This window comes from Salvia hispanica, chromosome 5 (genome assembly GCF_029641045.1).
Source record: "Salvia hispanica isolate PSC_SH4W2 chromosome 5, Shi_PSC_v1, whole genome shotgun sequence".
Classification (NCBI taxonomy): Eukaryota; Viridiplantae; Streptophyta; class Magnoliopsida; order Lamiales; family Lamiaceae; genus Salvia; species Salvia hispanica.
This window is the reverse complement of record NC_142696.1, coordinates 35,044,861-35,183,801: the sequence shown is the minus strand read 5'-3', so window position 1 is coordinate 35,183,801 and position 138,941 is coordinate 35,044,861. Positions and strand designations below refer to the sequence as shown.

Genomic DNA, 138,941 nt, shown 5'->3' with positions numbered 1-138,941 from the left:
TTTAATAACCATCACTTGTATTTATGTTCTAGCTAGAATTTCTTTAATTTACACCTAATGATATTCTCCTTAAAATCACATTTAATATCTAACTAATGTTGAGTTCAACGAAACATGCATTATAAATTAATCAAGAATAGTTTATTAGTTAGTTTGTCTTTAAATAATAACACGTTGTACATCAGAACATTAATTATAATTAACTACATTACGGTAATAGCTTGCAGTACTTAATTACCTTCTTGAAGACCATTCGAACTATCCGTGCGGACAAATTTTTGAATATCTTCGTAAGTATCAGAAATTAGGGTGAACCCAATAACCCTAATATACTCCATTGGTAGTCAAAAAATAGACAAACTTATATATGATACAAGTTTAAGGTGCAATTAGTAAAATAAAAGAAAGAGAGTGAAAAAGTAAGAAAGAGAGAGAAAATCATAGTACTAGAATTAGTAGTTAGTGGATTATATTGTTGGATCCACATTATTAGTGGTGTGTAATTGATTAAATTTTTTTTCTATATTTAGACTTGGTCTAATTTTAAGGGACGATATAAAATGATTAAAATTAGTCTATTTTTTTAGGACAGGTGAAGTATCATACGTGACTACTACTAGCTAGTATATACCAGTACCTAATAATACTACATCGCTACTTTTATTTCTAGTATAATTTTGTGGGTGAATTTGAATTATGAAAGTGTGACGATCTCACACTAGCTAGATTCAGATAGATCAATTCTATATTTTCTCAAAAAAAAATATTTTTATGGTGAATGTTAGTAATTTATTTACATAAAGAGCGTCCTGGTATTTTTAATGTGTGTGTATGTACCGTGGAATCATATGTTCAAAGCCCCCACCAACAGAAATTAATTAATAGTACATCCAAATTATATACAATAGTACTATATACTACATGCACACCCATGTACCAGTTGTGGATATTGCAAAAGACAATATACCTTTATTTCACGTAGCTTACAATTACCTAAAATAGCCGTTATTTGAAGTTGTGGTAAAATCCATCGATCAATTGCACCAATAACAAAATGATGATATTTAAGTTGAGTCAATTTTTCACTTTTGCATTTAATAAAGTATACGGATACGAATTTTGTTGGCAAAGCTTTTTGTGATATTTATTGAAGATATAACTTATTACTATGATTTGTGAAACCCAAACATTATTTTATCATCAATTAATTAATTAATAGTACTCCAAAAGAGATGGGAATGGTAATAAATAAATTAAGGTTAGTAATAATGATGAATTAAGAGTGAGTCCACATGGTAGCATGTGAGGGTGACCCACAGATGAGATGCACTCCGTATTTTCCGGACAAAGGTCCCTCTGTCGGGTATTCATGTTCCTTCTCGACATCTTCTCTTCCTACGATATCATTTCCCAATATTCTATTGTTATGTAAAAAAAATACTATGTGACACGGTCAATATCTACATTCAACTACTCCTAAAAATTACTCCCTCCGTCCCAGATAATTCGGGTCAGTTTGACCGGGCACGAATTTTAAGAATTGTAATAAAAAGTGGGTTGAAAAAATTAGTGGATTATGAGTCCTACCTTTATATATTAGTTTTATAATAAAATGTTAGTAGAAATGAGTTAATGGAATATGAGGTCCACTACTAAAAATGGTAAAAGTGAAATTAGACAAATTATGTGGGACGGACCGAAATGAAAAATTGGGACGAATTATCCGGGACAGAGGGAGTATAATGTAAAGAATAGTGTCTATATTATTTTCTCTTGATTTACTTTTTCTCTACTTAATTAAGTATTTTCTAGTATTAATTTTTGTAAAATGAATGCAGAATATGAAACGGCTTTTTAAGAATTAGCACGATACCTAGAATTAATCATGTTCATGTAAAGATTTTTAACATTTTCTTCTTACTTTCTTTTCTTTATTTTCATATTCTTTTCTTTGCGCTCAAATCAAACTTTTTCTCCAATTTTTAGTACTTTATAATCTTCCAACCTCTGATAATTCGGTGCTAGCTTAGTAAGAGCTAAAGATAATTTCAAATCATTTTAATTAACAAAATAGTTTGGTTGAGGCTTAATTAGCTCACCCCTTTCACTTGTATCCGCCGTAGTAGACAAACAAACTTATAAATTTGAATAAATTTTTGTTGAGATGTTAGTTCCAAATTCAAAAAATTAAAGAATTTTGAGCCGTCAAGACAGAGTTGCACAATTTTTTATGCAATTGTTGTGTGTGTAAGAGAGAGGTTCATGTGATTGGGCGTTCCATGTTAGGGCATAATAAAGTTAGAACAATGGTGATGGAAGATGTCGACGATGAATGTGTGTTAATGGTATAGATTAGCTGGCAAACACTAATTCTAGTTATATAATTAAGCAGCTGTAACCTTATTATTAAATGTGTGTCCATAGATTGATTAGATGTCACCAATTATGTTTTCTTGTTAGTTCATCTGTCACCTATAGACTATAGTAACTTCATTGATATGTAAATTACCGGTTCATCATTAAAATTGTTTAGTGGGAAAATTGACTATATCAGTAATTTATCGTGCCTAAATTAATAATTTCAATTTTCGTTGTAGAATATCCCATTTTTTTGTTTCATTTCTGTCGATGAGGTTAAATCAGATTATATCCAATTCTTTTTTTTTTTTTTTATCGTGTTAGACCATCTCCAACAGTACTGCAAAACCTAAAATACAGTAGAATAATCCCTCCAACAGTACTACAAAACCAATCTCATTATAGGTTTTTGAAGAAAATATACCTATCTTCAGGTTTGCACTAAAAGTATACCAAAAACACTTTTCATAGTTTGAGTTATCGCATTCAAGTCCAAATCAATTCATATTTATTAAAATAGAAGAAGAGAAGGAAGAAAAACTAAAATACAGAGGAAAAAAAAAACTTACACGGAGAAGGAAGCGGAGCTGAGAAGAAGAAACCTAATCCAATCTTATTAATATTTAATTAATTAGTTATTAAATAATGGGTTGGCCCAGTATTATACTCCATTATTCAATATAATTAGAAAAATATAATCTAATTATTTTGCTAAGAGCATCTCCAAGGGAGAAAGGTAAATTGAGAATGTATATTTCTCATTTACTTTCTCAAAAAAGTAATTTTACCTTCTTAAAAAGTAATGTACTCCAAGAAAAAAAGAAAAATTAAAAAGGCAACTAAAAAGAACTAACATTTTATCCTTTTTACCAAGAAGAGGTAAAGATACATTCTCAAAATGAAAGAATGTATAATACCTTCTCATATACCCTCTCCATTGGAGCATAAATTTTTTTGAAGAAAAGGTAAATATGGTAGTTATTTCCCTTTACCTTTATTTACCGTCTCCCTTGAGGATGCTCGTAATTTTATTCCAATACATAACCCAATTTTATTATATATACATTAATAAGTAGCTGTACAAATAAAATCTATGGAAATAATTATTTTATTAGTTAATTAAATACTATACGTGCATTAATACAGTATATTGTAATAGTTATATTAATTAATAAATCTAATATTATACTTAATATTATTTAATTTAATTTATGATATTGATAAAGTGCTATGGGGTTAGCGTGTAATTTTATACTATAAAATATATACGTATGATTGAAAAGTATAAAAAGTTAGTAGGTGAGGAATATTCTTTTGGATTTGAGTTTAGTGTAAATAGTTGGAGCAAAATCAATATTACTATAACATTTGGATTTGAATTTATTGTAATGGTTGAAGATGCTCTTATAGATCCCAAATCAACAAAACCCATTGTTTGGCTTGCGAATTTTCAAGTTTTAGTTTGTTATATAATGAAAATTCTCCTAGCTAGGTATTTTAATATCGCGCCGAAATGGCTACTCCTTAGAGCATCTCCATCCGTGCTCTTAGCTAAGAGCACGGAAGTGGGCCCGGACTCACTTTTACTCCTTGTCATTAGCTAAGAGCACAACACCCACATCCGTGCTCTTAGCTAAGGACAAGCTCAAGGGTCCCACCATTCTATTATTCAATTTAAATACTTCAATTACTAAAAATATTTCTACATTATAAAAATACATTAAAAAATAAAAAATTACATAATTAAAATCCAAAAAAATAAAAATTTGCCAACAATCGAGTTACTTGAATGCTTTGAACTCTATGCGTTGGTAGGTCGTCAAGGCGGCAGTGATGATATCGAGCTCGCTCGTGCCGCTCCCTGCCGACCGCTCTTCCTGGAGGTAATACCCCTGGAACTTACCGATTGCGTCGTTGCATCTGAAGATGCAATTGCGCACCATGCTATCATTGCGATAGATGGTTTCCTTGGCCGGGTTTCATTGTAAAGACGAGTGATGCGCCACCAATACGTTTCCCCGATTTGGTTCGTGCTAACTTCCGGATCTTCGGAGACTGCCAAGTAGGCTTTGAACATCGCCATCATCTCACCCGGAGTGTACGGGGTGCGGGAGCCACGAGTAGGAGGAGTAGGAGTAGGAGTAGGAATAAAAGTGATAGTAGGAGTAGAGCTGCTGCTCCCTCCCGATTCGGGTTCGGGTGCCCACCCGAATCCGGAGGCATTTTGGTCGTGCACCGGGTAAGGACGGTAGCCACCCGGAACTTGCGAACCTTGGGTCTGAGGAGGGGCCGTAAATTGCGTTTTCGGACTAGGGAATGAGTCGGAGTCGAACCAATCGTGGTTCCAACCGCGATTGCCGGAGGGGTGATCGCTGGAGCCGTACATTGTGTAGTGTGGTGGGAATTTAGATGAGAGAATATGAGAAAAAAGATGAGAGAATGTAGACGATAGAATAGATGATAATGTGATTTTTGTGTGTGTTGAAGTGGGGGTATTTATAGATGAGAATGTGATTTTTTTTGTGAATTTTGGGGAAAGAAAATTGAAAAATAAATTAAAAGTGGGTAGAAAACGGATATAATTTTTTGGGAAGTGGGAAATTTTTTTTTTTATTCAAAAACTTTTTTTTAAATCAATTTCAATTTTTTTTAAAAAAAAATTGAATATGCCAACGGCTATGCCGTTGGCGAATCAGAGAGAGCCACGTGTGCTGCTCAGCGGCACGGACGGACGGCTCGCAGCGGCGGACGAGCTCGTCCATGCCGCTGGCACGGACGGACGGACGGCGTTTTCAGCACCACTGCGGATGCTCTTAGTAAATTTTAGTTTTTTTTTTCTTCTCCCCTAATATTAAGTGTCTTATTATAAAATTTGAAAGTATAGTGGTGACATTTTATTCTACTTTATTTACCATTATCTAATATTTTCTGAAATATAGTAATTAGTTGTATATGTACATTTTATATGATGATTAATAATGTTATATAGAGATATAGATTCTATTTTTCAATATGCATTATGGAGAAATAACATAAAATTTGTTTTTGCTCTACAAAGTCTTTGCACGTTGTTCTAGAGTTCAAATATTGTGAAAAACAGTATGACATCATCCATTTAAGTGAAAAACACATAAAACAATACTTGTAATTTTTAAAGAAAAAAAAAAAACCAAACATAACCCATTTGCCTTGATTTGGACTTAATTGGACACAATATCTCAGAAAGTAACAAACTTATCGTACTTAATACTATGTCCCATTTTTTGTGCTCATGAAAATTTAGTTTGTTTGCTTATTAAATCTATATATATATTCAATAGTTACCAATCACATACTCCTTCCATCCCATAAAAAATTAACACAAAAATGTGACACTTATAGGATAATACAAGATTTTAGGAGGTATTATTTTGTATGTTAAGTGAAGAAAGAAAATACTACCTCCGTCCCGCATTAGCTGTCACATTTACTTTTCTACACTCGTTTTGTAAAAATGATAATAAATAGTTAAAGCCGAGAAATAGTAAAGTAAAAGAGGGAATAATGTAAAAGACTCTTCTCTATATTATTCTCTCTCGTATTTTACTATTTCTCGACTTTAACTATTTATTACTATCATTTTTACAAAACGAGTGCAGAAAAGTAAATGTGACCGTTAATGTGGGACGAAGGTAGTAAAATTTTATATTAATATGAGAGATAACTTTTTTTTCTAAAATAAAAATATGACATCTTTAATACATATGAGACAAACTAAAAAGAAAAATGAACATTGATCTATCATGAAATTGGGAAATACTAGTAAATTGTAGTAGTATTTGAACATTTATGCATGACATACTCAAATCTGTAGAAACACAAATGAGATTATTTTTATAGGGTACGAAACAATCAAACCAAAATAATAGTGAGCTAGAATTGTAGAAATAAAATACAATATAAAAAAAAACATAATGATATATACAAACGAAATACTCCATCTGTTCTAAAATAGTAGAGACATTTTTTTTATGGCGATTAAAGATATAGATATTTAATATATTAAGTGAATATAATAAATATTGGAAGAAACAAAATAGATATTTGAAGAGAGAATAAAGTAGTAGAGAAAATAAAAAGTGAGAGAAAAAATATGGTCATTATTATCAAAAGTGGAAATGATTCTATTACCATAGAACATCCTAAAATGGAACTCTATTAATTGCAATTCTATGCAAATTTTTCTCTGATCTAGAATTGGGATATCAACTTGGGCAACTCGTTAAGTACTCAGGTCAATCTTATTTGTTACTATGGTTTGAATCAAAAAGTTAATTTCTTTTGCATAAAATAAACACTAAAAATTGATTTTGATACTTATCATAATGTAAAGACATGTGGATTTCAACTTTTGACAGCCAATTGATTATTTTTACTAAAATATAATATTAGGAAATTAAGAAAAATTAAAAAATGTAAGATCTCTGATGATATTTGACTTAGTGGACCATATACAAATGGTGATAACAAGAAAATTGAATAGAGCATGTCTTATTAGTTATGCTTACTCACTCTGGCATCTTTACCATTCTCTTTCAATGGATGTATGGTACATAATATTGTACAAGTACCGGACAAGATTCGAACTGTCTATTTAGGTGGCCACCTTTAATTTAAGACTCTAAAATTATTAAAATGGATGGGTAGGTATATATATTATATATGTTGCACATTACCTATATTTATATCCTATACAAATTAAATACATGTACATTGTATTCATAATACACACTGTATGTATAATACACACACTTATTTGGATTGGCCTACAATTGCATGGTCGGCTAAATTTTGAGTTGATATTTTGTCTGCACTAGTTGTTAATTATTCAGAAAAAAGTTAAAGAAAAAAACGAATTATATAACACGACAACAATTTATGTATAGAATAATATTACGGTAAGTAATTCGATGAAAATATTTAAAATTCTAAGGAATTTCAGCTGCAGAAACTCTCGAATTTGAAATTCCTTGAAAGTAATTATTTATGTTAGTTCTTTCACAATTTTTTTATAAATACAAGTAGGTTTTAAGTACGGACGTACTAGCTTTTAAATACACAGAAAATAGAAAATATATTGTTATTTAACTATCAGTTTTCTTTTGCGTTGCCCAACCAACTATATTGATTTTCTTTTAGCATATGTGGCCTACAGATAATAATGTTCAATTGCCATATAGTAATTGTTTTTTCTGTCAACTTTTAATCATTTATAGGAAAGTAGATTTTCAAAGTCTATTATTGTAGTAAGTTTTTTCATGTATCATCTATAGGGAAGTGCGAATAAAATCTACTTTGATTATTAGAACAGAGAATTCTTTGAATTTTGTAAGAAGCGAAAATTTTCTTTAATTTCTTTTTTTTTACACTAAAGTTAAATACCATTTAAAAAAAAATCGTAGACTTAATGACAAAAAAATACTTTGTGCATTTACCCTACTTTATATGTATAATACGTCTTTAGATGAGTGTAGCTAGCATGATTATACACCCATTTTATGTTTGGTGACTTTGGTCCATCGTCTAATTCTTTACTAGGTAGGAAAAATGATCATTTAAATAATTGAATTCGTTCCTCTAAAAAATTTTGAGTTTGAGTTACATAAAAAAAATATTAAAATCAAAATTGACAACCAATTTCCATCTTTACTATATATAGGCCATGGACCAATTCTTTAATTTGATGGGATGACATAAATTATTTATTTATTTTTATTGAAAAGGATGGCATATATTTACTGCGTACCCAACTCATCAGTTCCGTATGGTAAGTAAATGAAATAATTTTTTTGTATTTTGTGCGAGGCAAAATATGAAAATATCAATGTCGTAAAGTGTAAACCCCCCCCCCCCCCCCCCCCTAAAAAAAAAAAAAAATTCCGAAATACAAACAAGAAGAAAATACAGATTAAGAATAAAAAGAACGTGGTTTTTTCTTAGTATACATCACAACATGATATACTCTCTATCAGAAACGAGCAAAAATTTTCCTCCAAAAATTAAAATTTAAATAAATGCATAAGAGAGAACTTCAATGACAAACTTAGCCCAAAAAGACACCAACTCTGAAGCCCAAATATCTTCCTAAAATGAATTGACTTTATATTTTACTATGAATCAAACAACAGTTGGTAATGAAACTTCTTAGCTCTTACCAGCTATGCAACTTATACAATAAATTACTAGTAGTTTTTAATAATGACTTTAGTTCCAAATTTTGTTGGCATTTATAATGTATATATCGAAAATAGAAAGAGTTGGAGCTGTCAACTCTGCAAACTTTTATCCTCTTTTTACTGTGTAGTTATTTTTCTGATAAGAAACTTTATTATCAATAAAAAATGATTAATTTTAGTGTTATTACTTGGACCTCCGGTCATTATCTAAAATGAAAGTTCTTATATTTATTTATTACAGATAATTTATTTAAATTTTGCAGAATGTGTTATTTTTAATGATGACTATTTTAGTTTATTTAGTAAAAAATATTATTTTCAAAATATAGAATAGATTTAAAATAATTTATAAAATAATTGGTAAATGAGATAAATAAAATAAATGTACTAAAAAGTACTCCATGTTTTAAAATAAATGCATTGGAAATAGAAATATAACAGGTTAATATATTAATAAGAATTAAGTATTACTATAAAAGAATAGTGACAAATAAATTAAATATATTAGTAGAAATTTAAAATACAGAGTATATGTTTTATAAAATAAAACTAAAGCCGTTATGTAATTTAAATGCATTGTAAAAGGTAAAAAAAAAAAAGGCATTTGAACAAACTAGAATAGAAAATCCCAAGAGAGATTTAAACTTGCATCTCGAGTAGGACATGAGAGCGGGGACGGACCTAGCTCAGGCTAAGCCACCGCTCCAGCGGGAGCTTGGCCGGAGCCAAACCCAGTAACCCTGCAGTCAGTGGCAGAGCTATTAAGGGTCTTGGGGTATCCATGAAAACCCAACAATTTCTAATACCACTATTTATGTATTTATTTAAATAATGTATATACTTAGTTGCTAAGTGGTTAGGTGCTAGGACTACCAATCTCCCAGCTTGAGTTTGATTCCCATCAAGGTCAATTAGTTTTTATTATTTAAATTAATACTTTTATAATTTTTTACCATGTCTTTTATTTTTCTTACCGCTATTATTACTAAAAAGAAATTTTTATATTTTATAGTAATTCATTAATTAACTTACAAAAGCTATTCTAAATTGATAATTTCATATATTCTTTTGCTATTTTTTTTTCCTTTTTTTATTATTATTTTACAAATATTATATGTAAAAAATTTCATGTTGTATAAGCACTTCATTACATCTCAATTTTTCGTACTATTTAATTATTTCAATCTCATTACTCATATCATGCATATTTTTGTCGCAATACACCGACATAAAAAGTTATCCTACAATTTTTAGCAATAAATTGGACTCTCCAACAGCAAAATCCTGCGTACGCCACTGTTCGCACTCATGGCCATTCTCCGCCTAGATGTTTTCTTGCTGGTGTGTGAGATTGAGAAGCAGAGATAGATAAAGTTTTTGAGATGAAGACTTATAAGTGGTGGGACTTGAGCATTCATTATTCTTTTAAATTGGGATTTAGAATTGTGTGCGAGAGATTGTGCAGTAAATGTTAAATTGGATTTAAATACTACTCCTAGTATTATATCATTATATATTAAAAAGAGTTAAAATAAATAGTTATATTTAATTTTTTTAAAAAATTCTTATTCAATGAACTTATACACGAGTATTAAAAGGAGGGTATTGATTTTTTTATGTGGAACAACATTTGTAATAATTTTTTTTATATTATGATAACATATGTTTTGAATTTTATTGAAAATATTAGTAATTTTTTGAAACTTAATTCCAATATTTTTTTGTTGTGATTTGAATTTTAATTACCATAATATCAAAAAGAAAAAAAAAACTGATCATATACATATATATATATACTCCCTTCGTCCATCATTTAAAATCACAGTTTGACTCGATGCCGATTTTAAGGAATGTGAAGGAAGTTAGGTTGAAAAAATTAATGGAATATGAGTCTCACTTTATATATTAGTTTTATAATAGAATATGGATACAATGAGTTTGTGAAAAGTGGAATCTATTACCAGAATAAAAAATGTAAATATAGACATTATTTTGTGGACGGACCAAAATGACAAATATGGACATTATTTCGTTGATGGGGGGAATAGTTTTAATAAATATTATTTTATATATGCAATACTATTATATTTTTTTAAAAAATTTGCCCTGGCTACTTCTGGTTCCGTCGCTGCATTAGAGCCTTTTACCGCTGGGCCAATATCTTGACTTGGTTGGATTGTTATTTCGATGTTTTGAGGGTTACAGTTACAGTTGTACCCCTAGTTCTATTCTAGATCGGCCAGTGCCAACATGAACTCGACCAATTCATATTATGCCTTATTTGAAATGGGGGCTGAAAACTTTGATATGCTTAATGGGGTATAAATTAACTGAATCCATGTCATGCTAATTTGACAATACTAATATGAACTTAATCAATTTATACTAAGATCAGCAACCACATCTAGTATGGTGGTTTAATATAGGCAAAACACATTCTTAGGTCCTTATACTTTAATCAAAATGTTCATTAGGTCCTCGTACAATTTTTTGGTTTTAATAGGTCCTTATACCTTTCTCATAAATTTCATCACATCCTCGTACAATTTTTTCGTTTTAGTAAGTCCTTATACTTTGATTATAACTTTTATTCGGTCCTTATACAATTTTTTATTTTAAAATATCTTTTACTTTTATCTTTATAGACTATGCTAAGTTAAATAATGGAATATTAAAAAGTTCATTAAGTTTAATTAAATTTAGATTATTATCCAAGATAAATGTAAAAAAGTCCCTAAAATAAAAGATTGTACAAGGACCTAATGAAAGTAATGATAAAAGTATAAGGACCTACTAAAACGAAAAATTGTACGAGGACTTGATAAAAATATTGTGAAAAGTATAAGGACTTATTGAAACGAAAAAATTGTACAAGGACCTAATGAACATTTTGACTAAAGTATAAGGACCTAAGAATGTGTTTTGCCTTTAATATATTACTCATTAAAAATGAAATATTTCATTTTTTAGATTGTTTAATTAAAATGAAATATTTACTAAAATGGAAATAGCATTATCTCTACTTTTTTATTTATGTTACTTTATTATCTCTCTATTAACTTATAAAACAATACTACATAAAATCTCATTGCCCAAAAGTAAATATTTTATTTTTAATGAAATAAAGGAGTGGATGATTTAAATTCGTATCATGCAAAGTTGATAATCTATGGATTGATTCAATCATTGAAAATACCAAACCTGGATTAGAAAAGAAAAGGTATTATTGATTCCTTAATTTTGTAATATACTCCAGTAAATTGAAGGACAGTTTTATTATAATTTGTTTTGAAAAATGAATATTTATTATACAGATATAAATTAATATGTAAATATAAATTGCAAATGATTTTGCAATACCATTGGACAAAAATCTTGATTACTCTATCTGTTTCCCATTGTAAATAATCTTATATGAAAATGTAAAAAATTATTAAAAATTAAAATCAATAGTTGTTTTAATAAAAATAAGGGGTAACTGCTTTTAAAATCATCAACTTTCCAATAATTCCGGTTTTTCCCATAAACTTTAAAAAGTTCGTATAATGTCACGAACTTTACTATCGGTTGCCGTTTTCCCATGTCGGGTTTTCCGGCAGTATAGGTTGTCACGTGGATTATTTTTCTGACGTGGCAATGACATGGAAAATTATTAACAAATTTTTTTAATTCCCCAATCTAACGTAATCTAATTTTTAACTCCACTCCACCGCGTCTAACTCCTCCAATCTAACTCCACTCCACATCTAAACCCGCCGCCGGCGATGAATTGAGAGAGAACCAGCGCCGACCACCACTGACCACGAATACCTTGCGCATTCGCTCCTAACCCCAACCCCTTTCATCCTTGGCAAGCGCCTCCGCCCCGACGACGACCACCACCACCAGCACCTCTCCAAAGATGGCGTCACCTCTGTTTCTGCTTCTGTTGGCCTCACCATCGCTGTTGGAGGCTTCTGGGCTCTACCTGCCCGGACCGATTTCGGGCAGGTCTAGAGCTTTGCAGCTCCTCCCCCTGAAATGGTGGTTGCTGCTTCGAATAATTCCCACCATCAGCAGCATTCAGCTTCGTTGAGGTTTCTGCAGAAACATCGGCCGTTGGGAATTGGCGAGGCCTCCACGGCTAGGGTTGGAAATTACTTGCCCATTGCTCAAGTACAGGGGCATCACCTCAATTTGCTGGCATCCCTCTCCGGTCCTCCTCCTCAGTCGTCTGAACAACGAAGGGATGCTGACGCCATTGGAACATGAGAACCCTATTGCTGCTGCTGAATGTTGTTGCTGAATTGGGTCATACGATTCTGAAAGCGGGATGTTATGAATTGGGGAATATCGTGATTGATTTGTAATGTCTGAGATTTGTAAATCGCGAATTGAAGAATAGGGGAAAATTAGGTTGAAATCTCTGATTTGTAAATTGGAATTTTATGAAAATTAAAAGGTTGAAATCTCTGATTAGTAAAACGAAGTCGTTTTAGCATTTCAAAACTACGTTGTTTTACGTGTTTTCGACGGTTGCCACATAAGATTTCAGGCGTGCCCCGTCAGCAATATTTCTGCCGGAAAAACCCCCGGATCGGGTCGAATGGGAAAATCGTAACGCCCGGTAAAGTTCGTGACATTACACGAACTTTTTAAAGTTTGTGGGAAAAACTGGAATTTTTGGAAAGTTGATGATTTTAAAAGCAATTACCCCTAAAAATAAAAATAAAAATGTGCAACTAAACGCCCAATCCACACATGTTGTGCATGTGTCCGCCTCATTTAGCAAGAGACATGATGGCTCGACACAGACGCCCAGTCTTACATTGGCAACCATAACGCTGCACTCAAATCCGCTACAATAAATGCACGATTATTGGTGTCCTTATTGCCAATAACTAAAAGAAAAACTACTAATCAACAATTTTTTTTTTTAAAAAGGAAAAAGTCTGCAACTTAGTTAAATACAGAGTAAATGTCAAATGTGGTCCTTAACATATGACGGTTTTATCAATTTGATCCTTAACATTAGCATTTTGATTATTTGGTCCCTTACAAATAAACTCGGACCCGAATCGGTTCTCACTTAACAGAACCGTCAAAAAATAGCTGGTGATTGCAATTTGACTATATTAAATTACTAATGGTAATTAATTATACCTAATTATAATTCTTAATTCCTATTAAATTACAAATTATTCATTTCATTTTGCAACTGATACTATCTGTAACACCCCGCTTTTTCGAACCCTAATTTTTGAGACGTGAAAATTTTTGCATTAAATGCTTTTAATGCTATGATTATGTGGATTTAAATGATGAATGATTAATTGCAATGTTCCTTGTGACCTAATTGCGATTTGGAATTTAGATTGAGTTGAATAGTCAAACTTGTTGAATATGTGACGTGGCTATTGAATTGCCAATGTTGTGGAAAATATGACGTGGCCGTGGAATGGTCAAAGTCGGTGGAAAATGTGAAGTGGAGGTGAAATTCGAATGTGTGAATATTTTAATGTGGGGAGAAATAATAATTGTGGTGAATTATTTTCCTAAGGGATGAGTGAAAATTAAATAGGAGCATTATGTAATTATGTGGAATTTTCGACCCCTCCTATTTATTGGAAAGAAATCCTATTTTTTCTTGGATTTAATTATTGTTTGGGATAATTATCCAAATTAAATCCAAAGTCCGGATATTCCTATTTATTCCATGAAGAATTCGAAACCCCTATTATTTCTTGGAGATTTTCGAAAATCTCTTGTTATGGGAGAAGGGATTATTTTTATTATATTATTTGATCCCTTGTTTACTCTCTTCCAAAAATAAATTCAAATATCTTAGCATATCTTACCATATCTAAGAAGATCTTGACATATCCTATTTGAATTAGGATTTGAATTTAAATCATAGGCATAAAAATCGCCTATTCCATAATTATTTGGAAGGATATATTATTTTTTTTCTTCTCCGTGATATTTTATTCTACTCCGTAAAATATCCAAATAAAATCATAGGCTAATTAAATAGCCTATAATTCGAAAATCCCCCTTATTTCTCCCAAATTACACGCCAACTACTAAAATCAAATCTCTCCATATCTTCTTAAATCTTTAATTTATTTAATTAAAGATATTATTTTTGCATTCTATAAATAAGAGAGAACCTAACCCTAGAAGTCAGAAAAATCGCCCCCTCCCTCTTGAAGAAAAACGTCTCCCACTCCTTCGACTTCTTCTTCAATTTGTTTTCTATTTTATTCAAGATCTCTTCATTCTTTACCAAGAATTGAAGTTGAAATTCAAGAATTTATTATAGAATCAAGGCTATTACTTTGTTTCTACCGTCCGTTCTAGTGAAAAGGGTATTTTCTATATTAATCTTTCTTCCTATACCGATTAATCGGTGTTCTTGAACCCTCATGCATTTAGATTGAGTGAAGGGGACATCAATTGATGAATTTGGGATGAATAGGTGTGTGTGTGTGTATGTGCATGCCTCGGTATGCGTGTCGTGTGTGTGCGCGTGTGTTGTGTGAAAAACACTCATGCGTGACACAATTTGATGATAAATCTGGAGTTGTTATGCGAATAATGGTTGCGCGACCGTGATATTTGATAAAGAATATATTTTGGTGCCTCGGGTCTTTCTAAAGATAAAACCCCGATGGACACTTGAAAATGACATGATAATTACTATTGTTGATAAAACTGCTTTCGGCATAAGTCCACTGAGTATGTTTATAGTACTCAGCCCTGCATATGTTTTCCCTATGTGCAGGTTGAGCAGTGACGAGCGGTTGGCGGTGTTGAGCGGGATAATTGAATAAAATGATTGTTATGGTACTTTGTGTGTAGTTGTGTCTTCATACATGGCTTCAACTTCTCTAGGTTGCTTCCGCTGGAAAATATGAAACTTTCTATAGTTCTTTGAAGTTCGAATTATTTTATTTCGTTGGGATATTGAGACATGATACAGTTGGGGTTATTTTTGAAACCTTGTCATTTTGGGAATGTTGATTGTGATAGCCCTTTTTCATTGAATCTCGTTGCTAAGGCATTATTTCTTCTCTTATTGATAGTTGCTCATGAAATACTTAGGGAAAATTCCTTTAAATGAAACTCTAGCCCATGATCTTGTCGCATTTAAGTCCGCCTAGTTAACGATCGCCGCATTTAATATACCCTAAATGGGCGGGTCGTTACACTATCTTTTTTTTTCAATTTTGGTAATAGGAAAAGAATTATAATTAGGTATAATTAATTACCATTAGTAACTTAATATAGTCAAATTGCGGTCATCGTCTACTTTTTTACGGTTCTGTTAAGTGAGGACCGATTCGGGTCCAAGTTTATTTGTGAGGGACCAAATAATCAAAAATATAATGTTAAGGACCAAATTAATAAAACGACCATATGTTAGGGACCACCTTTAGCCTTTACTCTTAAATATATGGAACTATAATTGAGTTAAAAGCCGGCAATATCAAAGCTTGACCTATAATTTAACTCCAATAAATACGTTTAAATTTAAATAATTGAGTTAGGTCAGTTTTCCAAAAAAATAATCAAGAAATCAAATCATAGTCCATCCTAGGGCATGGACCAATAGTGGTAAGTTTCCCCTTCAAATAAATGCCATCAACCTCATATGGGCTATATGAATATTTCAAAATTTCACCCCCAAAAAAAGAATCATCCAAATTGCAAATTCCACAAATTGTAGGCCCCCACAATCAAAACTTTATTTCCCAAATTAAAAATCCCTAAGTAGTGGGCTACACACAGTGAAGGTGGGCTGTGTGGTCACACAATTAAAAATAGTCGTATGATGTGAAGTATAATGAGAATAAATAAAAAAATAAAAAATAAGTTTGGTAATGAAACACGCAGTAATACACGTTGAGAATCACACACCAAACAAATTAGATGGACCTCAAGTCCATATGCAATTCTGTTTAATATTTTCGCCCTATCTCAATAATAATAAACCCTTATCTCATATTTGCCGACCCCAAAAACTAGGTCCAATTACAAGCCCAATCTCCTTTCTCTCTCCTCCCCTTTCTTCTCTCTCCTTCCCAAACCCTAGATCTGGTCGCCGGAAATCGCCCCGCCGCCTCCGATTCGGTCGAACAACCCGAATTTTCGTCTGGGAGTCCGATTCGGAAACTCCTCTTTTCGCTGGTATGATAATTTTTGTGTTTTGTTTGTGATTTTTTTCACCCAAAATTCTGTCATTTTTTCTTCAATTGACCTTTTTAATACGTTTCTTAATAATTTTAGTAGGCTGTATCGGGTTAATTTGTGGCTTTTTTGTTAAGTTCTGTTTTTTTCTTCTTCCTGTTACTTGTTTATGATTCTCTTAATTCTGCGGTTTTTGAATAGTTCTACTTCTGGGATTGTTTGTTTCATTTTGTCCATCGATCTGAAGGAAATATTACTAATTGTTAGAAGTATGTTCTGTTTTAGTGTTGATTTATATATGTAAAGTTCCTGATTTGGATCTGGGCTTTTTTGATGATGCTTTTTGAGCCCCATATGTTGTTGAAGCATTAGATCTGTGGAAGCTTGTGGTTTTGTTAGCTGAATTGTTATATTTGGACCGTTGACTCTGTCAATTTTGTTGCTTTTGTTTTGTTCATGCTTTGTGTGTCGAGGTTATTAGATAAATATTGATACTTGTTGTAGTCACTTTGGATAGAGGAGGGCATATCTCATAACTTGTTGTTTGGTTGTCTGAAATGGGCCTGTGGGACCTTGTGAACTTATTACTACTACATGTTATAGAACAATGTGTTTGAAAAATATAGTACTTCATTCATGTCTTAATTCTGTGAGCATAGAGATGGCTAAAAATTTGGATTTTTTGCTTAATCCAAGGCCCACTTGTAATCTTGAATATCCGGGCCTCTCAGCTCAAAGCCTAAAATTTTTTGAGGACCCATTTTAGTAGTTAAATCTAGTCTGGAATAGCTTCAGAGTTAGGACCAGGCCTTTACATTAGTTGCAATTGTATTCTTGACCATTCCAATGTTTTCAATACATAACAAGTGATGACATTATTTTCAAATGACACGCATTGCTGCTATTGGAAAATGTATTGTTTTACTCTTTGATGCCTTGGGAGTACTATTTCATCAATACACTACTGTCAAAATGCAGTTTCTCTTCAGTCTCTTTGCTAGAATGTCACTATCTCTTATAAGAAAAGTAACACTTAACCTTTTAGCATGAATTACTTTCTGAACCTTAATGTTCTCATTCTCAATCAGTGTTAGTAATAATGGCCGCTCTTTCACAACATCACAGCCTAATTAACACATTGTAATTGTTTATGATTCCAGGTGGATGATTAAGATACTGATTTTTGGGTCATCTTTGGTTTTGCAGGAACATTTAAATCATATAGCATTCTCTTAAGATGGAGGTGGAAAGCCCTAATGAAATAATGAATAATGAACTTGTCCCAGTAGATGATACCCAGTCCATGGAGACAGAGATGCAACTCGACCTTTTAGAGCCTGAAGCCAACCATTTGGAAGAGCTGACACCGAGCATTGTTGAGGCGATACCTACTAAACGTAGGAAAAAGAAGTCGGTTGTCTGGGAACATTTCACTATCGAAACAGTATCAGCTGGTTGTAGGAGGGCATACTGTAAGCAATGCAAACAGTCATTTGCCTACAGCACAGGGAATAAGGTTGCTGGGACGAGCCATCTCAAGCGTCACATTGCAAAGGGGACATGTCCAGTGGTACTGCGTAACCAGGAGAGAAATAACCAGTCCACCCCTTACAGCGCCCCTCCAAAGATGAGCTCCTTTACTGATACGCCGAAGCGACGCTACCGGACAGCTTCTGTGCCATACCTTTCCTTTGATGCTGATCGCTGCAGACATGAGATTGCTAGGATGATTATCATGCATGACTACCCACTCCACATGGTTGAACACCCTGGTTTCATGGCATTTGTTCAGAATTTGCAGCCTCGATTTGATATGGTGAGCTTCAATACTGTACAGGGAGACTGTGTGGCTACTTATCTCCGTGAAAAAGCTAACATCCAGCGTGTGATTGAGGGGGTACCTGGACGGATTTGCCTTACACTGGATTTATGGCCTTCGTCCAGAACTGTCGGATACATGTTTGTAAGTGGACAGTTCATCGACAGTGAGTGGAAGATGCACCGGAAACTTCTCAATGTGATCATGGAGCCTTATCCGGAATCAGCTACTGCTTTCAGCCATTCTGTTGCTGCTTGCCTGTCTGATTGGAATATGGATGGCAAGTTATTTTCTGTAACCATTAATCAACCATTAAATGACGCTGCCACAGACAATATGAGAGCTCTGCTATCTGTAAAGAACCCGTTGGTGCTTGACGGCCAATTGTTGGTTGGAAATTGCCTTGCTCGTTCATTGAGCAAGATTTTCGAAGATGCAGTAATTTCTGTGGATGGCCTTGTCAAGATGGTAAGAGACAGTGTCAAGTATGTGAAGACGTCTGAATCACGTGAGGAGAAGTTCATCGAGCTCAAACAGCAACTTCAAGTGCCTAGCGCTAAGACTCTTGCTATCGATGACCAAACTCGATGGAACACGACTTATGAAATGCTGCTGGCTGCGTGGGAATTGAAGGAAGTATTCTCTTGTCTCGATACTATGGACCCTGATTACAAGGACACCCCGACAGAAGAGAATTGGAAGCAAGTGGAGATACTCTGCAATTACTTGAAACCCCTCTTCGACACAGCTAATCTTCTGACAACAGCAGGTTCTCCAACAACGAACACCTTCTTCCATGAAGCGTGGAAGATTCAGTTGGAACTGGCGCGCGCTGCGTCCAGCGAAGATCCATTTGTAAGTACTCTGACAAAGTCAATGCAAGAGAACTTTGACAAATACTGGAAGAGCAGCTGTTTCATTCTGGCAATTGCTGTGGTCATGGATCCACGGTTCAAGCTTAAACTCGTGGAGTTCAGCTTCTCGAAAATATATGGCGACGATTCTGCCTCGTATGTGAAGATCGTTGATGACGGGATCCATGAGCTGTTCCATGAATACATAGCTCTCCCCCTGCCTCTTACTCCTGCTTACACGGAGGTGGTGAATGGTCAATCCGCGAAGCCTGAGGATCCTCAAGGAGTCGGAAGTAACGGTCTAGGACTGTCAGATTTCGACGTCTACATGATGGAGACAACGAGCCAGCTTTCCAAGTCAGAGCTGGACCAGTATCTGGAGGAGTCATTGCTACCACGAGTACACGAATTTGACGTGGTGGGGTGGTGGAAGGTGAACAGGATGAAGTATCCAACTCTCTCAAAGATGGCATGTGATATACTGTCGATTCCAGTTTGTACGGTACCAGCAGGATCTGTGTTTGACACGGTACGGAAGGAAATGGATAGCTACAGGTGCTCGTTGCGGCCGGAGACAGTGGAGGCCCTTATCTGCGCGAAGGATTGGCTTCAGACGGAGACCGCAGAGGCTCCGACGGCACCGGTGAAGGTCGAAGTCCCAATCTAGTGTAGTGGTGCTTTAGGTTGAGGCGTTATTTTTCTTGGATGGTTGAATTGAATGATTCTGTGTATGTTGAAACTTAATATTGTACACTACCTCAAAACATGCGTAGATTGATTTTATGTAGCAATGAATGAGATTTGAGTATTTGTATTCCACGGCAATTCAGCAAAGTGATTTCTTTTTCCTTTATTTTTAGTTTGTACGTTCTTGATTGCTAGTATATGGGAAGTTTTGTGAAGCTGAAACATGTTCGAAGAAACAATAGAAGAAAAAATAATACTCATTGAAGTTTAATTTGTTTGTTGGATTTTCATCAACTCCAAATTAAACTCATTTCATCCACGTTTGCTGTTTATTCAAAGTTCCTTGGAGTTTTTGGATTACCTTTTTGTAATTTAAACTACACAGACATCTATGTTGCTCCGAGCACAAATAGTTATATTATTTAAAGTTACTGTAATGCGGTGAATTTTAAAATCTCCAAAAGTTACAAGAAGAAGTAAGGATTATTTGCCTATAAATACACGAACTTTTAATATTTTTTGATTTTTCTTCAAAACATTATTTTTTGAATGTAAATACCCGAACTATGTACTTTTCTGATTTTTCCCCTAAATGAAAAATGAAAACTTATGTGGCAAAGTAAAGAATACATGGCAATCAAAACTACGTCGTTTTGATTTTAATAATTAAAAATAAATTAAAAAAAATTCCACCTCACCTGTCAATCAGTTTTCTCTTTCCCTCTGCCACCATTTTATTCTTGTTCGGCTACCACTCCACCCGCAGCAGCAATTTATCCCTTCCGCCACCACTCAAACACCAGCTGCAACTTTGTTCTGCTCATAACAAAATAATGACGTGTTTTGGTGTTGTTCTTTCTTAAGCAAAACCCCCAAATCACATATATAAAAAATGTCAAATAAGAACGTAAGTCCTATGCACTCAGATTCACCTAATAATTTATTCACATTTCAAAAATCCTATTACAATTTGAAGTTAAATCCAATCAACTTCTCTTCAAGACAACTTAGTAATCATCGATCAATTCTAAGGCAGAGGAAAGAAGATGGATGTTTGGGTTTGGGAAGAACAAGGTAGAAAGAAGGGAGAGAAAGGTGAGGTGGAATTTCATTTTTAAAATTTTTTTATTTGAAAAAATCAAAATGATGTCGTTTTGATTGCCACGTAGGTTTCAATTTGCCACATCAGTTTTGATTTTTACTTTTGGGGAAAAATAAAAAAAATTCAAACTTCATGTATTTACATTCAAAAATAAAAACTTAGGGGAAACAACAGAAAACATTGAAAGTTGGTATATTTACAGGCAAATAACCCAAGAAATAAATGTATTTGTTATTTTGGAGAAAATCTTCTATTGTGTAGTTCTAATTTACACATTCTAGTGTCATATACGGACTATGAACGGCCTGTCAGCTTATAAAAATTTAATTTTAAATAAAAAATGATAGTAGAATTATATGGGTCTAAAATTGTAAATGCATTTAATAATAAACGTATATAAATAGTAGGCATTATACTAGAATGACAACACTATTTCAAATGACACTGTACCACCAAGGACAATCGTTAGATTTCAGACCTGATGCATTCTTAAACTGCCACTTGGAAGACTTGATTTTATTTTAAAAATAATGAAAAAAATGCAAAAGGCTATAACTGGAAATCATAATTCCAGCCGTTTCTCCCTAAACGTAAATCACGGTCTTTCCTCCTTCCCTCTTTCTTCTGTTTTCGAAATTTATCTATCAAATCGTTAGCAAAAAACCCCCATCGTTATTTTCTATCTCTGCAATTATTTTAATCTCCTGCGCTATTTTCATTCTGATCTCTGTAATTCTTCCTTCAATCTTCACTCAGTAGTCAACCCATGGAGAATTATGTTCCTGCTGACATCCATTTCACTGATTTTGCAGACGGTAAGAAGCACTTTCATTCTGTTTCTTCAATTTCAGTGGGTATTCAATCTCTGTAATTCTTCCTTCAATCTTCAGTTATCAATCAATCCATGGAGAGTGATGCTCCCGCTGACATCCTTTTCACTGATTTCACAGACGGTAAGAAGCACCTCTAATTGTGTATTTACCGCTAGGGGTGTCGAAACGGGTACCCGCACCCGACTTTGGCCGAAAACTTTGTCCCGATACCCGTCCCGCAGTGAGTCGGGTATTACCCGATACCCGAGTCGGGTACAATGCGGGTACCCGACCCGAAGCCAATTTTTTTTTTTCCAAATCTTCTTTTTTTATTTATTTGTATAGTTTATAATACAAAATACTACTTGTTGAATGTTGTAGATTCTCACTTTAACCCTTTAACTTTATTAATTAATTTTGCTGAGAATTGAGATGAAGCATGTAATGTAATTGTAATATTTGATTCTCTTCCTTCGTGTGTTTCCAAAATTTTAAGTTAAAATGCTTAATTTCTCCTTCTGTATTGTTTACATACTGTAAATAAGGAATTAGAAACTTATATTTTTTTAAAAAAAATTGAAATATCTGCTTCAAATTTTCATGTTACAAATTACCACCTGTAAATATGTAAATTCAAATTCAATTACAATGCCAAAAAATCCAAACTCCTAAATTCATATCACCATTCAAAAAACTAAATATGAAAAATTAACAAAGTAACCAACAATGTCTCACTTTCATCAAAAGTAGTAAATAATTATAACCAAAAGTCACCAAATATTAAAATAAAAAATAAAAAATTATAAAATATTAATATACATATCGGGTATGTCGGGACTAACGGGTTACCCGAGCGGGTATCGGGTATACCCGATACCCGCAAAATCCAAAATAGTCATACCCGATCCCGCCCCGTTACCCGACTCTATCGGGTATCGGGTACCCGTTACCCAACGGGTATCGGGTCGGGTTCGGGAATACCCGTTACCCGCTACCCGTTCCAACACCCCTATTTACCGCACTTCTAATTGTATATTTACAATTTGTTGATTTTCGATATTTGATTCAATTTTATGTAATTGTGTAATCGTGAATTTTGATATGTGAAATCAATTTCATGAATTTGATATATGAAGTATCAAATTTGTATCTTCATAGTTGAATTCGTAAATGAAGTTTATGAATTTGTGACTAAATCTCAGGGAGTTCATATTTGATGGGTTATAGAAATTTAGAGCATGAATTGTTGTATTATACCATACAAAATTCGTAAGTCAGGTTGCTTAGTTAAATATGTTCTGTTGCTTACGTATGGGGCTGAAATTGCATGGCAGTGTTTGTTGTTGAAACCATCGAAGCATTTCCAGCCGTAATGCAAGATTTTGGGAAAAGAAAAAAGAGCAACTCCCTGTTTTGCCTGTTACTAAGAAAAGGAAAAGAGTTGAAGATTTCTATTTCATTGGAAGACCGAATGTAGTTGAAATTCAGCCACTGGATGTGGTGAGGACCAAAGGTTCGTGCAGCGACTCTGGCAGCCGTCTTGTGTCGCAAAAAGAGAAGCCTATTATGTTGCAAACCAAACCAAAGTGTAGTTGTGTGAAATGTCGTGAATTATGTCCCCACGACCCTAGGAATTATGGCAAATAAAAAGAAAAAAAATAGTCAATAATTACATAGAACTACTTATATTAGTTTGCTTAGTTACTTTATTTTTATTGCTAACCACTGAATCGCAGTTGTATATCATTGTGATAGATTGCTTTCTTATTTAAATTCAGTTGTAGAATATCAGTGTGCTTAGTTACATGTTTATTATTGCTTAATTAGTAGTTTAAAATTGCTTATCAGTGGTCTGTATTTCGAATTCGTCAATAATATTCTAACCAAAATTATTAATCGCATATTGCATGACATTTTATACTGTATTGGTTTTTACTAATGTTCTTTCACATACTATCAATACAATTCGACCACCCATTAATCTAGTTTACTACGACTTTGCTTCATCTTGCTCTATGATTACTTGTATTAGAAGGTGTTAGATATTTCTTATATCATATTGCTTGGTTACATTTATTTTGTTGCTTGCTTCTTCTTTCCGAATTGCTTAACATATATAACATGTCAATTTGTAATTAATTCTATTCGACTAGTGCTTGATGTACTTTCATAATCCACATTAAATTCATGTTACACAATGCTTGGTTTGTAAGTTTATTTTGCTTGCCTACGTTGTAGCATTTGCGCTTGGTTTGCAAATCATTACTACTTATTTTGCTTGCCTATATTAAAGTGTTACATATTATTCTATGCATGTTATTATGCAAAAGGCACAACCAAAAAAATTATTCTAAAGGCACCAATGACTACACCAAAACAAACCAATATCCCTAACAAATTCAAAACAGAACAAAGTTATTGTCATTTTTCTAAAACAAAATCATTGACCATTCAAGATTTGGGATACTCTGCCGCCATATTTTCAACATCAACGGGTCCCTTCTTTCGTGCTTCTTCAGAGTGGCTTGTTGCTGGCTTGTTGCTGTCCTCGTCATGTAATCCACGAACTTGTTTTCACTACTATAAACCATAGCTGTGAGAAATTTTTCAAGGAGCAACTAGAATGACTTGGACGACTTGTTAGTAATGTCGCACTTCCATTCATTAACTGTAGTCCCATATACGTCTCCATATGTCGCATAGTGAACACTCCACAATCGTTGGTAATGCCTTTTGTTTTCCACTTGAATTCAAGGTGTTCAAGTATAGCTTTTCTTAGCATCCGTCCATAGCTCACACACTTGTTGTGCTCCAAAAACTTTATAAAAAAGGTTGTCTGCAAGCAAGAAAAAAAAAGGTTAACTCAACATGCAAATTGCAATATGCATTTTCATCTTAATTTTTTTTGCGTGGCGCATACCAGTTTTTCAACCACAATGTCATATCTAGTTGCAAGAAGCTTCCACTATGTGTGCTGTCAAGCAAGCACACCGCACCAGATTTACAAATTGTACTAAATTTATTGCCAACCAAGCAAAAAACATAACAGAACAAAGCAAATACTAAGGCTCAATCAAGCGTAAGTTTGTTGGAGCAATTACTACGGCTCGATCAAGCAAACAATATATTAAAACCAAGCAATTACTACAATTCTATCAAGCAAACAATATAATAGCACCCAGCTTGATCAAACAATTACACGGCTCGATCAAGCAATTACTAAGGCTCAACCAAGCAAACAATATAATAGAGCCAAACAATTACTAAGGCTCAACCAAGCAAAAAACATAATAGAACAAATCAATTACTAAGGCTCAATCAAGCGTCTTAAGTTTGTTGGAGCAATTACTACGGCTCGATCAAGCAAACAATATATTAGAACTAAGCAATTACTACAACTCTATCAAACAAACAATATAATAGCACCCACCTTGATCAACCAATTACACGGCTCGATCAAGCAATTACAAAGCAATTACTAAGGCTCAACCAAGCAAACAATATAATAGAGCCAAGCAATTACTAAGGCTCGATCAAGCATAATTAGTTTGTAGGAACCATACCCAACAACAACTTGAAGTTTCAAAACAAGAGACATATATCCGATAAGAAACCATACCAGACGAGATTCGCAGCACAAGAATCTGACCCGATACCTAAATGTAACAATCCTTTTATCAAGCAATTTCAAAGACATAACAAGCAAAAACCGAGTAATACAAATGCAATCCAGAAAGTGATTAATTATACATCAATTATAGATTCTAAAATAAGCAACCACAAACAAAGCAAATACTAGGTATAAACAAGCAATTTTGAATACATTAATATGCAAACCAGCAACAGTCCGTTCTGGCAACTAGCAATTAACGTGGCTATAGAAGTAACAACCAATCAACTGAATCAATAAACAAACATAATTTTGGAGGCATGGTGGTGAATTCGAACATTTTGATTGCTTAAGCAGTCTGAAAATAAGGAATATAACAACAATCAATACTCAATAAAACCTAAATAATATCTAAGCAATCAGACTAAGCAATAATCAATCGGAAATTGAACAAAAGGATCATTCGCAGGCAGCAATGTCGGACGACGAATTTCACGCGACGGATAAAAACAACGCAGAGCTTCACCGCGGTGGAAGTCAATGATGTGGAGAGAGAAAGGTCGATTGGGGAGAGAGAATGGTCGATTCAGTTTTCAAGTTAGTGGGAGAGAGTTATTGCGGAGTGGATACCGGGATTTTCCATTCCCGTATCAGTTTTAGTTTCAGCTAAAAGACAGAATTACCCTTGTAAGCAACAATTTGTGAATAACCAAGCAATCCGTACTCTATTCTTATAATTCAATCTCAAGCATCTATATTGGAGATCGGATGGCTATAGATAGTGTTATATTGTCACTTTAATTAAGGTGGCACTACAGTGTGCCCCTAGATAGTAGTCCACATTTACTTTATTAAAACAAAGTTGTGATATAAAATAAAATAATTTGAAATTAAACCAAGCACTAACTGGTATGCACATGAGTATTAAATAAAAACTTGTAAATCTCTACTGTACTTAAACTAGTGGCGCCTTTCCTGAAATCGCCAGTCTCCTGTCTTTGCCAGTCGTCCTTTCCCGTTCACGTTCACGTTCACGATGACCCTTTAATTTTTAGGGCTTGAACCGCACATGCCGTTGGACCACGTTCTTCGCCGCTGTTGTGCCCTAGTCGACCTTTTAGGGGCTATTCTATTTGATTTTGATCAAGGACATGGACCTCAAGCTGTTCAAGCTAGACATAGATGAGCTCATACATGAATTCACTCAGGTATTTCATTTTAATCAACAAACAACAAATTGTTCCTCCTTTTTGCGGCTATAATGATTACCTTGCTCCTTTGGTAATTGGTGTGCAGTGTGAATCGAGTGCTTTTGCTGAATTCAAAAGAGTGTGGCTTTCAAGGAGGTTTTCCTACATATTCGAGGCTGCCCCTTCCACTAATCAAGGTCTCTTTATGCAGTCGCTCTTTGCACATTCCATTAGTAAGTTATCTCCTCTATCTCTTGTTTTTCATATTTCTACTGTTGATCTTGTGAAGTTGTAAAATGTGTCTCTATCTCAAAATTGCTGATAAGAATGATGGTCGAATGACATTGGTGATTTTCGAATGGATAGTAATGTTACATGAATAGGAATGATACGAATGATCCTTATAGTAATGTTACAAATTTGTAAAATTCTCTAACAACTCTCCACAATTCTCAAGCGCCTCCCAATTCTCTCTTCACAGATTTTACAAAAGACCATCTTCCTCTATTGTTACATTTGAGTGTATAAGGATCTGGTTTACAACTAATTAAATGCTTCTCTTAAACTAACAAACTTATTGCTTAATAATCTAATGAATCTTTTATTAGCTTTATTACATTTCTTTGCTGCCGCCTTCTTATTCTCTTTCTTTGATGTTAGTATGCTGCTATCAGACTTGGCTTAAAACTTGTTTTTATCTGATCATAGGTTTTATGCACTCATAATACCATTACACCAAAGAGAATTTCAAGTCAGGAACCGAGGCATTGCATCATTCTAGATGTATAAATGCCAAAATGTGTTTTTATTGCTCACATTCTGTAAGAAATGAGTGAAATTGGAAAGCTCTAAGGCTAATCTCACTTTATTTGGTGGGAGCCCTGCTAGGTTTGTATGTTTAAAAAGGTTTCCATTCTCTTGATGCATATGCATGCCATAATTTTCTGCGCGAATTACTATTTATTGATCAAGTAAATCCTTGTTTTCATTTTTATGTCTCCTGTTGTAACTATAGAACTGGTGTTCTGCTGATTGCAGGCTACATGGTTTCAGCTGATTCTTTCTTCAACAAATTAGGTGGGCTATATTGCTTGTACTGCCTATTTGAGACCCAGTTGTTCAAGCCGCCTTATAAAATTTATTTGTCTTTGGGTGAGTATTATGGTGTGGTTATGCCTTTTGGGTTATAGATTTGGTGTGGAATTTTACAATATCTTGTAATCTATACTTGAAAAGTTGTGCTACATGGCAGCTGACAGTTGTTAAATTTTACTATCATTTTACATGTTTCTTCCCTGCTTTGTAGAATATTTATGGCTGGAACCATTAGTAACTTTGAATTATGTTTTTGTCTTCGTTACCTTCTTACTGTTAATGTATATCCAACGGTCCTTAAAAAGCACAACCGTAGATGACATGCAAGTACATATTCTTGAAATTTTAGACATAACGAGCACATTTTGCTGGTTGCTGGAATGTATATGTCATTGTTTCTGCTGAGACTGGATGACTTCCTACTAGTCTTTATTCATTGTCTAAAGACTGACACTGTCCATGAGAAAAAGAGAGGGCTTGTAGTTGGTTTCATTTTAACTAGGACTAGACATTTTGCATTTCCGAATTATGTGAGCTTTATGTTGTTTTGGAATACTTTGTTATCATATACTCTGTGGGGAAGATAATAGATGAAAACTTCTGAATTCTTATTCCCCGGACCTTTATAATTTGAGCAGCAACGAAGTCCTATTGTGTTCTCTTCCAAGCAAGCCCCCTTACCTTAATTTTCTTTGATAGGAGAGTTGAAACAGCTCAAGAATCTTGTAATTGAAGCAAAAGCTGTTGGTGTGAATGTAGTTGCTGCCCTAGTGAAGGGTATGCTGGAGAGGAACATGTTTCTTTTCGGATTTGTAGGTGTAGACGAAGGCTCTCCAGCAGAAAGAGTTAATGAAGTAACGGGTGAACATAATGCCCGTATTCAAGCAGCATATAAGATGTAAGCTTCTGTGTTTTCTTCTATCACCAGTAATTCACCACTTGGTTGGCTTACCTGAAGGGTGCAATTTTTACTCATTAGGTTATTTGCTAACTCCCGGCTCGAGCACTTCATCCACATGGACTTGGTGAGTTCTCCACTTACCTTTATATTTGCATAATTAACTAAACTCTCTCTCTTATGATTACTCTCTGTGTTTAAATCTTTCCACTAGGGCACTGAGCTTGACGTTGATCTGTTCAAGAAAAGATCGTCCGAGTATGCAGCCGCTAAGGAGCTTGCCATCAAAGGTACTTTTAATATGTTCCCAAGATTCCATTTGTCCCGCCTTATTGACTTGCATCCACACGTCTCCAGAGAATTAGATTACAACATGTGATATCAACTGCTTTCCTGAATGCATATCTCGTTTCCCACCTTGTAATACGAGTTGTAATATCTTTGTCCTGTTGAAGAGGCTAGCCAAGTGGTTGATGTGGAAAACATAAAGCACATTGCAGAAAACCAGAGATTGATAGGCGATGTGGTTGAGCAGACTGCTGCTGATTGGAATTCCCAAAAGGAGACATTGTATCGACAAACGGGGTTCAGTGCTCCCCAGCAGGAAGAGGGAGGAAACAACAAGAAACGGAAAGAAGCTTGCGACAACCTTGCAACGCAGGAGGATGATGAGGACTCGGAAGACCCTGATGATTTCTGCAGAGAATTGGAGGAAAGTTTGCTTTCTTAGCCATTGCAATAGGACGATTAAGGAATTTCCAATAAGGAATATACACCGGAGTAATTTTTTTAAATTCTTAGTAGTCTTTGTGTAGATTAAGAAGCGACCCAAATTCTTAGTACTACTATGTACAGTATCATTTGTTGAAATGTTTCTAAATATCCAAATCCAATTCAAGTATTTGTTCCACAAATTTTAATCATCAAATATAAGTTTTCTGTATATGGAGATTTCACAAATTCAAACCCAGTCATTGAATTTTCTTTCTCAAAATAAATACTAATTTCTTGAGTTTTCCCCTGCATATAACTGGTTATACAAACCTTGCAGCTGAGTAACTATACACGAAGAATGACATGCATCAACATTTTTTATTTGGATTTTTTGATAAATAATGGCATGTGTTTCTATCAAATATAGACATATGTTTAATAGAATGAACTACTACATAAATAGTTCCTAAACGTTAACGTTTTTGCACTTCAATAATCCATGGACTTTATAATTAGAGTGAACTACAAAACTGGTCCATGGACTATGGATTTATCTCGTCCATAGTCCCTGCACTTTAAAAATATCGCCAGATATCCTTGGACTAAGGGTTTATCTCGAAAATGGTTATTTTTCATTGTTTTCGGTCGAAAATACCCTTTTGGGGGGTTTTAGAGGGTTTGGGCAATTTGGTCTTTTTACACTTTTAACATTTTAAATCTGATATTATTTTAATTATGTACTAAATCTGATATTATTTTAAAATTATCAATCTTCTTCCCTTTGTCATCATTCACTTTGTTTCTTTATTTCAATATTAGATTTAATTTTATAAAATTAAATTTTAAATTTTAATTTTTAAATATCAATACATTTTTTTAATCAAAACTATTAATTCATGGACACTATAAATATTGATAGAAACTATTAATTTTTGTTATTTAATATAATATCCAGTTGAATTTAAGAAGTACAGAAAAATAATATTAATCATGATGAAAAAATAAGAGCTATTGTATGCCTTCATTCAGTTGTTATAATTGCTTGTGATTGAATATTATGAAGTTGACTAAAAATTTGATCATATTAAAAATTTTATATAGGAGTATTTTTGTTGAAATTTTCTAGTAAATTTTTATTGTTTTCAAATTAATAAACGAAAATTACATTAGCCTTACATTAGATACATATAAATTTTAGAATAAATCGTGTTATATAATCTATGTATGATTAAAGCTATTAAATATTGATTAAAGGCGTTGCCATACCTTATTGATTAAATATTAGACACTATCAAATATTGATTATGACTATTAATTTTTGTTATTTAATCATTTTTATAATTAAAAAAAATTATTGATATTTAAAATTTAAAATTTTGTAAAATTAAATCTAATATTGAAATAAAGAAACAAAGTGAAAGATGAGAAGAATGATAATTTTAAAATAATATCATATTTAGTACTCCCTCCGTTCCATAGTAGTAGAGTCATTTTGCCATTTTGGTACGTTCCATAGTAGTAGAGTCATTTCCTTTTTTGGTAAAAGTCAACACATTTCATCCCACATACTTTACTCTTTCTTACTTTATTCTCTCTACTTTTTTCATTTCCTACTTTATTCTTCATTACTTAACTCACCTAACACAACTTTTTCTTAATCTCTGTGACGAAAAGAAATGTCTTCACTACTATAGAACGAAAGGAGTACATAACTGAAATAATATAAGATTTAAAATATTAAAAGTGTAAAAAGACCAAATTGCCCAAACCCATCAAAAGGGTATTTTCGACCAAAACAGTGAAAAAGACTATTTTCGAGATAAACCCGTAGTCCAGGGATGTCTGTCGATATTTTTAAAATTCAGGGACTATGGACGAGATAAACCCATAATTCAGGGACCATATTTGTAGTTCACTCTTAAAATTATTCTGGTAGATCACTTGACTATGTAATTGCATATACTTTTCTTTATTCATCCCAAATTTCCTCCGAAAATGCCCTCGGACATGGAGAACATATTTTAACTTTCATAAAAATGGGGATACTTAGGTACTAGGTATGATATTTCCTCTATATCTCTCTCTAGTAATGTGTATGATATTTTTTTATAGTTTGAATGTCTGAAATGATATTTTTTTCACTTCACTTTTTCAATTATTTTATGTCAAATCATTTTTCTTTCTCTTAAACTTTAAGAAATTAAAAAAAATAAAATAACTATGAAATTATTAAAAATATTAATTATCAAAATGACTTGTAGCTAAATTTAATCTTTGATTGTGGTTCGTTTATTTTTTCAAGTGGTTCGATTATTTTTTTTAATAAGTACATAAATTATGAATTTAATTTAGCTAGAAGTTATTTAGATGATTAAATTTATAATTTTAATTTTTAGAATTAATAATATATTTAAGAATTTTTCTATTTAAATTTTTTTACTTTCTAAAAATTTAAGTGAGCAAAAGAGGATTTGACATAAAATGATAAGAAGTGAAATAATTATTTTCAGACACTCAAACAGAGAGAGGGAGGGGGAGGGAGAGAGAGAGAGCCAATACCAAGGTATTCCATTTTTCCATTTTTATGAATGTCCAAAGATGTCATCCATACTTTTGGGGCATTTTCAGTGGAAATTTGGGATGAATAGTGAAAAATACCACGTGTGTGATTACATCTTAGTCAGAGATCTATCAGAATATTTTTAAATTCCAGGGACTATTGGTGTATGAACCTTAAAATTTTGAGACTATTTATGTCTATTTGTGTGATTCACTCTTTTTAATAGATTTTTAAGGAGTATGTGAGATCTATTTCACCAACTTTTATTATTAATGGAGTACTATTTAACTACATATGACCCCATTGAAAATAAGTCTAGTAGGAGGGAAATTAAAAAATAAAAATGTGCTTAGAAAACAAAATTGTGCAACTAAGCGCCCCATGTACGTGTGTCGTGCATGTGTCCTCATTGCACTGCACCCAAGTCTAGTGCAAAAAATGCACGATTTTTTAGCCCTTAATGCCAAATGCTAAATGTGAAACTACTAATCAACAAAAAATGAAAAAATAATTGAGTTAACAGTTAGCAAAACCGTAGCTTGACCTATGATTTAACTCCAATAAATCGTTTAATTCAAATAATTGAGTTAGGTCACTTTTAAAAAAAAAATCAAGAAATCAAATCATAGTCCATCCTAGGGCATGGACCAATAGTTTAAAGTTTCCCCTTCAAATAAATGTCACCCACCTCATATGGGCTATATGAATGTTTCAAAATTTCACCTCCCAAAAGAGAATCATCCAAATTGTAGGCCCCCGCAATCAAAACTTTATTTCCAAAATTAAAAATCCCTAAGTAGTGGGCTACACGCACTGAAGGTGGGCTGTGTGGTCACACAATTAAAAATAGTCATACGACGTGAAGTATAATGAGAATAAATAAAAACATAAGAAAATTAAGTTTTGTATCGAAACACGCAGTAACACACGCACCAAACGAATTAGATGGACTTGTAAGTCCATATCCCAATCTGTTTAATATTTTCGCCCTATCCCAACAATAATAAACCTTATCACATATTAGCCGACCCCAAAAACTAGGTCCAATTGCAAGCCCAATTCTCTTTCTCTCTCCTCCCCTTCCTTCTCTCTGCTTCCCAAACCCTAGATCTGTTCGCCGGAAATCGCCCCTCCGCCTCCGATTCGGCCGAACAACCCCAATTTTCGTCTGGGGATTCGATTCGGAAACTCCTCTTTTCGCTGGTATGATAATTTTTGTGTTTTGGTTTTTTCTCACCCTGAATTCGATCATTTTTTTGAAGTTGACCTTTTAAATATTGTATCGGGTTAGTTTGTGATTTTTTGCTAAATTCTCTCTCTTTTCTTCTTCCTGTTATTCGTTGTTTATGATTCTCTTAATTTTGAGGTTTATGAATAATTCTGGGCTTGTCTGTTTCATTTTGTCTATCGATCTGCAGGAAATATCACTACTTTGTTGTAGCTATATTCTGTTTTAGAGTTGATTTATACTATATGTTATGTTCCTGATTGGATCTGGCCTTTTTTTGATGATGCTCTTTGAGCCCCATGTGTTTTTGAAGAGTTAGATCTGCTGAACTCGTGATTTTGGTGGTTTACTTGTTTTGTACTAGTACATGTTTTGTCTTTTGTGTGATGAGGTTATTTAGATAAATATTGATACTTGTTGTAGTTACTTTAAATAGAGGAGGGCATATCTCATAACTCGTTGTTTGGTTGTCTGAATGGGCCTGTGGGACCTTGTGAACTTATAGCTACATGTTATAGAACAATGTATTTGTAGAATATAGGCTAAAAAGCTGGATTTTTGCTTAAGCCAAGGCCCACTTGTAATCTTGAATATCCGGGCCTCGTGGCTCGAGCCTGAAATTTTTTGAGGACCTTGTGAACTTATTGCTACTGCTACATGTTATAGAACAATTTATTTGAAGAATATAGGCTAAAAAGCTGGATTTTTAAGCCAAGGCCCACTTGTAATCTTAAATATCCAGGCCTCGCAGCTCGAGCCTGAGAATTTTTGAGGACCCAATTTATATGGTTAAATCTATTCTGGAATTAGGACCAGACCTTTACATTAGTTGTAATTGTATTCCTGACCTTATTCCAATGTTTTCGAGAAATGATAAGAGATAGTAACATTATATTCAAATGACACGCATTAGTGCTTTTCAAAAACGTATTGTTTTACTCTTTGATGTGCTGGGACTGGGAGTACTATTTCATGAAAACTCTATAGTTAAAATGCAGTTTCTCTTCATTCTCTTTGCTAGAATGTCACTATATCTTACTCCATATGAAAAGTAACACTAATCATGGATGATCTTTCACAACATCACAGCCTCATTAACACATTGTAATTGTTTATGATTCCAGGAGGATGATTAAGATACTGATTTTTGGGTCATCTTTGGTTTTGCAGGAACATTTAAATCATATAGCATTCTCTTAAGATGGAGGTGGAAAGCCCTAATCAAATAATGAATAATGAACTTGTCCCAGTTGAAGATACCCAGTCCATGGAGACAGAGATGCAGCTCGACCTTTTAGAGCCTGAAGCCAACCATTTGGTAGAGCTGACACCGAGCATTGTTGAGGCGCACCCTACTAAACGTAGGAAAAAGAAGTCGGTTGTCTGGGAACATTTCACTATCGAAACAGTATCTGCTGGTTGTAGGAGGGCATACTGTAAGCAATGCAAACAGTCATTTGCCTACAGCACAGGGAATAAGGTTGCTGGTACGAGCCATCTCAAGCGTCACATTGCAAAGGGGACTTGTCCAGTGGTACTGCGTAACCAGGAGAGAAATAACCAGTCCACCCCTTACAGCGCCCCTCCAAAGATGAGCTCCTTTACTGATACGCCGAAGCGACGCTATCGGACGGCTTCTGTGCCATACCTTTCCTTTGATGCTGATCGATGCAGACATGAGATTGCTAGGATGATTATCATGCATGACTACCCACTCCACATGGTTGAACACCCTGGTTTCATGGCATTTGTTCAGAATTTGCAGCCTCGATTTGATATGGTGAGCTTCAATACTGTACAGGGAGACTGTGTGGCTACTTATCTCCGTGAAAAAGCTAACATCCAGCGTGTGATTGAGGGGGTACCTGGACGGATTTGCCTTACACTGGATTTATGGCCTTCGTCCAGAACTGTCGGATACATGTTTGTAAGTGGACAGTTCATCGACAGTGAGTGGAAGATGCACCGGAAACTTCTCAATGTGATCATGGAGCCTTATCCGGAATCAGCTACTGCTTTCAGCCATTCTGTTGCTGCTTGCCTGTCTGATTGGAATATGGATGGCAAGTTATTTTCTGTAACCATTAATCAACCATTAAATGACGCTGCCACAGACAATATGAGAGCTCTGCTATCTGTAAAGAACCCGTTGGTGCTTGACGGCCAATTGTTGGTTGGAAATTGCCTTGCTCGTTCGTTGAGCAAGATTTTCGAAGATGCAGTAATTTCTGTGGATGGCCTTGTCAAGATGGTAAGAGACAGTGTCAAGTATGTGAAGACGTCTGAATCACGTGAGGAGAAGTTCATCGAGCTCAAACAGCAACTTCAAGTGCCTAGCTCCAAGACTCTTGCTATCGATGACCAAACTCGATGGAACACGACTTACGAAATGCTGCTGGCTGCGTGGGAATTGAAGGAAGTATTCTCTTGTCTCGATACTATGGACCCTGATTACAAGGACACCCCAACAGAAGAGAATTGGAAGCAAGTGGAGATACTCTGCACTTACTTGAAACCCCTCTTCGACACAGCTAATCTTCTGACAACAGCAGGTTCTCCAACAACGAACACCTTCTTCCATGAAGCGTGGAAGATTCAGTTGGAACTGGCGCGTGCCGCGTCCAGCGAAGATCCATTTGTTAGTACTCTGACAAAGTCTATGCAAGAGAACTTTGACAAATACTGGAAGAGCAGCTGTTTCATTCTGGCAATTGCTGTGGTCATGGATCCACGGTTCAAGCTTAAACTCGTGGAGTTCAGCTTCTCGAAAATATATGGCGACGATTCTGCCTCGTATGTGAAGATCGTTGATGACGGGATCCACGAGCTGTTCCATGAATACATAGCTCTCCCCCTGCCTCTGACTCCTGCTTACGCGGAGGTGGTGAATGGCCAATCTGCGAAGCCCGAGGATCCTCAAGGAATAGGAAGCAACGGTCTAGGATTGACAGATTTCGACGTTTACATTATGGAGACAACGAGCCAGCTTTCCAAGTCGGAGCTGGACCAGTATCTGCAGGAGTCGTTGTTGCCACGTGTCCACGAATTTGACGTGGTGGGGTGGTGGAAGGTGAACAGGATGAAGTATCCAACGCTCTCGAAGATGGCATGTGATATACTGTCGATTCCAGTTTGTACGGTGCCAGCGGCGTCTGTGTTCGACACTGTAAGGAAGGAAATGGATAGCTACAGGTGCTCGTTGAGGCCGGAGACGGTGGAGGCCCTCATCTGCGCCAAGGATTGGCTTCAGACGGAGACCATTGAGGCTCCGGTAGCACCGGTGAAGGTGGAAGTTCCAATTTAGTGTAGTGGTGCTATAGGTAGAGGTGCTATTTTTCTTGGATTGTTGAATTGAATGATTCTATCACTGTTCAAAACTTATTTTGTACAATACCTCAAAACATTCGTAGATTGATTATTGTATTGTTATAATTTTATGTAGGAATGAATGTGATTTGAGTAGTTGTATGCGGCGGTTTTGTGAAACTGAAACCTGAGAATCAATAATTTTATGATGGAGCATAACAGAAAGTAAGTTTAATTCTTGTTAAGTCCGTAATTTTTTTTAAAATATATAATTTTATCATAATTTTGACATTTTTTTTATAGTGATACTGGCACTTAATATCATGAACTTTGAAATTGACAAATAATATCACAAACTTTACCCGAGTTTGTTATTTCCCACAATTGAAAAAATTTCTATTATATGGAGTAATAGATTGGAGAACAAATTAGGAGGATGTGATTTAAGAAAAACTATTCTAGAAGATTGAAAATCGTGAAACTCTCAAAGTTGTTGTCGATAAATTACGAAAAAAATCCGTATCATGATTTTATTTGCCGGTTTTTTTTTCTTTGGAGGGAAATAACAAACTTGAGATATAGTTCGTGATATTATTTGCCTATTTCAAAGTTCGTGGGAAAACCTAACTTTTTAAAAGTTCCATGATATTAGGTATCAATAACTCTTTTTTATAAATTTTTTAATTCATTCAATATGGAGGAAAATTGGAAAATTATGTAATAGAGATCAATATTCATGATTTTTTGCAAATTTATTTATCACTCACAAAAACCATTGATTCAATGAATAAAAATTGGATAAAGTATTTTGGCTTCTAAATCATAGTATCTACATAATTTCCTCCAAATCCACATCAATGGGGTTATGGGGATAATTGAGAAAAAAATTACTATGATACAATTGACTATTTTTTAAAAGTTGTGGGAATGACCAAGCTTCTTTGTTTTTATGATCGTTTAATCTTAAAAAAATTATTAGAGTTTAATTTGTTTGGAATTTTGAATTAATTAAATTTCAGAAATCTATTAGTATAATAAAGTGCTGATCAAAGTATTTTGCAAAATGAAAATCTGAATTATTTCGAAATACTACGAAAGGGATATATTCATTTCATTACACTAAATATTACTCCACTTAAACATAACACAAATCACATCCATTCATTTTGTCAATCTAACGGTTTATTTGCACTCCAATTGTAATTACTCCCTCCGTCCCCAGATAAGTGACCTACTTCTTTTGGGCACGAGATTTAAGGAATGGTATTTAAGTAAGTTAAAGTGGAGAGAGTAAAGTATGAGAGAGGGAAAAGTAGAGGAGAGAAGAGAGAATAAAGTAGGTGGAAAATAAAGTAAGAGAGATGACTTTTTGCTAAAAATGGAAATAGGTCACTTATAGTGGGACACCCCAAAAAGGAATACAAGTCACTTATCTTGGGACGGAGGGAGTAGTTTATTCATTATAATAATTAGAAAATGGTAAGAAAGGTAGAAACTAAATGCAGTAGTTATTCAATTTCCATGATTCATGCAAAAATTTATTTCTGCAGATTTGTTTGTTCGTCAATATCACACAATTAGGGAATACGATTCTGAAGCCCTGCGCCGACTTTAGGATTGAAGTTTTTCGTCAGTTGTAGTATTAGGTCGTCCATAATTATGGAGGAGTACTATGCGGTTCACCACGATGGAAGAAGGTAGTTAATGTAAATCTATAGACACCGTGATTTTGAAGCTCTACGCCAACTTTTAGATTGAAGTGTTTCTAGTATTTGTTCTTCATCACCGGTTTCAGTTTGAGTATTAGGTCGTTTTTAATTCTGCAATATCTTCCGGTGTTATCAACGATGGAAGAAAGTAATTAATTTTTGTATAGGGATGCTACCAGTCAGTGATGTACGCGTAAATGCAAATAATGTACCACCCGAATGGTAAATAATGTACGCGTAATGTGTAATAATGCACAGTCCAAATGGTAAATAATGTATGCATTATGTTTAATAATGTACAACCCGAATGGTGAATAATGTATGTATTTCACGAAATAATGTACCAGTAATTGCGTTTAATGTACATGTTTAACCGTGAATAATGTACAGATATAGTAATAAACATTATATAGTAATATAAGTTTTACTGTTTTGAATTAATAATCAACTCCTAAATTCACGATTCTTATATCATCCGATCCAAGAAAGTTGAAACCATAGCTTTTGGGTTTAGCAATCCAGTGAACTAGGTTGTTGTATCCATACATTCACATACTGTAAGTAATGTACGATACATGTGTTATAATGTATATGACACCATAATGTAGCATTTGTTATCCAGAATGTAGCGTCGTTTTAGTTATGTAAAGGCCGGAAGTTAACACCTTTTCCCTAGGGTTTAGTAGTCCATGAGGCTAGGGAGTAGTACCACATATTCACATACTGTGAGTAATGTGAGATACATCTATGATAATGTATATTAAGTACAAGTTCATAACATCGATAATAGGAGTATAAATAATGTACATTGAGTACATGTTTACGTACATAGTTAATAAGTGTACATTAAGTACAAATTCACGTGCATCAATAATATGTGTACATTAATTATATGGTCATATACATCATTAATATATGTACATTAAGTACATGGTCACGTACATCGACAACAATTGAACATTAAGTACAGATTCACGTACATCGACAACAGGTTAATAACCAAACAACACAACTTATCGCAAAAATATCAATATTTCATTCAACACAAACATAAAAACCATTGTACCGACAACCACATTGTGTCGCAAAACATAATCCAGCAAAAACTAATGAATTTCATGACTACAGTATATGCTGCTAAATGTTTTATAAACCATATTCTTCGAACCACCTCTCGAAGTTGAATTATTACGGCCTTCATTTCCAATGCCACGTTGCATAGGTTTTGTGACGCCCCGGAAATTTCGATCCTTTCTTTCGAGATAAATCGGATTTAGTAGCTTAATTAATTTTCTCTTAGAAGTTGTGTAATCGTACTTTTCCTCGTTGTATTCGACTTTGGAGTAATTTAAGTATTCTCGTTGGAGGAAATAAAGTGCAAGAAAATTTAGTTCAAGAATAAAAGTGGAGAAAATACTTTCACTAGAGAAATGTGAAAATGTTTGGAGAAATAGAAATGCATGGGATGTAATTGAGAATAAAGTATTTAAGTACATACATCTTTATTTGGTACAAGAATGAATAATGACAGCTACTACTATCCTAATGGTCTCAAGACCTAAGACTTGGGCTCCAAGCTAGAAGTAAGAATGAGAATGCAGGCATAGTGGGGATAAGATTCCCTCTTCTTCTTCTTCCCCCATCCTTCTCGATTTTCAGCCCATAAGGCTCCAAGTTACAGCCTTGTACCTGCAATATTAACACCAAAAAGGGTATTAGAAAAGAACACATAAGTAAAGGAGAAAGAGAGGCAAGCCAAGTTAGAAAGCTAGAGGAGTAGGCTAATTGGGACAATCATAGAGCTGCCAACTAAGGCTAAGAGACCAGCCAAGTTGTCTCTAGTCCATTTTCACCAAAGAGGAAATAAAACAAATACCCACAGTGAACTCTTCCTACTGCACCAGCCAAGATAAGCCAGGAGATTAGATTCTCCCTCAAAGACAGAGAAAGATATTTGGCTAAAGATCCATTTCATGAGACTATACACCAAATTAGTATAAGGATCTTAATCACAAAGCTCAAAAGAGGTTGAGCTGGCAGCCTACAATTAGAAGCACAACCTCCAAGTCTCAAGCACAAACAACCAAGATTATGTGGCTATATAAGCAGCCTCTCCTCACCCCCTCCACCATCACTTCTTCATCATCACAACTACACACAACACCATAAGGAGAGCAGCGAAGAAGGAGGGAGAGGGGCAACGAGTGGTGACGGCAAGGACAGCCACCACCGAGGAGGATTCAGCCACGTTAAGGTAATCCCCTCAACACCCTTTGCATCATGTAGAGCTAGCTCAGTAGATAGCACAAGAACTTAGAATTTCCATAGGATTCTCACAACCAAGTATGGAACAATAGCAGAACCCTCAAGTTCTCAATACAGTAAGCTAAGTGCCCCAATTGAGAAAAAAAAAAACAGAACTTTAATACCATAGCCAAAGACCAATTCCAGTGAGCACTCAAAAAGGATGGATCATGGAAGTTAAATACTCCAACAAGAACATAGAAATACCATCAATCTCCAATCTACTAGAATTTAAGAAACTGAGTAAAGGAGAAAATGGGAGGCGACTTAGCTTAGGCGGAGGGGCTGCCGGGCGGCGGGAAAACGTCAACGGAACCCCGGGAACTCCGCGAAGCGGCTGCCAGTCGCGGCTGAGAGAGGAAAAAGGAGACGAGGCTCTCCACTCCGCCGCTGGATTCGCGAGAAGGCGACGAGGCAACGGCCCTGCTCGCAGCTGGAGGCGTGAGCGCGACGGCGAACTTACGAGCTTCCCCGCGAGCCGGAGAAAGAGTGCGCGCAGCATTAAGAGCCCGACGAGTGTTCGGCGGTGGCGCTGCCACCGCTGGCGCGAAGAAGCGGCGGGGAGGGCTCGACGGAGAGGGCAGCGAAGAGGGAGAACTCAATGGAGGAAGGAGTACGCGCCGACGGAACTCCGAATTTCCGTTGAGGCGGGGCGCGGTTTCGCCGGAGAGGAAAGGCACCGCCTCCGATTCTGAATTTAGGGATTTTGATTTTGATTTAGGGATTTTGAAATTCGACGAATCTGGGAGAAATTGGAGAACAGATGGGGAAATTGCGAGAGGTGACGGGAACGGCGACACAGAGGACGGCGAAGATCGCCGGTCGCCGAGATGAAGGGGAAGCCGCCGCCGTCCCCTTGTTCACAGAGGGTTTCTAATTTTGAGATAATTGGGTCTGAAGGGAGAAGATGTATAAGGGGAAGAAGGAGAGGGCTCCGGCGATGCCGGAGATGGCGATTCGCCGGAGATGGAAGAGTGGCTGTCGCCGCTGCTTCTTCTTCTTTAGAGAGAGTTCATTTGGGAATAATTTTGAAATGTGAGAAGAGAGAAGTGACGATGGAAGATGAGGAGGAAATTATTTGGTAGTTGGGCCTTAGTAATTGTTTAAGATGTTGGGCCAAATTATTTTAAATAGTTGTTGGGCCTTAGTAGTTAATTAAGAATTGGGCCAAGGAATTTCTGTTGATTTGGGCCAGTGGATTTATTGTTTGGGCCGAGAATTAAACTATGAGAAGTTGGATGGAATTAATTTAAGGATTTGAGATTGGAGCTTAATTAATTAATTTCCAAATAATTTATTTAGATTCCGGGAAAATAAAGTAGTAGAGTGGGAGACGCGAAAGCCGACCGGCGTCGCCCCGCGACGCCATGGGCGGCCTTAAGAAAAATCCGAAGAAAAGAATTTTAGAAGAGACTTTCCAAGAATTCCTATTCTTGTTAATAAGGGCCGAGTATTTGTTTAGAGAAAATAGAAATTCTCCAAGTTAATAAAGAGAATAAATAAACTCTGCAGAGTAGTGAAGCCGAGGTAGGATTTAGAAAAAAAAATCCTATAAGACGAGACTGAGATATAGGTGCTATCCAATAGGATGCATGCATTCTTTCTAAAGAGAAATAATTCAAGTATTAATTAGCGTGCTACGCTATTTATTTTCAAGGGATAAATTGCTCGAGGGCGAGTGAGGCCAAAGCGAGTAATTGAGTTGAGACATAAGCATATCAGGTGGGCTTTCTTTTAATATCCAGCACTATAGTGTGGATATAAAGCAAATACTTTTGAAGTTATGAAAAATCATCTTTTCTCAAAATGAAGTAGTGATTATTTTAAAGTTGTTGTCATACCATAAAATGTTTGTTTTGAGGCCTATCTGTTGGGGTAATATCCTGTGGGTTTTGGCGATGCCAGCCCGAGTTTAACGAATTCGGTTCCCAATAGGACCGCAAATCCTGTTCGGAATAATGTGCACGAGAGCCGTGAGCCATCAGCTGTTGGCCGGCGATGTGTCCGCTGAAGGTGGCCACTTTCACGGTACACGATTTTCAGATAAGGCGAGGATCCAAAAGAACTTAGACTGCAGTCAGACTTTTAAGATCACAAGAGAATTTAGTATGCTCGGGCCTTTTAAGAAAAAACTCTCGTGCGATACTGTGGATGGATGACAACTATATACTGTATGTTTTGTTTTCGGCATGTGTCCACTGAGTACTCCTGTACTCAGCCCTGCATGTATTTATAAATGTGCAGGTTGAACGTCAAGAGGATGGAGAAATGATCGGAGTCGATGCTACTAAATAATCAAGTGGATCTTTCTTCATACACGAAGTCGTCTAGTATGGACTTATTCCGCTGCTCTTTTGTGAAGTGAGACATCTTAGAATCTCACCTTCGAACTCTGATTTATTGATGAAATGTTTATTCTAGTTCTAAGACCATGTAATGGTACATTTGACTTCTATTCTATGATATGATCGACTTGGCCTTCGGGTATATTCACAAGTTCTTTCCCCTCTTCTTTCCCCGTTTCTTTAATCCCTCCCATTAGTCGCGATTTACCCGCTTTCGCTATCCTTAGCAAAGTGCGGTCGTGACAGGTTTAGTTCACTGCAGTCCTGGTGTTGTGAGTAAAAGTGAGCAGGGTACGCAAGTTTTATCCTGATGCAGTAGACATCTCTTCCTCAAGATTTCTTTGCCGCTTCGAACCTATTCAAAAACATTGGGATTGAAGGGATTAGACTATATGAAACATCATAAAAAAGTACATCGACTAATAATATAGACAATCAACTGTAGGTAATGTAAAAATCAAATTGACCAATGTACATCAGAGAATATATAATGTATCACAGCTTACAAACTTGTTGAACACCTCTATCATAGTGAAAAAACATAACATAGCATTGCTCATCAAAATATTAAACAGAAAACAGTGTGTCATGGCAGCATCATTTGGTGTACCAAATTAGTTTAAATTGATGTACATAAATGCATGAATGATGTATTCAAACATGATGTAAAGTTCAACCTGAAGGAACTGGCAGCGGAAGCGCTCGCATAAATCAATTACATAATAATTCTGATCTATTTAGCAGATTATTTAGACAAATTCTATTCGCGTAATTATCACATGTATCATGCTCATAACTCAAATAAAATATGCTTTAAATTAATTGAAACCTAAAACATGCTTTTCTACGGTTTAGTCATTATACCTTGATGATTCTCCAAAGAATCGAAGATAGCTAGCGCCTTCTCCACGTGAAGATCTTTAGTACAAACCACGGATCTTCTGTCTGGTTCCCGGACTGTAAACTGATATCAGGGTGGACTGATCTCACCAGTATACTAGGACTTAAATAAAGAAGACGGAAAACCAATCCCTCAAAGAAGAGGAACAATCGTCCTCTTGCTAGAAAGAGAGAGGGACGAAAATTTTGAGTAAAAAAAAACAAGTGTCTTTTCTGTCTCCTTTATTCTCCTATTTATAATAAGTCACTTATTGGGCCCAGACAGAGATCTATGGAAGGTTTTGGATATGGGCTCCTCCAATTAGCTTTTTACTAATTAAATTAAATCCAATTTAATATAAGCTTATAATTGGAATATTACGAGCAGCCACTACAGAAGTAATATTGCACTCCCCATCCAAATCCGAAATTATAAGTACTTCGGGTTTCCAATACTTGATATTTATTTCCCGCGCTTAAGATAGAAACATCCATTAATTAATTATTGTCTGCTATTGACTTAATTAATTAATATCTTATTTATTCCAAGAGAGGACTCAACAAGAAAATCTCATTTATTATTCATACAGTAATTAAACTCCAACTAGCTAGGTTCCGAATAATAAAACCTTATTTCAAGCTTCTTTTGAGGATGTTATCAAACGAGACTCACCTCGCGCACGATTCAACATAATAGCAATCCTAGCACCGCTAGATATTAATCATCACTACCCAATATACCAGGCTTATTGGGTTGCGAAAAACCCGCACCATTTGGTAAGTCAAAGTAGTGCATAATCAATACCGTATGTTCAATGCTAACGTACATTGATTAAGAAATAACAATTTGCAAGACCTCGTCTTTCAGTAGATAGCATAAAGACTGTCTCGCTGTTAGATCCATTCAGTGCTATACCACACCAACGTCATCTTTATTTCAGTAAGGCTTAGAAATAATCGGACTGACAATGCAACCTTTCACGATAGGTAGTCTAAGCCTATCTAGGTTGTGAAATTCTTCTTTTTTTTTTGTTTAGAACTGACCGTGTTACCTTAAAGTGAACGACGCCTACAACCGGTCTACTAAAACAAAGACTTAGACTTTGTTAAGTTATTTATACATTTAAACATGTAATAAACATCCATTAAATGTAAAACATAACAATATTATGACAAAAATAATCTGTTTATTCCTTTGGAAAATAAAATAAGAGTTTTAACAGTATTCAATCACTCGAAAGGTGATTTCTAGGATACAAACTCTAACACAGCCAACATGATGTATCAACATGTATTGCATAAAATCATAATATCTCGTATACTTACGGTATGTGATTGTGTGGATACTATACTCTAGCCCCATGGGCTACTAAACTCTAGGGAAAAGGTGTTTACCTACGTGAAGTCGCATCTGGTTAATGTAGTACTCAATTGAAATGATGTACCAAAGAAAAATGTTTTTTAAGTAATGTACAAGCATTCATTTATAATGTATTGTGTACCCTATATGAATGTGCACAATGTGATGCATAATGTCACAATCATTACCAACATAAAAAGGTTAGACAATGTACTTCAGAGATTAAATAATATAATATACCATGATGACAAGTTCAAACTAAATGCAGAGCCTGTAAAATAGCAAAATATTTTTCCCATCATGATACAATATACTAATGTACATAATGTAATGTGTAATGAACAGAATGTACTGGCCTACTCGGTAATGTTCATAATGTATTGGGTAATGTACATAATGTACTGGGTAATGAACATAATGTACTTGGTAATGCACATAATGTAATGTGCAATATGATGTATAATGTTTATACTGTGATGTATAATGCCCAGAATGTCATACTGTAATGTACGATTTACTCTACAATGATGTATAAGAGGTGATGACTACCGTAATGTACACCCCAAAAGAAATATTACCTATTGTTTGAGTAGGCTGACTCTTCGACCTGCCTCGTTTGTTCACCATTTTCTACTTCAAATTCGTCTTCTCCGTCACTGTGTCATTGTAGTTTACAGAAAAGAGAGGGGAAAAAATGAGCATTAGAAACTTCCCCAAAAATGTACAGCAACAACAATCTAACAAAACATAAAACCAAAATTCATCATCTTAGAGCAACAATGTTTAAAAGAAATCCACAAATTTGACGAATCAGACTACGATTCACCCAGAAACCCTACATAAAAATAGATAAAACCAGACAAAATCAATTGGTAAGAATTAATGTAGCAAATCGACTTCTTCTTCGTGGGCTTCACCGTCAGAAACGATCGGATTGTAGATGGGGCGACGGAGGTTAGGGTTTTTTGGGAAAAAAATCGTCTGGTGAGGGAGAAGAGAAAAGAGGTGTAATGTTGAGAGAGTGAGAGAGAGTGGGAGAGAAAATGAATCGTCCATGATATTAAATTCCGGATTTTTAGCATTAGCAGTTTCTACAAATGCCACGCCTACCGAATTTGCCCTTAATGTACCGAATGTCATTAAATCAGGGCCATTAGATTACTACATCCGACGGATTGAATTTGTACTATGTTTAAACACTTAGAGCAACTCCAAGGGGAGAAGATAAATGGAAAGGGTATATCATGTTTATACCTTCTCAAAAAGTGCAATATACCTTTCTAAAAATCAATCAACTCCAAGGATAAAAGGTATATAGAAAGGTATATCATTTTAAAAAAATAAAATAATAGTACAAAAGCATTAACAAAACATAAAGTGTAATACCTTCTCAAATACCTTCCCCCTTGGAGAATGATTTTTTATGAAAAGAAGGTAAATATGGTGGTTATATCATTTTACCTCTCCATCAATGGAGAGGTAAAAATACCTCTTCAAAATGGGAAAATGTATAATACCTTCTCAAATACCTCTCCCCTTGGAGAATGTTTTCTCATGAAGAAAAGGTAAATATGGTAGTTATATTAGTTTACCTCTCCATTTACCTCTCCCGTTGGAGATGCTCTTATAGGTCATTAGGACCTAAATGCGCCCCCTACGGAATACTTAAATTATGAAAAGTTTGGAGAGTAGCTGAGTAGTAGAGTTTTTTTTTGGAATTTTAAAGGTAGTGTATTAATTATAAATAAACAAATTAATAAAAATTAAATTAAATCCTTAAGTTTGGGTAATACTAGTAGTAATAAATTATGGAGCGAAATAGAACAGTCAAAATTAGAATTATTTCCGTCCCCAAATTCGATAACCTGTATCACCAACACCAAAGTTCCACCGCCCCCCTTCTCGGCTCAGCCCACCCTAGTCCCGGACTCAAGGCGCGCCTCTTTAGGTTTACTGATTCCAAGTTTGATTTGAGCAGAAAACTGATGCTTCAACATGTTTTATTTTGTCAACTGATAAAACTCAAAATTGTAACTTGTGCCAAAATCATTGAGAAGAGGGTTTATTCTATTTGATCAAGGACATGGACCTCAAGCCATTCAAGCTGGACATAGATGAGCTCATACATGAATTCACTCAAGTATTTGGTTTTAATCAACAATCACAAATTGTTCCTCCTATTTGCGGCTATAAAATGATTACCTTGCTCGTTTGGTGTGCAGTGTGAATCGAGTGCTTTTGCTGAATTCAAAAGAGTTTGGCTTTCAAGGAGGTTTTCCTACATATTCGAGGCTGCCCCTTCCACTAATCAAGGTCTCTTTATGCAGTCACTCTATGCACATTCCATTAGTAAGTTATTCCATATTTGAACTATTGAACTTGTGATGTTCCTGGTTTCTTGCAAGTTGTAAAATGTGAGTGTGTGGAGATTGGGGGTTAAAACTTGTTTTATCTGATCATAGGGTGTATGTGTTCATATTACCAATACATCAATGAGTATCTAGATGTGCACAAGCTGTCAAAATGTGTATTTGCTGCTCACTTTTCTGTAAGCAAAGAGTGAAATTGGGAAGCTTTAAGGCTATTCTCACTTTATCTGGTGGGCTTCGTTTTTTGCACGAATTACTATGTATTGATCAAGTAAACCTTTATTTTCACTTTTATTTATCCTATTGTAACTGTATAGCTGTTGTTCTTCGGATTGCAGGCTACATGGTTTCACCGGATTCTTTCTTCAACAGATTAGGTGGCCTATTTTGCTTGTACTGCCTATTTGAGACACAAATTTTCAAGCCTCCTTATAAAATTTATTTGTCTTTGGGTGAGCATTTCACTTGTTTCTCACCATGGTGTGGTTATGCCATTTGGGTGATAGATTTGATGGGGAATTCTACAATATCCAGTAATTTGTACTTCACTTGAATATCTGTGTTAATGTGGCTGCTGCCAGTTGTTAGATTTTATCGTTGTACATGTTTCTTTCTTGCTCTCTGTAGAACATTTATGGCTTAACTAGCAATACAATAAGTCTCTGTCTTGTCCTTCACTATTTTAGCCCAATTAATTACTTCATTGCTTTCTTATTTTTAATGTATATTTAACGGTCCTCTCCAAAGCACAAGCATAAATGAAATGCAAGTACATGTTCTTGAGATCTTAGAAGCAGCAAGCACATTTTTCTGGTTGGGGAATGTATATGTCAATGTTTCTGTTAACTGAAACCAGATGACTTCCACTAGTATTCATTATCTAAAGACTGTGACATTGTCCTTGAGAAAAAAAAGAGGGCTTGAAGTTGGTTCTGTTTCGATTAGGACTAGACTTTTTGCATTTCTGAATTATTGTTAATTTGATGTTGTTTTGGAAATACTTTGTTATTATATATTCTGTGGGAAAGATAATAGATGAAAACTTCTCATTCTTATTCCCCAGACCTTTATAAAGATGTGGAATTGAATTTAAAAGTACTACATAATAATTTGAGCAGCAATGAAGTCATAGTGTGTTCTCTTCCAAGCAAGCCCTTACCTTAATTTTTTTTTACAGGAGAGTTGAAACAGCTCAAGAATCTTGTAATTGAAGCAAAGGCTGCTGGTGTGAATGTAGTTACTGCTCTAGTGAAGGGTATGCTGGAGAGGAACATGTTTCTTTTCGGATTTGTAGGTGTAGATGAAGGCTCTCCAGCAGAAAGAGTGAATGAAGTAACAGGTCAACATAATGCCCGTATTCAAGCAGCATATAAGATGTAAGCTTCTGTGTTTTCTTCTATCACAACTTGGTTGACTTACCTGAAGGGTGCAATTTTTACTCATTACTCATTAGGTTATTTTCTAACTCCCGGCTTGAGCACTTCATCCACATGGACTTGGTGTGTTCCTTCACTTACCTTTTTTATTGCATAATTAACTAAACTATACTATGTTATGATATCTCTCTGTGTTTAAATCTTTCCACTAGGGCACAGAGCTTGACGTTGATCTGTTCAAGAAAAGATCGTCCGAGTATGCAGCCGCTAAGGAGCTTGCCATCAAAGGTACTTTTAATATGTTCCCAAAATTCCATTTGTCCCGCCTTATTGACTTGCATCAACACGTCTCCAGAGCATTCGATCACAACATGTGCTATCAACTGCTTTTAAAATGCATCTCTCGTTTCGCACCTTCTAATACGAGTTGTAATATCTTTGTCCTGTTGAAGAGGCTAGCCAGGTGGTTGATGTGGAAAACATAAAGCACATTGCAGAAAACCAGAGATTGATAGGTGATGTGGTTGAGCAGACCGCTGCTGATTGGAATTCCCAAAAGGAGACATTGTATCGACAAACAGGGTTCAGTCCTCCCCAGCAGGAGGAGGGAGGAAACAACAAGAAACGGAAAGAAGCTTGCGACAGCCTTGCAACGCAGGAGGATGATGAGGACTCGGAAGACCCTGATGATTTCTGCAGAGAATTGGAAGAAAGTTTGCTTTGTTAGCCATTGGAATAGGACGATTAAGGAATTTGCAATGAGGAATATACACCAGTTTAATTTCTTTACATACTTAGTAGTCTTCATGTAGATTAAGAAGCGACCCAAAATCTCCAATGAGGAATATACATCAGTTCCTGAATGAATATTATGAAGATAGAAAATAGAAAAGAGAATAAGCCTGAGCAGATTTAGGCTGAAAGTAGTCTAAATATAGCATATGCGGCCACTAGGCTGTGAAAATGCTTTAAAATAACCAAATTCAAGTCAATGTAATACCACTTGATGTTTGCCAAAGGACGAAAATATTCTCAATATCTAAACGAGACAGAAAGCTTTTGAGGCAGAGAATCACCAGCAGGAGCTGAAACAGAAAAAGAAAAGATTTTTAGGATATATGGGGTCTGGATTTGAGGGACAAATCAGTTGGATTCAGAACGGTCAGCCTACCAAGCAAATTAATTGATGACATTGAGATACAAAAAGGTTACTCTAAAATAGAAGATTCCGATTCACTTGTCAATCAGATAGCAAACCTTCCAGGCAAGCTCTCGCACTACTTTCTCCACTAAACCAATCAGTGGTAACTGGCCATTACACAGAGAACAGCAAAAGGCTATATGTAAAAGTACTTCAACCTATGCAATCTCACCGCAAGAATCAAGATCACTTACTCAAAATAAGATAGAAAGAAGGAAAAGAGATGAAAAGGAGAGGACATAAGAAACATTGCAACCTTAGCTCCATAACAATAAAAATTCTCAGTATCATGCAACCTTCATGTTTTTTGGTTCAGTATACCGTACTAGAATTTATTCTGATCCACTATTTGGTTCAGCTTCAATAACAATTAAGTGATTTATGCATGGAAAGAAGGTAGTCAACCAAGAAGAGAGTGGGAATGATGGAGGGAGAGATAAGAAATAGCCTGAAAACCTTCGCAGCACCACGCTCATAAAGAACTAGTATAATGAAACGCCTCAAACAGGGATTTGAAATTATTGCACAATATGCATCGTGGTAGTTATTGAGATCCAACGTGAATTTAAAGACATTCGCCCAAGTCTGCCCTTTACAGTAGTCACTGATTCCCCAAGGTTCTCATCAGAGGTGCTACTCACAGTGCCAAGAGATTCGTCAGCTTGCTCAAGTGCAGCCAGAGCAAATTGGCAGGCAGCTTCACTCATATTATATTGTTCAAAGAGCTGCATCACCCATTGATAATAGTGAAGCTTCCATGCTGCAATGCATGACCAATACTTGCAATAATTTTAGATTTTCAAGTTCAACATGGAGGACATAATTTCCATTAAACTGGACTGTAAATGCAGCTATTACTGCATAGTATTACATTAAGACAAGGCCAGTTAAATTGAACAAATAATGCATGCCAATTATGTCAAAAGCTTATGTAGAAATAAACTTTTCAGACAAAGGAAATCAGGAATGTATAATCCGTGATATTTTGTGAAAATGAACAGAATATAAATGTGTGGGGAATTAGTCCCGCTAATGTAACTATTTACAGGATAGAGATACAATTTCATAGCCCAGGAAATAAGCATTTCAGTCTTTATTAAGGAAATGCGCCAAAAAAGAATAGCATTGAACTAATAACAAAATAAAACTGGTGATGAGAGATACAGACATTAAGACCTCTTTTAAGTTTTTTAGGTATTTCAAGATTTTTATGATTGTTTCAAGGCTCCTTCACCAAGAGTCTATAATGACAACCATAGTAGTTAAAAAAGAAAGAATAACAGAGAAACCAGAGCCTTTGATAAGACAACTAAAACATTACTACAAAATACTCTAAAGCAAACTTGTCACATAAAATGAGATAGTATTTCAATGGTATCATCCACTTTGACATTATTGTACTGTGATTAGAATGCACTCAAGGTACAAGCACATGCTGCTGGGGTTTCTCAATGGGCCATGGTAGGTGAAAAAAGTACAACACATTGCAGCATCCATACCCATGTCCTAATCTCCTAGATCCCCCCAATGGAACAACACTATGAATCTTGCAATAAGATGATCATAGCTACATACTAGTTCCCCAAAATCTTGATACAATTACTTCACAACTCAATCTCGATCTTGTGCACCTTCTCATCCTCTCGAGGCATCTCGAGCAGGTTCAAGGTAACGAGGCCGGATGCTGAGTCATATTCAAAGTCAACGACCTCAGACCCCACCTTGCATTTTCTTGGCTTAGTCGAAGAGTAAGCACCAAACTGCCCACATCCCTTGGATTCAATGGAGACAACTGCAACGGCTTCCGAGCTTAAGTTCTCGGCTCTCTCGGCACCCACAATGCTTTCTTCCGATTGATATCCATTCCCCAAATCCGAGAGCTCTGCCCCGGCCTTCACTTCATAGTTCAGCCCTTCTATAGCTCCGCCTCCATTGAACATGTCGATGAGGCCGAACGGGGCAAAGCTGAACCCTGGCGCTAGACTCTTGATTGGTGTCACGGTGTACACCTCATGCTCAAGGACCTTAAGGGAGACAGGCATTGCCACGTTGTAAGGAAGGACGATGACTTCTCCGACCCTGTGGGAGTAGAGGGCCACGTGGCCATCCCAGTTGGAGTCAGGCGCCACATCAGAGATGAAGTGGACGTCCCGGCCCCGCACATAGCCGGTGATCGCCTCGGTTTTGGTCTGGTGGTGGGTGTTCTTCCTCTCAATACTGTTCCACGCCGCACCTTGGCAGTTGTACACGCCTAGAACCCCAGTGTGCTTGTTAATGTTCCATATCTTTAGCAGGCTGCACCACCACAACAACAATCCATCAGTAAATCATACATTCTCAAGTTTCTTTCACACTATATAAAAAAATTTCAGACTACTGACCTAACACCATCACGAGAAGGATCTGAAAAGAGGCAATCCTTGGTGGGGCGACCGGGGAGGCGAGGGCGGAGGATGGAGCCATCAGGCAAGACAAGCTTCCTAAGAAGCTCGAAGTTGTGTTTCCCCGGCGCATCACTGACATAGACAGGTCCACCACTGATTGCCCTGGCCGAACCATGGTACTCGGCTGCCGGATGCAGAGAGTGGAACATGTCCCAATCAGGCAGCATTATCTCTCCCAAAAACACACTGTTGTATGCCACAGCTGCAATGTGGATGGTGTGCGACACCGGATCACGCGGGTAGAAATCGTCCGAAGCTCTCACTATACCAGTCTGCTTCGAGCTGCATCCAAAACACACCATTAGTTAACATTCAAGAATCAATACAATTAATTAAATATGAATTTGGAAATACTAACACATACCAGTAAAGAGATTCGAGGTTGTGGCTCATACAGGCAATGATTCCATTATCAGGGAAGTTCCTGGCAACAGAGGCATCAAGAGCATTTTGATACTGCCTTGTGAGCTCGACCCTGCCTCCGAGGCCAGCACCGAGCGTCTCCAAAATGCACTGCACATCGACCTTGACGCCGTCTATGCCGGCAGCAGCCAAGTAACTATGGAGCTCATTGTAGAACTTGTACACATTCTTAGGGTTCACCAATCCCAATCCCTGCAAAGCGATAGCATCGGTTTTCCACCCCGGCTCGTTCGCAAGAACCCCCTTTGACAGCTTGGGATACTGCATAGCTGATCCGTACTCTTTCATCTCCTCCACCCCGGGCCTCACCCCGCCCCAGTACCCGGTGATGGCGTGCCACACATACACATACTTGAGCCCGTGCTTCTCCTTTGCGATGTTGACGATGTTCTTGATCCCCATCGAAGGATCCTCCTTCTTCTTGAACTTTTCATTCTCCTTGATCCCAGTCAGCCTCAGCAGCCCCTGCTCTTCCTTTTCATCTTCTTTCTTGTCGGACCCCACCGATTGCCATCCATCGTCGATGATGACGAACTTGGGAGGGGTTCCACCGGCCTCGAGGCTCTCGAGACCAGCCTCCACCCCCTCCTGCGTAACCTCTTGGTAGAATGCATCCCAGGTGCACCACCCGAAGCAGTCCACGATTCCGGGAAGCTTCTTCTCGTGCCGCAACCGGAAGGTCCCGAGGTGGAGCTTGACCGCCTTGATGGCATCCTCGATCGTGGCGAACGGATCGGTGCCGCAGCCGATGTAGACGGAGTGAGTGAAGGTGGACCCCACGGTGTCGGAATCGCCGCTCTCGAGGCACAATTCGAGCTCATCGGCGGCGTTCCCCTGCAGGCAGGCCTTGAATTTTCCTTCAATCAAGGGGAGGAACACAGTGTAGACGATTTTGTTGTCGTTGCCGGCGTCGTCGGACTCCAAATGCGAGCCCTCTTTGGTCTCGAGGAGGAGGAATTGCGTCTCCAAGGGGATGTCGCGCCCCTTGTCCCCCATTTTCTGAGCCATCCACCACAGCTTGAACCGGAAGCAGGCTAAGAAGCGGACGTCGCGTAGGGTTCCGAGGGAGACGGAGTGGCTGCACTGATCCTGGTCGAAAGCCGCCCCTAGAAACACCCCATCCGCCGCCCCCGCCGCCGCGCCGGAGGTGGCGATCACATTCTCCGGCACGTTCGTGAGAATCGTCCGATCCTTCACCACGAGCTTCCTCTCGGCGATCCGGACTGCTGGCTTGATCGTCATCGCTGGCTCCTCGCTGGATTTGCGCCCTAACTCAGTCCCCTGAAGCAAATTCAGCTCAAAATGTAAGACAAAATACAAGTAATTCAAACACTGCAGCACGGAAATTGAAGGGGAAGGAGACGTACTCGGTAAGCGAGAACGCGATTGCGTGAGGAAGACGATGATGGGAGGTTGAGCGGAGATGTATTTTTCGTGTGAAGTAAGCGTGTGAGAGAAGAAGCGAATGGTGCAATGGTGTTGAAGAAGAAGGGGGTATTTATAGGTTTTACCGGTATTCTGGAATTGGGAATTGGGATTGAGAGAGAAGAAACCACCATTATTGGCTGTTGGTGGTGGTGTTGTGAGCGCGCTCTCTCTCTCTAATGCAGAGGTATCTCGATGGGGATTGGTGGAAGGAAATCGGACGGTGGGAAAGGAGGGAGCTTCCTCGATCGGGTCGACGTCTCAATGGTAGATCGTCACGCCACGTCGGATCCACGCCGTGACGGACTATTATTCTAACGACCTAGTTGGCTTTTCGTGACAAGTTGAATTTCCAGACTTAGGAAAAAATGTTTTAAATTGGAATAAAAAATTGCTGTCATGCAGATTTTTTTTGTTTTTCTGGGGAATGGGTGCTGCAGGTCTAAAATTCCGGTCCATTTTGGGGTCGGTTATTCTGTTTTCAAGTTAAGCAAAAAAGGCACAACAATTAATGTAATCGAAATCTAAATCTAAGTCTGAAAATTAGTGTATATTCATCAAAAATTCCACAATGAGGTTTAGTTTCTCATGTTAAATCAATGTCAAAATATTTTAGCCTAATCTTATTTATATTAAAATAAATGGCTTTCGTGAGTGATAAAAAAAATATATGTATAAGTTTCGGATTTAACAACATAAAAAATTTCCTTCAAATACAAATAAATAGGTTAATTGAAAAAATGCCAAAGTTATAGTTATAATTAATTGACTATATTTAAAAGTTACAGAATTGAATAGAATTTGACTAAACTTTATAATTTTTTCAATAACGTTTTCAAATACTATTATTAATATAATTTTGGTGTTAGTTATTTTTATTATAATTTTTTCAATAACGTTTTCAAATACTATTATTAATATAATTTTGGTGTTAATTATTCTTATTTGAAGTGTTGCTATAGCATTAACAAAAATGTGATCTTTAGTGTTACTATGACTACTTGAATTTTGGTATATTGAAATTTCGAAGAATATGATGCTAATTGTGTATTTATCTCGTAGCATACACACTAATAGATTGTGTGATGAACACCTTTTGATAATAGGATAAGTTTTAACTTTCAATTGACTAGTCCGACATTCCATGTGGATACATGAGGAATAGTATCCCAAGGAATCTTTATTTTTTATTTGGATTTTTTATTACATAATGGCATGCTATAGCATGGGTTTATGTCATATACGGATATATTTTTAATAAATTTCGATCATATTAGTATTCATGTTGATTTTTAAGGAATTTGTGAGATCTATTTCACCAACTTTTATTATCACGTATGACACTTACAATTAGTGCTTAATCACTTATCTGCGTACATGAAGAACTTCTTTCAAGGAATGATCATATATAATCAACGTGTCATTATAGAATATTTTAATTTAATTACTAAGAACCCTATTAGTTTCCATTCGACCCTGCGTTAAAAATATCTATGTGGTTGTTAATTAAGTACTAAGCTTGAATAAAATAATCTAGAGAAATCTAGGCCAACTCGATGTGTACCATAATTTAAATCAATAAGATTAACATGGGACACGTGTTACACATACAATGGTGACATCATTTTCATTACAATTATTGATATAAATTAATGCTGATTGTGTGTCTCCACGTGGACTTGCGGTCCGAGCCAAATCCACGTAGCGATTATCCACGTAGATATTAATCGACATTTGATTAGGACGCATTTGTTTGGAATAAAATTAGTTCAAAATTGGGGAATGTTACAATCCAAAACAAAATTGAGTTATCAAATGTAGGTGGCAGAGGTGAATTAGGTGTGGGCAAGTGGAAAGTTTTTTCACCGCCATTTGAATATTTTACAAAATTGGTCAAATTAAGATAAGTATATTAATTTGTAGGTTCATGGTACGTAAAACTAACTCCAAATATTGACTATTATTTAATTCATGTATCAAGACTATTGAATAATATCAACTTGTTACATTCATGCGGCGTGTAAAGTCCCAAGGTATTCTCCTTGTTTTGAATAAAGAATAATCAATTTGTATCGAATCGAGATGATATTTTGTGTGTGATCCGAATTTTGTTTTTGAATATTTAAATATGATTTTTTTTTGGGGGGGGGGGGGGGGGGGGTTATACCAAATTTTAAATAAGAGTGTATAGATATTTCCAGGTCGAAACCATATAATTTATGTTGGGTAGCAAAATTTCCCACATGCTTTTGGAGTTGAAGACTTTAATTAAGTTATTTTATTGTGGCAACAAATTATAATTATGAAATCAAATTGGTGAAGCATTATAGTAATACTTAATTATTAATTATGCAGACTAATAGACTATTACATCGATCAGTCATGATCATAATTTTCTTTTCTAATAAATAAAATTATATGAATAGCTTATCCTTGTAATTAAGATTCTTCTAGAATTAAAAACATGACATTCTAGCTAATTCCATAATTATCATTCTATCGGATAACATCAAATAATTAGATAATTATTAGTCTAGTATATTCTCTAACTTTATTGGTCAATTTTCAGCTTTATCACTTAGATCTAATTTTCTTTATATTATTATTTTTAATTTGATAATAAATACAATACCTTTTGAAGATATCGTTATAATATTTACAATAGACTCACTGTGTGTATCGGACGTTAACTATTACTACTATTATGCAAACACATAGATACAATTTTCTTTTAAAAAATCTTGTATATCATGCATCCGGCGATTTCTTCTATATTCACAGTTTGAGCCTACCTAAAGCTAATTAGCTTTTCTAACTCATTTGCTTATTTCATGGTTAAACTTATTTTCCAAAATTGAGACGAAAAGTTGGACTTTTTTTTTCTATGTAATCATTATAATGTTTGCAGATACACAATTTCAATCGTTAAATTAAGTAAATCGATAAAAAAATTATTTTTCAGCTAAGTAGGATATAATGAAGACTACACCAAAATTGCTTGAGGAATCACGAGTTCTTATCGTAAAACATTTTTTATTGTTTTCTTGGAGCAATTTTGGTATCTTCGTTCTAAATTATTTTTGGGATATTGGTCTTGAAAGTCATAAATTTTTGGCAAATTTTGATATTTTTTACAAATGTTAGAAACTTTAAAAATTGTAAACTAACTTATGACCAATAATATCTCATGATTTTTTTGTGTGGAATTAATAACATTAATGATTGAGTTGACGTGGAAGATTTATCTACATTAGTCAAAATTAAATATTTACGTGGAACTGAAGGTGTACATTTGTCGCATCTCACCCAATGTTTCTCTGACACCATTTTTTGTGATGTTCAAATCTCAATCATGTAACTTGATATTAAAATTCTAGTGTTGAAGTTTTATTGATCGAAACCTACATTTCTTTAGTGTTACTTATCTCATTTTTATGTGAATATAATACTATTTTTATAATGATATAAGTATAGTTCGATCGCAAATTATATCTAATAACACGTCGATATTAATTGGGTATATTTGGTCGCACACAAACTCGTCCACATCTGATTTCCAAATTTTGAAATTTGTCCTTGTAATGTATAATTTTATGTATTTATAATTTTCCCCATCATATCGATGGATCGAAATGGAAGTGAGTTGTTTAATTCAAAAGTGATATTGTCCATATCAACTATCAATCATACAATAAACACATATCATTGTTACTATCATTATCATACAACAAACACCAGATCAGCTGATATTTTTCGTTACTTGCAAATAATGACATCATATTTCCAATGGAATGATAATCCAATCAATCATGTAGGTGCAAATTTTGGAGTGTTTCAATCATAGTATTGCCACTATTATATTGATACCTTCCAGTCTAAATCGTCCAAGTCGATTTCCTAATCAAGGGACAAAAGACATACATGCATGTGGTGAATCTTGCTATTAATTACATTAATATACTCCTAATCACTAATATATTACTTTAATTAATGGGATATTCTTTGTTGAATCTTGGCACTAGCCCCTTTTCCTCTTCTTTTTCCCCTTTTTATGAGTTTTATCTTCTTTTTTTTGACAAATCAATTTTGATTTTGAGTTCTTCTTCTTACACATATTAGTTTGATCTTCTTCTTACATATTTGTTGTTGCAAGCATATATGCACTTAGGGCTGTCAAAATGGATATCGGGTATTGGATACCCAATATCCAAACCCGAAAAATCGGGTAATTGGATACCCGATATCCGATTTTTCGAGTATCGGGATCGGGTTCGGGTATAAGATTTAAGGATTATCGGGTATCGGGTAACCCGATACCCGATCGGGTATACCCGAATTACCCGATTTTTTTAATTTTTTATATATATTTTTAATTTTATAATGTATTTATTCAATTAAATGACATATGAATCGAGTTCAGCAGTTCCAATTCTCCAAACCCAAGCTGACTAAAATTATTTACGCATTGCCCCTCTCACTCTCCCTCTACCTCTCGGCGTTCTCTCTGCCGCTGTCCACTGCCGTTTCCCTGACGCTGTCGCCGCCCATTGCAGTGTAGCAGTGCCTCCCCCCTCTCCCTCTCAGCCTGATTGTGTGAATCTGGGCAGTTCAGGATCCTTATTTCTTAGAAGAATTTCTTTTTGGCTCCATTCCACATGATTTAGGCAGTGTGTATGAGCTTTGTGAGAGTCAAGCTGGGAGAAAACTTCTTCAATGACAGCATTCCTAATACCTCAATCTACCTGCCTCAGCTTAACCTTTTTGAACTGCAAAATATTATGCTCTCTAGTAACAGTCGGAGAACACCAACTCTCATCCAATAATCAAACTAAACTTGAGCAGATGAATCTCTCAAACAATAAGCAATCCTAGTACATTAAAATCGGGACTGGATACCCGATTTTTCGGGACTGGATACCCGATCGGGTATCCAATTAGAATTTCGGATCGGGTATCGGGTATGTGATATTGGGTTTTTCGGGTTCGGGTATCCGCGGATACCCGATTTGACAGCCCTATATGCACTTATGAACCATGAAGAATTGAGTCGAGATAATTTCAAAGGTCACTAGATACCATATCATTAGTTAATAGTGAGTTGATCTCAACAATTACATTCTATTATGGCATGCACTTTCAACCCTCCCATTAGGCCTGTCAAAATGGATATCGGGTATTGGATACCCAATATCCAAACCCGAAAAAGTCGGATAATTGGATACCCAAAACCCGATTTTTCGGGTATCGGATCGGGATCGGGTAATGAGAATTTTGGATTATCGGGTATCGGATTATCCGATATCCGATCGGGTATACCCGAATTAACCGATTTATCCGATTTATTTTCTAAAATTAATAAATTATATTTTTATTATAATTATATATAATTTAATTTCTTAACTATAATTTAATTAATACTTAATAGTTAGCATATAAGATATGTAATTTAATTTTTTAAATTTTATTGACTTGTGATATTTATAATTTTGAATTTTTAGATGATATTATTGTTAGATCTTGATTCTTATGAATTGAATTATTGAATTGTGATATTTATAAAGGATGAATGTTTGAACTTATGAATTTTGATGGTTATTGACTTATTGTGGATGGATGAAAGATGCTAATATGTATAGCTTATGAATTTTGTATTTTTCAAAGTTTGTAGTTATTTTCTTTTAAATTCGAACTACTACAAGAATTTTGTATTCCTAAAAGTTTATACTAGTTATTTTCTCTTAATTTCGAGCTATTATAAGAATTTTGTATTTCTAAAAGTTTGTAGTTATTTTTACTTGAATATTAGTACTTCAACTTTGTATTAACTTTGAATTAAATAATATTAAATAAATTCTAAAATTTTGTAGTTAATTTTCAAAAAAAAAAAAAATCAAAATCACAATTGGGACTGGATACCGATTTTTCGGGACTGGATACCCGAGTCGGGTATCCGGGTACCCGAAATCAAATTTGGGTCGGGTATCGGGTATTGGATTTTAGGAATTTCGGGATCGGGTATCCGAAAATTTCGGATCAGATATCCGCGGGTATCCTATTTGACAGGCCTACCTCCCATCATTCGTGCAATCTATGTTAGGTAATAGTATCTCTCTTTTCCAAAACTTTGGATGCTATTAATTTACTGTTAATAAAGTGCATAATATTTTTGAAAAACATAAATTCCTAATTTGAATGGAGGTAATATTAAAACATGCATCTTTGCATTTGATAATTTTTCAAATTTATAATTTTTTTAGCTATGTGTACTTAAATTGATGCTATGCATATCTATTAATAGAAAAACTATTACTCATCACAGTAATTCGTTTATACTAAAAAATAAAACAAATAGAATGTATGTGCATTACATGGGTGGTACACTAGGGAGTCATTGAAAACAATCATTTGGAAGTCATTGAAAACAATCATTTGTACTAATATGGAAAGTAAATTTGGAAGTCAATGAAACAAAATCGAGCCATGGTTGTTAATTTGTTTGATAGGTCGGTTGAGGTATAATAAGATATGTAACTTCTGATAGTAAACACGGGCCAAAAAATTAATGACAAGGTAATAGTATATATTTTTGTGTTGATGCTTGGTACATGATATAGTGTTTGAAATCGTGTTATAGATAAGATGTGAAAAGATGAAATTATCTTGTTATCAATATTATGTAGTAAGTAGTACTACCTTTTTTACATTGGAGATAGGGGATGTAATTGGTGGTTAAATCAACTAAATTAATAATTAGTATAAATCATTCTACCATTTGCCAACACACGCACGCAACAAAAAGCAGTAGGCTTCTAAGATAAAAAAAATAGGCAACTGGAAAATGATTGATATAAATACACGCAAGACAGTGAATATTATGAAAAAATTCAACATCTTTACATCAAGCTTTTATTTAGAGAAATTGTGCGATCAATATGATGATTTGTATACGCGTGTTGCATTGTCATAAGAAAGGCGTGTTTGTATCTTAATATTTCTTGTACGTTAACGTTAGTATACTCCTATAGTCCTACTTTACAAATTTTGATTTTCCTTGGTTCATAAGAAATATACTACGCGTAAATGTGTCAAACTTAATTGAGCTTGTAGGATTCACTCTTTTAAACAACTTCAAAGAATTGGTTATATATATCTTGATTCTTATGTTCAAATACTAATTATATGTATCACTCTTTTAAACAACTTCAAAGAATTGGTTATATATATCTTGATTCTTATGTTCAAATACTAATTATATGTATCACTCTTTAAACAACTTCAAGGAAATATTGGTTTTTATTATATGTATCTTATTCTCCTGTAGTCGGAAATGGACATACTTAATTATCTTATTTAACAACTGCATAAATTTCCCTTGTGGATTAAGTAGTAATGATAAAAATAGATACTACTCCCTTGTGGATTAAGGAGTATATTAGTAGTAAGTTTCTTTGACCCGGCCATGATAAGGATGAGATTTTCGGATTGCAAATAAAATCTAGAATACATAATCGGTTGCTCCAAGTTAAATCCGTTTTTAAAACTTGAAATAGTTCATACTTTTACATTTTTACTATGATGTAACCCGTTCACATATGATGAACTTGCAGTGCATTTTATTCGAGACAAAGTTCTTCCCAATAAAATAGAGTTAACGTCGTATTCCTTTTTCAGAAGTCAAACCCAATAGATGACATTCTAACAAAGCCACACATCAATCAATCTTTCATGATATTGCGAAGTAAGAATGGTGTAATTGCGCAATCTACACTTAGAATTGCATGTGTGTTAGCAAGCTTGGTTGAAGGAAAATGGAAAGTGCAACTACGAAAGTGATAAAGGAAGTTGATTGTGTGCATGATACGAGCATTATTTAGTTAGTTAAATTATGAATTTGTATATCTTTTCCATATCTTTGTTTTCTTATTCATTAAGTTAGGAGTTATTGTAATCATTTGAGCAATCAATCAAAAATATCAATATTATCGTTCATTCTCTTCTTCAAAGTGAGAAAACCGTCTTGCTCGATGGGCACTCGCCCGCGACAGACATTTATCGATTGCCGATCCACGGACGTCGATCAGTTCGATAGGAGGTTTATCCTATCAATGCATGGACATAATTGTTGATTTGTGTTGTCTTCTAGCCGAGTTTGGTGGAAAATTTCTTTTGTATTTGAGAGATTTATTCTAGATGCTTCGTTAAGATTTGTAGTGAATTGCTTCTACAAGTTATAATCATCCTCTTTTAGCTATACAACATAATCATCTTTTATCACATTCAATATGAAAAATTCCAAATGCATTATAACGTTGGAGGAGGAGGAGGAGGTAGGGGTACACAGCTGATGTGGGTATGTTGGCTTTCTAAGCTTCTTGTGGTTGTGGTGTTTGTGTCAGTGTAAGGTTAGGCCAAGAGCTGCTTTTTTGTTGTCATTGTCTTAGTTTAGTGTGCGTAGTGCTCCAAGTGACTTTGGTATGTTGTAATTCTCTACTCAACTTTTGCAGAGGGTTTGATTATTTTTAGTACATTTACTGAATATATCGAAAAAAAAGGTAGGGGTGAGCTGCGATGGTGGTTGTGCAAAAATATTTAAGGTTGGCATAGGCGAAATTGTTAATTATAGTTTATATTCCAACATTTTAAAAATATTTTGAAATTTACCTCAACTTCTGAAAAATATTAGTTTTATGTCAAATTTCCAAACATTTACCAAATTTATCACCATAATAAGCTTCGAGCATCACATTGGTCATATGGTAGGCCCGAGGCCTATGTGAAATAAGGTATGCACATTCTTTTTCTTTGAGTCTGAGAATTCGGCATGCTTTGCCACCAATATGACGCCAGATATTGAATTCGGTGAAAAATTCAATAAAATTTTTAAAATTTAGATATAAAATTAATATTTTACAAATGTTAGAATAATTTAAAAATATCATAAAATCCTTGAATATAAACTTATAATTAACCCTCAACTTACTACTCCACTAAAATGAGAGAGAATTTCCACACTGAGAAAAGACTAAAATCTTAAAATATATTTAAAAACCCATTTAAAATAATATATTTTGTTAGACTAAAGTTAATCTGATCGTGCATGCGCAATATGTTTGAGTGCCAACTCTCGTTCTTTCCCTCAACGAGGTTTTCCTCGTTTTTGTTTCTTCTTTATTTCCTTTTCTTGAGTTAAATTAAAAGTAGTATTTGTAATGGTTTTCCTCCTTTTTGTTTCTTCTTTATTTCCTTTTCTTTATCCATATTTTTAAACAACTTTTTTACTCTTTGAAATACATTATAAAAGACATTTTCTTTTGAATACGCGATTTAGTATTTAAAAGAATGAGAAGGTGTTGAGAAAGAGTGGATAAAGAAAAAAAGTAACTACTGCTACTAATCATCAATCTGAAAACGATTTAAGAAAATAAGTAATAACGCAAATGTGTTATACTACTATATAACTTATTTTTTAGTATTTAAAAGAATAAAAAGACGATTAAAAAATGTGGATAAAGATAAAAACAAGAAAATAAGTGATTAATCATCAAAGATCAGTGAAGGACTGAAGGTAATGAATTATGCATCTATACATATATAAAAGACGAGTTTTGGCCATTATTTGGATTATATATAAGTTTTGGGCAATATCTTGAAATTTAGAAATTTTGGGTGATGGTTATAAAATGTTACATAACATTTTATTAAAATCACATAATGACTCCCTAAAGTAAATGTCATTTATAAAATAATGTAGGAATATGTAACTGCCGATGGTTGAAGGAAAAGATTAAAATTGATAGACTTTTTAAATCTATGGCCAAATTAAAGTTAATACCATTAATAATATAATGTAACCCCATATGTAACGGCCGATTATAATGTGATTATGGTATACTAAATAATTCTATTTAATGATTTATGAGGAATTTTCTATGCGTTTTTTGACTTTTCAAATCTATGACTAAATGTATCCAATTTAAATCATAAATTAATATTCATTTTAATTATTATGGATTACCTAAACAAATGCATTTTTGTTTCTAGGATTATTGGTAGCCTTAAGTTTTTGTCTATAAATACATGTTCTTTCATTGTAGAATTATCTTTTTAATGAACATTAGATAAATTTCAAAATTGCTCCTCAAAGGATTCAACTTCAGCGATCGACGACGGGAGCTCTTTTGCAACAGTTAATGGAGACGGAGGCGGTGAAGATATAGTCCTGTAAAAGGCGAAGAACCGAAGACACGAGTCGGAAGTTGTGGAAAGAGGGTCGTGTAAGAGAAGGTGAAAAGAAAATAGCACTTTTAAATCTTATTTTGAGGACCATTCTCTATTTGAATGTTTTAGTTCATAATTAAGTTTTTTCTTATTGTTATTATTTTTTTTAAATTTTTTTAATTTTGTTTGAATATTTTTCATCTTAGCTATAATAGTGATTTTTTCTCAAATAAAGAAATCGCAGAAGCTGACTATCTGTAATATTTTGAAGCTGAAATTGTACGTTTGTCGCCTACTTTCATAGGTTTCATGCAAAAAAAACATCCAAAGTCAACAAAATGGAGAAAGGGAGCAAAAAAGATGAAGAACATAAAATATCCCATTTTTTTTCTCACTACATAAATCATTAGTTTGGAGATTAAGGAGGAAAATAAAGTTGAGGTAAAGAGTCAACGATAATTCGATAGGTTTCATGCAAAGAAAATACTCAAAGTCAACAAAATGGCGAAAGGGAGGAAAGAAGACGAAGAATATAAAATATCATATTCTTTATGCGCACGTACATAATTATCAAATTGGAGACTAGAGAAGAAAATAAGGCCGAGGGAAAGAATCAACGATAGTTTCGGCCTTTCGTGTATAAATAAGCAGGGAGAGGAGTTGCAACGCGCGCTGATAGTGAGTGTTTGGTTTGGTTTTTGTTTTACTATTTATTTTCTTTATTTTGCTATTCTTATTAATGTACTTTTAAGGTTGTTTACAAATATAGGAAATTTTTTTTCCATAACTTATGAATTATTGTTTTATTTACTTAATGTTAAGTTTTATTAATATTGATATGTGTGCTTTTTATTTGTTCTGTAGTTCATCATTTTTATCGTTTTGCGATGATATTGTTGTCTCCCAATATTTTATTTGTATATTAAATATTTTATTAGATTTTATTCTCTTGGTATATACTCCAACATTTTTTAATCTTATGTAATGATATTGTCACTTATTTTATTTTATTCATTCATAATATCAAAATAATAGTACGAAATATTCTGAGTCGCGCATAGTGCGCGTGGGTTAAAACTAGTAGTTACTAAAGTACATTATAAAAATTAATAAAATGCTGTTTAAAGAGAAGAAAATAATGAAAAACAAAAAAGGAGGAAGCACTGCGTTTTATTCAACAAAGGCGCGTTTTGAGAACAGCATCGTATGCTGCTGTGTTTTTCTACACTTCAACATTCTTCACAATCCCCAATTTCTCCTTCATTCTAGCCCACTCTCCAAATCGACGCATCGAAGCAACACCACATTTACAGAGACGTATACACATATATGTGTATGTATTGCTGCTACCTTTTGCGACCACATCCGCCTGTATTTGAATCGCTAGGGTTTAGAATACGCAGCGCTAACGCATTGTATTTGGGAACGAGTTGAATGCCACTTCAGATTTGGAAGTGAAATTGAAGTTAACAGCGACTTGAGGCTTTCACAAAGCTACGGTTTTCGTCCCACATTCGTCGATTTGCTACAATGGATTCAGTACCTTCGCCATTGCCACTTGCCGTGAGAGATGGCTCGCCGGAAGCGGCGGCGACGGTGGAGGTAGACAGCACTCTGACGGTTGCGGCGGAGTTGGCTAAGGAGGCTGCTTTGCTCTTTCAGGCTGGCAATTTTGTGGATTGTTTGAGAGTATTGAATCAATTGTCGCAGAAGAAAGCGGACGATCCCAAGGTAATTTTTGAAAAGGATCAACTTCTGCTACTGAGAATCCAAGTTGATTTGTTTGAGTATTGCAAATACTGGTAAACATGTCGTTGATTAAGTTGATGAAACAAATAACCTTTGCTTGATAACACTATTTTTGCTGCTTTCGGAATTCAATGGATCCAACTATCTCTTTGATGGTTGCTGAAAATAGGCTCACGGTCGGTTTTAGCTTACTAGGGTGTGGACTGTTTAGCAGGGACAAACTGTTGGTGTTGTTTGTAATCAAATAATTATGCGAATGGATTTCTGTGTATCATTCAGATAGTGAACTGCAAGCAGTAGACCTTTTTCTTATTCTTGATACTGACATAAAATGTGAACACCTTCGCGACCAAAGTGAGATGAGAGGAAATTCTGAATGCAGCACTCCAATTAGACATGAAAGGTTTCACTTCAATTCTAGCTTAACTTGACTCGATGAAGTGATTGTCGGACTAGGATGGGGAAATAGATTTTTCTTGATACCCTGTTGTTAGTATTGATTTACTGCTATCTCCAAGTGTCTAAATTTTAAGTTTTAGGTGCATTATAAATTTTAGGTGGGTGCATTTTAAATTTTAGATGGGTGCATTACATACCCTGTTACTGATGTGTTCTTTCTCTTTTCTGTAATTCCTTTTCACATTGTAGGTTCTTCATAATATAGCTATTGCCGAAAGCTTTCAAAATGGATTTTCAGATCTTAAAAAGCTTATTGAAGCGCTTCAACAAATCCAGGTTTGTATTTAGTCAATTAATGAACTCTGTGTGTGCCTCTCTCTCTCTCTCTCTCTCTCTCCAACACACACATGCACATCCACTTATAATGAATGGGATTGGTCTGTCCAGTAGTATTTAATATTTATATGTATGTGCTTGCCTGTATGGGCATGTTCTGATGATATATAATGTAATTATCCCAATTTCCGTAGATGAGTAAAATAAAGATCATATGACAATCGAAAGTGACACCCATTTCATGCCATTTAATTATGGAATGAAATGGCCTGTTGATAACACAACTGATAGCATTGATAATGGGTTATGAGAATTGGCAGTAACCTTATAGCATTTGATTATGCATGCTAGTAACGTCTGGATTCCTTTTTTGTGTTCTTTAATGTGTCAATAATAAATACTGATGATTCCTTCATAATCATTCAGATATTTTAACTTAAAATATACAGCTATATCAGGAACAAATGGACTATAACATGCATCCTCAGTTCCGTCACACTAAAGGGATATATGACAAAGCTTGACTTTTAAATTTGGTTACGTTACATCTTTTGATTGTAAAAACTATATTAACTTATAAGGTAGTAATTTGATATATGCTCACACAAATAAGGAATTGATATACACTGCAGCATATATGTATGTGTGAACTATAAGTAAATGATTGTTCAAATTATCACTTGAATATGCATGTGTGGAAGTGAGTTGGGGCAGGGCAGCGGATGTTCTATCTTATAGCTTGCTGCTATAACGATTAACCTCTTCTGGCCACTTCCATAAAATATTTGTCAATCTCAGGCAACAATGGAAAATGCCACAGGGTCCTAAGTGGGTGGAGAAATGCCTTGTGTTTTGCATGGAACAGTTCATCTCAGGACTCTCTTTTGCTTTGATGTGATGTTTTATTAATTATTTATGCATATGTGCATACCCATTTTGTATGTAATGTCTGATCCATGTTTCCTCAATTAGAAACAAATGGAACGGCTTGCTCATACATCTGGAGAACACTTAGAGCTTTCTAGTAACGATGGAAGAGCACCTAAAGCTGGCCAGAATGGCACGAATCATGCTTCACTTCAATTTTCTAGTCCACCAGTTGTCTACAATGAAGAGTTTGACGCTTCAGTGGCCATGTTCAATATAGTATGTCTTAGTCCTCAGGATATTGCCAGTTCCTCAACTAGGTTGATAATCTTTTTGTCCACGTACTTACTTACATTTCATGCACATATCTGATTGCAGGCTGTTGTTTGGTATCATCTTCATGAATATGCAAAATCATTTTTGTGTTTGGATGCATTATATCAGAATGTTGCACCGATTGATGAGGTGACAGCCACACTATTCACTATTCACATTTAGCGATGCTGGAGTTTGTCTGATGATGACATTTACTACGTAATATGCAGGCAACGGCCCTTCGTATATGCCTTTTGTTTTTGGATGTTGCGTTGCTTTCTCATCATGCGCCGAGATCTGCTGTAAGTCCCCTCCTACGGTGTTGATTTTTTCCCCAAATGCAATAAGCCAATAATCAGTATTTTCTTTTTACTGATTACATATTTTAAACTGTCTCGTTAACATTTTTGGAGGAAATTGTCCCTTTTATGAGCTTGTTGGCTACATGGGTGTTGTTTTGGCCACCATGTCCATCAAGTAATCCTTCAAAATCTGATATGGAATTGGAACTTATAGAGGCTCTTGTTTAACACTATCACAAAAATATGCATTTGATTATGATGGTTTTCAGATGCCTCAATAATTAAATATCAGCTGGCTGCACACCACATTGAATGAATAAAATAGTTATTCAGTTATCACTGATCCAAAAACACATCATCACATCGCTTCACATGAACTAATAAATAAAAAGTAGTATCTTAAAACATACAGCACAGTGGTGATAGATCTAGAGATGGCCATGATTCAAGATTATCTCGAACATGTCGTGAACCAACCTGTGGTCAATTAGCTAGTTAGTTGTTGGCTTGGTTCGCTGGTTCAATGTACAAAACTGGTGGTTCAACTGTCTATAACGATCCAAGTATGTTTTTAGGCATGAGCTGCCTGCCAAACATAATGGGTGTTTTAAAAATAATGGTAGGTAAACTCCAGTGGTTTGATACATCAAATTTTATTTTCTAAATTATACGTGCTTGTTTTTCCTTTTCTTTTCTTGTTCATATCTGATGCAACCTTAAAGTTGAACTGGATATAATACACCTTGAAAAATGCAGCTAATAAAGACAAAAATGCAGCTAAGAAAGAACTCCTGATATAAAATTTATGGATAAACAAAGTACTATAAGAAATAATATGGGTCACACTGCTGTAACCATCTACTCAAGGCCCGATTAAGGTTCATGCTAATTATGAAAAGAGAACTGGCGGCTTTGAACCATACTGTCAACTGTCGCCACTCGCCAGTTCATGAGCCCCGGGCATGCCTAGCCAGACCATTAGAAATCATTTTAAGGAATGCACATGGCATGCATTAAATTATGTAAAACATTGTGATATACTGATATACATATCTGCAGTGAGCACTATGATGGAACAATCTCAGTTATGGGAGGTTAAATGGAGAATTCTAGGGAATCTTCAGATTCATACTCGTAGAAAATTTATAAGTGTTTGTTATGAGACTGTTGATTTTTTATGATATTGTCTTCATACACTGATATCACTGAACAGTTAAGCTTAACTTTTTAAAGACTTATTTTCTACCTCTTTTTCTGTAGTGTTGTTTGGATGTGATTAGATTGAAATTCATTGTTCAGGATGTGATAAGCTACATGGAGAGAGTTTTTTGTGTGAATAGCTTGACCAATCAACCAGAGAACGGAATCTCAGTGCAGCAGCAATCTATGTTAGCATCGAAGTCTCCTTCACTTCCTTCTAATTCAACCATCCCTGATTCTTCTAACCCAGATTCAGTTGTCAATGCAAATATGCTGGAAAATTCTTTATCTATGAATTTATCTGAAGAAGCACTTGAAGATGAGTCATTGCAGCTGCTCTCTTCCTTGGAAATAAGTGGACAAAGCCGTCAAAGACTTTCTGCTGTTACGTCTTCAATCGATCATTCAAGAAGCCAAGGGGAGGAGTCCCTTTCAGTTGTTGATTTAAGGCTTAAGGTGCATCTTTACAAGGTTCGACTTTTTCTTCTCACAAGGAACCTCAAAGCAGCTAAGCGTGAAGTTAAGATGGCCATGAACTTAGCCCGCGGAAAAGATTATCCCATGGCTCTTTATTTGAAGTCACAGCTTGAATATGCCCGCAAAAATCCTCGCAAGGCAATCAAGCTTTTGATGGCATCGAGCAACCAGTCAGAGATAGGAATGTCAAGCATGTATTACAACAATCTTGGGTGCATCTATTACCAATTGGGGAAGCATCAGACATCTGGTGTATTCTTCTCCAAAGCCCTGAAGAATAGCTCATTCGTACCGAAGGAAAAACCTACAAAACTCTCAAATTTGTCACAGGATAAATCCCATCTGATATTGTACAACTGTGGTATGCATTCCTTGGCTTGTGGTAGACCTTTCCATGCTGCTCGCTGTTTTCAAAAGGCCAGCATTATCTTTTACAATAGACCTCTTCTGTGGCTGCGAATTTCTGAGTGCTGTCTGATGGCTCTAGAGAAAGGACTGATAAAGCCTGATTCCTCTGCAGACAGATTTGATATCAAAGTTGATGTTATTGGAAAGGGTAAGTGGAAACATGTTGCTTTGAGGTATGGGGTTCCGTCAAATGGCCAGTGCGATGTTGGAATGGTTGATTCGTGGTCAGGAGACCGTAAACAACCTGATCTTTCTCTCTCTCTTGCCTGTCAGTGTCTTGTAAATGCTCTGTATTTGTTGGACTCTTCTGAGGGGAAATATTCTAGATCTAGCTCGGCTCCTAGTACTGAACAGAATGTTCCCAGAGAAACATTTTCTTTTGGTGCAAATCACAGGAATGTCGGTGGTGGCGATCAAAAGGAATCTGATGTACCATCTGGTTTGAGTCAAGTTAATTCAAATGGTGAAGTTAAAGAACAAAAGGGAAACAATCAGAGTTCATCAATATACAATTCTATTGTTGACTATGAGAGTATCTGTATGAAAGAAAACCAGATGATGAGGCAAGCCATATTTGCTGATTTGGCTTATGTGGAGCTGTCACTAGGAAATCCCCTGAAAGCCCTAGCTACAGCAATGTCTCTTTTGAAAATTCCCGAGTGTTCGAGAATGTACATCTTTTTGGGGACAATGTATGCAGCTGAAGCTCTGTGCCTACTCAATCGGCCAGAGGAAGCTGCCAATCTTCTGACACCGTATATCTCTGGTGGGAACAACATTGAGCTTCCATATAGCCGAGAGGACTGTGAAAATTGGACTGCAGATAAATTAATTGATAGTGATGATTCAAATGGAGGTGCGATTACTTCTAACGGTGTCTCAAACCCTGATGAACCCCAGGTTCTTTTTTTCAGCCCTGAAGAAGCACGTGGAACTTTTGCTGCGAATTTCGCTGCAAATGTTGCATTGCTGGGAGATTTTGATCTGGCACACCACTTTGTACTGAAGGCTTTATCTGATATACCTAACAGTCCCCAGGCTATTCTAACCGCAATTTATTTGGATCTAAAACGCGGCAAGACACAAGATGCTCTTGCCAAGTTGAAACATCACAGTGCTGTTAGGTTTCTCCCCAGCAACATTCCGTTAAATGGCTCTTCTTGATGGTTATTAGATCCTTCCAGCCCACACCTGACTCTGAGTTAGCAGGTAGCTTCAGAGAAGGATGTGTAAAATATATATAGCGCGATCCAGGGAATAAGTTTTTGGGTTCAGTTCTCACTCTTTTTTTGAAAAGTTTTTGCCCTTGGATTTTAGTGAATGGTGTTGTGGATTAATTTTGGTGATTATGATGATCCCTTTGGAAGTAAAGTCGGGCTAGAGTTCAAATGTTACATAGGGCGCAGGGGCTCTTGGGGAGCAGCAAGAAAGCAGAATACTCACAATTTTGTTGTAGAGGTAATATTCAGGCATTTCAATTTATTTGCTAGACTTCAATGCGTTAACTTGTTATTATGGGTTCGACCACTAACTATTTTGTTGCTAATGAAAGGCTTAAAAGCTCACATGTTAATTTGGATATTTCATATTTCATGTACAGTTTCAATTTCATAAATGATGTTTCCTTACCAGGGAATTCAAAACGTCAGAGGTGTGTAATAGTTGAGTTCGATTTTTATTTCGTGAAAACTTAATTAGAAAAAACATTTTGATGTTGTGTTAGAGAATGTGATTTCGAGTAATGTTAGGGAACCGTTGAGGCCCGTTTAATGGTCGAGTTGGGATTTAGCATATTAGTTAGTAAATGAGATAATTATTTAATTTTGTGAGAGTAAGTACGCATGAGTTGGTGTTTTGGTATATTAGATAAATAATATAAGTTTTTAAATACTATGTTTGGTATATTAGTTTGTAGGGGAGTGATCAATTGCTAACTCATCATTTAATTGCTAACTACAACTAATTTAAGGCTATAGGATTTTAGAAAACGTGTGGTCTACAATTTGCCACGTGTAATTTTTGTTTTTATTAATTAAATTGAAAAAGATAAAAAATAAACTCCAAATTAGAGTTTTGCATAAAAATGTTAATATAGTGTTTCGAAAATATCAACACAATGTTTTGAGAATGTCAACACAATGTTTTAAGAATGTTAACTCATTGCTTATATTGACATTCTACATGTATTATATTGACATATTTTATATAGTATGTTGACATTTTTACTATACGAATAAATTAAAAATTTTTGAATTATTTTTCAAATTTTGACGTCGGAACATATGCATGTTATATGAATTTAAAATTTTGAGATTTCTTATAAAATTATCTTTAATTTGATATATGTTATATAAATTTAAAGTTTTGGGATTTCTTTTAAAAATTAGTTATAACTAATTTTGTAGTTAATTGACATTAATACCCCTATTGATATTTTTTGTGCATGATATTAATACTCAATGGTTGAATGATCTTACTTTTAATTTAAAAATCTAATGCCTATCATTTAGTTGTAGTTAGCAATTTAGGGGTGAGTTAGCAATATAACACACCCCGTAGTGGGGTGCGATCATATCATAACTCATATTTATGTGATAACCTAATAACCCTATCATTTTATGGGTCAAAAGTATCATTTTTACTAAAAATGATATTTATACACGATAAATTGATAATTTTTTTTAGCATGCATAAAATGATACTTTTATTCCATAAAATGATATTCTGTTCTATAAAATGATATTTTTCGTCCATAAAATAAGGATTATTAGGTTATCACCATAAATATGAGTTATGATATGATCACATCGTAGTGTATTTAAGTTTGAATTGTAATTGTATTAAAATATCTGTATTAAATCTCAATCAAAATGGAAAGGTGAAAAACTTTCACGGTAATAAGATAATTTAAGTTAATTAATGACTGAATTTTAATGTAGTTTAATTAACCCATAATTGGATTTTTAATATAGTTTAATTAACCCACCTAGTTAGTAGGTTTATTAAACAAATCAAAACATAGAAAATGTGGCGGGCCGGAAAATTAACACCGGCCAAAAGGTAACTTAGTTTATACAACAAACATCGTAGTATTGTTATAGCAACAAATAGTTACCAAACACCTTAACTAAAGTTTATGTGCCTTTTATTTGGTAATATTGAATTTTGCACTCAACTTGTAATTAGTTTCAGTTCCAACTATATTTGTATCCTTTTCTTATCGAATCATAATCGACGACGTTATAAAGACCGTAGTAGTACAGTACGATCCTGAAATTTTTTTGTAAAGTTAAATCGAATCAAGTACCCCGTATCTGTCTTGAAATTTATTTCGAGTATCCGATTACTTAATGCGAGTATCCAAACCAGATCAACAGGTGCCCAAAAATCCGTAAGAATGACATGATTCACACAACACAAATTAATAAGTGTCATCCACAAAACTAAGCGGGTGGAGTTAAACCTAACAATGAAATGTTTGCAATTTTACAACATACTATTTTGTTGAAAAATGATGTTGATTCCCCGTGAATCCTATACTTTGTAGAAGACAAGAGTGAGAAGGAAAATCCCAAATTGTGGACGGAAATGGTGGTGGGAGGAAATCGAAACATGCCTAGAAGAAAAGAAACTTAAAAAATTTAATCTGTCAAATTTTAAGTGACTAATACTCTCCGTCTGTCCCATTGGAAATGAAACGTTTCAAAAATGGAAATAATACTTTCTTTACTTTTTCTTCCATCTTACTTTACTCTCTTTTTATTAACTCATAAAACAACATTACATAAAATCTCGTGCCGAAAAGCAAATGTTGCATATTTAATTGGACAGAGGGAGTACTACTATTATTAATTGGGTTTGGGCTGCCAATCGGACAGTTTGGGTATATCCAATATCCGATCTATAGTCCAATACCCAAAATCTCAGAACATATTGTTTGGATTGACAAATGACTACTCCCTCCGTCCCAGATAATTCGGGACACTTTGACCCGACATGGGTTTTAGGAAATCTAATGGAAAGTGAGTTGAAAAAGTTGGTGGAACGTGAGTCCTACTTTTAAAGTATTAATTTTATAATAAAAATGTGAGTAGAAATGAGTTAGTGGAATATGAGGTCCACTACCAAAAATGGTAAAAGTGAAGTGAGACAAATTATATGGGACAACCCGAAATGGAATATTGGGTCAAATTATCTGGGACGGAGGTAGTATATTTTTAATTGGGTTTATATAATCCGTACTAGCTGCATCTACTACTACTACTAGCTACTTATCCGCACCACTTTGAAGAAGCAATAATTCTTGAAAGAAATCTGTAGAGAAAGGCAATAAACAACTAATGCGAACACATTGGAAAACAGTGTAATGGAGGCAAACAAAGTCAAAAACCGACATGCAGTTGGGATACACATAGACAGACAGACCAGGGACATGAGTTGTTTCCCAGCCTCCACACACCCCAACCCTTGCTCTCTGGAGTTTCCAATAAATATTAATTTGACACATGATTCTCCTCATCAAAAACTTAGTACTAGTATATCTTAGTGTACTTGGTGCAAAGCAATTTTTGTATGCAAGTACAAAAGCATGTTTTAAGCCAGTGTTGTCAAAATGTCGTTCCGGTCGCTTGGGTCGAGACCATCACCGGCCCAACATGGGTGGGTTGATTGAGATACAGGGTCGCACTGGGTCGGCTGGGTCGAGATACATGTAATTCCTAAATCTTTATTTTGTGAATCTTTTCCTTTTTGATGCTGATTTGTTTTTACTAGAATAAACATAAGTATAAAGTAAAACTTACCTAAAAGTCTGCTATCTATCACACTTTTGTTCTGATTTTCTCTAATCTCAACGCACGTTTTTTCTGACTTTCTCCTCTGTTTCTCAAATCTCTCATACTTTTGTTCTGATTTTCAAAAATCTCAGCACACGTTTTTTCTACTTTCTCCTCTGTTTCTCAATCTCAATTCTCTATATATATGCATGAACCTAGTATTGTTAGGGTAAAGGGGTGCACCGGGTCGATGAGGTGAAAATTTGGGTCGCAGGTCGACGAGTCGAGAGACCCACTAATCTAGACTAATTTTTTTTGCCTTTTAATATTAAATCAAATAAATATATTACTCTAATGTTTATAATATACTCCCTCCGTCTCAAGTTATTTGAGTCGTATTCCATTTTAGGTTGTCTCAAGTTCCTTGAGTCATTTTTCTTTTTGGCTAAAAACAAAACATCTAATCACACTTATTTTATTATTTCTTTTACTTTATCTTCTCTTTTACTTTATTTAACTCATTAAACACAACTTTCTTAAATCCCGTGCCAAAAAGAAACGCCTCAAGTAGGAGGGAGTATCAAATAATATAAATATAGACGTAATTCATGTGAATAGAGATAACGTAGAAAATAGAAATTATCAAAACAATTCATAAGTCATAACAAAATAAATAATTGAAACCATTGTCTGAAAATATCAAAAGAAAGGTGCTCCCTCCGTCCATGAATAGGAGTCCCGATCACTTTTTTGCACTTGTTTTGTAAAAATGATAATAAATAGTTAAAGTGGAGAAATGATAAAGTAAGATAGAGAATAATGTAGACAAGACTTGTCTACATTATTCTCTATCTTACTTTATCATTTCTCCACTTTAACTATTTATTATCATTTTTATAAAACAAGTGCAAAAAAGTGAATGAGACTCTTATTCGTGGACGGAAGGAGTCTTTACTTAGATGATAGTCATCTTCTCCTTCATCACATAATAATTCAGCTCCAACCAAGTTTATATCTTCATCTTCATCCATAAGAATACGAGTAGACTTGGAGCTTGAGGCATGATCTCGAGTATTTGTGTTGCCTCTAGTATTGTGAGATGGCCCCAACACACCAGAAGCTCTACCAATATCTCTCAATCTGAGGGACTCATTTTGGAAGACAAAATCATCACCCCCCGCATCCTCATCCTCCATCCTACCCATTAACCATTCATTACTGTCGTCAATATCACTTAGGAGTATATGATCAGTGACGTCTTGTATGTTGAATCTTGGCTCAAGATCTCTGTTGTACTTCACAAATACTAAGTTGTTTAATCGTTCTTGTGCCAAACGATTTCTCTTTTTGCTATTAATCTGTAAATGAAAAGGTAAAAAATAACATGTAGTATTAGTTTCTCACAAATATAAGCACAAATTTCAAGTCTTACATGTTGAAAATGACTCCAATTCCTCTCACAGCCAGTAACACTACAAGTTAGGCTCAAGACTCGAATTGCAAAGTTTTGCAAATTTGGTGCCTTAGACCTATAATGTTTCCACCAATCAGCTGAAGAAAACAATATATAGGAATATTTAGCATATCATTTACCAATCAAATAAATGGTTTAATGAAAAATATAATAATATTTACCGGGTGCCGTTCGATTTCTATGTCGAATAGCTGAAGGAGTTCCGAAACAGGAGATAACGTTCCGATACAAAGCCATTTCCTTTTTCATGATCTGATCTTGCATACTTATATCGGGAATCAGTTTTAGAATACACTTGTGCAAGCCTTCGACAACATCTGAACAAGCCAAAATACCTTTCACATCTTTATAAAAGACTGTCGGATTCAAAGGAAACGAAGACAAGTTTAAGAGAGCATTTGATGTAATTGACTCTAAATGGAATGATCAATTGCACAAACCATTACATGTTGCAGGTCATTACTTGAATCTGGCAGTCTTTTATAAAGATGTAAAAGGTATTTTGGCTTGTTCAGAGGTTGTCGAAGGCTTGCACAGGTGTATTTTAAAACTAGTTCCTGACATAAGTATGCAAGATCAGATTATGAAAAAGGAAACGGTTTTGTATCGGAACGCTGTCTCCTGTTTCAGAACTCCTTTAGCTATTCGACATAGAAATCAAATGGCACCTGGTAAATATTATCATATTTTTCATTAAACTATTTATTTGATTGGTAATTGACATGCTAAATATTTCTATATCTTGTTTTCTTCAGCTGAATGATGGAAACATTATAGGTCTAAGGCACCAAATTTGCAAAACTTTGCAATTTGAGTCTTGAGCCTAACTTGTAGCGCTTCTGGCTGTGAGAGGAATTGGAGTACTTTTCAATATGTAAGACCTGAAATTTGTGCTTATATTTGTGAGAAGCTAATACATGTTATTTTTACCTTTTCACTTACAGATTCATATCAAAAAGAGAAATCGTTTGGCACAAGAATGATTGAACAACTTAGTGTTTGTGAAGTACAAAAGAGATCTTGAGCCAAGATTCAACATTCCTATGCTCCTAAGTGACATTGACGATAGTAATGAATGGTTAAAATTGGTAGGATGGAGGAGGAGTATGAGGATCTGATAAGGCTAATTTCATGCATCGGTTATATGGTGAAAATCACTTTATTTTACTGGGTCTAACGCAATTTTTAAGCCAGGTGTGTGAAGGAAATCGCTAGGTCCAGGAAGAGCTGAAGGCAATGGACTAGCGAAGGAAAGTGAGCAGAATTGAGGAGAAAAATAGCTAGACGAAGGAAGTCCAAAGCCGAGGGTAACGAAGACTATTCACACCCTGCTGGACCCACTTCTACGCCTATATAAAGAGGAGCATGCAGCACACGAAACATACATGATTTTGCTCTCAGCTCACACACTCACGCACACTTGGGAAAATGGGGATTCTGGGGTAGTTAGGGGTTTCATCTTCGGAGAAAGTTAGTGGTAACACCGTCCTCACGAAGGGCGAAGATACAATCAGTTTACATTCAGTTTTTGCACTGTTATTCCGTCGAGCTTCAACGTTTTGGAAGTCGATTTGGTTGTTTGCTACTTACCGTTATCTATGCATTTAGTTTACCTTATGATGGTGTTTAACTTGTGATTGATTTACGTTGATTCTGTGTTTTTGAGGTTTATTTCAAAAGTTGAATGTTATTCTCTGTTTGGATATTTCTGTGCTTGATCTGGGAAATAGGTTGTGGATCTGTGCTGTTGTTGTTGATCTATAGTGAATCGGCGAATCTTTAGTTATGGATATAATTTTAGTCGAAGTTTGTTTCGGATTCCGGAGTGGATTTAGCATCCGAAGTGTGGATCTGAACAGGGAAAACCAGTTTGCATGGATTTTTGAACTTTCTGCTTTCTTTTATTTTACTTCTTCTAGTAGCCGTTAGATCTGCCGTAGTTTTAATAGTTCTTCGTTTTATTGCTTTAAATTCAGTCTGCTTCGCTTCGATTTACGTCCTATCTCTGTTTTTGCTGAAGGTTTTATGCAAATTGTTGGAGAAGATGATGTCGCTGTTAGTTAGTACTTTAGTTAGTTGTTTTCCAGCTTTTCATCCATACTTTACTTTTTCAGCAAATGGTCCCTACCGTCAGTTGTTTTCCCAGGTCTAGGTAATTTAGGAAATAGTTTCTTAGATCTAGTGATTGTCCCGCTTGTTCCAGTTAAATGCATTTTTCCTGTTTTGTCTAGATATAGTTGTTAGCATAGCAGATTTCAACACCAAGTCTAGTTTAATTTCTTCAACCCAAATTGCGTGGCAGCAGTCAACCCAAAAATAGTCCCTATTCCTTGAACATGTTTAAATGCGCATTCATCTCTGTGGGATCGATCCCTACTTCCCTGTGCTAATTTTAGTATACGTGGTTGAGGATTTTGTAGAGGTATTCTGTGTGTCCGACGACCGAGATCTTCCAACGATCCGTGAGTTCCTAGACCCTGTGATCTAGTGGATTCGCTGGACCTAGGAAGCTTGATATTCCTTACTGTGCACACAGTCTAAACCCAGAAGCTTCAGGATCCGGGGGTGATGATTTTGTCTTCCAAAATGAGTCGCTCAGATGGAGAGATGTTGGTAGAGCTTCTGGTGTATTGGAGTCATCTCACAATACTAGAGGCAACACAAATACTCGAGATCATGCCTCAAGCTCCAAGTCTACTCTATTCTTGTGGATGAAGATGAAGAGAATGAAGATATAAACTTGGTTGGAGCTGAATTATGTGATGAAGGAGAAGATGACTATCATCTAAGTGAAGATGATATATAACTTTCAAGATGATATATAAATTTCTTTTGATATTTTCAGACAATGATTTCAATTATTTATTTTGCGTTATGACTTATGAATTGTTTTGATAATTTCTATTTTCTACTTTATCTCTATTCGCATTAAGCACGTCTACATTTATATAATTTAATATATTATAAACATTCGAGTAATATATTTATTTGATTTAATATTAAAAGGCAAAAATATTAGCCTAGATTAGTGGGTCTCTCGACCCAGTCGACTCGTCGACCCGCGACCCAAATTTCACCTCATCGACTCAGTGCGCCCCTCGACCCTAACAACAAGCATGACTAAACTATTTTAAAGCAAATCGCATCCGGAGCACATTAAGTGAAAGAGAACTTACGGTGTAAAATCCTCCACGAGATCTCTAGATAAAGCAGAAATCAGCTAAGCACACACAAAATAAGTGCCACGAAGATAAAAGTAAGATAGTGTTGTATCAAAAGTAAAGCCGCGTCACATTATAAAGATGTGAATATGATCAAGATCATACTTCAACCACAAGAATTCAGAATAATTACACCAGTTAACTTAAGCATTGATGTTTGTGGTAAGGACTGATAGGCAAATTATGCTCATTGACTATAAGAAACAATGAAACCTTATTTACCATCCTCATCTCATATAACAAAACAAATATGTATATTTCAAGTAATAGCTCCAACAAATAAGTATACCTCAGTATTGGCTCAAGTGATAGCCTCCCTTCCATTTTTAATGGAGACGGAAGAATATCCAAGGCTTCTAAGAATCTAAGCACTGAAGCAGACCTTCTGTCAATTGAATGAAACAAGATTAAGTTTTATCAGGGGAAAAAGAGTATTGACATTGGCTAGACTAGACTATAAGTCACAAACATGACTTCCCAAACATCACCACATCTGTTGAGAACGATATTATTTATTTCACCAGTAGATATTTAACTATCATACCTAGAACCAACAGAGCTATACTGAGTGTCATAAAAGTCCCTGCAACTATCTTAATCTTCTCAATAGTCTACAAAGAAATATAAGAACGGGAAAGAATGGAACCAAGCAACCTAATAAGGCCCTTTACAAACTTAAAACTACTTAAGCACAGAAAAAGGATTACTGTTCACACATTACAATTGCATAAGCACATAACTCTTCATTGATATTAAGATATGGAGAATTTTTTAGAGGCCCACCTCTTCAGCTGGTGCTAGTGCGACACGCCTGGCCCTTACCCGTGACATGCTCTGTCTAAGTAATTTACCAGAAAACAAAGTGGAGGAAAGGAACAACTTTTTTTACTTGAAGTCACCCCCGACGCATTGCAACCATTCAACCCAGCACAAGAATGTTTTAATAAAGCACTCACTAGATGGACATGAACAGAACTTAACAAGCGACTTGTGGTTTGAAGAGGCAGGTTGTCTTGAAGTTTAGTATATTTTGGCTTTAGCCAAGGACTTTGTTTGTTCTGTCATTTATGTTTTTATGCAGTAAGTCTGGCCATTTATTTATACAGTAGTATAAGTGAGTTTTTTATGTGCGTCTACTGTGTTTATATCCAGTCCTTTTGTTAAGCAGGTGGTAGGCAGGAGACGTCCGTTTATAACAGCAGTCAGCATATAATATCACTGATGATATGAGGTATCATAATCACAAGAATTACTAAAACATAACACCTTGATATGGCATGTACCATAAATCATGGCATATTACTAAAAATATTTCTGATACATCATGATCCGAAATAAATATGATGTGCAAATACATATTTATGGATTTGATAAAAATTATCAAAATTCTCATGTGTTCATTCCCAATCCCCTTCCAGCAACAGGGGGCTTAGGAGGAGACAACGATCTGATTTCAGGTGCAGAGCTAGGGAAGATGGTGTTGAGCTTATGCATCAAGATGTCAGATCTTGATGGAATCTCATTCAAGAGAAATTGCTGCACAATTGGTTTCTTAAACCACTCAAGAATTGAATCACCGGGGGCCCTCAACACCACCTTGCTAACCTCGAATGGAGATTCGAGGGAACCCAGCATCTGCGCTATCACTATTCTCATAGTTGGTCCCGTAACCAGTTTAACCCGTCGTGGGACAACACCATAGTACAACATCCGTTTCCTGAACCTGTGGAGCGTGTGCACGACTGCTATAAGAGCTGCCCCGACAGAGAGATTCCTCACGTCCAGGGACCAAGCAATGTGTTGATCAAACACAATCGCTTTAGGGAAAAGCTTCTTCTCATATGCAACTTTCCAGACACAACGAGCACGATTTATCTGCCCCATCAGGACGAGGTAGTTGAGGAGCACGTTGACAAAGTACCGGGCAGCTCCTTCCTCCAATTCATAATCAATGCCTTGGAAAAACTCTCTCACGAATGATAAAACTGGTTGTTTCCTCTGTTCTGTCCCAGTGAAGAGCCCGCAAAGAAAAGCATGAGCCTTATGATCTGTAGCACTCAAGATCGACATCAGATGCCTCTCGTTGTGCTCCTCCTGGCATCTAACAAGATGAGCTAGAATCGAGGTGTAAAGAATGAGATCAACCTTAGCAGCAGCGTTTACATATGTTTCAAGTAGAGGCTTGGCAGATTCATACAACCCATTCTTCATGCACGACTCAAATAGCTGCCTAATGATGAAGTTGTTTGTTCGAATCCCTGATGAGCCCATAAAGCGCAGCCACCTCAAAGAAAGATCAACAGAGCCATCTTTTATGAAAACCAGGAGAACATCACTAGCATTCACTTCAACTGAATACCCCATTGCCTTCATCTCAAGCAAGACTTTTGCAGCCACATCCACAAGCTTCTTTTTCGCTAGTAAAGTCAGAAGACCCGTGTAAGTGCTCAGACCCGGCCTCAAGCCCGCATTAGCCATGGAGTTGTACAATTTCATTGCAGCGTCTACTTGTCCAGAAGCAGCATGCATCTCCAATAGAGAGGAGTAGGTTGATGGCGTGGGTAAAAATCCAGCCTTTTCCATGTCTGAGAAAATTGACATTGCAATTTCAAGCTTCCCTGATTTAGCATGAGCCTCAACAATCATAGTGTACAAACCATAGTTAGGCCTAAGCCCCGACCTTTTCATCTCATCCCATAGCTTCAAAGCTGTCTCAAGCTTCCCAGCCTTAACAAACGACTCAATTAAAGAAACAAACATAGCTCCAGATGGCCTCAGCCCAAAACCTTGCAATTCCATGTACACCTTCATTGCTGTATCCAACCTCCCTGCCTTCCCCATTGTATCGATCAAACAAACAAATATGCCAGAAGTTGGCCGGTAATTCTTCGCTTTCATTTCCTGGAAGAGGTTGAAAGCAGCATCGAGACGGCCAGACTTTGCAAGACTGGGTATCATCAAATCATAAGTCGAAGCATCCAACACGCATCCGTCCTTCTCCATGTTTGCATAGATCTCAAACGCCTTGTAAGGTAGCCCTTTAGTCAGAAACAGGGTTATAAGTGTATTATATGTCTGAGTATCAAGTTTACAATCCAGCTCCTGAACTTTCTTGAAGCAACAGAAAGTAATCTCCAATTTCTCCGACTTTGCTAGATATTGAAGAACCCTATTATATGCACCAAACGAGGAAACCTCATTCGCACCCAAATTGCTAACCATCTCCTCAAAAACAGACTGAATACCCTCGAAATCCCTACTCAAATTCAACTTATCAAACAGCATAACATAGCATTCATCACTAGGCGAATACCACGGCTGCCTCTTCCCCCAACGGAACAAACTCAACACGGCATCACTATCCTCAATTATCTTCAATGCCTGAGTGAAATGAATCATGTTTGGCAAAAATGGCAGCTTATCTAATTGAGCCTCCATCTCAGGCCCCCATCTCCACCTCTTCACCACCTCAACTATCTTCGCCACAGCCGCAACGTTCATGATCGGCTTCCTCACCCCTCCAGCCATCACATGATCATCAATCCTTGGTTCCACAGACCTAATCCCCTTACCAGAGTAAATAACGCTGCCTGATTCATCTAAGTAATCAATTTCCTCAGTCCAAACATTTGAATCTTCCCTACTATTCCTCCCAGAACAATACTCTCTAACTAGACTACGATCAGAAAATGCAGCAATTCTACACAAATATGACTCCGGCAACCTTTTTTTGGTATTTAGGGAGAGAAAATGCCTTGACTGTCTCAAATTAGAAACAATATTTATCCAATTCAACTTCATTTCGAAGAAGAACAATAGATTGTTATGGAGAAGTACCTCGTAGCCAGCTGAATCCTTGCCTACAAAAGTGTGCAAACATCATCAAATATCTGCAGATCACTAACTTTTTCTAAAGAAGAAATATCCGCAGATGACTTTGCTACTCTCAGCCAAGTAATTTTGTACATTTCTTTTAGATAATTTTTAATTGGAGAAGTCCCAATATCGAAAATTTTATTGTCATGAGACAAGTTTGAGCATCACACAATCCAACCCCAATTCAAACTCATAATATTTCCCAAATTACAATTCAAGAAAAGAATTCTACTCACCATACAAGTTTGAGCATCACATAAAGCCAATTACTATAAAATTCTCCTAGTTTAATCTTTCAATTTAGTGTTAGATATATAAAAAATGCTTACCAATTTTTGGCGATGGGTGTGAAGCTTCAAGCTTTAAAATATTTCATTAGTGGAGGATGGAGGGCTGAATAGGGGAAGAGAAATAGACGGGATGGTGGTGGAGAAGTCCGGCGCGGAGAGCAATTTGTTGTGGTTTCAGGGCGGGGGAGGCTTTTCTCTTCTCTGTTTTTATCTAGGTTTTATTTTCATAATTATTTGGTGTACTGCTTATTAAAAAGGGTAAACTGCCTCTAAGATCGTCAACTTTCCCCAAAGGCTGGTATTTCCCGTGAACTTTAAAAGTTGCACGAAAAATCGCCAACTTTGCTCCCGTGTGCGAATTTCCCGAGTCGGGTATTCCGGCTATGTAGAGTGGTGACGTGTTTAATTGTCTGACGTGGATGATGATGTGGACACTGATGTGTGCAATGACTTGGAATTTAAATTTAAATTCATATTTTTAAAAGCAAAATCCCCAAATTTGTTAAGTGTGGCTCTAACCCTAACATATTATCTTACGGTTTCTTCTCCACAGTGCGGCGACAACGATCTCTTCCCCGACAACGATCTCTGAGATTTTGTCGATTTCCGGCACGGTGCTGCCGCCGCCTGCGCCGCCGGGGGCGGGGGGTTTGTCGATTTTACTACAAGATCTCTGAGATTCTGTCGATTTCCGGCACGGTGCTGCCGCCGAGGGCGGGGGGTTTGTCGATTCTTCTCTCCGGCGGGCAGGGGCAGGTGGTCGGGGGGATCTTGGTGGCGCCGCTCGTGGCGTCGGGGCCGGTGGTGCTGATGGCGGCGTCGTTTGCGAATGCGGTGTTCGAGCGCCTTCCGCTGGAGGAAGAGGCGCGGCGGCGCCGAGCGCGCCTCAGTTGTCTGGGGTCACTGGCGGCGGCGGTGGGGATGTGTCTTTTTTGAATTCCGGCGGGGGAGGGGGGAATAATGCGGCGGGGAATTATCCGTTTTCGGCGGATCTTTTCGGGTGGGGCGGATCTTTTTTTCTTCCATAAATATATTGAGTTTTTTTAATAATTCGAAATAATATGAGCTTTTTTAAATTTTTTTTTAAACACAAAACGACGTCGTTTTTTGTTCCGGCTGCCACATAAGATAAGTTAATACCGGAAAATTTCAGGGTCGGGTCACTCAGGAAATTTGCACAACCCGGCATCGTTGGCGATTTTTCGTGCAACTTTTAAAGTTCACGGGAAATACCAGCCTTTGGAAAAAGTTGACGATTTTAGAGGCAGTTTACCCTATTAAAAATAAAAGAGTAAAGGCCAAAATTGGTCCTGAACATATGGTCATTTTACGTTTTTGGTCCTAAACATTTTCTTTTGATTTTTTTGGTCCTGAACATATGAAAATTTGATCATTTTGGTCCTCCGTCAACATTTCCATTAAAAATTAACGGTCAACAGGTTTAATCCTGATTTTGACCAAATTAGACTTTTTAATTCTAATTTTTTACTCCCTAATTAATTCCCTAATTATTTTAATAATTATTTATTTAAAATCAAATTTAAATAATATAAAAAATAAAATGAAAAATTGTAATTCCTCTTCTCCTAAGCCCCAATCTCCATCTCCGTACAATCCAACTCCATCACCATCGCCAACAACACCTACCCCGCCTTCAACAGCTCCGCCTACGCCCCAATCTCCATCTCTGAAACTGCACAGCATATTTCAATTCTTGAAAAAAAAGAAAGTTGGGGACTAAGGGGTGGGGGAAGAGAGGGAGCTCCACCACGTCATCGGATTTGGAGGCGGAGCACGAGAGGGAGTGGCGGCGGAGGCGGCGATGCGGCGGGGAGAGGAAGTTGGGGGCGGGACGGAGGTGGGGTTTAGGGGAGATTAAGGAGGTGGATGGCGATGAAGATTGAGGAGAATGCAGCAGCGCCGTTTGATTGAGGGGGAATTGATTGGGGAATTATTGATTGGCATGTGGGGATGGAGTTGTGGAGGAGAGTGAGAGTGGAAAATCTGCATTTGATTAAGGTGGATGAGGGAGATGGCGGAGGCGGAGCTGTTGAAGGCGACGAAGATGGAGATTGGGGCGCAGGAGAAGAGGAAATACAATTTTTCATTTTATTTTTCATATTATTTAAATTTGATTTTAAATAAATAGTTACTCAAATAAGAGAGAATTCAGAAAAAGGGATTAATTTCGCTGACCTTTCGAAATGAGAGATTAATTTCGCTGACCTTTCGAAATATGGGTCCGAGGCATGCCAATTTTTCGGAATAAGGAATTTTTGATTTTTTATACATTTTCTCTTCTTTTTAATGATTATTTTGTTCCTAACATTTATTAAATGACCAAATTACCCTCCATAAATTTTAACACAATTTATAAAAAAATCATCCAACACCCCCACCCCCACCTCCAAACTGCACGCCCAGCTTCCACAATCCTCCATGGCAGCGTCTCTGTGTGGGACCAAAATACATAGATATACAAACTTTTGAGAGCTCAAATCGACAAAGCTTCCGCCTTTGAGAGCTCCAATTTGAGCGCAGATTCCTCCCAGCCTCTCGGAGAATCAGTAAGATCAACAGCGGCAGAGGTACAAGTCCAAATCCGAGAAATGGGCTTTAATCAAGAATTTCAAGGGAATTGTGTCCAATTCTTGATCTACACGATAGAGCTGTTTCCGACGACGGTGAGGAACTCGGCGGTGTCAATGGTGAGGCAGGCGCTGGTGTTGGGGGGAGCGCTGAGCCCGCTGCTGGTGGCGGCGGGGAGGGAAAACGCATTTTTGTCTTACGGCGTGTTTGGGGTGGCGATTGCGGTGTGTGCGATGTTTGTGGTGTGCTTGCGGGAGACGAGGGGGAGGGCGCTGTGTGACAGCACGAAGGAGGAGGAGCGCCAGTATGACGCCGCTAATGGTGACGGAGTGTATTGTATTTGAATCATTTATTGCGTATTGATTTTCTGGTTTATTTTTTTTATTTTACTATTGTGATGAAATATTATTATTATTTGACAAGTGAATGTCAACTAATAAATGTTATTATTATGGAGGGTAATTTGGTCATTTAATAAATGTTAGGAACGAAATAATCATTAAAAAGAAGAGAAAATGCATAAAAAATTGAAAATCCCTTATTCTGAAAAATTCGCACGCCTCAGACTCATATTTCGAAAGGTCAGCGAAATTAATCCCTCATTTCGAAAGGTCAGCGAAATTAATCCCTTTTTCCGAATTCTCTCCTAAAATAATTGAGGAGTAAAAAATTAAAATTAAAAGTCTAATTTGGTCAAAATCAGGATTAAACCCGTTGACCATTAGTTTTTAACGGAAATATTGTCGGGGGACCAAAATGATCAAATTTTCATATGTTCAGGACCCAAAAATCCAAAAGATAATGTTTAGGACCAAAAACGTAAAATGATCATATGTTCAAGACCAATTTTGGCCTTTACTCAAAATAAAATATCCACTTATAAATAAATAATTAATCAAAGTGTAACGATGGATAGTTAATTTATTTGGAATTGGAAAATTGTAGTATAATAAATAAAAAAAAAAGCTCATTTTCTTCTTCATCATTGTTACCAATCTTCTCCATTGCCATTTCTCACCATATTTGGATTGGATAAAGGAATTTCGTCAGAATTATCTGCATCGCATCTCTCATTCGCGCAGCACATTTTCATCCGATCAAAGGTATATATATATGTATAATATACAATCACATACTAGTTCTGTAAATGAGATGTTTTTTTTCATGTTGTGCAATAAAAAGCTGATTTTGAATCTACTTTTTTTACGTTTGTTTTGATTTTGATTTTGATTTTCATTATTTGTTTGTTTTCGGATTTTGTTATTGCCATCTCCCTTTTTGTGATGACAAAACATCCAATCAACTAATGACATAGTACTAGTATTTGACCATAGCTACATACAATTTCGTTGGTGATTTGGAATGTGTGAAAATGTGGCATGTAATATGCAGAAGATGGCTGAAGACTCCAAGCATGATCAAGGGGAGCCTCTGACATCCACAGACACTGAGATTAAGAAGATTAAGAAGATCAAGAAACACAAAGGAGTCCTGTCTAGATTATGGGCATCAGTTTTTGGCTTAGGCAGTAACGACTTCGAAAAGAGATTGCGACATATATCCAAGGAAGAGGCTGCTGTTCTTTCCAGAATCGCAAGGCGCTGTCAAACTTCTCGGAGAACCACTAGGCAATTTATTATACTCTCTGTTATTTTAGAGGTAATTAGCCATATCATTTCATATCACAATTACCTAATTAATATCAGTAGTTACATCAAATGAAAGGGGTGGTGCTATTCTCTGCCTCTTGCTCCACACAATCGGTTTTTATCTCCTTCCTTTTTTTTCCAGGCAATTGCAGTAGTTTACGCAATGTTGACCACGCGATCGTTAAACTTGAATTGGCATATAAGGGCATTGCGTGTCTTACCTATGTTTCTGCTGCCAGTAGTATTTTTCGTTACCTACTCAGCGTTTAGAAGCTACACAAAACTGCGTAAGTGTTTTTGAGTCCTCTTTGTAATGGCTTTACCGCAAGGTTATAGTGACTATCAGAATATGAAACTTGTTAACAAAACACCATACTTGCAATGTGTGGCATGATAGACTAAGGGGGTGTTCGGTTTGCAACATAACTTGTACATGAAAGAAGCTTATAAAATGCGTTTGTGAAGCTTCTCTTGTCAAAGTTTAAATCTTTTGATGCTTATGTATGTTGAAACTTCTAAGAAGATTAATCGAATATTAAGGTTCTCTTTTAAGGGACATTGGTTAGCTAATCAATGATGATCATTTTATCTTTATTTTGGTGCCTAAATATTCATTGTTTTGTATTGTAAATCATATTTATAGGTGACGCCAAGGACCACAAAACTTTGGAAAACCTCCAGGCCGAGAGACAGGCGAAAATCAACGAACTGAAAGAAAAAACAAATTACTACACAACTCAACAGCTTATACAGGTAAGGACTGAAAGCTAGCTAGCTAGCTTTGTTGTTTAAATTGAAAATCATGTGATGTAGTATTATTTTTATCTAAGTATATTGTATCACTCCAAAGTTCAATGGAGGTTCTCCTGATTGTCGACGAGATATTCTTACATGGAGTCTTCAGTGCAGAGGTATGATCCTGATCCAGCAGCCAAAGCAGCGGCCGCCACTGTACTGGCGTCCAAGTTGGGTGCAGAGACTGGCCTGAAAGTATATCTGGGAGATGATTCTAACCACCCCATCGCCACTGCCGGAAATAGCAATGAAGTGGAAGTTGCAGCATCTATCGGACTACGTAACAGAAAGCAGCCCCTCTCACAAACCTACAGCATGGAAAGTGGATTCACCGATCATTCTGAAGAAGCTATGCTCACCCTGTCCAGAGTCGAGGGTGTGCGCATGTCTCAGCCACACGCGATGGTTGTTGAGCATCATCCTCAATCAGGCCTGCACTCACAAGATCATGGAGGCTGGATTGCTCGAGTTGCTGCATTGCTCGTGGGAGAGGATCCTACACAGTCCTATGCTCTTATATGTGGAAACTGCCATATGCACAACGGTGAATAGAATCTCTGCATCTATCAAAATAAACTGAATTCATGAGGTGAATAAGCTATATATTGTTGTGATGATTGTAGGGCTGGCGAGGAAAGAGGAGTTCCCATACATCACTTACTACTGCCCCCATTGCAATGCCTTGAATAGGCAAAAGCAGACCGATGATCGTCTCTCTGGTACCATGTCCCCCCCTCTAACCTCCAACGCATCTGTGGTCTCAGAAGCTGATGGAGGTTCAACGGCGGATAAGGCCTCACCGAGCAGTAGTCCAACCGCTGCAGAAATTTTCGAAAGTTGAAGGTATCCATTTCATGGTTTGTGTTGTTTGTTTGTGTATCACCTTACTATCTTATTTCTTCTCCTTTATTCTGCCCACTTCTTGAAATCTACATTTTGTTTTTCTTTTACATTATGTTTGCAAATTGCAAAATAAAGAGTTTTTGCTAAGTTTGTTTGTGTGATGTTCAGTCATCATAGACCTGACATGAAAATCAGGCCATTTTGGTATATGTTTAAGGAGTTCTATTGAAATGCTATAAACTGAAAAAGATTAGTGTTTAGGAGCAAAATAGATGTGTTGATTATTTAATCCTCAAATAAACTTATTTTTATTGGTTTGTTAAATAAGTATCTTCTCACCTCAACCTCCTCCATTCCAATATCCAAAGCATGTAATACTATTACAAAACAATTGACTTCCCACTTCTGTTTTCAAGATCAGTTCTATTAGTACCTTATATTTTTGTAGCTCTAATTTTTTGTTAGTTAACTTCTTTCAACTTTAAAAGTTCCACCTGTCTCCTATTTCAAACTTAATTGTCAAAGTCCACGAGCTAAGAGATTAAATGTCCTAGTATTTCTTCAAATTTCAAACTTCTAAAATGGAAACTGGACGAAAAAAATAAATGTAACATTTATCGTCCGGGTAATTCATAGTATGGACAGTAGATTTTTAGATCAAATTATCACATAATAGTACTGTTGATAATCAGACCTGGATATATGTTTTATACTTGTATGTCCCGATGATCACTCAGGCGAGGCCTATGACGACAATGCAGCTACTCAGAACGATTTGTGAAGAAGACTAGCATCACACAACAACACAACAAAATAGTCTCAAAATAATATTAGAATTTTGGATATGCATTTTGGTGGCACTCTTTCTAATAATTTTCATGAAGCATAAAGATGCCATGACAAGACATGCCTAAGGTTCGGGAACCGCCGCATCTGGTTTCGGAAAATCTCGAACCGGAACAAAATCTTGATTGTATTTTGCGGTTACGGTTCCGGTTCGAAAATCGCCAGTTCCGGTTTCGGTTTCGGTTTCGAATAGGTGGTTTTCTGGAAGTTTTTCGCGGCGATTCGGTTTCAAGGTTTTTCGCCAGTTCCGGGCAGTTCTGGTTTCCGACGAATTTTTGCGGTTACGTCACGGTGTTAGTTCCAGAATTTTGGATTCTGAACTGGCCCATGGTTCTAAAAGTGGCGGTTTCGGTTCCATCTAAATCTTCAGAACCGCTAGTTACGATTACGCAATTAACTGCCTGAACCGTAAGCCCTGGACATCTCTAGCCATGACCATAGCCTGAATCAAAAGCCCAATATTTAAAAATAAAAGCTGAAAATCGTGTAAGTGAACAAAATGAACTTCAACTCTTTAGGATAAGAACACCAAAGAAGGGCAGCCTATGAGACGAGCAAGAAAATACATCACAATCTGATGTCTTTCTCTTTAAGGGAAATAATTGTGTGAGAAATAATTAGAGCATCCACGATAGGGGCGGCGCGGCGGCCGCCCCGATCGCGGCTAAGCCGCGGCTGGTTACTATGGCGGAAGCGGGCGGACGCGGACAGATTTTGTGGGGCGGAAGGGCTTTCGCCCCGAAAGCGGCGAGGACGAGCCGGAGGAGAGAGAAACGCGCCGGTCGCCGATTTGCTTTTTTTTTTTTTTAATTTTGAATTTTTAATTATTATTTTTGCTTATTTTAAAATATAAATTCTAATTGAAATAAAATATACAAAGAATAAAAATAAAGTGAAATGTGGCTAATAAAAGTGTCCACTATTGCTGCGGAAACTTTTTTTTGTGGCCGTTGACAAATAAAAAGTGGCTATAAACAAAAAACGTAAAAGTGTCCGGCCAAAGTGTCTACTCTATTGTGGATGCTCTTAAGACCACCTACCAAAGAAATAATCATAATTATTGAAAAAACATCAGAAGCACTACGTGTCTAGTGGTCTTAGACCAAATATGTCGTTTCTTCTTACTCTTTTATGGTTACAACACTTACAACTCAAGTGAAGCATGGTTTCTCTTTTTTTCACTGCATGTCTAATGGTCTTAGACCAAATATATCATACATATCAATCTTTGACTCACATAAAGCGATTAATTTCCTGTCTTCTCTTAATTAGAAAATAGCACTAGACGCAGCTAAGTTGTAAGAACCTTTCTTTCAGCACTGCATCAACGATCTTCTTTGCTAACTTTTCTGGATGAGTACATATGTATCTAAAAATTTATGGTATATATTATCAGTGGCGGAGCCACGCTGGGCCCAAGGGGGCCCTTGGGCCCCTCACCCATTTGGATTATTATTATATTTAATATATCTATACGATATATTCTAATTATCTTTCTAGCTCAGTCGGTTTCATTCTAAGTCTTTCAAACAAAAGATCCTGAGTTCGAATCCCTTCAGGCCCAGCTTCTTTGCTTTCATTTTTTGTAAAGCTTTTTATATTCCTCTTTAATGTTTAATACCCTATTATGCTATAATATTATTATAGAATATTTATATTTATTCTCTATCATTAAAAAATTTAAAATAATATATATATATATATATATATATATATATATATATATATATATATATATATATATCTAAGAATAAAAAGTTATTCCTTAACCTCAAAAAATATGAAATAACATACCGTATCATTATTTTCTTTCATTTTCTAATTTTAATCTATGAATTAAAAATATTATCATCCCCATATGTAAATACATACTCCTATAATACTAGCATCTTTAATTTTTATTTATAGGTTTTGTTGATTATCTCACAAAAAGTAATTCATGTAATGAATTTCACACATTAATATTTTCATAATTTAAGAAAATAATTCACATTGACTTAGTCTTCAAATATATTCATACTAGTTTTTATTGTCCATGTTTTAATTATTTTCACTATCTATTTGTTCCTCTTAATGATCCCTCTATTGTTTATGCGGCTATTCCTTATCGGCTCTGGAAAATTATCAATTAGAAATTTGGGCCCCCCATCGAAAAAATTCTGGCTCCGCCACTGTATATTACTAAATCAATGCAAATTCAAATAATCAATGTGCTTGTTTTAGTTTATAGTAATAGATTTAATCATGCTCCCATTATCAAAACGGATTCAATTAATAAAAAATAAATTTTTTAAAAAAATAAATAAATGATAGTAATTCATAAGCAAAGAAACGGATGTCTACAACAAGGTTAAAGAATAAAAGATGAGACAATGTTGTCATTTAACCAAATTATCTTGGTGCAATTTTAGAAACACTTTCTGTTTGATAAGAAATGTAGTATGATATATGAAGATATGCCCATCAATATACGAAATGTAGGCTTTGTGATTAGATATACACATAAAATTAAATTATCGTTGCTCGGCACACGATATTGAATCTAAGAAAGTATATTTGATAATACGCAAACCGACAAAAAAATTGTTCGTTCAGATGTGTCTTTCCTTCTTAAGAATTTATTATTTAGGATTTGTTGGATTAGTGGAATTGGGGTATACTACCAAAAATGGTAAAAAGTGAAATGAGATAAACTTTGGAGGACGGACGAAAATAGAAAAATGGGACTAACTTTGAGGGACGGAGGCAAGGAATTGTTGGATTAGTGAAGTAGTAATTTATTAAATTTACTAATTAAAAATATTCGAATTCCTACAATCTTGTGCTACAATTTCCATTGATGAATAGTTCCTCTTCTCTGCAACTTTTATTTTCACAATAATGTGCTAATTTTTCTTGTTAAAATACAGGCTTCACGATGGGCTCGCTGGGGCCAGTAAAATAACACGAACCAATTGCTAACACTAATATAGCTACCGAACATGTACACGAGTATCTATATATAACATTTTTTTTAGTTGATCTGTCATCTTTTTGTCTACATATTAACCATTTTTACGTAACCGTGTGATGAAAGGTTTCCCGCGAAACCTGCAGATTGGGCATATATATAGATGCATATTACTGCCATTCAAAATCAACTTATAAGATTGAAATCAAATTCAGCTTTATGTCGAAACTTTTGAGGTGAACCGATCGGGAAATATCGGAACATGCATAGTTGATGATGCATCACCATTGCTCCATTATGTAAAAGAATTTCACCCAATGAGAAGTAGGTGATTTATAAGACAGCAACAATAACTAAAAATTTATCTCATTCCCCTCACGTCGATTCCAGTTTCGACACATCCTGATCCACCTACAAATCTGCACAATCGAAAATGGCGTACACATCATTAGAGCCTAAAATCCCATCACTAATAAATAAAAATTTCGCATGGATCCTATTTTTATATATTAATTTTATAATAGAATGAGTTAGTTGAATGTGAAGTTTAATCGCCAAAAAGACATTGGCGGACAAACGAAAAAGATAAAAAATGAGACATTTACCTAAATTTAGAATAAACAATTGAAGCCTGGCGGCGGCGTCTTGCCGCAGTGGGCGAGGAACTCGACAGCGATAGGGATATAAACATTAAGGGTAAGAGCCTTAATCCTAAGCGTAGTGCAGAGACACATTGCGGCCTCGATCTCCATGAGCCCTCTTATCATGGGGCAGCACTTGTGTATGGCCGGGTCGCCCAACCCTATGTGGACCATCCCCCCGAAAAGGTCCACGCATGCCCCCATCTTCAATATGTCGATGGGGCATTTGTCTGGCGGGGGTGTGCAAGGCCAGGGTAAGGCTGGTGGGGGTGGGCTTGCTACCAGCCAGGGGAAGGGTGGGAAGGGGAACGGGAACGGGAATGGGAATGGGGGAAATATGGCCGGAGGGGGTGGGCTTGTTTCCGGCCAGGGGAATGGGGGTGGGGGTGGGCTTATGGCCGGGGAGCTGGGGGTCGGTGGTGGGCATGTGGCCGGTGGGGGCGGGATTATGGGGGTTGGTGGTGGGCTTGTGTCAGGCGGGGGTGGGCTTGTGGGGTCCGGGGGACTGGGGATTGGTGGTGGGCAGACATCTTTCTCTACGCACGCGGTCCCCACCACGGAATTTGTCTCGGGCACTTCGGGGAAGAGGGCGGGGGGTTGGGGTTCATGGGTGAGGGCGGTGGAGGAGACGGAGAGGAGGAAGAGGAGGAGGAGGGGAGTGATCTTGGAGGAAATCATAGTGTGAGAAGGTGATTGGAATGGATACGAAGAAATGAAATGAGAAGTGGAGGTTTTTAAGAGTGCATGTGTTTCTTGGTCTAAGCTTTGAGATGCAAGTGTTTAGGGTATAAGACTGGTCTTGATCATGAATGGGTCTTGAAGTCTACGTTATGTTTTATCGTCACCATAAATATTTAAAAAAAAATTATACTACTATAATCTTAATAAAATTAAAATATAAAAATAATATAGGTAAAATAGCAGACATTTGGTCCCATACATATTTCAAATGTATAGTTTGATATACAAATAATAAGATTAAATAATGATCACATAAAATAAGTATTTTATAGTAATAAATAAAATATAGTATCAAATATTTAACTAAAAAATAAAACAATACGATATCTAATAAAAATATAAATTCATAAAGTATGTTAATGGTTTGATTTGGTAATAAGAAGTACTATTATGAATTGATAAAATAAAAGTAAGAAATGTTAAGTAGAGGAAAAATGCATTCAATGAGGCTACTAACTTGAACCAATAGGCTACTAACTTGAATATAATCGTTATTGAAAACCCATATTTTCTCATTTTTTTCGAACTTATACACTCTCAAATGGGTAGAGAAAAAATTTATAGTAATTGATTCTCCATTTTATTGACATTTGATTTTCCAATTGTAACCCCACTCTCTCTCTTTCACATTTTGCTGACTTTTGTTTTACATGTTTAAAAGCTAGCTTCATAAAATAAGACGTACGATTTTTCAGATAAGGTCTCTCCTAATGAAACTACATGCTCTTCTACCCCCATTTGTACCAACAGTAGTTAATGATGATGACTCAAACTTGTAGGATAATTCATGATAAAATAATTCCTTTTTTTTTATATTAGTACTTAAATCTACGTTTTACATAACAAAGAAAAATGAAAGAGTTAATATTTAATTTTCTCTATTTAAATATTATGAGAAGCTAGACCAGTCAAATATGAAATGTAACTGCATGGAAAGTCTTGGTCTTCTCTATCTTTTTCCCTTATATAAACCTGACAAATCGAAACTCCAATAACCAATTCATCTTCCACCACCATTAACATGTGTGCCCTTTTTCATGATCCAAACTATGCCTTATTGATCCATCAATCTTCACCATACTACCGGCACCGTGGGGATGGTGAAGAATAGGGACGACTGATTGGATATTGGTAAGAGTCGGTTGATTGTTCAAAATAAAAGCACCAATTGGTACTCTTGAGAATAAGTTCAACAAGATTAAAGATACCTCTGCAGAAAGCAACGATGAGAAGAAAGTCATCAATCGTGCAGCGTAGACAAAGGTAGGCGAGAGAGATTTAGGTTTAGGGAAATGGTTTCTTGTTCCATTATGATCTCTTTAGGAGATTACATCACATGCCTTATTTAGGAATCAAGAGTCCCTGTTTGGTTCTACGATTACGACATGGGAAAAGAACTTATAACACGCTCAACCCCATTACATTGAAACATGAAAGTCAAAAGACTCAACTACCACTAACTAAATACACGAACAAACTCAGTCAGAAGCGACTCATTACACGGATACTTCTTGTCTCGCCCAACGGCATCTCCACCTTCCCTTGTTTGGGTTGAACGCGTAACACATTAATGATAAACATCAAATGCGATACAATCCGTCTATTCGTATTTATAAAACAACCATTCAACTATCAGCAAAATCACATAAGAGATTAAACATTCAACTAACAAATAAATAATAGTACAATATTTTTATTCATCGGCACCTAATCTATTAACACAAATTTATAATTAAAATAGAACATTTATGACAAGTACGATGAATTGCCATTCTTCTCTAACTTCAAGCGTCCTACTGACTTTATGAAGCATCTGCAACAAACAAAAATAAAATCAAAAGTTGTTAATTTTTTTTAATTAATGCTCCATTAATATAGTTCTTAAATCCAAATGAACTTACTCCCATGGTACATCTCTTTCTTGGAGCCATTCACCTTCCTTGTTTTGATACATGAGTTTGTACGTCTAATTTTCTTCACCTGCACCAATTTTCAACCACAACAATTTTAATGAGGGGAAGGATCCCTGCTGTCCACGGCAGGGGCTGTGCCATTTCCCACTGGCAAAATCAAATCAAAGAAAAAGAAATAAAACAAGTGTTGCTGCATTTTGTTCATAGAATGTTATGTTTTAAACACAGCCCCCTGCTGTTGTGCACAGCAGGGGATCCATTTCATTTTAATGAACACCCACAACAGTCCTCTTTTATTTTGCATTCATTTCAAATACAACATATAGTACTTTCTTTTGATACTATATGTTTGTATAATTAGGTGAATTAAATAAGTGCTAATTCGTAATTTTGATATTTTTCAAGTAGCAATGCATGCATGTCTGATTCAATATCAACAGTAAAATTAAAGAAGAATTTAGTAGGAAAAAATGGTTACTGTTTCCAAACAAGGCAATGAGGTTGTTAGCAAGCGTGCTATAGGAGCGATAGAAGCTTAAATCAATCTTCCTTGTAAACCCAACTCCTTCCATTTTCACTTTGACGTACAACGAATTCGCGGCCCTCCCGCATCCAACGTGTACATATTTTGTAACATCCCGAATTTCCGAATCCTAATTTTAGAGCCCTAAAATTTATTATTGATGACGTGGGAGATGTGAGATGTGAATTATTTGATAAATGAATTTATTGCATGAGTTTCTTTGACCGGGAAGTTTGAAAAGTCAAACTTGTTGACTATGTGAAGTGACATGTGATTTATTAAATTATCAGGTGAATTATTTGTTTAAGGGTGAGTGAGATTTTCGAACCTTTGGACTTTTGGAGAAGGAATTCTATTTTTTCCGGATTTAATTTAATTCTTGGGATATTTATCCGAATTAAATCCAAAACCCAATTATTTCCCTATTTCTTAATGGGAAAAATCGAGCCCTATTAATATTAAGGTGATTTTCGAAAATCACCTAGCTTTGGGAAGGAGGAATTTATTTCATTTTTAATTGATCCCTTATTGATTTCCTTCCATACCTAGAATTTAAATATTATACCAAATCTTTCCATACCTCAAGAGATGTTGCCATATCTTATTTTAGTTAATATAAAAAAAAAATCCATTCCTTATATATCAACCATACTACACGCCTATTTCCAATCTCTAAGTGGGTGATTTAATATTTTATTTTGCTCCGTGATATTTTATTCTACTCCGTAAAATATACCAAAACAAAATCTTGGCTAATTGAGAGCCATATATTTCGAAAATTACATGGCTTGATACCCTAGTCTATTTTTGTTAATTCTTCTTCCCTACTTCACAATATATATTTATTTAATTGTGGAGAATAAAATCTTACCAAATATTCTATTTTAATTACCTAGAGATCTTGTTGAGCACTATAAATAAGAGAACCCCTAACCCTAGCCCCAATAAATTTCGCCCCTCTCCTCTCTCCCACTCTCTCCAATTTTTCTTCCATTCTCCAATATTTTTGTCATCTTTTGAAGAAGAATTGAAGTTCAATCCAAGAATCTTGAAGAACCAAGGCTAATACTTAATTCCTACCGATCGTTTTTCTCATAAGGTATTTTATATTCATCTTCTTCGTTTCTACTCGACTCCTCTTCTTTCTAACCGATTAATCGGTCTTCTTGAACCCTCATGCATCTTGGTTGAGTGAAAGCGGGATAAAAGGGACGTGGGAATATGTTACATGTGTGTGGCGTGTGTGTGTATGCGTGGCGTGTGTGTGTATGCGTGTCGTGTGTGTGTGTGTTGTGTTTGTGTAGTGTGTGTTTGATGGATAAATATTCTTGTGTGATAAACATGATTTTTATTGATTAGTAATGATAAGATAAATCGTTGGGAAAAGGGAAAAGTATTGAGACATGCATGAGTAAGAGTAGTGTTGAACCTAATTCGTGATATGTGCCTATGTGATTAAAAGGTGAAACTTTGGTTGCGAAGCCGGATAACGGAAAAGCAAAACTACTTGAAATCTAAGCAGTCGAGGTGGGCTTTATTCTTAAACTCTTTTACTTCTTGCAAAAATATTGATTGGTGTTATAAGGGTGGTTTAACTGTTATGCCATGCCTATGTTTGTTTTGTTGTGATATTGTGCGCCTGATGCCTAGTTTGTGTGTTCGCTCCATTGGGCTAGGGCTGTGGATATGTTATACGAATTCGGGTCTGAGCACGGGCCGCAAACCCTACCAGGCTGTGTACACGTGGGGATCGGGAGCCGTCCTTGCTAGTCGGCCGGTCTCGTGGGCGAAAAGTGTGGCCACACTTTCGTCGCACCATGGATATGATTGTGATTGTGGAATTTGATGAGAAAATGGGGGATTGTTTGATTGGCCAATTTATGGAAATATTTTTGTGATACTCGTTGAATATTTATTTTGAAAAGTGTAAAACCTCGAGTTCACTATGGTAAGGGTGACATAACTTGTAAAATGTTTTGGCAACGAGCTCACTGAGTATTTCAAAATACTCAGCCCTGCATGTGTTTCCTTTATGTGCAGGTTGAATGGCGACGAGCGGTGGCGGGTGTTGAGCACATTAATTAATTAAGATGGTTATTTTGAACAATCGAGTGTAGTTATGTCTTCATACATGGCTCCACTTTCTCTTGGCCTTTTTCCGCTGAATCTTTGAACACTTTAGCATCACTTGGTTACTTTGAGCTTATTCCTTTTGAATTCGGAGTTTGAGACTTGTTGTGGTTTTTCGTTGGAATTATGTTGAACCCTTGTTTTTTTTTTATCTCAGTTAAAATATTTATCCTTCATTTATTTCTCTCGATTTAATCGTTGACTAAATTCCTAGTAGTTCGTTCAATACCTTGGTCAAACCTCTTTAATTGAAACCCTAGGTTTTATTCTTGGTGCTTTTAAGTCCGCTTTGGTAGCAGCCCCCATAGTTACTGTACCCTAGAAATCCGGGCTGTTACATAATTAGCGGCCCAAACACGGTGGCGCAGCTTCCTCCACGACCGCACCGGCGGCCAACCAACCACATATCCGTCCTTAGTACTAGTATTATTCACATTATCACCCCAAACATCAAACATCAATATAAATAAAAAGAAAGGAGAGATCATTATCAATGAAAGTCTCACCACTTTGGGCTCTTGCAATTGCAGTGACAAAGAAGTCTCACCACTTTGGTTTGAAAGTGAGAGTTCCATTGTAAATTCAAATCAAGTGCATGTGTGTATATATAGGCTAGGGGTTGGCGAAACGGGTTACCCGTGGGTATTCGCACCCGACAAGTCGGGTACCCGTACCCGATTTTAGCCAAATTTGTTGTCCCAATACCCGCCCCGCGACATACCGGGATTACCCGATACCCGTGTCGGGTATCTCGTACCCTACATTGCGGGTATCCATACCCGACCCAAAATCCTAATAAAAAAATTGAAAACCATAATAAGCGTTAATGTTCCCTAATTTACATTATTAATATTGATGGTAAAACGTTGAATAGATTGAGAATAAAAGTGAGAGGACACTCTATAGCTAGTTCCAATGAGTTTTCAATCGTATGTTCGTTGGAATATAAAAATATTTTAAAAGAACTCTTAGATTATATAAAGTACTCCCACTATTACACCTTAATAGAGACATGCATTTTATTTTCTTCACTCATTTTGAAAAAATAATAATATAAATACTATTCTCTACATTATTATCTCTCTTGCTTTATTTTTTTCTCATGTTCTAACTATTTAGTTTTAATTTTTCAAAATGAGTGCATATATGGCTATTATTATTTAACTATTTACTTTTTTTTTCTCCACTTTAACTATTCGAAACATCACTATTAATATGAAACGGAGGAAGTATTAAAATATGAAATATGACTAATACTAATACTAACGGGTATTATCGGGACTAATGAGTATACCCGCGCGGGTAGTGGGTATACCCACTACCCGCAAAACTCTAAAACGCACTACCCGATCCCGCCCCGTTTCCCGTTATCGTTGTACGCAGTACTATACTACTGTGCATACAGAAGCAGTACACAAATGTACATAAACAAACATGGTACGTACGTAAATTCCACTGGAATCATTTTTATAGCAAGGATCCACGAAAGATAATGAATAAATTACATATAGAGTATTGTAACTTTAGACTTGACTGAAACAAATTTTTTTAATATTGGTCTTGTAGACATATTTGTCTATTTAAACTAAAAGTCTATATAAAAAAAATTGAGAAACAGACTGGAGGGAACCCTAAACCTTAAACAATAATCACTGAGAAAGGTAAAACTAAATTCCCACCGCATTTTTCATATAATTTTTTCATTCTGTTCGGAAGAAGTTAATTTCTCTAAATTATGAGTACTAATATTAATTCGTAAGTTATAATTCAGGTCATCTAATATTGTTATTGGGTTTGATATGTACTTCAACAGAAGGGGATGTGGATCCCCTGCTGTGGTGGAAACACAGCAGGGGGTGCTGTGCTGTTAAACGGCACCGTATTGATACAAGGGTTTTTGGCTTTTTAAACTAAAACCTTTCTCCGAATTCCGGTTTTTCCCATGAACTATGAGATTTGTTTTTAAAACCACGAACTTTCATTTCGTTAGGATTTTCCCCCGGCGGGTCAACGACGAAACCCGGATTGTCTACATGTCAATTTTAATCCTATTTGTCACTAAATTGATTACTTAGATCCTATTTGGCACAATAATACATATAGTCACAATTATTACACAACAAATGACAACTTTTGAATAAACAAAACACAACTTTAACATTTTGAATTATGCTATTCGGGTCGGGCTGGGAAAATCCTAATGAAATGAAAGTTCGTGGTTTTAAAAATAAATCTCATAGTTCATGGGAAAAACCGGAATTCGGGAAAAGGTTTTGGTTTAAAAAGCCAAAAACCCTTGATACAATTGCTGCTTCCCCTTATTTTATTATTTAAGCCAGCGTTTGTTTTAATTGATCCACTCACTTATTCGTTTTGCTTCAATTGCTATATACTCCCTTATTTTATTATTTAATGATATATTGATACAATGATTTTGGTTAATACGGACTACAGAATTATGAAATCGGAATTATTTATTACTACTTTGTTGAATAGGGGAATTTACTTATATAAGTAATACTGTTTGTTGAATATTAACTTTGGTAACTAAAATTTATTATATAAAATTATTTAAAATGATACTCCACAGTTGGAGCTCGTTTATAATACTTCATTTGTTCTATTCATGATGTTCACATTCTTGAATGATACATAATTTTAGATGGAATAGTTTAATAAAGTAAAGTAAAAAAGATGATTGAATATTTTAATGAGAGAGAAAAGGGGAATTTATTTCTAAAATAGAAAGTGAATATCTTGAGTATGACAAACTAAAATGGAAAGGTAGACATCTTGAGTTGGACGAGGGTATGATTAAAAACTTATCACGATTTAAATCAAAATAATAAAATTAAAGTATACTCCCTCCAACCAAGAAATTTTGTCACATTTTCTCATTTTCGTCCATCCCATAAAATTTGTCACATTTCACTTTTTGACACTAACTCATTTCCACTTACATTTTATTATGAACTAGTAATAAATAAAAACTCATATTCCACTAAGTTTTTTAATTCACTTTCCATTACATTTATTATAACCCGTAACCGGTCAAAGTGTGACAAAAGTTATGGGACGGATGTAGTAATATTTTTAATTAATAAAAATAATTAAAGTAGTAATTTTGTTTCTTATAGGATAACCTGAACTTAATCTGATAATAATTTCATATGAATTTATGTCGGATTATCGTGCCAAGAATTGTCAGACCTAATATTAATAGTTAAATAAGTAAAATCGAAATAAGCATGCAAGTGAATATAAAAGTATGAAATGATAATTACTAAAATAAATAAGCCATAAATTTAATGAATACTTAAATGGTAATGAATCGTTAATTAAATAAAAAATTGGTTCTAACATAAATCACTTAAAATATGGATTAGTTTGCTGCATGACGCAGCTTGTACTAACCTATTATACAAAAGATTAAGTTTTAAAATGTTGAGAGTTGAGTCGGTGCTGTGCTGTTTACCAAAATCATTGTACAAATATATCATTAAATAATAAAATAAGGGAGTAAAGCAATTGAAGCAAAATGAATAAAGGAGTGCAGCAATTAAAACAAAACGCTGGCTTAAATGATAAAATAAGGGGAGGTAGCAATTGTATCAATACGGGTCGTTTAACAGTACAGCACCCAATGCTGTGTTTCCACCACAGCAGGGGTCCACTCCCCAACAGAAGAAGATGATTTATTTAATTCATCTACTAATATAATTTTAACAATAATGGGAATAAGATAATACACATATGTAAAAATAAACTTTAAAAAATAAAGTAACTTTAGTTTAAATTCGAAAATTCGACCGTGGTGACTGACAGACTAAGGCTATAAATGACGGATTTATTAGTTTGGAAGCTAGAAATGATATAGTATAATTAGTTAGCATTTTGGTATTAGGAGTTAAAAAAACTACGTATATTGTCAATCTTCAATTAGGAATTTTTAAATTCAGAATTAAAATGTATTAAGCAATATATCTTATCAATATAGTTATGATTTAATTAAGACAGATGCACCATATATCCAAATATACTGGAGTTCGCCTCTTGTGTGAATGTGACATAAGAGTAGATTTATTTTCTCACATCAGCCAAATAACTAAGCAAGTCTTCTCATGAATTATGATTTAGGACAAACATATATATTCATTTTTATTAAAATCCAATGGAATAAAAGAATTTAAAATTTAAAAATAAGATCATTTTTCCTACGACGGAATCCTTGCAAACGAGTCGTTTATGTATGCGATAAGGCATCTTAATTTTCAACACAACGTATGCTATATATTACAAGAACGTTTGCATATGATAATATAGGAGTACTTATTTTTTTTAGAATGATAAAAATGCCTTCATCAACGATAAATATTAGAATGATAAATGGCCCAATAGCATTTTCTAATTACTAAATTCAGAAAACTTGTTCTTTCCTTTGGGCCTACTATATAACACAGGCTTTGATGATTTCATGCTACAGAGAACATAGAAAGGCTGGGGAAGCCCAACATTGTTTCAGATAAAAATGCGAATTATATTTATCAATTTCAAGGAAAGATACCCTAATTGTATCGAGTGAGAATGACAATAGAATAGAAATGCGAATTATTTTTAACTCTTTGATTGCAAAGATTTGTGGTGGATGCATCCTTTTAATCCCATTAGAAGCGAAAATTTGTTTTTTATTTAATTTGTTCATTCTTACTCATTAATTTATATGTTTGTTCGTTGATTTTGAATGGTTATTCATCATTTTCATTTATCACAAAAGTTTTACTAATAATTTTTTTTAAGTTAGGTGATTCTTTACTGTTTTAAGCCCACTCTAGGGGTCGTTTTTCTTCGTTCCACACTGAACGAAAAAAAACAAAGAAGAATGAAACGTCTCTATTAACATGAAACACAAACTTCAAAATTCCATATCAGTTTATAAAAGATATTGATCACTTAATTCTATTATTTTATTTTTCTAATATTATTACTGTTACAATTATTGCACTTAGGCATTCGCTAGAAAATGAGCATCAAGTAAATGAATGTGTAGTTTGCCATCCAACTTGATATCAATAAACATTTCATAAAATAAAATAACTTGATTTCCATACACACTGGCAATAATTCCGAGCCCTACAAATCGTAAATATTGTACCAAACACACATTATAGGTAAGTAGAGTACAACATAGATTTGCATGTAGCACAAGCATACTACTAATACTACCTCATTGGAAAAATTGGAAAATTTTCCCATAACCCTAATTAAGCAAGCTATAGAAATTAAATAATGTTTCATCAAACGAACCGGAATAAACCAAATCGTCCAAAATGGGCATGTAATTGTAGGCCTCGAAATCCAGATGCCCATTTCTCAACTTGTCTATCCAACAATCTGTTGCACTACCACTCTCATCGAAACTCCCCCCTTCAATTTTCGGAATCGGGGCCGCAGATTCTGTCGTGGCCGCCCTCCCAGTGGCCTCGTGGGGCGGCGGTTCAGGAATTTGAGCCCGGGAGGGCCTCTTGTTCAAATGGGTATTCCAGTAGTTCTTGACTTCGTTATCGGTCCGACCGGGAAGCCTTCCGGCAATCAACGACCACCTATAGGGGAAAAAAAATAAAAGTGGTTTGACCGGTCAAACCGAAAACTACATATAGTCATAATGTATTTTTTAGACTCACACCAGGTAACTCAAATCTCCGAACTATTATTAACTGAATTGTGCATTTTTTTTTATAAATGTGTGCAATTGAGTATAAGATAGTAAAAGGGCTTAAGCCCCTATCAATTTTTTTTTACTTTTAGTTATATAATCTCATCGAACTTTGGGTATTTTCTATAGATTATTGTACAAAAAAAAGTCTATCAACTTAAAAAAACCTTAGTATACTACAAATATTCTGTCAAAAATTTCAAACCCAAATTTAGAATATATTGCCCATACTAAAATAAATTTATGCGTTCTATCCTGATTGAATGAATAGAAAGTGGGAATAATGATCCATAAAGCAATGTACATGAGTTTGTATCCAAGAGATCTTGAAATGATAGATTTTGCCTTTTCTTCTATCTAGTTTATTTCCCTAAAAAGTATATTCAATTTGGTTTAATAATAAATATAGAATTAAAACAAATGTCCAACATAAACAAAGATCCATTAAGTAAAATAGTGAATTATTACCGGTTGCCTAGAAGCTTATGCAGCCTAATAATAAGATCCTTCTCATCTTCAGACATGATGCCTCTTTTGATGTTAGGTCTTAGGTAGTTCTTCCATCTCAGCCTGCAGCTCTTGGCTCCTCTCGTCAATCCTGAACCATAGTTGTAAACATTGTCAACAAATACAGTCAGGGGCGCGCGGATGCAGAAAAATAGATTTGGAAAAAATTAAATTGAATTTTTTTCCGAAGATAAAAGAACTCGAATTTTGCCTGAGTTCTTGGATACAGCGGTCCAGTTGCCTTCGCCGTGGCTCTCCACATATTTCTTCAGTATCAAATCCTCTTCTGGTTTCCAAAAACCCTTCCTCAAACTTGCCTTCTTCACTTCCTCTTTGCCCTCCATTTCTCTCTCTAGATTGAGCTTTTGTTTCTCTTTTTAGACTTTGTGTGTGGATGTAGTATATATGTAGGTGGCTTTATTATTTATACTAGAGTTGGGGGGTTTGAGATTGTGTTCCCTATTCATGCATGGATCTTGTGATAACTAAGAGTGTCCCCTTAAAAAAGGGAAAGGAAAATAAAATAAAATAAAATTCAGGTGCCTAAATTTTGACTGGAATGATTATGGAAGTGGACCCTTTTCTTATTGGTTTATTAATCTTAATAAATTGTGAAAGGAAATGCATGTTGTTTAACTTTAGAAAATTTGAAATGGAAAGGCATGATTTGCCAATTATTGGATGACAATGAGACAATGAACTTGACGTGCATGCATTTATATCCTTCCTTTTTGGGGGTTCATATACATGATTACGTAGAAAGCCTTTATAAGTACTTGATACATCCTCCATTTGTAAAATAACTTTAGCCTAACTCGAATTTTAAGAAATATTTCATATATCTTATTTAAAGTGCATTACTCTATTTTATTTTCTCTTTACTTATCTTACAAAATAACACTATATAAAATTCCATATCAAAAAATAAATATTGCGGTGAGACGAAGGGAGTATGGAGGAACGTGAGTAGAAAAATTAATGAGCATATGTCTCACTTTTAGATATTACTAGTTTCATTATAGAATGTGAGTATAATGATTTAGTTTAGTGTGGGCCCACTACCGAAAAAAAAAAATGAGACTTTAACTTAATGGATATTCTAAAATAACAAATTGGGACATTAATTTATGGAAGGAGAAAGTATTATTTTTTGGAGTACGAATTGATTTTTCTAACTTGAACCCGTTTAGATTTAAGATTCAAACATTAATCTCATTTTATAAAAGAAATTTTATGTTGTGAGAAAATTTAGTATAAAGTCTCAAAGTAATATTGATTTTGTATTACTGCAATTTAACTAGGACCTTGTGATTTGTGAAGGATGTGGTATATGCTGGTTTTGTGCTGAGACTGAAGCACCGATTTAACACACAAGTCTTGAATTATTTATAGTGAAATTTATTTGAAGAAAAACTTAAAATTACATAAAAGAATTTATATAGTCTTGTAAAGGAAATTGTAGAAGTCATTATAAGTAACTTGATAATAATAGTAATAATAATATATACGAATAAGTTACAAATAATATATGGAGAATGAAATTTAGCATCAAGCTCCTCTAACCAATTAATAGTAGTAGTGGAGTACTATTTTTCGTTTAAATTGAATAAAACATGCAAAACTTATAGACTGAGTATTGCAACCAATTTGGGTATTAATTAGATGTTGTTAGGGTTGGAAAGATTTCTTTATTAGTTATTCATGGTATGTGGTGTTAAATTTGTTTGATCAACTATCCTTGTCTGTGCAATTTAGGCTATTTAGCTTATAAAATTCAAAGAAATGATAATCAATCTGTCATCAATATATGCTTCTTATTTTATAATGATTGAAAAGAGAATAAAATTGGTCATAGCTGAATAGTTTCACTGGGAAAGTTAGTTCGTTTCCAATTATGATGTTGATGAATATAACTGCTGACATTTGCAGCTTTTTTTTAGTAGCCACTCACGCACATCTGAAAAGTAAAATGAAAATTGGGATCATCAGGTGATTCCATTTTGGTCATAGCAGTATTATATTGGAGTAGAACTTATAATCATATATATCTCCAAAAATTTTAAAAATTAAAATCTTTGCATCATTAATATTAATTGATTGCAGCCGTCGAGGTGTAAACTAGTTTAATTTATCTTTAAACTTTAGAATTGTAAGCATTATACACATATCATCCCTATAATGCATTATCGAAGATTAAATGATTCTTACAAAGATGAATGACACGAGTGATCATTTACATCCAGCACTACTCTACATTTGTTTTTTGTTTTGTTTTTTTTTTTTGACATATTATGAACTCAATTTCACTTCCAAGCTGTTGAATTTGATTCGATTAGAAAAACAATATCAAAATTAATACACCTAATCCTATTTTCTTGCAAAAAAAACACCCTTGATGCAATGCAAACAGTAAGAACTAATTATTGCACTATGGAATATACACACATCATAATTTTAGTGATCTTTTAGGCTGTCCTCTCTGTCTCTCCCTAAAAAAAAACTCAAAAAAAAAACAGCTTTGGTTAGGAGCATGTGTAATTCTTACAACTGGTGATATATATCACAAAATATAGGGGGTTGGGGTGGGGTTGCAATGTATGAATTGCTCAATGATATGATTCCACTAATAAAACAAAATGAATCATCATAAGATATCCTCATGCATGAGTGCTTCTTTTCTTGCAGGCATATGTTTTCTCTTCTTTTAATTCTGCTTCATCAACTTTGCAGCCTATCATTTTTTTATTCCAACTAGCTACCTTTCATGCCCACGTATATCGTCACCCACCTTGAATTTTCACCAACACACCAATAACCTCATTTAATTTATTGAGAAAAAATTGTGTAGCACTAGAATTTCAGCTATTTGGGGAATTAAATGCATTATATAAAAAAAAGGACCTATATTTGATTATAATTTTCTTAATTAACTAAGCTTAGGGAATGCTACATACACAATTAGGACTCACAGCCACAGTATATATAATATATGGATGTGGTTATCATAGAAACTAGTACTATAAAACACTTCATAAACAATAATTGGTGTAACTTGGAGTATAATACAAGTCCACAACAAAGACGAAAATTTGGGTAGGTTTAGGAAGAGTGGGACTAAAAATAATCTAAAAACCAACATATTTCTCAAAGCTTTGTATATTTGTTTTCAATTTTCATACTTGTGGCTAATGAGTTCAGTTTTTTTGTTTATACTTTTCTATACACGGAAATAGAATTAGAATTTTATTTAATTGAATTATAATTCAATTCTAGATCGTTCGTTAAAATAAAACTGATACATTGATATGAAGTGTGTTTGCATTTTCTGTGCGTGAAAATGTTCAATTTGAGAACTATTCGAAATTTCAATAATTTGCTTTTGATATAAATTACAATTGTGGAATTGGAAGAATTAGAATTGTATTACAAATCCAAATCCAAATCTTTTGCAATACCAAACATTAAATTTGAATGGGAGACTTCAATTCTAATTTCCATTATCACTTGTCACAATAAAAGGCTAAGACCCATCTCCAATCATACATCAAATTTCATTTTAGGTGTAGAAAACTTCTCCGATCATACTGCAAATATAAATTTAATTATGTTTTTTTCTATGGATCAACACCAAATATGACGGTGTAAGTAGCTACTATAAAAAAAATTACGAGACATATACTTAAATATAGTGTGAAATTTGAATTTGATGTAAATGGTTGAAATAAAAATATTTTTTATTACTAAAAAATTAGTTTTGACTTTTGTGTAAATAACTATAAACGGTCTAACAAAATATGGTTAATTAGTTAAAGCAAAAACCACTTTCTTTTCTATTTTCTCAATCCACCAATAAAATTAGCCTCTTAATTTATTTATTTTTTCCTCAAAATGTGGTCTGGTTTCTTAGTTTGAATTGTCTTAATAACTTTGTTTTACTAAAATAGTCTACTTTGATATTTGTGAAAATAACACGTGGAGCTAGGCTTTAGTCCAATTCACTAAGATTAGGGTGGCGAAACGGGTTACCCGCACTTGACAAGTCGGGTATCTGTACCCGATTTTAGCCAAATTTGTTGTCCCAATACCCGCCCCGCGACATACCAAGATTACCCGATACCCGTGTCGGGTATCTCGTACCCGACATTGCGGGTATCCATACCCGATCCAAAATCCTAATAAAAAAATTGAAAACCATAATAACCGTCAATGTTCCCTAATTTACATTATTAATATTGATGGTAAAACGTTGAATAGATTGAGAATAAAAGTGAGAGGACACTCTATAGCTAGTTCCAATGAGTTTTCAATCGTATGTTCGTTGGAATATAAAAATATTTTAAAAGAACTCTTAGATTATATAAAGTACTCCCACTGTTACACCTTAATAGAGACATGCATTTTATTTTCTTCACTCATTTTGAAAAAATAATAATATAAATACTATTCTCTATATTATTATCTCTCTTGCTTTATTTTTTTTCTCCTGTTCTAACTATTTATTTTTAATTTTTCAAAATGAGTGCATATATGGCTATTATTATTTAACTATTTACTTTTTTTTTTTTCTCCACTTTAACTATTCAAAACAGCACTATTAATATGAAACGGAGGAAGTATTAAAATATGAAATATGGCTAATACTAATACTAACGGGTATTATCGGGACTAATGGGTATACCCGCAAAACTCTAAAACACACTACCCCATCCCGCTCCGTTTTCCGTTATCGTTGAGTAACAAGTACCCAATACCCGACGGATAGCGGGTGGAGATGGGAATTACCAATTACCCGCTACCCATTTTGCCGCCCCTAACTTAGACATATCAATTTAACTACGATCTCGAATTTTGTCCTTATCATTTCTATGGGCCAACTAAGTCAGCTAAAATATTAACTAAGCCCAAGCTTTATTCAAATATAGCCCAAAACGAAGAGCCCACACCCATATAACCTCTCTTCCTCTTTAAACATTCAATCGTTCATATTGCTGATGATGTTCATCATTTAATAATAATTCGAGATTTTAATATTTATTAAATTTATTTGATGGTTAAAATATGTATATATTTTATCGTAAATTTTGATTGGAGTAGAATATAAAAAGAAAAATAGATTAATCTATGCACAGATTATTAGCTACCTTTCGTTAACATAATACTCCATTCGTCCCACTTTAAGAGTCCCGATTTACTATTTTTGGGTGTCCCACTTTAGGAGTTCCGGTTGGAATATTCCATAATTGGTAATAGGCCCAACATTCCATTCACCTTTTTTCACTCATATTTTATTATAAAATTAATATATAAAAGTAAGACTGATCACATTCCACTATCTTTTTTTCACTAACTTTTCTTTATATTTCTTAAAATCCGTGTTGAACTCAACGGGTACTCTTAAAATGGGACGGAGGAAATATTTTGTAACTAGAAAAACATAAGAAGAAAAGCTTAAGAAGAACTAGAAAATAATAAAAGTGAACACATCAATTATTACTGAAAAAATGGTCTAGAAAGAAAGTCAGAAAGATTAATCACAATCACATAAAATTAGTGTCTCGATGATAACTCAATGCACTAATTAGTATAAATGGGCTTAATATATTATTGTGTAGAAACGTACGTAAAAGGCAAATAATAGATTCATGGGCGAGGAATGTTTGCGTGAAATATACAAGCCCTAATCAATTTAAACGATATTATATGTTATATATAAGTTTTTAGTTTAAATTGTGCAATATTTTCTTAGTCCCAATAATATCAAGTACATTTACGAAAAAGGCACATACTAGATTCATGAAATATTTTCTTAGTCCCAATAATATTTAATTAAATAATTTTTAGCTTACCCGTAATACAAATGTTGTAGTCATCTCAGGGATATAATGATGTTTTTTTTTTTTTTTTTTTTTTTTTTTTTTAATCGAACACCTTCACGGTGGAGGGTTAAGTAGGACCCTCATCCCCTATATATCATCAAAACAGAAAAGTTTTACATCAAGATAATCCCAAAAGTGAATTATCATGCCAAAGCAACAACTGTTAGCAACCCTATTACAAAGGAGAAAACAAGCAACCATAAAATCTAGAAGGAGAACAACAAAACAGACAGCAAATCATCAAAACCGAAAGTTTGGCAGGCCTAGCTGATCTAATCTGCAAAGAGCCTTTACCAGAGATGGGGTTGAGCTCCTTGTGTATGTGATCCTCTCCCCCGACTGTAAACCTAAGCCCGCCAGGAAGTCCGCCGCCTTATTACCTTCTCTAAAGATGTGAGAAACTTTCCATTCAACATTCTCCAATTCTTTCCTAACTCTCGCCAGATCAGTACATACCTCAGCTGCACCCAGCTGCTCAGTAGCAATCCATCGAACCAAGACCTCGGCATCAGCTTCTATCCACAACCTGCTTCCATGCTGTTTAGCCATCCTAACTCCTAGCAGAAGAGCCGAGACCTCTGCCTCCAGACCCGAGCCTCCTTCAAAACCTGCGGAGAAAGCCACCAGAATCTCACCTTTGAAATCCCTCAGCACACCCCCCCCCCCCACCTGCTCTTCGGGACTGCAGAGAAAAAGCGCCATCCACATTGAGCTTGAGCCAAGGAAAATCCGGCGGCCTCCACTGAACCCTCCCCACTTTCCTCCAACACACCTTGCGCTCCATACCAATCATAACATCCAGTTGAGGGCAGCAGTTACTCCACTGGTTTGGGCCAATAACCTTAGCCAAAACCAAATTCCTCAATTGGCCATTTACCCTCCTAATCACATTCTCCACCTCAAACGCCTTGTGTCTATGTACATTTTCGTTTCTCTCAGACCAGATAAACCATAGAATCAAACAGGGAATAATTGTACACAAATGTTGCCCCCCACGAACACCCAAGTGTCTCTGCCACCACCTAATTCTAAGATCAATATTCTCACCTATATCCTCAAAAGGCGGGACATGTGGGAACCATCTCTCAAAGTGTTGCCACACCCTCCTAGCCGCCTCCCCATTAACAAACAAATGCAATCTTGATTCAATCTGCGACTTCTCACAACATCTACACTTCGAGGCTAAGGATATTCCCCTCCACTGCAATTTTGTCTCCACGGGGATTCTATTTGCCAGTAGCCGCCAAATGAAAAAGGAATTTGACAAGCTAATACCTTTACCCCAGATCATCTCATGAATCAACCTCTTTCCAGCTCTATTTCTCACAAGATTCCAGGCCGAAGCTAAAGAAAATTCGCCATTCCCGGTAAGTTTCCATCTCCCCCTATCTTTGCCTCTTCTATCAAAGGGAGTTTGTAAGATCTTCTCGATGATCTCCTCTGTTAGACCCTCCTCTTCCGCCACCATCCACAACTCCATCTCATTCCACTCATCTCCAATCCACAAATCATTGACTTTTAGAGAGGCAGAGGACGTACCTGGGATGCACAATCTTGTAAGAGGGAAGTCACAAACCCAAGAGTCATGCCAAAAACTGATGTTCCCATCCCCTAACACCCACCTAACCTGCTCTCTGCACAAGTTACCCACCTTAAACAACCGTCTCCACATCGGACTGAAGCGATTAGACTTATAAGCCACCATAGGGAAAGCCACCGAGCAATATTTTTGAAACATGTATTGCGCCCAGAGAGATCCTTGCTCTCTAAACCTCCACCACATCTTGATGCTAAAAGCCTCCACTGAATCTCCTAAGCTGCGGATACCCAATCCCCCCTCGTTCATAGGGAGACACACCTGTTGCCATTTAATCCAGTGGGTCTTCCTCGAAGTGTAACTAGACCCCCACAAAAACCGCGCCAAAACTTGCTCAATCTGCCTCAAAGCCCCCTTAGTTGGATCAAGAACCTGAAGAATGTGGATTGGAAGAGCCCCAAGGACACTCTTAATCAAGGTTAGCCTTCCTCCAAACGACAAATGTCTATGTCCCCAGCTATGAATTCTTGCCGATATCTTGTCTCGAATAAACAAAAAAAGGCTGGTCTTCTTCGAGCCCTGGAAGATAGGGACACCAAGATAAAAGAAAGGAAATGAACCTTGTTGGAAGCCACTGATCTCACTCACTTCTCTCGCCCAGGCATTATGCTTTTTGTCGAGGTAGAAGCAACTCTTTCCCACGTTAATCTTCTGACCCGAAACTGCCATGTAATGTTCCAGACCTTCTATGAGCTTCAAGATGGACAGACTCTGAGCCTGCGTGAATACAATAATATCATCAGCATACGCCAGGTGAGAAATCTCCCTAGTATACCTTGCCGTGCGGTATAGCATCTCTTTATGACCAAGAATGAGCCGGTCAAGGAGCCTCGATAAATACTCAGCTGCAAGGATGAAAAGAGAAGGAGATAATGGGTCCCCTTGTCTAAGTCCCCTGGATGACTTAAAAAAACCCGCTGCACTCCCATTGATTAAGATCGAAAACCAGCAAGGAGAGATGCAATTTTCAATAAGTTTTACCCAAGTATCAGAAAATCCCATTTTCCTTAGCACTCTAAGCAAAAAAGACCATTGAACCCTATCATAAGCTTTTTCCATGTCCAACTTGAGCACCATGTTTGGGGACGTCACACCCTTCCAAATTTCATGGAACATCTCTTTAGCCAAGAGAACGTTGTCACTCAACAACCGTCCTTTAATGAAGCCACTTTGATTTGGAACAGTAATTAATGGCAGAAGAGGGGCCATTCTAGAGGCAATCAGTTTAGAGATAATCTTGTTCATCACATTACACAAACTAATCGGTCTAAATTCAGCCCATCTCGTAGGGTTCTTCTTCTTTGGGACAAGCACAATTAAGGTTGCTGCAATACCTCTTGGAACTGGAGTACCAGAGAAGAAATCTAGTACAGCAGCCACCACATCTTCCTTAATGATTTCCCAGCAAGATTGAAAGAATAGAGCAGAGTATCCATCCGGCCCTGCAGCACTATTAGCATTGATGCTAAAAACAATCTTTCTTATCTCCTCTATAGATGGCGGCCTCTCCAATATCTCCATACTCACATGTGACGGGAGGGAGGGGATAATATCCAGATCCGGCTCTCCCAAATGCCCCACATCATCAGTAAGGAGCCCCTTAAAAAACTTTTCTGCAGAGTTTCTGATATCCCTATCTTCTGTAAAAGTATGCTCCCCATCTTCTATCATAAGGATTCTAGATTTAACCCTTTTCTGCCTCACCCAACCTTGAAAGAATTTTGTGTTCCTTTCCCCTTCAGCTACCCATTTTAATGATGCCTTTTGCCGCCAAAATTCCTCCTCCATTTTAAGAGCCACAAGGAATTCCGCCGCTGATCTATTTGATTCTGATCTCAGCAACAAGGTGGGATTCTGTTCATATCTTTCCATAGCTTCCTTGGCCTCTAACTCTGCCTTTTTCAGCTTCTCGAAGATATTGCCAAACACTACCCGATTCCAAATTCTCAAACTCCTCTTCAAACTACTTAACTTAATTTGCACATTAATCATGCCATCCATGCCTGTTTCTTCCCTCCAACATCTTTCAACTTCCATAAGAAACAACTTATGCCTTACCCACATGTTTTGAAATCGGAAGGAAGGCTTAACTCTAGGACCCGGAGCTTGACACCTTACCAGGAGAGGACAATGATCTGAAAGAATTCTGGGGAGGTTTGTCACTCTGGTAGATTCAAACATCTTTGCCCACCCTTCACCAATTAAGACTCTATCCAGCCTTTCAAACGTGTCCCCTCTCACCCATGTGAATTTATGCCCATCCGCTCCCACATCTAAAAGCTGGCAGTCATTGATAGCCTCTGCAAAATCTGCCATCTCTCTGGTTCTTCTCTTCACACTCCCCTTCCCCTGCCTTTCCTCCTCCAAGACGAAAATATTAAAATCACCACCCACCAGCCAAGGATCCCCATCCAGATTTGAGGCAATTTCTCGCAGTTTATCCCAAATCGTCTTCCTTCCTTCCCTAAAGCATTTGCCATAAGTCACCGAGATAAAGAGTGGACCAGATAAAATCGGGGAAATAAACCGAGCATGTAAGACTTGCTCAGAATCCTCCCATCCATCCACTTCTATGCCTTCTGCCACAAAAATCCAAATCTGCCCATTGCAATTAGACCTCTTAAAATTCAATCCAAAGACCCTATTGAAGAACTCCGGTCTCGGCTTAGTTAGAGGCTCAATGATAGCCAAAACAGAGATTTTATTTTCTCTTACCATTTTTTTGATGATGCTCTGGGTATTAGCATTGGCAACACCCCGAGCATTCCAAATCAGGAAGTTCATCGACATATTAAACGACTTCTGATGAGGTCCCTTCTAAAAGCCTCCCCTTCTTTGTCACATTTTCCTCCATAGTCTTTTCCACAACCGAAACAACCCCTCTTTTATCAACCAGCCGGTCGAGATAAAGCCCCGCCTCACACCCCATCTCACCATCATCCTCCCATTCTTTTTCATCTTCATACACTTCTGAGTCAAAATCACCATTTGGAAGCATTTTTAAGTAGCGAGGCTGAGAGTGGTGTTCTTTTGCCATAGACCCCAGAGAAAAAACAGGAGAATCCAGAGGAACCGAGCTCAAGATAGAGAACCTGTTCTCTGAAGCTTTCAGAAGAGGCGCCAGCTCCCCATCACTACCTGACCCACCCAGCACCCGAGCCCCTGGAGACCCCTCCTTCAAGCCCGAGACATCCCAAGCCCCCTTCCCCTGTTTTCCACGCTTCCTCTCTTGGTGCTGAAACCCCCCATCATCAGACACTTGCAAACCATCTTGAACCAACCCATCCCCTTTCCCATTATCCATACTCATCCCCTCCACACCAGGCTGACTATTAACAAAGGAATCCGAACCCAGAGCAGACTCCACACCACCCACACCCAACCCATCAGCCCCTAACTTCACCTGCCTCAACCCCTCACCAGCCGACAACTTGTAATTCCTCTTTACTGGTTTTTCCCCCTTACCATTAGCATAGCACACATCACTAGAATGTCCCACGTGCTTACATTCCTGGCAAAAAAGTGGAATGCGATCCCATCTTACTGACTGTCTAATCTCCCTCCCCTGCATGTTTAAAATTATTTCTTGAACTTGCGTTTTAGAAATGTTATCTCAATGCATATTCTAGCAAAAGACAATCTAGATCTAGATATTGTTGCATGATCCACTAGCAAAGGCTCACCCAGAAGTCCTCCAATAGCAAACAATGCTGATTTTTCAAACAAGTGAATGGGAAGACCTATTAAGTTGCACCACACCGCCGCAATAGGTGATTCAAAAAAAGGATCAAAATCTGTTGTCCACTTAAATACTCTCATGGGGTGACGATCCACAAACCAAACCGGCAATCCATTAGGCCCATTTAACAGTTTAGCATAATCCTCGATCAAAGCAAACTGCACTAAAACGTGCTTAGCATTTATATATTTCCATGTGAACTCACCTTTGAATTTCATACCCATGAAAGCTTTTTGAATATGGAGCGACGAGGGGATAGAGTGGGAGAATTTCCCCACTATCGCAAAACCTAACTTCTCAGCCAGATAAGAGGTCTCTGCGCTTGAAAACTGGATTGAAGGGAGCCCACATGTTTCCCCTGGCACACCCATTTTCCTGATCTTCTCCGGTTCGAAGCACACCGGTAATTTCCCCCCCGAGTACACCCCATCAGCTAGGGTCGCCTTGTAGTTCCTTGTCCCTGCCCAGCTATTACCATTCACTTTGCCACTCATGTTTTCCTTATTTCTATTTGAGAACTCCTTAGCCGGCTGCACTATCTCCTTTGGCACCTCTTTCCCCTTGTTCTTTATCTTCTGCCTATCAGCCTTGAGGTTCTCCTTGCTCAAAGGAGGAAAATCTTCCGAAGTTTCATCTTCACGAGCCTCCTCCATATTCTGTTCCAGCATTGAACAATCCGTCCCCCCCTCCATATTTAAAGATTGAGAAACTTGCACCCCAGAAGACACCAGCTCCTGCAAAGGTTGAGCCAAGATTACATCCTGATCCATAGTAGATTTCGTTCCAACCGAAGCTACTTCCGACAGCTCCTCCTCCAAATAGCTATCCTTAGTTGATCCAAACCCATCCTTACACATGGATAGCCCTTTACCCTCAATAACCAGAGAGTTGGCAATTAAATTTCCGCTTCTCTCACTCCCTATAAACTCCATTTCTTGCAAAGGTTGTGCAGTAATTAAGTCAAGCCAGATCAGAAGCATCTCCTGCTGGGACCACATATAGATGCTTTGGGTCATCTACATCAGGATTTTGAACTAGGCCATCTGCTTTCTGGTCCTCTGCCATCACAACAATCACACCATCAATCACCTTCTCCCCCTCCTTGTCAAAATCCGAGGAAGAAGACAGCAAATCCTTCCCCCAGCTCCCACATCCCTTCTTCCCCTTGTAAATTCTGGGCTCAAGCTCATCACTACCTAATTTTTCAATCTTCCTTAGAGCTTTCCCACGCAACCCATACTTCCTCATCTCAGCCATTCTCAACAAAGGAGATTTTGGCCTTGATTTCGAAGGCCGACCACGCGATCGGCGCAGCATCTTCTTCAGCGGTGACCCAGAATCGCCTGCCTCAATTGGAGCTAAAATCCCCTCTTCTACCCTCACCGGAGGAATATCCCCACCCACCGGCACTCCTTCAACCAAGTCCGACATACCCCCAGAAAAGCCCCAAACACCAAGGCACAAAACCACCGTCAAACCCCACCAAGCGAAAACACCAGACCCCAACACCCACCGCCGCCTACCACCAGAAACAAAGGCGACAGTGAGCAACAAGAACAACAGAAGCAAGATCGCTGTGTGAAAATCGCACGCACACTATGTGCCAATCGCACACACTGAGCGTAGTATCTCACTTATATGTTCTAATACTAATTAATTTCTAACATTCTCAGCAATTCCATGGAGCTTAACTTGTTAACTAAACAGCTTCAAAGTTTCGTGAGTGATGTAAGAAGAGATAGCACATTTTTCAGATGTTGAAGATTTGGGAACTCAGGGATATAATGATGTTGTTGGAACTGGAACTCCAAATGGTGTCCGTGCATGCGTCTGTCTAGAGGTCACCAAACCGAACTGGCTTGGCTGAACCGGCCCGGAACCGTCACCGGAGGTTCGGAACCGTGAACCGAAATCGGGGAGACGGTTCGGAACCGGATAAGGTTCAGTGGTTCCGACGGGCCGGTTCAGGTTCTCAAGAAATGAAGAACCGGAACCGGCGATTCCAAACCGGCGGTTTGCCGGTTCCGGCAGGCTTTTCAGGCTGTAGGCGGTGGCAGGCGTAGGGCTGCAGAAACCGGCGACCAAACTGGCGGTTTGGTCGGAAACCGGCCAAAAACCGCCGGTTCCGGCAGCTTTTCAGGCGGCAGGCGTAGGGCTGCAGAACGGGCAGAAACCGGCGGTTTCGTGTCAAAAACCGGCGATCGAACCGCCGGTTTTGTCGGAAACCGGCCAGAAACCAGCGGTTCCGGCGGTAAACCGACCGTTTTCAAAATTTCAAAATTCAAATATTTTTTTTTATTATTAAATCTGATTTTTTCTCCTATAAATACCCCCTCTCCCCTTCATTTCTACTCACCCCATTCTTGTGTTAACAAGGATTTCTCTTCTCAATCTCACAATTTCTCTCATCTCTATCTCCATTCTCTCTAATTGCTCAAGTTGTTTACTATAATTTGTGCAAATTGTTCTTATAATTTACTTCAATTGTCTATCATAATAATATCATCCCTCACTACTCTAGTTATACTCTCTCTTTATTTTTCAATTTGCAAAAATTATCTTCATCTCGTCGTGGTGGTGATCGGGGCAAGGGAGTTGCCCAAGACCAAGATGAAAGTGGTCGTCGGAAATCAAGGCGCCCTAGTCGTCGTGAGGTTATGGATGAGGTTTCCCGACAAACCGCTATGCGTTTGCAAGTAAGTTGTTTGAATATTAATTTTACAAATTCTTTTTAAATTCACAAGTCACGACTCACAAGTCACAACTATATATAATATATAAATATATTCTTGTTTTTGTTACTATACATTATTTATACCGTTTGTATATAATATTTGTAGGCCGAAGAAGATCAAAGGGTTGCCATGGTACTTAGCCACATGAGCAGCGGCGAAGGTTACGAGTCTTATCACTCTTATGGCAACGTGAATTTATCATCCGACGACGACGATAGTAATGGTGGAACTGGAGGTGGAGGATCTGAACAATATCCTCCGACGAGCGCCGGACAAGTTGGTGAAAATGATGAAGCGGTTCATCCTCCTGAAACTCAAACCGGGCGGGGTAAGATTAATAAGAAGGCCTTGAAATCGGATATTTTTGTTAAACATTATAAAAAAGTCCCGGTACTAGATCCAACCACTCAACAAGAGACCAATGAATTTGTCGCATATTGTAACTATTGCGATAAATCCTACCCCTTTTTTGCCGTTGGGGGCTATGGTACTCTCCATCGTCATTTAAAGGCAAAGCATCCGATCGAATATGTGACCGCCAAATCCCAAACCCAACTAATTTTCCCGTCTGGAGCGTCTGAAACAACAGGTACACCTCTTTTTAAATATGATCATAAAGTCGCTCAAGATGCTATGGTTAGATGGGCTGCAATGAAGCATTTGCCTTTCAATTTTTTTGATGACAAAAAATATGAAGTTACTATGCAAACCGCTTTTAATGTCGGTGCTAAAAGAATACCCGTAACTTCACATCAAAGATCTAACAACAGATAATTTTTTGAGAAGCAAAATGAAGTAACACGTTTTTTGTCCACCTTGGGTCACAAAGTAAACATTTGCTCTGATGTGTGGACTGATGCTTTTCAAAGAAATTCTTATATGGGCATTACATGTCATTTTTTGGACAATAGTTGGACGTTGCACAAGCGTTTGATTGGTTTTAGACAATTTCCTACGTCACACACCGCACTCGCAATTGCTGCTTTAATTATTCAAGTTTTGAATGAATATAGATTGTGCAATAAGGTCTTTTCTGTTGGTTTTGATAATGCAACCGCTAACACTGCAAGTATTGCCGACTTAATTGCGGCTTGTGCCCCGGTTATAAATGGTAAGTATTTTCAGCAAAGATGCATTTGTCATATTTTAAATTTATATGTACAAGATGCTCTTTCTTTGTGGCAAAAACATGTTGATCCTATTAGAACTGCCGTAAATTTGATCCATTGAAAGCCTCACGTTGGTAAGGCTTGGAAGAAATACTGTCATCAAAAGAAAATCAGGTACACAAATTTTACAATTGATGTGTCTACTAGATGGAACTCCACATATGATTGTTTGAACTCTACTTTGGAGCATATAGATTATTTGATTGATTTTTTTAGGACTTATCCCGTTGCTGATTTATATCTATCGCATGCATGTTGGGAGCAAAGCATGAGTTTGTTTAAATTTTTCAAAGGTTTCAAAAATGCGACTGTTGAGTTATCGGGTGTTTATTATTGCACATTTGTTCGTGTTTTAGAGCATTGCATGTATATATCACTTGGTTTTAAGACGGCTATGAAAAATTCCGTCTCAAATCCTGAGGTGATGTGTGTTTTATATTATATTATTGACAAATGGCTTAAGTATTTCAGTTTTGATTGCAAAGGTTTTGGATCCGAAATGGAAATTAGTCGGTACCTTGAAGATTTTAGAATTTTATTACAACAATTTGAGTTCTATTGATCTTCAACCACTTCGGACTTTGCAATCGGAAGTCAATGAGGACAACAACATACGTTTGTCTGAAACATTCCAAATAAACCTCCCCAATCTCTCCGTCATCAAACATGCATTTGAGTTTAAGTTGCGAACTCTCTTTGCCGAATACGAAGCCAAGTACAACAGTATCCACCAAGTGAGACAACGACCTACCCCTCATCAACAACACAGTTTTGGGTTCTTTCAAGTTGATGACCCCGACGCACAATCCCAATTGGCCGACCTATACGGTTACACCACCAGCGGCAGTTCGTCGGCAAGGACGGTAAGTGAGTTAGATTTATATTTTGACTCACGCTTTTCTTTGAATGAAGATGAAGGTCTCGTTCCCAACCAAATCGACGTCCTCGATTGGTGGGGAACACATGAGAAAGATTTTCCCATACTTGCATCAATGGCCAAGGAGATATTTTCAATTTCGGCTTCCACTGTCGCCGTCGAGTCCGCTTTTAGTGTTGGAGGCAACGTCTTGGATGATAGAAGAAGTAGACTATCCGGCTAAAATATGGAAGCCACCATGTTACTTGACGATTGGTGTTCGGCTGACATTAGAGACCAAGAGCTAGATTGGAACACCCAAGTACAAACCGACCAAGACTACTACCCCGACGAAGAAGAAGAACAACAATGAGGTGGAGTGGGAGGTCTACCGGCTACCGCCGATTGCCGAATAGGTAAGTAAGGTAAGAGAACTACGTGGACTTTGATTCCTTAATGTAATTGAGCATTAAGGATACGTAGGCAACCCAACTTAAATTTAAAATTTAAGTTGGGCTCAAGTCCTTTTCCTTTATTTCTTTTTTTTTTCAATTGTTTCAACTTTAAAATATACAAATACAATTATATAATTGTATTTGTATATACTCTAATCGGTGAAGAAGACTTCTCTATAAGACCAAATCCGGGAGACTTTTGACAATTCTACCATGATTGTTGATGGTTAAATTAAACTCAACAATTAAGGTTGAATTGCTAAAGGTATCCTCAATTTAGTTATCTAGAAACATCTCCTTCGCCGACTAAGAGTATATATATATACTAGTATCTATTTACATTTATAATTTATTGTTTTTTACTTCAAGTTTTTTTATTTAAATTGTTATACAAGCTAACAAGCATGTATTATGTTATGTATTAAGTCTTTTGACTATTTTGTAATTTCAATTTTCAACATTTGTATTCGTAATATCAACATATTGTTCAAATTTGTATAATTGTATGATTGTATCAATAAAATTCCAATTGTCCAACTCCAATGGCGACTTCTACTCTATTTTGTCAATTGTCATTCTCATTTTATTTATTTATTCGATAGTAAAAGACTACAACTACAAGTCTACAAGGTGTAATTTGTAATTAGTACTATAAATGAATAATTTTTTTTTAAAAAAAAAAAAAAAGAACTTGAACCGGCGGTCCAAACCGGAACCGGCCCTGAACCGTCTGGAAACCGCCGGTCTTGAACCGGCTACGAACCGTGGCTGACCCGGTTCAAGAACCGGAACCGCCGGAAGCTAGGCGCGCCGGTTCAGGTTCGGCATTTTTTCGAACCTGAACCGCCGGTTCCGAACCAGGAACTGGCGGTTCTTGAACCGTGGTGACGTCTACGTCTGTCCCTCCAGTACCCTCTCTCTAGAACGTACCCTCATTTCTTTAAATGATCCTTGTGCAGCGGGCTGAGTTCCTGTGTCGTTTCGCTAACGAGAGCCTCCTTCGAAACCATCCTCTTCTCCACAACTTCCATCCGTGATTTTAAAAGATCCAATTATCCCTGAACAGCTGCAAGCTCATATCTCAAACTTGATTGATAGTGTAAGGTTTAGGTAACTAATGCGCAAGAATTTGAGATTTCCAATTAAGTATGTTACTGGCGTTTTAGGAGAAATTGCATGAAACTTCTGTTGGAGAATTGAATGAGAGATGATATGGAGAATTGAATGAGAGACAAGAACAACAAGGAACAATCAAAAGCAAATTAACATTATGAGAGCTTGAATGAGAAAATCGAACCGATGGAAAAACACTTATTGATGGTTGGTTGTAGTGTGATGATTCTTCTCAAGCTAAAAAAAACAAGAAAGCCAACTGCTCTATTCTAACCAACTATGTGAGAACTCCAACAGCTCTTTTCTTTCCCAACTGAGTAGCTCTCTTGATGATTCATGAGATGTTAAGCTCTTTCACTTCTTACTACCTTCACTCTGCCTTCGTCTATAATAAAATGAAGTCTATAATAAAATGAAGACCAACGTCAATATGCTTGCTACGCTCAAGGAAAAAACTGGTGCTTAGCAAGCGTCAATAATAAAATGAATTGTAAACTCTTTTATGAGGGAGGAAATTACAAATAAACTCCTATAGAAAGGAGAATGAAGACCAACGTCAATATGCTTGCTACACTCAAGGAAAAACTGGTGCTTAGCAAGACAAAAGGAGGAAATTACAAATAAACTCCTATAGAAAGGAGAATGAAGACCAACGTCAATATGCTTGCTATGCTCAAGGAAAAACCGGTGCTTAGCAAGACATAAGACCGAACTGCTTTTCGTCTATAATAAAATAAATTGTAAACTCTTTTATGAGGGAGGAAATTACAAATAAACTCCTTTTCAAAACTGGTGCTTAGCAAGACATAAGGCCGATCTGCTTTTCGTCTATAATAAAATGAATTGTAAACTCTTTTATGACGGAGGAAATTACAAATAAACTCATTTTCACTCCTATAGAAAGGAGGAAATTACAATTAATATCAAGAGGGCTCGAACTCTGCACCTCATACAATAAAGTCTAAGCTTAATGTCTAAGCTCCCTGCTGCTAGGACAAAGGTGAACAAAGGCTTCTCTCTACTTATTATTGAAGAAAATCATTAAAATTTGAATATTTTATATGAATCTAAAACTAAGAAGAAAAAATAATTAAATTTTTAAGAGATTATTTTTGAAATTTTTAAAGCCTGAATAGACCGATAAGTTAGCCTGAAACCCGATGGGTTAGGATTGAAAATTTATGACCTGAAAAATTCATAACCGAATAGCTTGGCAACCCGAATGGGTTGACCCAAACCCGAACGAATTAACCCGATTGGCAACCCTACTCTATGCACTCGGATGTCACCTAATAATTTTCACATTTCAAGAATACATATTACAATTCGAAGTCAAATCCAATCAACATCACTTCAAAACAAATCTTCATAATTATTGAATCAATTCATATGCAGCCGAAAGAAGATGGATGTTTGCGTTTGGGAAGAAGGATGAAAGTAGGAAAAAAAAAAAAAATGAGAAGAAATAGGTGAGGTGGAACTTCACTTTTTTATATAAAATAAAATGACATCGTTTTGATTGCTGCATAGATTTCAGTTTGCCACATAATTATTGATTTTTTATTTTGGAAAAAAATAAGAAAAGTGCAATATATATATATTTACATTCAAAAAATAAAATTCAGACGAAAATCTAAAAAAGAGTTGTGTATTTATATGTGAATAAGCCTACTAATTTTAACTGATCTAGTAGATGAATTGTGGGTTTCGGGCGTCATTCACGTCCCTGATTATGATACATGGTAAGAATTTTTCCCACCACAAATCACAAAAATGGGGACCAATTTGTATGAAATATTTTTTCCCGAATAGGTCCCCTCTTTTTTTTTCTAAATATATAGGTCCCCTATTGGAAAGTAACTTGCAAGAATATTAATACAAGCATTGACAATTAAGCTCGGATTTCCTTTCGAATCAAAGAATCCAATGAAAATTGTGTTGCCAACCCTGATCCACACAATCCTATAGCATTATTTTTCAAAATAACCAAGATTTAAAAATGGTCATGAAATACGAATGAGACTCCATAGTAATTTTTTGGCCCTGTGTACCTAGACTAGGGGTAAACTTTCTTTAAGTATATATTTCTCATATTTCATATGTGATAGGATAAACCTCCTATCGGGGTGATCGGCGTCCGTAGATCGGCGATCGATAAATATCTGCCGCGGGCGAGTGCCCGTCGAGCACGACGGTTGTCTCTCTATGGAGAAAAGAATGAACGATAATATTGATATTCTTATTTATTGAATGCTATGGAATACTCCACACATATTTATAATATGTGGGGATACAAGAATATCCTAAAACAAATCTAATAATATCTAATCAAATATGAGAAATAAAAGGTAAATCAAAACTAACTAATTAATAAATATATGCTCGTATCAACTCCCCCATGGTTGAAATCCACCTTGTCCTCAAGGTGGGAACTCGACAACCAAATCTGGTGCTGTGCGCGGAACATCTTCCGTCGGGCAGCGGCGCAGCTTGGTTTGATATGGTATAACTAGTAGTTGTGCGCGGGTGGATTCCCGTCGGGCAATAACGTAGCTATGGATTGATCGGTGTGGCTAGTTGCTGTGCGCGGTGGATTCCCGTCGGGCAGCGACATAGCTGTGATTCAATCGGTGTTTTGGAGGGTGAGCTCGGGATGAAAGCACCAATTTGATAGGATAAACCTCCTATCGGGGTGATCGGCGTCCGTAGATCGGCGATCGATAAATATCTGTCGCGGGCGAGTGCCCGTCGAGCACGACGGTTGTCTCTCTATGGAGAAAAGAATGAACGATAATATTGATATTCTTATTTATTGAATGCTATGGAATACTCCACATATATTTATAATATGCGGGGATACAAGAATATCCTAAAACAAATCTAATAATATCTAATCAAATATGAGAAATAAAAGATAAATCAAAACTAACTAATTAATAAATATATGCTCGTATCAATATGCCGGGATACAAGAATATCCTAAAACAAATCTAATAATATCTAATCAAATATGAGAAATAAAAGGTAAATCAAAACTAACTAATTAATAAATATATGCTCGTATGCCGTTTCAAGAAATAGTTTGTGGGTGATGAATTATTGTGAGTATATTTTTCAATTAAGAATATCATTCCGAATTATTAGGGCTTAGAACTAGCTAGATCAAGTACTATAACAAGTAATTGGGTTTGTTTGTGCGTCTTCATTTTACGACGTATATAAGAATTTCTTAGCACTAATAAATTCTGAATCTCTCGTAATCATAACGTTATTGGTCAGAAAAAACATAATTCTTAATTATATTTAACGTTAAAATTTTCTGGCGCTATATTTTGTTTATAAGAATATGATGTGGTGTCACGACCCAAAACGTTAGAGATTAACGAGGCAGTTAACTCTTTCGTAAATGATTATAATGAATCTGTGATTAGCCAATTTAAATAGAATAATGCTATGTGGCCACAATGTGGCTAGCCACACAGTGGCAGTTTTGTAAATAATAGAAAAATATAATAATAATTAAATAATTGGTTTAAATAGTGCTCATGTACTTTTACATAATCACCCTTTTCCTCCACTCTACTTATTAGTACTTCTACCATTCTATTTCCCCAAAATAATTAAAATCAGATCCTTAAAACCATGAACAATTAATCCTCAACTAATAAAGTATGTACATTTATCCCTTTATTGCATATACCAAAAATTTCCGATCATAGTTAAATTTTTTTTTTTATTTAGGAAAGTTTCACTATAAATTAAATCATTTTTATAAGTATGATAGTACTATGTTATATTCCCTTCATCCAATAAAAATATGGACATATAATATAACAAGAAAATTAAGATAAAATTGATAAAGTAAGAGAGATGAAAATATTGATAGAAAATATTGATAGTTAAATTAGTGTTAGTGATAGTAAGACTCACATTATTATTAGTGTTTATGGGTAGTATAAGTGGTAAATAATTTGATGTATAGAAGTAAATAGTATTCATTTTCAATTAAATATATTATTGATATCACTTTTAATTGGAAATACCTTACCATGTTTATTTTCATTTTCAATTAAATATATTAGTGATATTATTCTGTTTCAACCTTCTTATATATATTAAATCACCTTCAAGAGAAAATTCCATAATATTGTACTACTAATCAAATAAAATTTGTAAATTATAATTTAAAAAAATTAGATGTGATATAATTATTATTGTTTATTAAAGTTTTTTCTATTGTTGTATTATAGACTATTACAGTGTCATAACATAATTTTTCAAATTATCATTAATTTCAAATTTTAACACTATTATTTATATTTATAAATTTATTAATTTTATTATTATTATTAATTAATTAATAGTGTAAAACATGACACTGCACTATGGCATGTACGGTAAAAATATTTTATATGTTAATTATAATAATAAATTATACTCCACTACATTTACTTAACATTATTAATTCTTATTATAAACATAAACCTAAGAAAATAAGAAAAGAAAGGGTACGTTTAAAGCATATGTCTATTTCTGGGTTAATATAAGAAAAGGATAGAATAGTCCTGGAAATTTTGATAGCATCTATGCATTAAATTTCATTAAAATGGGCTCAATTTTCAATTAAAAATCTGATTATGGCCAGCCATAATGTGGCCATTTAGCATCACTCATTTAAATAATGTATTTCTCAACTAAATTATTATAATGAATCTGTGGTTAGCCAATTTAAATGACTATAATGAATCTGTACTCCTAGTCCTAGTGGGTGTACACGAGGGACGAAACCACACATGCAGAATATGACTTATCGTATCGACAAAGAATTAATTGCTCCCTCTCTTGAGCTTATCTCAAGAAACGCACGTGATTATTGTTCCCTCCCAATCTGTTTTTGATATCAACTCTTGGTTTGAAACAGACAAATATGTCAAGTTCAAAGGTAGCAATCCCTTACTAACCACATGTACCTTGTGCTTAGAGTCTGGTACATGTATATGTTTTTGTGTGCAGTCATTTTAGACATAATTGTCTTATTTAGGCCTCAAACATAAACAAAACATAACAACACTAGGAGCATATGTTTCTTGACTAGTTATTTTCTATTCTTTCAACTGGCTGCTATATATTTTATATCGTTCCCATCAAACTTGTCCCACCAATTGGTATTATGGGATCGTTCCTATAAAAATATTTCAATTGTAAGTATGGACCATGGATGGTATAGTTTATACTTCTTCCGCTCTCATTCATTTTTGTCATTTCAGTCCGTTGATCCCCGTCCTCGATTTTTGAAAAAGAAAAATGTCATATGTTACATTACAAATTATGTAGATCTCGTTATCTGTTAATATTATTATAACTATTTTTTCTCTAATCTATCATATTTTACTAATTTTGCATTAAAACTAGTATTCGTCACTAAAGTCTCTATACTTTTACAGACAGAAGGTATACAATAATACTGTAGTTGTTAATTTGTACATTTTCCGTGTATTGCAAAAAGTACTCCTTCCGTCTCATAAAAATTGCATATCTTGGGATAACACAAGTTTTAATGCACATTCATAAAGTATGAGAAAGAAAAAGTGATTGAAATATTGTAAGAAAATGAGACACAATTACTAAAAAATAGAAATGTCTAATTTTATGAGACGAACTAAACTGATAAAATGATATTTATGGAATGGAGGAAGTCGGAAGTAACATCTGCCGATAACCAATCTGCAAATTAAAGTATGTAGATTATATCCTTCATACTAAATCATAATAAAAAAATCAATAACAAAATTAACACTTTCAATAGTCAATGTAGATAGGAACATGATATATTTTGGAAAGGCGAAAGGAAAAATTGGAGTGATTGGACAAGAGCATCTCCAATGCAAATAGGTCAGCCACTTTCTCTTCCTGTCATGTCAGCAGCACTAAAAATCAACCTGTCACATCAGATTTAGGCCAACCATAGGCCAGTCATAGGCCAACCGCAATAAAAATAATTCAAAATATACTACATTTACGGAGTTAAAATTACGATTAGATTACGGAATTAAATTTACGACACATATACGGGAAAATTCATTAATTGCATTAAAAAAAAGTACATAGATAAAAAAAAATTACATAATACAGAAAAAAAAACTAACGGCGTGCAGTCCTCCGTGCCCACAACTCTTCAATTATATCCTTTTGGAGTTGAATATGAGCTTCCACTTGGCGCATGTCGGCAAATTCCTTGAGGCGGTCGGCTTCATCGAGAGGTACCCCACGTCGTACGCTAGGGGTGGCCGTTCCGTGGCTTGGACCGGCTTCATCGTCATTGGCCCAACGAGTCAGTTGCACGCCTTCGTCTTCGACGATCATGTTGTGCAGGATAATGCAGGCGTACATTATTTGGGAAACGCATCTGACATGCCACAAACGCGTTGGACCCTTAATTGCCTCCCATCGAGACTGGAGCACACCAAATGCGCGCTCCACGTCCTTGCGCGCCGACTCCTGTCGTTCCGCAAAGTAGGCCTTCCTTTCATCACTTGCGTGCCTGATCGTCTTCACAAAGACAGGCCACCTAGGTATATCTCATCCGCCAAGTAGTAGCCCATATCATGCCGGTTGCCGTTGGCCACAAATGAGACGGCTGGACCGACGCCCTGGCACTTCTCGTTGAAGAGGGGAGACGAGTTCAGGACGTTGAGATCGTTGTTCGACCCGGCTACCCCAAAATACGCATGCCAGATCCACAGCCGGTAATCAGCTACGGCCTCGAGGATCATCGTGGGATTCTTTGACTTGTAGCCGGTCGTGTAGGCCCCCTTCCAGGTAGTCGGACAGTTCTTCCACTCCCAATGCATACAATCTATGCTTCCTAACATCCCGGGGAACCCATGCTTCTCCCCGTGCATATGCATCAAATTCTGACAATCTTGGGGAGTGGGGCTTCGAAGGTACTCCTCACCGAAAATTTTTATCACGCCCTCACAGAAATACTTCAGACATTCCAGGGCTGTCGACTCACCGATGTGGAGGTACTCATCCCACATGTCTGCCGCGCCTCCGTAGGCCAACTGCCTGATTGTCGTCGTGCACTTTTGAATAGGGGTGTGGCCGGGTCTGCCAACTGCATCGTGCCTGAAGCGGAAACACAGATATCGACGCTCCAAAGCGTCAACGATACACATAAACAACTCCCTACGCATTCTAAAACGCCGCCGGAACATGTTTGCGGGAAACCGCGGGTTCTCTGAAAAGTAGTCGTCATACAGCCGTTGATGTGCAGCTACGTGATCCCGATCAATCATTGCTCGGCGGTGGACAACCCGTGGAGGGCGAGGTATCGCCTGCTGTTCCACCCTACGCATGTACCGCTGCATCTCGCGGTTCATGTAGGCCTTCATAGCCTCGTTCATCCTCCATTCGTACTCCTCAGCATCCCCACCACTACCACCACTGCTACCACCCGCGTTACTCATCGCTCGATGATGCTCTTGTACAGAAAGTTAGAGAGAGAGAAAACTCGTTAAAACAAGTGGTGCAAATGAAAATGAAACTAAAATCACGTTTATATAGGTTTAAAAAAAAAAATCGGCGTTGTGGCGGCCAGCGCATCGGCCAGCCACACGCGATTGGCTAGTCCTGGCCGATTTTTTCGCCGATTTGGCGCTAGCCTGCTCCAATGGTTCGGCTAGCCGACCGGCTAGCTACGTGAATCGGCTAGCTAGTTGGCTAGCCGGCATTGGAGATGCTCCAAATTAACACTTTTTATGATTATTTAGTGAATCTTTTATTTGGATTAAGGGGTTGAAAGAAGAAGACAGTGAACCTAAAAATGAGTGCCTAGACAAAGTAATGTAACTTAGGAAACCCATCGTATTTGTCGAAAGTAAAATGTCGAGGAGAGTAAGTAATCAAAATGCATGCACTTTTAATTTTTGTCGTTTTTTGTCACACACAATGCACCCGCCACACTTTTTTCTTTCTCGCAACTATCAATACACCTTTAGCGGAAACTCTCATCTTCTTAATTACTTACAACCTAAAATAATTAACTAAGTCTCAAGTATCATGACCAATTTTCTAAAATAGTTAACATTATGAAATTAAATAATTAATTCATTCTTATTATTTGTTTTCTCAGTTTTAAATTGATTTTTCCGTGCATAGAAGTATAATTACATGCGAAAAAAGAAAAGAAATAAAGTAGAATAGTGCTGAGATAAAGATGAACAAATTAAATGTAGAGAGAAAGCAAAATTGGCATTGACAATTGATGTGTATGAAGGCTCAACCAAAAAAGAGGCTTTAACATGCAACCGAACCCAAAAATCATGCTACACTTTTAGAAAAAGCAATCTTTCATAACAAGAAATTATGGTTTGAAATAATGAATGAGAGCAACGTATATAGTTTTTTTTTTAAATACTACGTTTAAATTTATTTCTCTTGAAAGTTATATTCCAAAGAATAATTTTAAATTCGGACGGAATGAAGGATGCAATTATTTGTACTCCGTATGAATGAATTTATGCCAGTCCCCCCATCCCCGGGTATCATTTTTCTTTGAAAAGTAGAAAAAAAGAAAAAAAAAAACTATTTCATTCCACCAAGTAATATTTTCTAGTTTTTTAGTAGTGTTATTTGATTATACTGTGGTCGATAGTAAAACATAATATTTCTCTAGTATTTCTAAGATTTTTTTCCAATTTTTCTTATCTTTTTTCTCTCCCTATATACCATCAAATTATCCGGACATAAAATTTACCAAAAATTTGAGCCACCTAGAGTCGAAAGAATCATATGGTTTACATCCTTGGATTGGTTTTAGCATCTCAAAAATGATTCTTATAATCCTTCAACTCACAACTAATAATAGTAGTACATTTTTCTTTTATTTTGTGTCGTTCATAAAAATTACTAGTAATCATCTACTTTTGAAAAATTATCACTATTAAATTGGTTGGAAATTATTTTATAATAAAACTAATTTAATCTTTTGAAAAATTATCACTATTAAATTGGTTGTAAACTATTTTATAATAAAACTAATTTAATCTTTTGAAAAATTATCACTATTAAATTGGTTGGAGACTATTTTATATTTAATCAATTTGAATTTCACAAAAGGATATCACATTTTTTTTTTTTGAAAAAAATGTTCTCCCCAACATTAACATTTATGTAAAAGTATATTTTCTCAATCACTTAAAATCTCATGATATCACATCTACCACGAAAAGGGGGGAGTACAACATTATTAACAATAAGCAAGTTAATTTGATTAATTGAATAGGTTGGCTTCACTTACCAATATTGTTAAACATTGATGAAATTGGGCCGACCTAAAAGAGGTAGTCGTTATTAATAGTAACAAAACGTTGTTGGTGTTGGGCGCAATTGAGAAGTGAGGGACACGCATTCAATAAGTGCTGCTTTAGCACACAACAAAATCAAATATTACATATATTATTAAAATTTAAAAAAAAAAACATAAAGAAGAGGAAAGAGGAAAGAGGAAAGAGGAAAGAGAAAGAGTGATTCGGCAATTGGAGCATTTGGGTCGGCTAAAAGTCTGGCATTGATGCTGACAATATGTTGCCCACATCTCCACTTCATCTTCAAATCATCACCAATTCACCATATATATATATATATATATATATACACACACCAACCCTCACTCTCTCACATAACCTCATTATCATCTCTCTTACTTACATTTGATTTCAATTCACAATGGAGCTCCAATTGGAACTCTCCCTTTCAACCCGACCCGGCCCAAATGTGAACAGGTATGTCTATTTTCATTTCTTTCTTTTTATAGGAGTATGAATAATAATTTTGCTGTTTGGGGTGATACTATATATAGGGTGAATAACAAGGACGGATATGTGGTTGGTTGGCCGCCGGTGAGGAGTTGGAGGAAGCAGGTGTGGCAGCGCAACCGGCGCGGCGGCGGGAGGGCGGCGAATTCGTTGTACGTCAAAGTGAAAATGGAAGGAGTTGGGATTACAAGGAAGATTGATTTGAGCCTCTTTTGCTCCCATCACTCGCTTGCTAACACTCTCATTGCCTTGTTTCTAAAAGGTAACTTCAAATACACTAATTCTACTTCTAATTTTGATCTTCATTTAACTATTGTATTATACTAGTATATCAAAGTTGAAATTGCTTCGACATGGCTACTTGACACACTTTAAAATATCAATTTGTAGGACTGCTAATTTATCAATTACCATTTAATTTAACTAACACGTCTATTACTAGCAGTAGCCACGTCATTTTAATTCAAGAAAAATTACAATAAACTAATATTTGGAGGAAAATGAAAATTGGTATGTGGTGCTGGTGCTGGTGCAGGTGAAGAAAATGTGGCGTACAAAGTCATGTATCAAAACGAGGAAGGTGAATGGCAACGAGCAAAAGATGTGACATGGGAGTAAGTTGAAAACTAGAATTACTTTTTTCGACTGTTTTTTTTTTATTAATTAAAATTAGCAGCTTTTGATTTTATTAATTTTGTTGGTTGCAGATGTTTCATCAAGTCAGTGCGACGCTTGAAGTTGGAGAAGAATGGCATTTTATTGTAGTTGTGAATTGTGATAGATGTTTTATTTCAGTTATCAGCTTATATATGTTAATAAAAGTAACGGTGAATATTAATGATGAGTTAATTACCCTACCGAATTGTTCCTCTGATAGTACTAGAATGCTTGTTTGTTTTTGGTAATGCTAGAATGCTTGCTTTCAATTGACTTCAATTGCATAAATAGGACATCAAAATCTATTTGCTGTAGAGAATAAATCAGTGTAGTGAACATACAGTACTGTAATATACTTATATAAACATTCAAGAAATGAGAATGTAATTTACAAATAATTCAATGTTTAATCAAAACCCAACAAATATTTTTTGTCGATTTTGATAGTGCGATTCAAAGTTAAATGACCACTGTCTATTTCAAGTTCAAATTTTACATTTTTTCATGCTGGTAATTGTGCGCAATAGTAATTTACAAATAAACCGGTGTGATCGGCTGAATTTACCATGCGTGTTTGATGCGTATTTACTTTGGTATCTCAAAACCTTCAATTCCAAATTTATTTTTGATATCACATAAATATTTGGATTTAAAATGATATTACAATTTTAAATTTTCTCTATTTAATAGTGTAAGTAAATAGTATTAAATTAAATACGTCTAAAACACACACTCACATGTCCTGCAACACACCACAATCACAGAAACAACCATAACAGAATCTTAAAAATATGCGAAAACAGTACCATAAAATTGCATAATATAGAAATACAATTATAAAAATATTTAATTATAAAACAATGATAAATTTTGATTTCTTGTTCACTAAATAAAGATCTTGAAATTAGAATGCATTTCTATATTAACTATTTAATTTTGCAAAGAAAAAATATAGAATTGAATTAAAATAGTGCGTATATCTTCAAACTCAGTTCTATAAAATTATAATTACATACAATATCAATTTTACTGTATCAAACACATCTTACAGTAATTACCGGACTGCTTTTAGTTTCTTCATCAAGTTCTGTGATATACTCAAATTGGAAGCTATAGGAAATACTCTTTCGGTCATAAATTCAATATTTCATTTTGATTTAACGTGAGCATTAAGAATACATAAAGAAAAAAAATCAAAAAATAAGTGAAATATGAATTGTAGTTTCATATTATTAATTATAATTATAATTATAGTTAAATGCATGTGAAATGTGGTTAGTGAAATATGAAATTCATTCATTTAAAATAATAAAAATAAAATATATGGAGTAATATTTAATACTAATAAATATCTAATGAGGGTAGGAATGTCAATCGGGCCAGCCCACCGGGTTTCGTGCCAACCCTATTCGAGTTGCGGGTCAATCGAGTGCGGGCTAATCGAGCTGTGATTTTTTCGGGTTATAGAAGTTCAACCCTAACCCTAAAAGCTCGGATTTCGGGCTAGCCCAGCGGGCTAATCGGGTTGCTATCGATAAAATTAACATGCGTACAATCCAATAAATAATGGTGAAAATTAGCTATATTTATAAAATGTAAAATATTTAATTATGATAAATTTGAGATATATGCTTAAACTCAAACATAAACATGATCAAATACTAATATTTGAGATTTATGCAAAATAAAACATAAACATTAAAAAATTTTAAAATATGTTTTAGAAATTTAAATATATTTTTTTAGTGAATTTGAATTTTCTAATTTATATATCTATTATTATGTTAATAAAAGTTTAATATATAAAATTGAAAGTTATTTTTTTAGTAATCTATATTATAAAATAACTAATGAAGTGTCGAATTAGAGTCAAACAAATAGAACAATAGAAATTTTATCGGATTTTCAGGCCAGCCCATCGGATTTTGGGGTCTAGCCCTAATGGGCTGAGGGTTAATCAGGTGCGGGCTAGTCGGACTGTAATTTTATCAGGCTAGAAATTTTCAGCCCTAACCTTATAAATTTGGCAGCTATTCGGGCTGACCCACGGATTGCGGGCTACATTAACATCCCTGGACGAGGGTTAATAATGACGGTATAACAAATAGTACTATAAAATATTTAATGAGGGGCGAAGGGTTAATGATAATTTGGCAGTTTTGATAATTTGGGCTTTTCTGTAAGGCCGACAAATGCAGCCAGCTTCTCGGCCCACCGACCGCAATTTACTATTTTTGGCATGTATCTTGATTATGTCGCAAATACTACTACTACTATAGAACCGATGTAAACTTTTTCTTATATTTGTCTCAAATAATGTCAATATTAAATCATTTGTATCTCAAAATCGTTAAGAGTATCCTAAAAAGTTGATGAGCTCGATTCTACAAAGTCTAGAAACTTAATAATAAAACATACATAATAAAAGAATTTAATATTTTATTTTTTAGATCAATTTATAACTTCATTAATTTAAAATAAATTATATATTAATTATTTTGCAATAATTTAAAAACAATTACTACTAGAATTTTAACTTAAATATTTGCATATTTAAGGAATTTTTTTTTTTACTAAGTATGTATAATTAATTCAAATCAAACTTGATATCATATCGCAATCTGACATAAAGTATATTATTTCTTTCTTATTGCCACATAATAATATAGTACTACATTTGTCCCAGTTAAGATGACCCCTTTTTTTAACGTATTTTGAAAAAATTATAATAAATATAGTTAAAGTGGAGAGAAATTAAAGTAAGAGGTAAAATATTTTTAATTAAATTTGAAATTTAAAAATATTATGTACGTATATAATTTATATACATTTATCTTGGTTCAAAATTTATATAGAAACGGATCATATTGACATAGTTGGTGCACGTTGTTAGGATGTTTGTCTGAATAAATTAAAATCAAATCGGGCGTTAACCACCTTGTCTTGCCAATTTAAAGTTCCACACCTTCAAATGAATAATAACCATAACAATATTTAGGTCCAAAAAGACAAATTTTGTCCCTTGTTTTCATTTATTTAATAAACTCAGGCATCGTCATTTTGAAGGAAGTAAAATTATTTTATTTTTTGCTAGTATTTCACAACAAAATTCGTTAGTTCCAAGTTTGATACCATTTTAATACTAAAATTAAATCTCAATTTTCTCGTGACATGGTAATTAAAATATAGTAAAGTTGACATTTTAAAAAAACACTTACTACTTAATAATCGAACACTTCACGATATACGAAGCTTTAAAATTGAAAATACTCCCATTTCATAACTTGAAGGGAATATTGAAAAATGAAAATTTAGGGCCGAGCGGAAGAAGAGCTAGGCTACCAAATTATTACTACTAGTATTGTTATTTACTCATTTATTACTCCTGCATTGCAAATATAGTTAGTACTGCTGCAATATAAAAAAAATTAAAAATTTAAATAAAATAAGTAATAGATAAATTTTATTCTGGTCTTTAAGAAATTTTATCGAAAAAACATTTTGTACTTCAGTAAAAATATATCTTAATTCACTAAACTATGCTTATAATACTACTTCATTCCAAAATGTAGTTGGGGCATTTTATTTGGACACGAAATTTAAGAAATTAATATGTTAAAGGTCGAGATAGTAAAGAAAGAAATAAATAAAGTAAGAAAGAGGAAGAGAAAGTAAAATGGAGTTAAAAGATTAAGTTTTTTTTTTCAGAAAAAGAAATGATCCATCTACCTTGAAGCAATCTAAAAAAAAATACAACTCAACTACCTTGGGATAGATAGAATATTAAAATATATTCCTTTCGTCTCATGTAAGATGACACATTTATGAGTTAATACGGGATTTTAGGAGTTTTGTATGTTTAATTGAAAGAGAAAAAAAAAGTTGGCGAAAGTATTAGATCAAAAGTGTTGAATATTTTAATTTGAAAAAGAAAAAAAATTGTTAATATAGTAATTAAAGAGAAAGCTATTTTATTATTTTTGAAAATAGATATGTTATCTTAATTGCGTTACACTACAAAGAAAAATGCATAGCAGAGACAGAAAGAACATATAAAATCACTTGATGATAAAATAAACAATTTAAGATTCATATAGAAATGAAGTTAATTACTCCTAATAACAATACCTCACATAAAAATGATAATCTCAAGATGCTTGCAAGAAAAGATTTGTATCTACTCTTGAATGCTCAATCAAGCCATTCAAAACAATCACTATGTTGTCACTAACATAGTGTTGAGAAGATTCAGCAAGGAACTCATGAAAACCACCATTCACTTCAATCCAACTGCACCCAGGCATTTTCTTAACTCTTTGCTCTCTCATCATCTTCATCGCGCTCACAGCCTCGTCCCACCTATTCTTGGAGCGATAGATGCTGAAAAGGAGCACGTAAACAGCATCATCATTGGGATCCAGTTCAAGCACCTTCTTCCCTGCCACTTCAGCTAGTTCGAAATTCCCATGTTGGAGACAAGCAACCAGAAGGGATCTCCAGATCACAGCGTCTGGCTTCATAGGCATCCGCTCAACCAACCACAAGGCCTTCTCCAAACGTCCTGCTCGGACAAAGAGATCTACCATACACCCGTAATGCTCAATCCACGGCTTAATTTGGTAGCTATTTACAAATCTTTCAAACAATCTCTCTCCTTCACTAACTAGTCCTCCATGGCTGCAAGCGGACAAAACTGATAGAAAAGTAACTTCATTTGGAATCAGCCC

At 35.8% G+C, this 138,941-nt stretch overlaps 12 protein-coding genes, 3 long non-coding RNA genes and 1 pseudogene across 23 annotated transcripts; 8 read left to right on the top strand and 8 right to left on the bottom strand.

The window, feature by feature from the left end:
* The first annotated feature begins 16,541 nt into the window (after positions 1-16,541).
* Positions 16,542-20,229, top strand: LOC125188188 (zinc finger BED domain-containing protein DAYSLEEPER). The gene is made up of 2 exons (XM_048084947.2): positions 16,542-16,742; positions 17,949-20,229. Exon 2 carries the CDS (start codon positions 17,980-17,982, stop codon positions 20,080-20,082), a length of 2,103 nt encoding a protein of 700 aa, XP_047940904.2. The 5' UTR covers positions 16,542-16,742; positions 17,949-17,979; the 3' UTR covers positions 20,083-20,229.
* Positions 20,230-26,565: 6,336 nt separating this feature from the next.
* LOC125190489 (uncharacterized) lies at positions 26,566-29,723 on the top strand. Of its 3 annotated transcripts, none has more exons than XM_089058514.1 (7): positions 26,566-26,834; positions 26,923-27,049; positions 27,855-27,968; positions 28,611-28,809; positions 28,891-28,936; positions 29,024-29,099; positions 29,310-29,723. In XM_089058514.1, the coding sequence occupies exons 1-7, from the start codon at positions 26,778-26,780 to the stop codon at positions 29,537-29,539; spliced, it is 849 nt and encodes a 282-aa protein (XP_088914640.1). In that variant the 5' UTR covers positions 26,566-26,777; the 3' UTR covers positions 29,540-29,723. The 3 variants fall into 3 exon arrangements, with proteins under 3 accessions (XP_088914640.1, XP_088914641.1, XP_088914639.1); XM_089058515.1 differs by having other exon boundaries at positions 26,567-26,834; positions 27,855-27,893; positions 29,265-29,723; XM_089058513.1 differs by having other exon boundaries at positions 26,570-26,834; positions 29,265-29,723.
* Positions 29,724-33,057: 3,334 nt separating this feature from the next.
* Positions 33,058-36,773, top strand: LOC148926720 (zinc finger BED domain-containing protein DAYSLEEPER-like). The gene is made up of 2 exons (XM_089059413.1): positions 33,058-33,286; positions 34,482-36,773. The coding sequence occupies exon 2, from the start codon at positions 34,513-34,515 to the stop codon at positions 36,613-36,615; it is 2,103 nt and encodes a 700-aa protein (XP_088915539.1). The 5' UTR covers positions 33,058-33,286; positions 34,482-34,512; the 3' UTR covers positions 36,616-36,773.
* A 3,000-nt stretch (positions 36,774-39,773) lies between these two features.
* LOC125190345 (uncharacterized) lies at positions 39,774-41,695 on the bottom strand. Its single transcript, XR_016130300.1, has 2 exons — positions 40,903-41,695; positions 39,774-40,015 (listed from the first exon to the last, which is right to left on the bottom strand). It is a non-coding gene; the product is annotated as an uncharacterized LOC125190345 (long non-coding RNA).
* A 533-nt stretch (positions 41,696-42,228) lies between these two features.
* On the top strand, positions 42,229-43,119 carry LOC125190346 (uncharacterized). Its single transcript, XR_007170903.2, has 2 exons — positions 42,229-42,352; positions 42,875-43,119. It is a non-coding gene; the product is annotated as an uncharacterized LOC125190346 (long non-coding RNA).
* A 3,926-nt stretch (positions 43,120-47,045) lies between these two features.
* On the top strand, positions 47,046-49,826 carry LOC125187012 (uncharacterized). 5 transcript variants are annotated; one of them, XM_048083515.2, is made up of 7 exons: positions 47,046-47,354; positions 47,437-47,527; positions 47,922-48,035; positions 48,761-48,959; positions 49,037-49,082; positions 49,172-49,247; positions 49,412-49,826. In XM_048083515.2, exons 1-7 carry the CDS (start codon positions 47,298-47,300, stop codon positions 49,684-49,686), a joined length of 858 nt encoding a protein of 285 aa, XP_047939472.1. In that variant the 5' UTR covers positions 47,046-47,297; the 3' UTR covers positions 49,687-49,826. The 5 variants fall into 5 exon arrangements, with proteins under 5 accessions (XP_047939472.1, XP_047939471.1, XP_088914430.1 ...); XM_048083514.2 differs by having other exon boundaries at positions 47,437-47,563; XM_089058303.1 differs by lacking the exon at positions 47,046-47,354 and adding an exon at positions 47,677-47,813 and having other exon boundaries at positions 47,436-47,563.
* A 1,677-nt stretch (positions 49,827-51,503) lies between these two features.
* Positions 51,504-54,616, bottom strand: LOC125187453 (putative galactinol--sucrose galactosyltransferase 6). Its single transcript, XM_048084046.2, has 4 exons — positions 54,395-54,616; positions 52,969-54,308; positions 52,542-52,886; positions 51,504-52,455 (listed from the first exon to the last, which is right to left on the bottom strand). Exons 1-4 carry the CDS (start codon positions 54,584-54,586, stop codon positions 51,765-51,767), a joined length of 2,568 nt encoding a protein of 855 aa, XP_047940003.1. The 5' UTR covers positions 54,587-54,616; the 3' UTR covers positions 51,504-51,764.
* An 11,239-nt stretch (positions 54,617-65,855) lies between these two features.
* On the top strand, positions 65,856-72,304 carry LOC125190125 (uncharacterized). Of its 2 annotated transcripts, none has more exons than XM_048087327.2 (6): positions 65,856-66,401; positions 67,068-67,154; positions 68,127-68,300; positions 68,400-68,486; positions 68,567-68,638; positions 69,899-72,304. In XM_048087327.2, the coding sequence occupies exons 1-6, from the start codon at positions 66,201-66,203 to the stop codon at positions 71,885-71,887; spliced, it is 2,610 nt and encodes an 869-aa protein (XP_047943284.1). In that variant the 5' UTR covers positions 65,856-66,200; the 3' UTR covers positions 71,888-72,304. The 2 variants fall into 2 exon arrangements, with proteins under 2 accessions (XP_047943284.1, XP_047943285.1); XM_048087328.2 differs by having other exon boundaries at positions 65,857-66,401; positions 69,938-72,304.
* Positions 72,305-76,376: 4,072 nt separating this feature from the next.
* On the bottom strand, positions 76,377-77,236 carry LOC148926719 (uncharacterized). Its single transcript, XM_089059227.1, has 3 exons — positions 77,134-77,236; positions 76,931-77,049; positions 76,377-76,856 (listed from the first exon to the last, which is right to left on the bottom strand). The coding sequence occupies exons 1-3, from the start codon at positions 77,234-77,236 to the stop codon at positions 76,377-76,379; spliced, it is 702 nt and encodes a 233-aa protein (XP_088915353.1).
* A 4,230-nt stretch (positions 77,237-81,466) lies between these two features.
* EMB2217 (Pentatricopeptide repeat (PPR) superfamily protein) lies at positions 81,467-84,563 on the bottom strand. The gene is made up of 2 exons (XM_048088501.2): positions 84,399-84,563; positions 81,467-84,053 (listed from the first exon to the last, which is right to left on the bottom strand). The coding sequence occupies exon 2, from the start codon at positions 83,992-83,994 to the stop codon at positions 81,583-81,585; it is 2,412 nt and encodes an 803-aa protein (XP_047944458.1). The 5' UTR covers positions 83,995-84,053; positions 84,399-84,563; the 3' UTR covers positions 81,467-81,582.
* Positions 84,564-87,956: 3,393 nt separating this feature from the next.
* LOC125198974 (uncharacterized protein At2g24330-like) lies at positions 87,957-90,424 on the top strand. The gene is made up of 6 exons (XM_048097181.2): positions 87,957-88,051; positions 88,341-88,607; positions 88,740-88,884; positions 89,241-89,350; positions 89,507-89,936; positions 90,016-90,424. Exons 2-6 carry the CDS (start codon positions 88,344-88,346, stop codon positions 90,231-90,233), a joined length of 1,167 nt encoding a protein of 388 aa, XP_047953138.1. The 5' UTR covers positions 87,957-88,051; positions 88,341-88,343; the 3' UTR covers positions 90,234-90,424.
* A 3,734-nt stretch (positions 90,425-94,158) lies between these two features.
* Positions 94,159-95,359, bottom strand: LOC148926718 (uncharacterized). Its single transcript, XM_089059226.1, has 2 exons — positions 94,637-95,359; positions 94,159-94,450 (listed from the first exon to the last, which is right to left on the bottom strand). Exon 1 carries the CDS (start codon positions 95,348-95,350, stop codon positions 94,643-94,645), a length of 708 nt encoding a protein of 235 aa, XP_088915352.1. The 5' UTR covers positions 95,351-95,359; the 3' UTR covers positions 94,159-94,450; positions 94,637-94,642.
* Positions 95,360-105,077: 9,718 nt separating this feature from the next.
* On the bottom strand, positions 105,078-106,553 carry MYB82 (myb domain protein 82). The gene is made up of 3 exons (XM_048088807.2): positions 106,411-106,553; positions 106,161-106,290; positions 105,078-105,579 (listed from the first exon to the last, which is right to left on the bottom strand). The coding sequence occupies exons 1-3, from the start codon at positions 106,541-106,543 to the stop codon at positions 105,237-105,239; spliced, it is 606 nt and encodes a 201-aa protein (XP_047944764.1). The 5' UTR covers positions 106,544-106,553; the 3' UTR covers positions 105,078-105,236.
* Positions 106,554-123,186: 16,633 nt separating this feature from the next.
* On the bottom strand, positions 123,187-124,394 carry LOC148926717 (uncharacterized). Of its 2 annotated transcripts, none has more exons than XR_016130210.1 (2): positions 123,924-124,394; positions 123,187-123,692 (listed from the first exon to the last, which is right to left on the bottom strand). It is a non-coding gene; the product is annotated as an uncharacterized LOC148926717 (long non-coding RNA). The 2 variants fall into 2 exon arrangements; XR_016130211.1 differs by having other exon boundaries at positions 123,187-123,684.
* An 8,988-nt stretch (positions 124,395-133,382) lies between these two features.
* On the top strand, positions 133,383-134,414 carry LOC125191003 (auxin-responsive protein IAA20-like). Its single transcript, XM_048088459.2, has 4 exons — positions 133,383-133,524; positions 133,602-133,819; positions 134,093-134,171; positions 134,265-134,414. Exons 1-4 carry the CDS (start codon positions 133,469-133,471, stop codon positions 134,320-134,322), a joined length of 411 nt encoding a protein of 136 aa, XP_047944416.1. The 5' UTR covers positions 133,383-133,468; the 3' UTR covers positions 134,323-134,414.
* Positions 134,415-138,362: 3,948 nt separating this feature from the next.
* LOC125186444 (pentatricopeptide repeat-containing protein At2g22410, mitochondrial-like) overlaps positions 138,363-138,941 on the bottom strand; it is a 6,539-nt pseudogene continuing 5,960 nt past the window's right edge.

Excerpts from the sequence above, each read along its gene's own strand:
- MYB82 (XM_048088807.2), bottom strand. The coding sequence starts at position 106,543 with ATGGAGGGCAAAGAGGAAGTGAAGAAGGCAAGTTTGAGGAAGGGTTTT. Across the intron at positions 106,291-106,410 it reads CGCTGTATCCAAGAACTCAG|GATTGACGAGAGGAGCCAAG; the intron begins GCAAAATTCGAG and ends ACTATGGTTCAG. Across the intron at positions 105,580-106,160 it reads CATAAGCTTCTAGGCAACCG|GTGGTCGTTGATTGCCGGAA; the intron begins GTAATAATTCAC and ends TTTCCCCTATAG.
- LOC125187453 (XM_048084046.2), bottom strand. The coding sequence starts at position 54,586 with ATGGTGGTTTCTTCTCTCTCAATCCCAATTCCCAATTCCAGAATACCG. Across the intron at positions 54,309-54,394 it reads ATCGCGTTCTCGCTTACCGA|GGGACTGAGTTAGGGCGCAA; the intron begins GTACGTCTCCTT and ends AATTTGCTTCAG. Across the intron at positions 52,887-52,968 it reads AACCTCGAATCTCTTTACTG|CTCGAAGCAGACTGGTATAG; the intron begins GTATGTGTTAGT and ends TTTTGGATGCAG.
- EMB2217 (XM_048088501.2), bottom strand. The coding sequence starts at position 83,994 with ATGAAGTTGAATTGGATAAATATTGTTTCTAATTTGAGACAGTCAAGG.
- LOC125187012 (XM_048083514.2), top strand. The coding sequence starts at position 47,298 with ATGGACCTCAAGCCATTCAAGCTGGACATAGATGAGCTCATACATGAA. Across the intron at positions 47,355-47,436 it reads TCATACATGAATTCACTCAA|TGTGAATCGAGTGCTTTTGC; the intron begins GTATTTGGTTTT and ends TTTGGTGTGCAG. Across the intron at positions 49,083-49,171 it reads ACTTCATCCACATGGACTTG|GGCACAGAGCTTGACGTTGA; the intron begins GTGTGTTCCTTC and ends TCTTTCCACTAG.
- LOC148926718 (XM_089059226.1), bottom strand. The coding sequence starts at position 95,350 with ATGATTTCCTCCAAGATCACTCCCCTCCTCCTCCTCTTCCTCCTCTCC.
- LOC125188188 (XM_048084947.2), top strand. The coding sequence starts at position 17,980 with ATGGAGGTGGAAAGCCCTAATGAAATAATGAATAATGAACTTGTCCCA.
- LOC125191003 (XM_048088459.2), top strand. The coding sequence starts at position 133,469 with ATGGAGCTCCAATTGGAACTCTCCCTTTCAACCCGACCCGGCCCAAAT. Across the intron at positions 133,525-133,601 it reads CCCGGCCCAAATGTGAACAG|GGTGAATAACAAGGACGGAT; the intron begins GTATGTCTATTT and ends TACTATATATAG. Across the intron at positions 133,820-134,092 it reads CATTGCCTTGTTTCTAAAAG|GTGAAGAAAATGTGGCGTAC; the intron begins GTAACTTCAAAT and ends GTGCTGGTGCAG.
- LOC125198974 (XM_048097181.2), top strand. The coding sequence starts at position 88,344 with ATGGCTGAAGACTCCAAGCATGATCAAGGGGAGCCTCTGACATCCACA. Across the intron at positions 88,885-89,240 it reads TAGAAGCTACACAAAACTGC|GTGACGCCAAGGACCACAAA; the intron begins GTAAGTGTTTTT and ends TCATATTTATAG. Across the intron at positions 89,937-90,015 it reads AAACTGCCATATGCACAACG|GGCTGGCGAGGAAAGAGGAG; the intron begins GTGAATAGAATC and ends TGATGATTGTAG.
- LOC125190125 (XM_048087327.2), top strand. The coding sequence starts at position 66,201 with ATGGATTCAGTACCTTCGCCATTGCCACTTGCCGTGAGAGATGGCTCG. Across the intron at positions 66,402-67,067 it reads AGAAAGCGGACGATCCCAAG|GTTCTTCATAATATAGCTAT; the intron begins GTAATTTTTGAA and ends TTCACATTGTAG. Across the intron at positions 68,639-69,898 it reads ATCATGCGCCGAGATCTGCT|TGTTGTTTGGATGTGATTAG; the intron begins GTAAGTCCCCTC and ends CTTTTTCTGTAG.
- LOC148926720 (XM_089059413.1), top strand. The coding sequence starts at position 34,513 with ATGGAGGTGGAAAGCCCTAATCAAATAATGAATAATGAACTTGTCCCA.
- LOC148926719 (XM_089059227.1), bottom strand. The coding sequence starts at position 77,236 with ATGCAAGATCAGATCATGAAAAAGGAAATGGCTTTGTATCGGAACGTT. Across the intron at positions 77,050-77,133 it reads TAGAAATCGAACGGCACCCG|CTGATTGGTGGAAACATTAT; the intron begins GTAAATATTATT and ends TGTTTTCTTCAG. Across the intron at positions 76,857-76,930 it reads ATTGGAGTCATTTTCAACAT|ATTAATAGCAAAAAGAGAAA; the intron begins GTAAGACTTGAA and ends TTTCATTTACAG.
- LOC125190489 (XM_089058513.1), top strand. The coding sequence starts at position 26,778 with ATGGACCTCAAGCTGTTCAAGCTAGACATAGATGAGCTCATACATGAA. Across the intron at positions 26,835-26,922 it reads TCATACATGAATTCACTCAG|TGTGAATCGAGTGCTTTTGC; the intron begins GTATTTCATTTT and ends ATTGGTGTGCAG. Across the intron at positions 28,810-28,890 it reads ATTCAAGCAGCATATAAGAT|GTTATTTGCTAACTCCCGGC; the intron begins GTAAGCTTCTGT and ends TTTACTCATTAG.